Source organism: Humulus lupulus, chromosome 1 (assembly GCF_963169125.1).
Source record: "Humulus lupulus chromosome 1, drHumLupu1.1, whole genome shotgun sequence".
Taxonomy (NCBI): Eukaryota; Viridiplantae; Streptophyta; class Magnoliopsida; order Rosales; family Cannabaceae; genus Humulus; species Humulus lupulus.
In genome coordinates, this window is record NC_084793.1 from 4006161 (window position 1) to 4126051 (window position 119891).

At 34.3% G+C, this 119891-nt stretch overlaps 8 protein-coding genes, 2 long non-coding RNA genes, 1 other non-coding gene and 1 pseudogene across 40 annotated transcripts; 7 read left to right on the forward strand and 5 right to left on the reverse strand.

Moving 5' to 3' along the window:
* Window positions 1–317: 317 nt before the first annotated feature.
* Window positions 318–31895, forward strand: LOC133782951 (uncharacterized; annotated as a pseudogene).
* LOC133782966 (uncharacterized) lies at window positions 13718–15590 on the reverse strand. 2 transcript variants are annotated; one of them, XR_009870742.1, is made up of 4 exons: window positions 15347–15590; window positions 15190–15264; window positions 14660–14721; window positions 13718–13940 (listed from the first exon to the last, which is right to left on the reverse strand). It is a non-coding gene; the product is annotated as an uncharacterized LOC133782966 (long non-coding RNA). The 2 variants fall into 2 exon arrangements; XR_009870744.1 differs by lacking the exon at window positions 13718–13940 and adding an exon at window positions 13950–14224.
* Window positions 24170–24276, forward strand: LOC133813054 (small nucleolar RNA R71). The gene has a single exon (XR_009884100.1). It is a non-coding gene; the product is annotated as a small nucleolar RNA R71 (small nucleolar RNA).
* Window positions 31896–32768: 873 nt separating the features above from the next.
* Window positions 32769–37700, forward strand: LOC133782856 (uncharacterized). Of its 17 annotated transcripts, none has more exons than XM_062222285.1 (7): window positions 32769–33140; window positions 33247–33357; window positions 33711–33796; window positions 34119–34202; window positions 35053–35257; window positions 36383–36462; window positions 36559–37700. In XM_062222285.1, exon 7 carries the CDS (start codon window positions 36621–36623, stop codon window positions 37578–37580), a length of 960 nt encoding a protein of 319 aa, XP_062078269.1. In that variant the 5' UTR covers window positions 32769–33140; window positions 33247–33357; window positions 33711–33796; window positions 34119–34202; window positions 35053–35257; window positions 36383–36462; window positions 36559–36620; the 3' UTR covers window positions 37581–37700. The 17 variants fall into 17 exon arrangements, with proteins under 17 accessions (XP_062078269.1, XP_062078311.1, XP_062078360.1 ...); XM_062222327.1 differs by having other exon boundaries at window positions 35098–35257; XM_062222376.1 differs by having other exon boundaries at window positions 33279–33357.
* An 8731-nt stretch (window positions 37701–46431) lies between these two features.
* Window positions 46432–57942, forward strand: LOC133782936 (uncharacterized). 3 transcript variants are annotated; one of them, XM_062222424.1, is made up of 4 exons: window positions 46432–46581; window positions 46980–47196; window positions 57443–57553; window positions 57640–57942. In XM_062222424.1, the coding sequence occupies exons 2-4, from the start codon at window positions 47060–47062 to the stop codon at window positions 57725–57727; spliced, it is 336 nt and encodes a 111-aa protein (XP_062078408.1). In that variant the 5' UTR covers window positions 46432–46581; window positions 46980–47059; the 3' UTR covers window positions 57728–57942. The 3 variants fall into 3 exon arrangements, with proteins under 3 accessions (XP_062078408.1, XP_062078401.1, XP_062078414.1); XM_062222417.1 differs by having other exon boundaries at window positions 46467–46581; window positions 46676–47196; XM_062222430.1 differs by lacking the exon at window positions 46432–46581 and adding an exon at window positions 46678–46692.
* A 5171-nt stretch (window positions 57943–63113) lies between these two features.
* LOC133782961 (uncharacterized) lies at window positions 63114–65674 on the reverse strand. The gene is made up of 4 exons (XR_009870740.1): window positions 64706–65674; window positions 64551–64625; window positions 64021–64082; window positions 63114–63302 (listed from the first exon to the last, which is right to left on the reverse strand). It is a non-coding gene; the product is annotated as an uncharacterized LOC133782961 (long non-coding RNA).
* A 3439-nt stretch (window positions 65675–69113) lies between these two features.
* On the forward strand, window positions 69114–71733 carry LOC133782976 (pentatricopeptide repeat-containing protein At5g48730, chloroplastic-like). Its single transcript, XM_062222469.1, has 3 exons — window positions 69114–69578; window positions 70086–70492; window positions 70682–71733. Exons 1-3 carry the CDS (start codon window positions 69165–69167, stop codon window positions 71403–71405), a joined length of 1545 nt encoding a protein of 514 aa, XP_062078453.1. The 5' UTR covers window positions 69114–69164; the 3' UTR covers window positions 71406–71733.
* Window positions 71734–78847: 7114 nt separating this feature from the next.
* On the forward strand, window positions 78848–90681 carry LOC133782984 (chromatin modification-related protein EAF1 B-like). 7 transcript variants are annotated; one of them, XM_062222490.1, is made up of 24 exons: window positions 78848–79235; window positions 79413–79712; window positions 80430–80625; window positions 80724–80778; window positions 80866–80963; window positions 81095–82559; window positions 82663–82782; window positions 82902–83162; window positions 83679–83870; window positions 83956–84036; window positions 84374–84431; window positions 84516–85027; window positions 85110–85160; window positions 85390–85447; window positions 85549–85748; window positions 85872–85925; window positions 86002–86082; window positions 86264–86401; window positions 86506–86622; window positions 86784–86884; window positions 87053–87268; window positions 87365–87737; window positions 88063–89874; window positions 90128–90681. In XM_062222490.1, the coding sequence occupies exons 3-23, from the start codon at window positions 80483–80485 to the stop codon at window positions 89788–89790; spliced, it is 6102 nt and encodes a 2033-aa protein (XP_062078474.1). In that variant the 5' UTR covers window positions 78848–79235; window positions 79413–79712; window positions 80430–80482; the 3' UTR covers window positions 89791–89874; window positions 90128–90681. The 7 variants fall into 7 exon arrangements, with proteins under 7 accessions (XP_062078474.1, XP_062078482.1, XP_062078498.1 ...); XM_062222498.1 differs by having other exon boundaries at window positions 79413–79617; XM_062222514.1 differs by having other exon boundaries at window positions 79419–79712.
* A 1397-nt stretch (window positions 90682–92078) lies between these two features.
* LOC133783031 (tubulin-folding cofactor C-like) lies at window positions 92079–94576 on the forward strand. Of its 2 annotated transcripts, none has more exons than XM_062222560.1 (2): window positions 92079–93262; window positions 94072–94576. In XM_062222560.1, exon 1 carries the CDS (start codon window positions 92133–92135, stop codon window positions 93234–93236), a length of 1104 nt encoding a protein of 367 aa, XP_062078544.1. In that variant the 5' UTR covers window positions 92079–92132; the 3' UTR covers window positions 93237–93262; window positions 94072–94576. The 2 variants fall into 2 exon arrangements, with proteins under 2 accessions (XP_062078544.1, XP_062078536.1); XM_062222552.1 differs by having other exon boundaries at window positions 94190–94576.
* A 705-nt stretch (window positions 94577–95281) lies between these two features.
* LOC133783022 (trihelix transcription factor ENAP2) lies at window positions 95282–97025 on the reverse strand. Its single transcript, XM_062222542.1, has one exon. It carries the CDS (start codon window positions 96997–96999, stop codon window positions 95881–95883), a length of 1119 nt encoding a protein of 372 aa, XP_062078526.1. The 5' UTR covers window positions 97000–97025; the 3' UTR covers window positions 95282–95880.
* Window positions 97026–99363: 2338 nt separating this feature from the next.
* On the reverse strand, window positions 99364–104804 carry LOC133783044 (phosphatidylinositol/phosphatidylcholine transfer protein SFH9). Of its 3 annotated transcripts, none has more exons than XM_062222579.1 (16): window positions 104219–104804; window positions 104043–104089; window positions 103644–103950; window positions 102941–103040; window positions 102433–102699; window positions 102253–102330; window positions 102065–102166; window positions 101923–101972; window positions 101695–101794; window positions 101461–101550; window positions 101273–101368; window positions 101014–101104; window positions 100326–100717; window positions 100165–100239; window positions 99849–99990; window positions 99364–99685 (listed from the first exon to the last, which is right to left on the reverse strand). In XM_062222579.1, the coding sequence occupies exons 2-15, from the start codon at window positions 104047–104049 to the stop codon at window positions 99925–99927; spliced, it is 1821 nt and encodes a 606-aa protein (XP_062078563.1). In that variant the 5' UTR covers window positions 104050–104089; window positions 104219–104804; the 3' UTR covers window positions 99364–99685; window positions 99849–99924. The 3 variants fall into 3 exon arrangements, with proteins under 3 accessions (XP_062078563.1, XP_062078556.1, XP_062078569.1); XM_062222572.1 differs by having other exon boundaries at window positions 99364–99767; window positions 104219–104802; XM_062222585.1 differs by lacking the exons at window positions 104043–104089; window positions 104219–104804 and adding an exon at window positions 103168–103245 and having other exon boundaries at window positions 99364–99767; window positions 103644–103817.
* Window positions 104805–111440: 6636 nt separating this feature from the next.
* Window positions 111441–115174, reverse strand: LOC133783062 (uncharacterized). Of its 2 annotated transcripts, XR_009870758.1 has the most exons (4): window positions 114152–115174; window positions 112857–113753; window positions 112579–112723; window positions 111441–111690 (listed from the first exon to the last, which is right to left on the reverse strand). XR_009870758.1 is itself a non-coding variant. In XM_062222600.1 (3 exons), the coding sequence occupies exons 1-2, from the start codon at window positions 114756–114758 to the stop codon at window positions 112867–112869; spliced, it is 1494 nt and encodes a 497-aa protein (XP_062078584.1). In that variant the 5' UTR covers window positions 114759–115174; the 3' UTR covers window positions 112574–112723; window positions 112857–112866. The 2 variants fall into 2 exon arrangements, 1 of the variants encoding a protein (XP_062078584.1); XM_062222600.1 differs by lacking the exon at window positions 111441–111690 and having other exon boundaries at window positions 112574–112723.
* Window positions 115175–119891: the final 4717 nt, after the last annotated feature.

A 119891-nucleotide genomic window follows, 5' to 3' on the forward strand; every position in this document is an offset into this window, starting at 1 on the left:
AAAAGTATAAACCATTTTTCTTATGAGTAATGATATGTCCACCCAAAATACACACTCAAACATTATACACAGTGATGTGGCAGTTTAACCTAGCCAATCACATTTATTAAAACTTAGACCTACTGTTTTAAAAAGTAGTGACACGTTACTGTGTGTAATATTTATGTGCATATTTTGGATGCACATATCTTTACTCTTTTCTTATAAGTAGTTATTTTATATTATTGTAAAGTCCCCTTTCCCATTTCATATAGTTCTGTAAAATGGGCCCGTGATACGGGCCCATAAGAGTAAAACCCTAGGCCAGTAGGCCTAAACCCCAAGCCCAACAATTAAGCCCTCGACGTCCGACTCAACGCCGGGGGAGGAAAATCTCAGCCGTCAGGCTCCGCCGATCCAAGAAATCTTTCATTTTTCGAAGATCATTTCTAACGAGAATGGCCTTGAGATTTCGGCGCTTGAGAGAAACCTCAAGGTTTTTCACCCGAAGTTTCTCAGGTTTTCTTTCGTCAAACTTCACCGTTAATCTTTGTGTATGTATTAGCTTAAGAATTGTTTCGTCAGTGTGAAACTTACTGTTATATTGAAATGATTTGTGGATTTGGTCAGGTGAAAATTACATAAAATGTAGAACAGCTAAAAATTTGCTGGCTTTGTCTAGAGTTCCTCAATTGCATGTTTCGGACAGAGTAAGCAGAAGCTTTTTACCAAGCCAATTTCAATTTCAACGGTAATTATAATCCAATTTTGTGGTATATTTTTCTGAGGTTCTTCCCTTTGATTCTAAATGAAATGGATGAAATGGATTAATGTAGAGTTTTAGCTTAAAGGAGTTTAATATTTGTGGGATGGTTGGGCCTTGTTCGTCAAAAGCTTTGGTATCTTTCCTAACTTCTAAAAGACAGTCTTTTTCAGGTTCTCATCTGCTTCGAAATTGCCTAATAAGTTTACCTCAGAATCTAGTATTGTGTCATTCATTAAATCCTCTTTGGATTAACTAGAAGGTATAAAGTAATTTCATACTTTCATTTTGCTATAATATTTTATGGTTACTACTTAGCATCGTCAGAGATCAAGTTCATTTTGTGCTAGTGATCTCATTTTACTTTATTTTTTATTACATTTTCAATAGTTATGATTAAATTGTACATCAAATTAGGAGAATGATCTCATTTTTATACATATCACTCATATATTTTTGGATGTAATAATTTGAGCAAGTATTATAAAGAATGGGAATTCCATGGATGTTACTCCAAATTCTATCCCCTGTTTTAAATCCATTTCTGTTTATATTACATGCAGGCCCAAATCATTGTTGGTTGAACAAATTGGAAGGGATCAACAATGTCTCTAAAAGAAATGGAGCCTTCTTGGTAATCACTGGACAATTTTCTGAAAGTTATTTCACAAATGACTTTGAAGCTTTTACGTTTTTTGAAAAAGTAAAGTTACTTCAGCATAGGTAAAGAAATGATATTTGAAAATTTCAAATTCCCCTAAAGAGCCTTTGGTTTAAATAGTCAATCCATTGTCTTTTCTTTCCCTCTCAGTCTTTTTCTTTATCTATTAATATCTCCATCTCTCTTCTCTCTCTCTGATCCTTTGTAGTGTGGTCATATTGTTGCAGATTTCCTCAACTCCACATTATTGGTTTTCAGTCTGGCGGTTTAAATTGTTCTGCGGCTGGCAGAAGTAATTTAGTCCAACTAATAGTGAATGAAAACATTTCCTCTCCCATTTTATTATCTAATAAGAACTTTTCTGAGGTGAGTGCAATCTTCAAACCTCAAAATTTTACTACTAAATATCTTTGATAGGGAGGGAGGGAAGGCCTTATTTTGTATTTGGAAAATGTTGACAGACGCTCTTACTAGCTGGTACTATCCGTTGGTTGCTTTTTAATTTCTGCTTATATCTGCAGGTGGGAAATGGGGCATGCTGCATTTTATTTAAACATTTTAGGAATCCAGTTTTTTATCATGAGAAGGACCTTAACCTTGAAGTTCTTAGTAAAGGTAAACATACTTTGCATGTGTGGCAATGTTAGTTTTAGCTTTGTTCAACTGCTTAGCTATATTGATTTGTGTCGATAACTTACTGTTGGGCTTGGGCCTGAATATATTTTGAATTTTGGCATACTGCCTATTGCACAAGTACGGCAAACATACTACATGTCTGATCATCTGGTGTTTTTCTCTTCATCGCTCTTATGCAGCTGTTGAAGAGTTACTTGAGCAGCACAATGGAAAATCTGAGACACCTAAACTATTCAGAGACTTTAGTTCAAAGCAAGATGAGGTCATCAAGGAACCAAATTTACGTTCCATGCAAAACTTACTTTTTCACTTCCCAGGTAATGTGCCGTGCAAATTTCCAAAATTTTCAAGCAAACCACTTGTATGGTATAGGCATGATTTACCTCAGCTGATGATATATTCTGGTTTGTTTTGAGGCTTTGGTAACAATTTTAAACCTATTGTTGTATGTTTCCTTTATCTTCTTCTTTTCCCTCGTGGTAAAGATGATAGACTTTACAGTTACGTAATTTCCTTTAAATGCCAAAAAAAAACAGAACAAGGTCATATGGCACCAAGCATTGGACATGCTGCTATTGGAAATACAATTTCTAATGAAATGCTGAATTAATATGGCCTTTGACAATGCATTGAGACGGTCTGAAAATGTAAAAATTCCAAATCAAAGGCAGCAAAAAATGGGGTACCAAAGCTGAAGTGCTGGACAAAACTAAGCGGCCCTTGTACAGTACCCGTCGCTGGAATATTGAAAACCCAGCAATAACTTTTCCTCGCTCCAAATCTGCCTTAACCCGAGACAAAAAAGGGTCCGCTGCCACCTCACGATCAACTAGCTCCCAATCCATCCATGTAGTAGATGTCAGTAAAGAACATTCCACATGACTGACCCGAGACAAAGCATCAGCCGCCCTATTTGTTTCCCCTGAGCGATACTGAATATCAAAATCAAATCCCAACAATTTGACTAACCACTTCTGATGTTCAGGAGTAACCAGCCGCTGTTCTAATAGAAAATTGAGACTTTTCTGGTCTGTTCGCACAATAAATCGTCGTCCTAGGAGGTAAGGTCGCCATTTGAGTATCGCTAGTACAATAGCCATGAGTTCTTTTTCATATATGGATTTCAGCCTCGCTTTGGGCTTCAATACCTGACTGAAATACGCTAGTGGCCGTCCCTCCTGCATCAAAACAGCCCCTACGCCGAACCCCGAAGCATCAGTTTCAACCACAAACGGCTTGGTAAAATCTGGAAGTGCTAAGACAGGTACTGTGGTCAGCGTTTTCTTCAGTTCTTCAAATGCAGCAGAAGCTTCTTCGGTCCAGCCATATTGGTCTTTTTTAAGTTGGTCAGTAAGAGGTCTAGCAATGGCCCCATAGTTCTTGACAAACTTCCTATAATACCCTGTGAGCCCAAGGAATCCCCGCAGCTCTTTAATTGTTTTGGGCAGCGGCCAATCCAGCATAGATTGGATCTTAGAAGGGTCCACCGCCACCCCCTTGCCTGAAATAATGTGACCCAAATATTCAACTTGTCGCTGTCCAAAACAACACTTCTTGAAGTTAGCAAAAAACTGGTGGTGAGACAATGTTTGCAACACGATTTCAAGATCTTTGACATGAGTTTCCTCATCCGGGCTATAGACGAGGATGTCGTCGAAAAAGACCAATACTCTTTTTCGAAGATGCGGCTGGAAAATGTCGTTCATCTGAGATTGAAAGGAGGCGGGGGCATTGGTCAGTCCAAATGACATCACTACAAACTCATAGTGGCCTTCATGAGTCCTAAAGGCCGTTTTATGGATATCTTCCGGCCTCACCCGAATTTGATGGTACCCCGAGCGCAAGTCTAACTTTGAAAATACATGAGCCCCATGCAACTCGTCTATCAACTCATCAATAACTGGGATGGGGAATTTATCGGGTACCGTGGCTCTATTAAGGGCCCTATAATCCACACAAAACCTCCATCCGCCATCCTTCTTTTTAACCAAAAGAATAGGGCTCGAGTAGGGACTGTTACTTGGCTGGATCACCCCTGATTGCAGCATCTCTTGAACAATTTTCTCGACCTCATCCTTGATGCCATGTGGGTACTGATAGGGGCGAATACTCACTGGAGTGGTGCCGGGCTGAAGGACAATGGCGTGATCATGTCGTCTCGGCGGCGGTAGGGAAGTTGGTGTGTCAAAAACATGTTTGTACCGCTGTAAAAGTTGCTGTATCTCATCCGAATTTGTTGCCAAGCTCGGAATAACCGAAGCGCAACCCAGCTTGACCCAAACGCCTTGCCGCTCATTTTGGAGCAGCCGTACCATCTGTTTCAACGAAATGCAAGTCTTGTGAAGCAGAGGGTCTCCATGTAAAACCACGGGCTGACCTTGGATTCGAAGTTTCATCGTATGGTTCCGCCAATGGTGAGTGGTTTCCCCTAAAGTTTGCAGCCACTGGACGCCCAAGATAACATCAGTACTACCTAGTTGCAACGGCAGGAAATCTTCGATTATTTCCAGTCCTTGCAAACGTAACGGCACCGAGCGACATATGCCTTCCCCCTTCACCGCTTGACCACTGCCCAGTTGCACCCCATAAGCATCAGTCGTGGATATTGGCAATGCCAATTTCTGGGCTAATTCCGTGGTGATGAAATTGTGTGTCGCCCCGTGATGCGTGTCGTATGGCGTACCAAATTTAACAAAGATTTTAATTATACTATCACCAATTAATTTAGTACAATGGCAAATAGAGGTCGAACCCAAGGAACTATATTCAATTTATTATTCACAAAAGCTTAACAAAGTTAAAATGAAAGGGGGATTTTGAAATGTAAAAATAAGAAAACGATTGATAAGCAAGAAAAGATTTATAACGATTTTAAAGAACAGTTAAGAATCATTCTCCACCTCAGACAGTCATGCATGAATATCAATAATGAATATTATTCCGATTCCCAATTAAACTATTAACCTTGCAGATAACGCTTAAGCAGTCAATTATCCCAATCTCCCTATCACAATCAATTACGGCTAAGCGCTCAATAATTAATTCTTTTTACCAAATAACAAACCTATTAAGCATACAATTCATTTAATTTAGTAAAAGCATTAACAACAGTGGAGATAGGTTAATCTAGGCAATAAATCAATGAAGCATTTAATTCATTTAACCTATGTTCTATTCTTCATCACAATCAACAATACTTTTGACCACATCATTGATTGCAATTTATCACAGATACTCAGAACCCTAAACTATTAGGTGAATAGAAATTCTAAGATGATAATGAAATAATGCAAACCCTAATTAGTTGTACACCCTAACAAGGAATCACAAAATTCATACAATAAGCATAGAAAAATAGAATCAATTTAATATTAGGGAAATCAAGAAATAATATTCACATCTCAATTCAAACAATCATGTCTGGGTTTTGAATAACCCTTAACCTAAAAGAAACTAGCCAATAACCATGATGAAAACCATAAATAAAACCAAAGAATAATAGAGTTGAGAGAAGAAGAAAACTGTTAAAATATTGAATGCGATCTTCCTTCTTCTCCTGCGCTCTCCTTGAGTTTCTCTCTCTAAAATCGTATATCTAAAACTTAATTCACGAATATGACCTAATCCCCCTTTTATTTCCCGTCCAAAAATTAAGAAAAATCGAATTTAAATTTGAATTCAAACGCGTGCCGCAGCAGCCATATTTCCTTGCCGCAGCACGAGGCTTCAGATGTGCGATATAGGCTTTGCGTGCCGCGGTATGCAACTTTCCTTGCCGCGGCACGAGACTCTCTGTTTCTCTTGTAGCGGCAGAGACTTTTCCCTGTAGCGGCAAGGACCTCTCTGACTTGCCTCGTAGCGGCAGGGACTTTTCCCTGTAGCGGCAAGCTCTCAGATTTCTCGTACTTTTGTTCTTTTCTCGATTTTTCTTCTCTTTAACACTTTACTCCAATGGTTAGAATCCTACAAAATCATCATTCAACCAAAAATCATAAAAAATATACAATTATCCTTAAAAATAATGATTTAGATTAAATGAAACAAATTAACAAAACGATTCTAACTATCCCCAAACACACTACTTATGAACACAAAATCTGATAAGTAGAAAGGTAAACTTTATACAAAAATATACTTATCAAATTCCCCCACACTTGAACTTTGCTAGTCCCTTAGCAAACCCACTAGACTCTAAACAAAACTAAAAACTAACACAAAGGCGGTCTCACTGAATACGATGATTGTCTCAGAGAATTACACTAAAAGATTATGCTATAGTGACTTTGAATTTCATAACCATCAGATTTTCAACTCCTAAATTGATGAACCACTTGAAATTTGTCTTAAACCACGAGTTATAACAGTCATACTTACCAGCTCACTTGAATCAAGATGAATTTATACATGTCGTTTTATTCTTTTTTTTTTTTTTTTTTTAGCAAACTAGCCCCTCATCAGAAAATGAGTATATATATATAAAGGACAACTACTCCATAGACAATAACCAATTACTCTCCACTAATATAAACACACAGAATAAAAAATCAAAAGGTCTTTATCAGCTTGTAATGTATGGCTAGGGTGCAGGGTAGATGAGAAAGATACATTTAGGCTCATATTACACCATAGCATACCTAATATAGACTTTATTTACTTCTTTTTTTCTCGTTTTCTACTTTGGATCTTCTTCCCCAATTCCCTCATAGTTTTCATACATTATTGATCTCTCTATTTTCCCCCACACTTATTTTTATGCAAGAAATTTTTTTTCTTCTTTTTCTCTTTTTCTTTTTTCTTTGCTTTTAACATATTTCTTGGGGATAAATAGGAGATTTCACACTTATAACCACATCATATACAGAAACTCTTACTATACTTTTTTTTTTTTTTTTTTTCATATAACCTTTCATCCCAAAGTACACATAACCCTTCATTCCATAGTAGAAATTTAACTAGCTAAGCCATGGTGCAATGGGTTATCAACATAGATAAAAAATAAATAAATAAAGAGGTTTTGGGTTAAGTAATTAGTTTTCATCGAAAAAAAATATGGTCTATAAAGCTCAAAACAGGGAACTAAGGATACATTATTGATAAGGTAGGCTTGAAAGGCTCAAACGATCCAAAGAAATTGCCTTTATCATTTTCCTAATTCTGTGCACTTATGATTTCGCCTCAAGCAATTAACTAGTGTGTTCTAGAGTGGTGGGGGCTAAGTTGTATATATCTATATATATATATATATTTTCGATGGAATAGGCAAGGTCTTTTAGATTTGCTACTTATTTGCAAGCTTTGATTGAGGTCTATCAACTTCTAATTCCTCTGAGAGTGGACGGGTTTTGTTGGATCTCCTTCTTTGATTTTGATTTCTGTGGTGAAAATGCTTGTATATTGAGTGTATCTACATCTTGGGGGTAGTTGATCAAGCCATAACCTTGTGATCTCTGAGTTTTAAACTGTGCACTCTACATGTTCGATGAAATGCCACAGTGAGTTGAATAGTCAGATTTGAGCGTGTTACATCTTCTGCTCTGTGCTGTGCCATTAATTATTAATCATTACCACTTTGAAGGCGTTAATCCTCAATTATTGCCTGTGATATAATGTCGAGCAAGAGATCACGCACTGACCATGCAGGCCTGTCTACCACAGCCAAAGTCAAGTATGATGCAAAGAAATTCACTTCAAAAGAAGCGTTTGAAAGCTACAAGGATGCCATTGATAAGAAGAAGGCATGGGTGGCAGAACGGGGTTTTGATCTAGGCATGCATCATCCTTATCCAAGGTTGATGAGTATCATCGAGCAGAGGGGTTGGCAAAGACTGTGTGCCCAACCACAGCCCGCGGTTGTATCGATTGTTCGTGAGTTCTATGCTAATGCAATCGACCGCAAGAATTTACAGGTAATGGTTAGGGGTGTTCCCGTTACCTATTCTGCCTCTGCCATTAACCGTTACTATGGCTTGCCAGACATTCCCAATGACGAATTTAATGCTTCTGAATCAAATCTGGACCCTAATGCCATTATCCAAGCCATTGGCATTAGCGGGGCGCGGTGGAGGACGACTGAGAATGACACTGCTCATAAACTGGAGTCCAAATATATGGACTATGAACTCAAGGCATGGCACCGTTTTGTTGGGGCAAAATTGTTCCCCACAAAACACTTTGGGACAGTGGACGTGGCGTGTGGGAACTTGTTGTACGCCATCGTAACAAACAAGTCTATAGACGTTGGCAAGATCATTCATGCATCAATCCTGAAGAGTATGTCCAGTACACAGAATGGGTTCTACCATCCTTCATTAATTACAGACCTATGCAAGAAGGCCGGTGTACGATGGAATGATAATGAGGAGGTAATAAACCCAATGCATATCATTGACAGGAATACTATTCAGCGGTTTGACAAACCCACAGCCACATCTTCTGCGCAACCTGCATCTTCTTCACATGCACCTGTTCAGCCTCACACTGGCCATACCAGGACACTTACTGATCGGGTTGCCACCATGGAGAATGAACTTTATCATGCTCGTCTTGATATGCGAGCATATCATGAAGAGATGGTGGCCCACAATCAAAGAATGATGGAGTTTGCTAGCTATCAGGACTTGTGCTTCAGGATGCAGCAAACCAATTTAGGGGCGGATATGTCTGGATATCCACCGGCCCCAATGTGATTGCCACCGTATCCTCCAGCTGTTCCAGTGCCGCCGAGTCACACTCGGGAATATGGAGATGATGATGAAGCAGGTGGCACAGAGGAGTTCAACTATGATGAGGATGACACTTTTAGTCGCAACTGATGAGGGAGTTTTCTTTTTTCTTATTTTTCTTTTATTTACTGTTCTTGTCTCAATTTGTACTTATTTCCATTGAGGACAATGTTCAATTTAAGTGTGGGGGACGGGTAACAAATTGCGACAAACAATTTGTTACCCAACAATTTGTTACCCGTCCCCCACACTTAAATTGAACATTGTCCTCAATGGAAATAAGTACAAATTGAGACAAGAACAGTAAATAAAAGAAAAATAAGAAAAAAGAAAACTCCCTCATCAGTTGCGACTAAAAGTGTCATCCTCATCATAGTTGAACTCCTCTGTGCCACCTGCTTCATCATCATCTCCATATTCCCGAGTGTGACTCGGCGGCACTGGAACAGCTGGAGGATACGGTGGCAATCACATTGGGGCCGGTGGATATCCAGACATATCCGCCCCTAAATTGGTTTGCTGCATCCTGAAGCACAAGTCCTGATAGCTAGCAAACTCCATCATTCTTTGATTGTGGGCCACCATCTCTTCATGATATGCTCGCATATCAAGACGAGCATGATAAAGTTCATTCTCCATGGTGGCAACCCGATCAGTAAGTGTCCTGGTATGGCCAGTGTGAGGCTGAACAGGTGCATGTGAAGAAGATGCAGGTTGCGCAGAAGATGTGGCTGTGGGTTTGTCAAACCGCTGAATAGTATTCCTGTCAATGATATGCATTGGGTTTATTACCTACTCATTATCATTCCATCGTACACCGGCCTTCTTGCATAGGTCTGTGATTAATGAAGGATGGTAGAACCCATTCTGTGTACTGGACATACTCTTCAGGATTGATGCATGAATGATCTTGCCAACGTCTATAGACTTGTTTGTTACGATGGCGTACAACAAGTTCCCACACGCCACGTCCACTGTCCCAAAGTGTTTTGTGGGGAACAATTTTGCCCCAACAAAACGGTGCCATGCCTTGAGTTCATAGTCCATATATTTGGACTCCAGTTTATGAGCAGTGTCATTCTCAGTCGTCCTCCACCGCACCCCGCTAATGCCAATGGCTTGGATAATGGCATTAGGGTCCAGATTTGATTCAGAAGCATTAAATTCGTCATTGGGAATGTCTGGCAAGCCATAGTAACGGTTAATGGCAGAGGCAGAATAGGTAACGGGAACACCCCTAACCATTACCTGTAAATTCTTGCGGTCGATTGCATTAGCATAGAACAATCGATACAACCGCGGGCTGTGGTTGGGCACACAGTCTTTGCCAACCCCTCTGCTCGATGATACTCATCAACCTTGGATAAGGATGATGCATGCCTAGATCAAAGCCCCGTTCTGCCACCCATGCCTTCTTCTTATCAATGGCATCCTTGTAGCTTTCAAACGCTTCTTTTGAAGTGAATTTCTTTGCATCATACTTGACTTTGGCTGTGGTAGACGGGCCTGCATGGTCAGTGCGTGATCTCTTGCTCGACATTATATCACAGGCAATAATTGAGGATTAACGCCTTCAAAGTGGTAATGATTAATAATTAATGGCACAGCACAGAGCAGAAGATGTAACACGCTCAAATCTGACTATTCAACTCACTGTGGCATTTCATCGAACATGTAGAGTGCACAGTTTAAAACTCAGAGATCACAAGGTTATGGCTTGATCAACTACCCCCAAGATGTAGATACACTCAATATACAAGCATTTTCACCACAGAAATCAAAATCAAAGAATGAGATCCAACAAAACCCGTCCACTCTCAGAGGAATTAGAAGTTGATAGATCTCAATCAAAGCTTGCAAATAGAGAAAAATACCTTGAATCCAACCCAAAGATGATGCAAATGTGCTTGATCCCGAGCAAAGCATACCCAATGAGCATTAGTCAGTAATGGGTGGCTAATGATGGTGATTTTGAGGAATGGGTATGGTTAAAATTGATGGAGAAGATGGGTATGGGTATAGTGGGTGATGGAATAGGCAAGGTCTTTGGATTAATGAGAAGTGAGGATGAGTATGAGGAATGGGGTGATTATGTGTAGGGATTGAGAGGAGAGGAATGAAGATGGAGAATGGGATGGCAAAATCGGTGGGTAGTTTCTAGAAGGTAAGAGGAAGAGTGATGGGTGAGAAAAGGGGAAGAAAAAGGGTATTTAGGCATTTTCTGGGAGTTGTGCCGCGGCAGGACTGTTTATGTGCCGCGGCACACATGCAATTAGGGTACGTGCCGCGGCAAGGATTTTTAGTGGCTGCGGCAGAGAAGGCTCGAATCTAGGGGTTCTTCACGTGCCGCGGCAAGGGTTTTTCTTTGCCGCGGTCAGTGGGTCTCGGGTCTGATTCTTCTGGTGCGTGCCGCGGCAAGGCTTTTATGTGCCGCGGCAAGAGAGTGTTTTTTTTTTTTTTTTTTTTTTAACGTTTTTCACGGTTTAAAGAAAGAATCAGAGTACATAAAATTGAAATACTAAATGTTCAACTTAAAAATTAAAAAAAAATAAAGAAAATAACTAAAACTGAAAACAATTAAGATGGCTACGTTTAACGTCGCTAGCTCGACTTAGAACTTCAATCTTCATCGACATAAACTGGGTCTTCAAGGTACATCACATGAACTTGCTCATCCTCCGCCATTGACTCATAGTAGGGCTTCAGTCTCTGGCCATTCACCTTGAAAGACTTTCCGGTACTTGGACTTACAACTTCGACCGCTCCATGAGGAAAAACCTTGGTAACAATGAACGGACCTAACCAGCGAGACTTCAACTTCCCAGGAAAGAGTTTAAGGCGAGAGTGATACATGAGAACTTTCTGACCTTCCACAAAGCTCTTCCGAAGAATATGTTTGTCATGAAAAGCTTTGGTTTTCTCCTTGTAGATTTTCGAACTCTCATATGCTTCATTGCGTATTTCTTGTAACTCATGCAATTGAAGCATTCTTTGTTGTCCTACAGCAACCATGTCCATGTTACACTTCTTTACAGCCCACCACGCCTTATGCTCTAGCTCCACCGGTAGATGGCAAGGTTTCCCATACACCAACCGATAAGGTGACATACCGATAGGTGTTTTATATGCTGTTCGATACGCCCACAAGGCATCATCAAGCCTTGTACTCCAATCTTTCCGGTTTGGATTTACAGTTTTCTCAAGAATCAATTTAATTTCACGATTAGAAACCTCCGCTTGCCCGTTGGCTTGTGGATGATAAGCAACTGTCACCTTGTGAGTTACACTATAGCGTCGAAACAATGCTTCTATACTCTTGTTACAAAAATGAGTGCCTCGATCACTAAGTATAGCCTTAGGTGTACCAAAACGCACAAAAATGTTGGAGCGAATGAAATCCACTACTGTTTTTGAATTATCCGTTCTAGTTGCAATTGCTTCCACCCATTTAGACACGTAGTCTACCGCCAATAAAATATATTCATAGCCGAAAGAGGATGGGAATGGTCCCATGAAATCCATACCCCAAACATCAAAGATCTCAAGAATTAAAATAGGAGTTTGAGGCATTTGATCCTTGGCCATTATGTTACCAACTCGTTGACAACGATCACATGCCTTACAATAAACATAAGCATCTTTGAAAATTGTGGGCCAATAGAAACCGCTGTCAAATATCTTACGAGCTGTCCTCTTAGGTCCAAAGTGTCCACCACAAGTATAAGCATGACAAAAAGCAAGGATGGAACGAAATTCAGATTCCGGTACACACCTACGAATGATTTGATCAGTACAATGCTTCCAAAGATAAGGTTCATCCCATATATAGTGGCGAGCATCATGCTTAATCTTGTTCCGTTGTGCTTGTGTGAGATCACTTGGTAACTCCTTTGAAGCAAGGTAGTTTACAATGTCGGCATACCAAGGAATAACTTCTTGCATGGCGAGGAGTTGCTCATCCGGAAATTTTTCTTCTATGGGCAAATTATCTTCATCCCGAATAAGACGACTCAAGTGATCCGCCACCCCATTCTCAGAACCCTTTTTATCTTTTATCTCCAAATCGAACTCTTGAAGAAGTAGAATCCACCGGATCAGCCGAGGCTTGGCTTCTTTCTTTGCCAATAAATAGCGAAGGGCAGCATGGTCGGTATACACAATCACTTTAGTTCCAATCAAGTATGACCGAAACTTTTCCAATGCAAAAATGACTGCCAAGAGCTCTTTTTCAGTGGTGGAATAATTAAGTTGAGCATCATTAAGAGTGCGAGAAGCATAATATATAACATGAGGAAGCTTGTCAACTCGCTGCCCAAGAACAGCGCCCACGGCATAGTCACTTGCATCACACATGAGTTCAAATGGTAACTCCCAATTCGGTGGCTGAATTATAGGAGCTGTAGTTAGAGACTCTTTTAATAGGTTGAAAGCCACGAAACACTTGTCATTAAATTCGAACTTTACATCTTTTTGGAGAAGGTTGCATAGAGGTGTGGAAATTCTAGAGAAATCCTTTATAAATCTCCGATAAAACTCTGCATGCCCAAGGAATGATCTTACTTCTTTCACACTAGTCGGAGATGGTAGAGAACGAATTAAATCAATCTTTGCCTTATCAACCTCTATTCCCTTGACTGAAATCACATGACCCAAAACTATACCTTGGCTTACCATAAAATGGCATTTTTCCCAGTTGAGCACAAGGTTAGTTTCAATACACCGCTGGAGTACCAAAGTGAGATTATGAAGGCAGCAATCAAATGAGTCACCATAAAAACTTCGATGATATTTTCAATATATTCTGAAAAAATGCTCATCATACATCGCTGAAATGTAGCCGGTGTAACACCCTCACTTATTTTAGTTAAAACCATATTTGAGGTGTTACGTTTTAAAACTATATCATAATTTATTACTGCAAAAGTTTGGACATTTTTTTTTTTAAAACTTGAAAACTTATTTCACATTATTTACATTAAACATAAAGTGGGTCTCAAACATATTATACATAAGTATTAAATAACCCAATTTATTTTCAAAACATAACTTCACACTTTATTACAAACATCTCACTGATAACTGAAATAACCCACAAAAGGTCGATATGTTCATATGTACAAATCAGGGTCAGGACCATGCTTCAGTTCTCCTCGTGTCATTCACACATTTCTTTCTCTACCTACAACACAAGACAACTGTGAGCCTAAAGCTCAGTAAGCAAAGTAATGCATGCAATGCTAATGATTACCCAATATCAATGGACATACACAACTTCTTTTTAAATTTTTGGGCCCCTTAATATTGTGCACACTGTTTGAATTGGTCAATGCCTGCAGGGCTTGTTACACATACAATATAAAATCCCATGGGTTCTCCTCCGGCTAGCCATCACCACAGTAGGGCACATTAAAAACCTTATTCCATCGTTGCCCCGTCAGGCTCAAGAGTTAAGGCGGCCACACACTGTGGTGTCAATACATATAACAATAACTCATATGGAGGAGAAATAAAAACGGAAATATGGCAAACAATATAATTGGTTCACTAAAACCTAGCCCAAATTATTGGGCAGCCACTATAAGCCTATTATAGGCCTCCGTTTACACTTATTAACACTTTCATTTGCATTTTCAAAACAGTGGCACTGAACTTAAACTTCTTATTACAACTTTCTTTTATGTTGCACAAAACTTGCAAATGCATCATATAATTAATCATCATAATATCATACATGGTCTTATATCATATAATAATTTACCATATCACTATTATGCCATGCATACAAATTTATAATGAAGTGTCACTGTATGTTAATACCACTTACTCACAAAATATTCATATAATGCATACTTTCACATAACACATAATTCTTGTGTTGCAGTTGAGTACTTTACTTACCTTTTGTCCACAATATATTTCACCGTGTAACAAGTGATGTCTTAGGTGTTGATATGCTTATCCTGACAATGACATGGATTTCTCATCACAATGAAGGCAGTAAGACATTGAACTATCATTTAAAAATACCCATAAAACATCATATCAACTTTCATACCCAAAACATGCCTAAAACGCCTTAAACCACCTAGATCGAGCATTAGATTTATCTTAGACATTTGGGGAAATTTTGACAGAGTTTCCCCTTAATTTTAGCTATCCTCAAATATCAAAATCCACCAATAATCAACATCAATTAACCTACCATAACCATATATCCCAAATACCAACATGATTCATCATAAAGTTATCATATACTGATTTTGATAAAATTCTTATCTCCTAGATCATCATCCAAATTAAATGAGTCTCCACATCTATTAAAACATTTATAAACATATATACTCTCTTATAAACTCAATCAAATAACCAAAAATCATCTTGTACTCCAAGAACCCCAAAAACCTCATAAAACACAAAATTTCACTTACCGAGCAACTTTTCGGCGAAAACAATCTCTTCAAGCTTTTCTAAACCTCAAACCACTTGGAAACCCCAAGAAATATCTTAAAAATGATAAAACACCATATATAAGCTTTCAGAAAAATTCAAAAAAACATAGTTTAACTTCCAAGTACAAGAACTTACCATAAAAAGGCTAGAACTAAGCTTAATCTACTTCTTTGGCTTTGATTTCACTTGGATCTCCTTAGAATTTCTTCAAACCAGCCAAGAAATGATTTTTGGTTTTCTTTTCTTTCTGTTTTTCAGAATAATGGTCGTGCAAAGTGATAAGGTTGATGAAAATTCCTTATTTTCAATGATTTAGCCTTATTGTCAAAAGTTGACACCTTTCATCTCATCATTTCACCTTTTGACTTATGAAAACCTTATCACTTCAATAATTTCGACTTAATCATCTGCTAGGCCTATTATCCTTATGTGTAAAACACTCACACCAAACCTTAGGTCCATATGACTTCATACCCAATAGTTATGCTTACCCGATCGAGCGTAGCGCACTTATGCTAAGCTCGTTTTGACTTTGCATCAATACCACTGATTATGTATACCTCCCATCAAGAATTGATCTAATGGTTCTAAAATCATTTTTACATCATCAATGAGACCTTAATCATACCTCGATTACATTTGGTAAATCCATAAATACTCAATTTTACACCAAAATACTAGTAATCGACATTGTACTATTTTTCACTACTTAACCTATTTTGCCTTCTATATCTCACTTTCATCACTTAATTTCATGCCTTGTCCATATTTTTCATACTTTCTTATATCCTGAGCACATCAAACACCCATAAAAGACAACTCAAATGCCACAAGGTTAATAATATTGAGCATACATATAGACATCACATACACAACTTTTATACTTATACATGAGAACACTTATAAGAATATGCATATGCTCAAATTATACATATTGTATGATATGTAATGCAATGCAATCATGTGATTATTGGCTATATTATATCAAAATAATGTGGGTGCTACAGCCGGAGCATTACATAACCCAAACGGCATTCGTCGAAAAGCGAATGTACCAAAAGGGCATGTAAAGGTTGTCTTCTCTTGGTCTTCAGGAGCTATAACAATCTGATTATATCCCGAATAACCGTCAAGAAAACAATAATAAGGATGACCCGCTAACCTCTCAAGCATCTGATCAATGAACGGTAATGGAAAGTGATCCTTACGGGTTGCTGCATTCAACTTTCGGTAATCTATACAAACTCGCCACCCGGTTTGCATTCTTTTTGGTACCAGCTCGTTTTCATCATTCTTTACCACTGTGATTCCAGACTTCTTTGGCACTACCTGAACAGGACTCACCCATTGACTGTCTGTAATTGGGTAAATAATACCCACACTAAGGAGCTTCAGTATCTCCTTTTTCACAACCTCCATCATAGGTGGATTCAATCTCCGTTGCGCCTCACGTGTTGGTTTAGACCCTTCTTCAAGTAAAATTCGGTGCATGCACATAGAAGGGCTAATCCCCTTAATATCCGCAATAGACCAACCAATGGCTGTTTTATACTCTCGGAGTACTCTCATTAATTTTTCTTCTTGACCTTGGTTAAGATTTCTTGCAATTATAACAGGAAGTGTCTCGTTCTTCCCCAAGTAAACATATTTGAGATGCTCCGGAAGAGGCTTCAATTCAAGTGTAGGAGCTTGAATAATTGATGGCTGCAATTTCTCATTAGAAATCGGCAAATTAAGAAATGCAACCTTCTTAAAAGTCTTGTCAAAACTACTATTGAGTGTGGTTATGACATCCATGATCTCATGAGACAAATCTTCATCGGTCAACACAAGATGCTCTCTCAACGCAACCTCCAAATCATCTTCACTATGCAAATCTAAAACTCGTTGAGAAAGAATATCCAACACATCAAAAGAGTAAACAGCATGTACATCACTTGGATACCTCATAGCCTCAAAAATATTAAATCGAATTGTCTCCCCATCAAATTCCATGGTCAACGTACCGTCATGCACATCAATCTTAGTTCTCGCAGTCTTCATGAATGGTCTCCCCAACAAAATTGGAGTGGAGCATGGAATAGATTCATCTTCCATATCAAGAACATAAAAATCAGCCGGAAACACCAATTCATTTACTTGAACTAAAACATCTTCTATTACACCCCTGGGATAAGCATTCGACCGATCAGCAAGTTGAATAATCACCCCTGTCTCTTCAAGTGGACCAAGATTCAATGAAGCATAAATGGAGAATGGCATGACATTGATAGAGGCTCCCAAATCCAACATACACCGCTCAATTCTTTTATTACCAATAGTGCAAGGGATAGTAAAAGTACCAGGATCCTTACACTTTGGTGGAAGCTTCTTTTGTAGAACTGCGGAAACATTCTCCCCCACACTAACTTTTTCATTACCCATCAACTTACGCTTATTAGTGCACAACTCTTTCAGAAACATGGCATAGCGCGGCACTTGTTTAATAGCGTCAAGAAGAGGGATATTCACTTCTACTTTTCGGAATGTATCAAGAATTTCCTTGTCAACCTCTTCCTTTTTAGTCTTTTTCAGTCTGCTTGGGAATGGAGGTGGAATGACAATAGTAGGCTTAGGGCTGAGTTGTGTAGGGGTGGTTGGCTTTGGAGGAACATCTTCATTAACTGAGCAATCAACTTGTGGCTTGGATGACAATTTACTGGGCATTGGAGGACTAGGTGGATCATATTGCGTCCCACTGCGCAAAGTTACTGCACTAGCATTCTCCTTGGGATTCATCTCAGGTTGTGAAGGCAATTTATTTGACAAATGAGCCTCCAACCGGTTATATGATGCTGCTAATTGTCCCACCTGATTCTCCAAACTTTTGATGGAAGCTTGGGTAGTTTGCTGAAATTGAAGAGTATTTGTGGCAAGGGCATTGATTAAATCCTCAGTAGAAGGTTTAGCACTTGGTAGTGGAGCAGCCTGTGATGGTCTAGGTACATAATTATTTTGAGACCTCTGTTGTGTAGTGAAACCAGGTGGTCTTGCTGCTGTTGGTTGTTGAGCTATTTGTTGATGATTCCCATATCGAAGGTTTGGATGATCACGCCAGCCAGGATTATAAGTTTGTGAAAATTGTTCATAATACATCTGACGTAATTGACCAGGAAAATTTCCCACAGCATTAACACCCTCAGTTTCTCCCTCTACTAGAGTGGGGCACGTATCAGTAGGGTGCCCCACTACTTGACAGATTCCACATGGCCGCACCTGTTGGCCCAAAGCTAGTTGTTGTACCACTGCAGTTAATTGAGCCAATTGTTGACCCAGCTGATTAGCATTAGAGGTGCTCACTTCATTAGCTGATTTAGGCGGTGGAACAGGATCTTGACGAATGCCAAACTGTTGTGAGTTAGCAGCCATATTAGAAATCAAGCTCCTGGCTGCATGATAGACCCCCCTTAACATACGTCTATGCTAGGAGGCACAAGAGGGCACACGTGGAGAGGGCTGTAGGGGATACTACATTCTAATTCTGTTATGAGGGGTATGTTCGGGTAGTACCTAGGTGCACCACTTATCCTAGAGGCTATGTATAAATAAGAGGATTAATTTCATTTGTATTCAGGTAGATATTTTTGGGAGTGAACTCTGTCTCTGTAGGAGGGTCCAGGCTCTCTAATTCCTGGTTATTACAGAAATACAACTCTATTTCCATTCCATTGGTTCTCTTGCTGTTTGTTTTCTTCATTTTGTTCCATTATCGATAGACAAGGTTCTATCAATTGGTATCAGAGCATTCGCTCATGGGGCCTAAGAAAGATGCGATGGCTGAGTTGATTGATGAACGTGTGGGTGCTGAAGTGTCGGATCTGCGCCTGGAAGTGTTGAAGCTCAACGAGGGATTTCAGCAACTTCACGAGAGTTTACAGTCGACGATCGAGCATTCAGTGGCCAAACACCTCGATTCCGTGTTGTCAAAGCACATGGAAACGATGGCAAGTCAAGTATCACAGATGCTGCTTCAACCAGCTCGGATTCCGCCCGATGCCGCAGCAACCAGCGCCGACCGTCAACGACGTGCAGTGGAGGGCCATGCCTCGTCCATCAGCGAACCCAGCTCCATCGGTGTTCCTCCAGCTACTCATCAGTCGCCCGCGCCACCACGACCACCGATTCCTCAATCGGTACCTCAGGGTGTGAACCCACCCATCCCTCCAATTCAATTGGGTTCGTTTTATTCCGGTCCTACTTCCAGCCAAGATTTCCGTCCTCCTCGGATGGAAATTCCCTTGTTCAATGGAGAGAATCCCGATGGCTGGATTTACCGTGCCGAGCGGTATTTCTTACTAGCCAAAATGACGGAGGCAATGATGCTGGAGACGGCAATCGTGGGTCTCGACGGTGACGCGTTATCCTGGTTTCAATGGGAGAACCAGCGCCGACCAATCACTTCTTGGAGTATGCTCAAGCACTTGGTCCTTCTCCGATTTCGAGCCGTTCCGGTGGGTTCTCTGTCCGAAGAGTTTCTGTCCGTGGTCCAGACCGGTACCGTACAGGAATACAGAGTACGTTGGGAGGTCTTGGCTTCTCGTGTTCCCGATGTGCCTGACCACATCTTGGAGGGGTCATTCGTGAAGGGCCTTCGGGAGGAGGTCAAAGCTACTCTTCACATTCTTCAGCCCAAAGGATTGGGCCAAATTATGGAGACAGCCCAACGCGTGGAAGAAGGCCATCACTTACTCCACTTGAGCCCACCGTCCAGGCCCACCACCTCTAAGCCGAGTCTGAGCCCTATTCTTCCCTCGCGGCCCACCTTCAGCCCCTACGTCGCACGAACCATTCCGTCAGGATCCCAGCCTCGGCCGAATCATTCTCCCACGGCATCCTCCGTCCCGACGGCTTCCAAAGGAAGCAGCAACCGTCCATCGAGCTCACCCGCGTACCGCCGTTTATCCGAAACTGAGTACCAAGACCGCCGAGCAAGGGGGCTGTGTTTTAAATGTGAGAAGAAATTTCACCCAGGGCATGACTGTGACCAAAAGCTCCTCCAAATCTTGCTCACTTCTGATGAGGAGGACTCCGAACCCGCGGAGGAGAACCCTCCCCTCTCACCGGAATCAGGGGATACCATCGCTTCAGACGAAACCTTGGCCACTCTCTCTTTGAACTCGCTCATCGGGATTACATCCGCACATACGATGAAGTTGGCCGGACATATCGGGCAGCAGCAAGTAACGGTCCTCATCGATAGTGGCGCCACCCATAACTTCGTCTCCACAGAAGTCGTCTCCGCGGCGAGCCTGCCCATCACAGCCACCACTTGCTATGGGGTTCTACTGGGTACGGGTGGCAAGGTGCGCACAGAAGGAATTTGCGCACAAGTTGAACTCGACTTGGATGCCATTTGAGTGGTCACTGATTTCCTTCCCCTTGAGCTTGGCGGGGCAGATGTTATCTTAGGCATAAAGTGGCTGGAAACCCTTGGCAACATGCAAGTTAATTGGCGGACTATGGTCATGAAATTCGAAGTGGCGGGTTCATGGGTTACTCTGCAGGGGGATCCCAGTCTGTGTAAATCGCCAATCTCCCTAAAAGCCATGGTCCTAGCAGTGGAGAAGGGGGCGGAAGGTTATTGGGTTCAGTTGGGGGCAATAGCGGGTGAGGCCGACTCTTCAACCCTCACGGCGTGTCCTCCAGTAGCCCAGTTGTTGGAACAATATACCGATGTCTTCGACATGCCCCCGGGACTTCCCCCAGCCCGAGCTCGAGCGCACTCCATCACATTGAAACCAGGAACAGAACCTATTTCAATCAGGCCATACCGATATGCCCATATGCAGAAAGATGCGATAGAGCAGATGGTGCGGGATATGGTCAAAGTGGGTATCATTCAGCCGAGTACCAGCCCCTTTTCGAGCCCAGTCTTGTTGGTCAAAAAGAAGGATGGTAGCTGGCGGTTTTGTGTCGATTACAGGGCCCTTAACCGTGAGACAGTCGCTGACAAATTTCCTATTCCGGTGATCGATGAACTGTTGGATGAGCTACATGGTGCCACGGTATTCTCAAAGATAGATTTAAAGTCAGGTTATCATCAGATTCGCATGGCTGCCAATGATGTTGAGAAAACAGCCTTTCGCACTCACGAGGGACACTACGAATTCTTGGTCATGCCTTTCGGGTTGACTAACGCGCCAGCCACTTTTCAAGCCCTTATGAATGATATATTCAGAGATTTTTTGCGCCACTGTGTCTTGGTGTTCTTCGATGACATTCTGGTGTACAGCCCTTCATTGGAAACTCATTTAACTCATTTGAGTTCTGTTTTGCAGCGATTACGTGAGCACCAGTTATACGCCAACGGTAAGAAGTGCATTTTTGCCCAGCCCCAAGTGGAGTATCTTGGCCATGTGATTTCGGCGGCAGGGGTATCGGCGGACCCAAGTAAAATAGAAGCAATGGTAAAGTGGCCAGTTCCGAAAAACATCAAAGAGTTGAGGGGATTCTTGGGTCTCACAGGATATTACAGAAAATTTGTTCAGAACTATGGGAGTATTGCGAGACCACTTACCGATCAATTGAAGAAGGACGCTTTCTGCTGGTCTTCCGAAGCTCATGCTGGGTTTGAACAGTTGAAGAATGCGATGTGCTCCGTTCCCGTGTTAGCATTGCCGGACATCCGTGCACCGTTTGTGGTTGAAGCTGATGCTTCAGGGATGGGTTTAGGGGCTGTCTTGATGCAGATGGGGCGCCCAGTGGCCTATTTCAGTCAAGTGCTATCACCTAGAGCCCGTTTGAAATCCATATACGAGCGCGAATTAAGGGCTATTGTTTTAGCCATTCAAAAGTGGCGCCCGTACCTCTTGGGTCGCCGATTTGTGGTCCGCACTGACCAACGCAACCTGAAATACCTGCTGGAACAGCGGCTTGTCGCTATGGAGCATCAAAAATGGCTGACAAAAATACTTGGGTATGACTTCGATATACAATATAAACCTGGGGGTGAGAATCGGGCTGCAGATGCTCTGTCTCGGATTAACTCTACTGCCGAGCTTGCTGCCATTTCAGTACCAAATATCCTTTCCATTCCAGACCTCCAGACTCACGTTGCCTCGGACCCAGCACTTTCTAAGATTCTGCAGGAACTGTCCATGGGCAGAGAATGTGGTGGTTACTCTTTAGCTCATGGCTGTCTCAAGTTTAGAGGTCGCTTGGTGTTGCCTACCTCTTCTCCGTTCATACCGCTGCTACTTCAGGAATACCATGGCAGCAACATGGGCGGCCATTCTGGGGTCTTCAAAACATTTCAGCGGTTGGCAGCGGACTTGTATTGGCGGGGAATGCGGCGTGATGTGGAAAAATTTGTGGCTGAATGTTCGGTGTGTCAAAGGAACAAATACTTGGCACAATCGCCAGCTGGACTCCTACAACCATTACCGATTCCGGAGCAAATTTGGGAGGACATTTCCATGGACTTCATCGAAGGCCTCCCGCTGTCCAAAGGTTTTGATTCGATCTTGGTCGTCGTGGACAGACTATCCAAGTACAGTCATTTTGTTCCCTTAAGGCATCCATTCTCGGCTTTGACAGTGGCAGAGGTGTTTGTTAAAGAGATAGTAAAACTGCACGGGATTCCTCGTTCGATTGTCTCCGATAGGGACAAGATATTTCTCAGCTTGTTTTGGAAGGAGCTGTTTCGGTTACAAGGGACTTCTTTGCAGCACAGTACAGCCTACCACCCACAATCCGACGGCCAAACCGAAGTCGTAAATCGCTGTCTAGAGACTTACTTACGCTGTTTTGTCAGTGCCAAACCCAACCAGTGGGCAAAATGGTTACCGTGGTCGGAATATTGGTATAACACTTCGCACCACACCTCCATTGGAATGACACCATTTCGCGCGGTCTACCATCGAGACCCACCACCGCTCCTGCGTTTCGAGCCCTCCAGTGCCAAAGTATCAGTCGTCGAACAGGAGCTCCACGACCGTGATGACATCCTCCACTTACTTAAGCAGAATCTACTTCGTGCACAGCAGAAGATGAAATCACAAGCTGACCGTAAACGCCGTGATGTTCAGTTCCAGGTGGGGGACATGGTTTATGTCAAACTCCGTCCGTATAGGCAGCGCTCACTTGCTAAACGGCACAATGAAAAGCTGTCTCCTAGGTTCTTTGGCCCGTTTCCAGTTCTGGCTCGCGTCGAGACCGCGGCTTACCGCTTGCAGCTGCCACCTTACACCTCCATTCACCCAGTCTTCCATGTGTCCTGTCTTCGAGCAGCGCTGGGTCCACACCAGCAAGCTTCCACTCTACCTTCGGGCCTCACTGCTGGGCTGGAATGGATCTTAGAACCCGAATCGTTGCTGGCTATTCGTCCCGGGACACATAAGACTAGTCCCCAGGCTCTCATCAAATGGAGACACATGCCAGAATATGAAGCCACTTGGGAAGACTTTACTGTCATTCAGCAACAATTTCCGCAATTCCACCTTGAGGACAAGGTGAAACTCCAGGCCGGCGGTATTGATAGACCCCCCTTAACATACGTCTATGCTAGGAGGCACAAGAGGGCACACGTGGAGAGGGCTGTAGGGGATACTACATTCTAATTCTGTTATGAGGGGTATGTTCGGGTAGTACCTAGGTGCACCACTTATCCTAGAGGCTATGTATAAATAAGAGGATTAATTTCATTTGTATTCAGGTAGATATTTTTGGGAGTGAACTCTGTCTCTGTAGGAGGGTCCAGGCTCTCTAATTCCTGGTTATTACAGAAATACAACTCTATTTCCATTCCATTGGTTCTCTTGCTGTTTGTTTTCTTCATTTTGTTCCATTATCGATAGACAAGGTTCTATCACTGCAGCAGGAGTCTTATCAACTAGTGCACCCCCACTGGTTGCATCAATCATACTCCTATCCAGTGATTGTAATCCTTCATAAAAGTACTGAATGAAGAGCTGTTCACTTATCTGATGATGAGGGCAGCTAGCACACAACCTCTTAAATCTCTCCCAATACTCATACAAAGACTCTCCTGTATACTGCCTTATACCACAGATCTCCTTCCTGATGCTTCCAACTTTAGATGCCGGAAAGTATCGTTCTAGGAACATAGTCTTCATACCATTCCAAGTTTCAACAGTACCAGGTGGAAGATAGTACAACCACTCTTTAGCTGCATCCTTTAGAGAGAAAGGAAAAGCTCGCAGCTTAATCTGTTCCTCAGTCACTGCAGCGGGTTTCATACTAGAACAGACAATATGAAACTCCTTCAAATGTTTATTCGGATCCTCACCAGGCAGTCCATGGAAAGAAGGCAATAAGTGGATGAGGCCCGACTTCAGCTCAAAGTTTACATCCAACGGTGGATATTGGATGCATAGTGGTTGTTGGTCAAGATTTGGCGCTGCCAACTCTTTCAATGTCCTTTGCTGAGCCATTGTTCTATAGGATCGAACTGAATCGTCAGAATCAGATTCGTTGTCAGACGGTAATGGCACTTTAACAGGATTTTCTTGCGGAGCAAGACGTTGAAAGAGCGGATTATTAGTAATAATTCTTGAAGACCGAGAAGCTGACGATGACTCAAGATACTGCTTGATTGCTTCCAACCTGTTCTGAGTGTCTTCGCCAGACATATAACTCTGAGATACCAAGAGAAATCAAGTTAGTAAAAGTAAACCAATATGAATAATAAAAAGAATTAAATAGTTCCCCGGCAACGGCGCCAAAAATTTGATGCGTGTCGTATGGCGTACCAAATTTAACAAAGATTTTAATTATACTATCACCAATTAATTTAGTACAATGGCAAATAGAGGTCGAACCCAAGGAACTATATTCAATTTATTATTCACAAAAGCTTAACAAAGTTAAAATGAAAGGGGGATTTTGAAATGTAAAAATAAGAAAACGATTGATAAGCAAGAAAAGATTTATAACGATTTTAAAGAACAGTTAAGAATCATTCTCCACCTCAGACAGTCATGCATGAATATCAATAATGAATATTATTCCGATTCCCAATTAAACTATTAACCCTGCAGATAACGCTTAAGCAGTCAATTATCCCAATCTCCCTATCACAATCAATTACGGCTAAGCGCTCAATAATTAATTCTTTTTACCAAATAACAAATCTATTAAGCATACAATTCATTTAATTTAGTAAAAGCATTAACAACAGTGGAGATAGGTTAATCTAGGCAATAAATCAATGAAGCATTTAATTCATTTAACCTATGTTCTATTCTTCATCACAATCAACAACACTTTTGACCACATCATTGATTGCAATTTATCACAGATACTCAGAACCCTAAACTATTAGGTGAATAGAAATTCTAAGATGATAATGAAATAATGCAAACCCTAATTAGTTGTACACCCTAACAAGGAATCACAAAATTCATACAATAAGCATAGAAAAATAGAATCAATTTAATATTAGGGAAATCAAGAAATAATATTCACATCTCAATTCAAACAATCATGTCTGGGTTTTGAATAACCCTTAACCTAAAAGAAACTAGCCAATAACCATGATGAAAACCATAAATAAAACCAAAGAATAATAGAGTTGAGAGAAGAAGAAAACTGTTAAAATATTGAATGCGATCTTCCTTCTTCTCCTGCGCTCTCCTTGAGTTTCTCTCTCTAAAATCGTATATCTAAAACTTAATTCACGAATATGACCTAATCCCCCTTTTATTTCCTGTCCAAAAATTAAGAAAAATCGAATTTAAATTTGAATTCAAACGCGTGCCGCAGCAGCCATATTTCCTTGCCGCAGCACGAGGCTTCAGATGTGCGATATAGGCTTTGCGTGCCGCGGTATGCAACTTTCCTTGCCGCGGCACGAGACTCTCTGTTTCTCTTGTAGCGGCAGGGACTTTTCCCTGTAGCGGCAAGGACCTCTCTGACTTGCCTCGTAGCGGCAGGGACTTTTCCCTGTAGCGGCAAGCTCTCAGATTTCTCGTACTTTTGTTCTTTTCTCGATTTTTCTTCTCTTTAACACTTTACTCCAATGGTTAGAATCCTACAAAATCATCATTCAACCAAAAATCATAAAAAATATACAATTATCCTTAAAAATAATGATTTAGATTAAATGAAACAAATTAACAAAACGATTCTAACTATCCCCAAACACACTACTTATGAACACAAAATCTGATAAGTAGAAAGGTAAACTTTATACAAAAATATACTTATCACCCCGCCATCCACCAAAACCACCACTTCGTGGCCCAAGATAGAATCCAAAATCTTCATAGTTTTGGGGGACGTCAACCCGACCACTGCATTGAGAGAAACTTCCACCATGTGCGCCTCAGCTGCCTCTGTAGCTTCTGCAATGCCCAGAACCTCCCCAATCGGATCAGTGGCCGGTTCATCCATGGCCTCATCTTGAATAATCACCACCTAAACCTCCGCCTGCGAGCACTCGTGCCCTCTAGTCCAACGCCCGTCACATTTGAAGCAAACTCCCCTGCGTTTCTTCTCCTGGAGTTCGGTTTCAGACAGGCGGCGGTACGCCGTGGACAACGCCGGAGCCGCCGCTGGTTTAGGGCTAGTAATAGTCGGGCTAGAAGAGGAGGAAGATGACGGAGAAATGACAAAAGTGCCCTTACTGTGTTCAGGTAGAGAGAGGTTGGTCAATGGTGGTCGTGGATGCGCCCTAATGGGCCCACTAGGCCCAGTCCGAAAGCTTTTAGTGAAAGCTTGATTGGCTTCAATTTGCTCAGCCAATTCCATCATGTGTAACAGCCCATTGGGCTCCAAAATTCTCAAAGGGGCCTGGATCTCTACTTTAAGGCCCTTCAAAAAAGCAACCTCCAATGCAGCCTCCCCCATTGTCTCTACCGAAGCAGCAAGAGCTTCAAATCTTCTACGATATTCTTGAACCGAAGTGACCTGTTGGAGAACAAAGAACCGATCATAAACCGACCCCTCATGGGTGGGACAAAATCGCCGGAGGAGTAGAAGTTTCAACTCCTCCCACGTGGGGATGAGTCGCCGCTGATTTTCCCAGCGAAACCAAGACAGAGCCGCTCCTTCGAGGCACAAGACCGCCGCCTCCAGTTGCTCGGCCGGGGACAATCGCTGTAAATTAAAGTAGCGCTCCGCACGATAAGTCCAATCATCTGGGTCATCTCCCGTATAAACTGGCAATTCGATCTTCCAAGCCCGAAATTCAGATCTTCTATCCCCACCATCCACCACACGGCCGGAGGAAGCACCCCCGCCAGTCGCCACAGACCCCTCTCCGGGAAGACGACGCCCTGAACCAGGAATACCTTGAGACCCTTCACGAAGAGAAGCAAGCGCATCTGCCACCCGGCCTTGGGCAGTAACCAAACGATCCAACACATCCTTCAGAGAGCCCAGCTCCAACACATGATCCTTAAGCAGCAATCCATGATCGTTGAGCTGGTTTTGGACACTGGATAAGGCCGATTCAACACCCACAACACGAGTCTCCATTCTCGTCGATACCGGCATACACCGAACGCTGGTCCTGATACCAATTAATAGGACCTATCTACAATCTCTGCAGAATCCAGAAAACAGAATAGTAGAAACCAAAAAACAGAATAGCAAGCAATAAAACAGTAAACCAATAATGAATAATCTGAAGCTTTGTTGAATGAAAAATATGCTACGAGTCTCATACAAACAGAGAGGAAAATATCCCCATGATGCCTAGAATCATCTCAATTCTTGCATAACTAATTACTAGCTTCCTTCTCCCACTAATAGGCTACTCAGTACCCAATTTGCCCTTCTAACCAACTATCACAAAATGACCCAGTTACCCTTGACCCTTGTGACCCGACCCCCTCCTAGTATAGGTGAACCGGATACTAGGCTTATCAAGCCTAACAGCTCCCTCCCTCCATCCCCTTAAAAAAGAAAGCCATTAATACTGGTTACGTGTTTTAATGTGTTGTTGTGTACTTGGATAGGATCTTTTTCCTTTTTCTTTTTTATGTGAATTCCCTATATGATTGAATTTAGAATTAACTTGTGTAACAATTTTACAGTATTATGTTTCAGGATGCATATCTGCAAATGAAAGTGGGAATCGTTTGTTCATTTCTGACAGCAATCATCATCGGATTATCATATTTAATGGCAATGGAAATATTCTGGACTGTGTATGTATAGAAAGCTTATGCATTCAAGCTAAAGTGCAATATGGTTTGCCTGCTTGTTTTGGTTTTTAATAATGTTTAATGTGGACAGTTAATAAAAATAATGTTTAATGTGGAGAAAAGGCAAATCCAGTTACTTTGCAACTCCCCATAGAGTTCTCCTATTTTCCTAAAACAGCCAAACCAGTTCAAATTCAGACTCTTCTAATTTTGATTCCAACCAAAGACATTTGAAGTATGTAGATTACTTATGTATAATAATCTACAGGATCTTTGTTTGTCTTGTGAATTTGTGATTGGTTAAAAACAAGTGGCGTTACCTAGTGTTTTTGTGTTTTTCTTGCTGTTTAATTACTATAAAATCATTGGAGTCGTAGTCTTAGATGTGCACTTACATTGTTTATTTGTCAGATTGGTTCTTCTCCAGGCTTTGAGGATGGTGAATTTGAATCTGCCAAATTGATGCGCCCAGCAGCTTCATTTTATCATGATGATGAGGATTGCTTGTATATTGTTGATTCAGAGGTATTTTGCTAACTTGTATCACTGTTCTAGCTTGCAATGGATGTTTCCGAGTATCATACTTTACACATTTCTCTCACTTACAATTTTACTTGTGGGGATCTCTATAAACTAAGAATCATGCCATCAGGAGAGCAGATTTGAGCAGGCGGATTCTAGAGACTTTTTCTCCGGCAAGCAACGTTAATAAGAGTTATCAATTTTGGAACTGGATCAGGGAAAAGTTGGGTTTGGGAAGTGTTGCTAATCCAGAGCCCGAAGCACATGCTACCGAATCACTTTTGTTCCCTTGGCATATGCTATATTCAGATGACGATAATTTGTTAGTTATAAACCGAAGGTAAAAAAAAAACAAAATCATTTCAAAAAAAAAAAAGAGCACTGAAAACTTCATCTCACTAAAACTACGAAAGGAAAAAAATGTATTTTTATTAAACCAGTAAAGTCCTTTTACAATTTCAAAGAAAACAAGTAGACATTACTTATTTGAAAGTTCTTAGAAAAGAAAATGAAGCACTGTGTTAGTTTTAGAAATCTCAACCAAAAATTGAAATATATTGCTTTTTTATTTATTTAATTTTTTTTGTATGCTCTTTCCTGGTGACAAAGCTGGTTGAAAAAATTCCTCATGCAAATGTTTTAGTTTCTTGTGAAGTGACATGGACGACCTAAATAGTTTTTGCCGTATGAGTTTTCCATGTAACCGCTAATTTGATTTATTTGGTAACTTTTTCAGCCTTGAAACTATATGGATGATAAATTCGGCCACAGGCGAGATAGAGGAAGTTGTCAAAGGTTTGAAAATGGTTTGCTACTTTTTTTTCCTTGATAACATTATGCGTAATGATACTAATGCTATACTATTATCATATAAAGGATTTTAAAATATTTTGGAGATATTTTGGAGAAAGTATCCCTCTTGAAACAAATTCCACCTAGCTGGTTGCAACAGCTAGCTTATGCTCCCTGTGCATCAGATGAGCATCCACCTACTGGTCTCGTATCTTCATTAACAACCTTTCAAGATCAGATAATCATATCTGACACGGGTACTAAATTTTAGGGGATTAATTTCTTTCTGCCCCTTTATTTCTTTCAAGTTCAGATAATCATATAAATTTGGATATTTCATGTTTAAATGTTTAAATTTGGATAAATTTATATCATATTTTTTTCTCATTTAAATGTGTTTTTGAAGTTGGGCAGAGAGTTGTGAAACTAAGTGAAGATTCTAAAGTTGTTTCAAACTTTCAATTTTCAAATTTCGGGATTCTTGGATTGCCATATTGGTTGTCACCCCATGTAGAGAGAGCAAATGCTATGTAAGTATGTTAGCTGGTCTTCCATTCCATTCTGGACTCTCGATTGAAATTTCATTTATAGCATTATTTCTATACCTTGTGTAGATGTAAACTGCTTCTAAGAATTATAGATATAATGTTAAATTTTTTTCCATGTACCAGTCTTGGATTTGTTTCACTCTCTGTATAACTAATTATCCCGAAAACTTTAATGCTTTCTCAGTTCTGGTGGATTTCAGGTAACAGAGATCGACCATCTCCAGTGTTTCAATTTGCTGCCAGGTATTTGCCTATTAAAGTTGGATGAATTTGATTTTTTGCATTCCTTTGTTGTCAATAGATCAGATCTCACACTTTTACCCAAGAGGTAGCTCAAATGGCGAGGCATGTAGTTTGCTCCCACAAAGTCTGAGGTTTAAGTCCCTGCTGGGCACCTACATAGCAATTGCCATATTTTCCCACTCCCTAAATATTGTAGGGTTAAGCAGGGATCCTAGTTTCAAAATAAGATCTCACTTTTCTGTGCCATACGTGCTGATTCTCCCTTTACTTCTATTGATAGTACGCTTTCTAAAGCTATACCAACACATTTGTCTGTGGCAGGTAAAGTTGAGATACAGCTAAACGTAAACATCCCTGCGGATACTGAACTTGTAGAACCTTTACAAGAAGGTTGTATATGGCGTCAGGCAAGAGGAGTTGCTACTATAGTATCAGAAGTAGAAGATGTGGCGGGATCCTCAGAAAAGGTTCTTACCTTACAGAGAGTGTTTGTGATCTGAGAGAGAGAGAGATACAGAGGGATTATAACTGTGACTGCATTTGGATTTGGGGTAGTTGCCCACTCAAGTTTTTCTGCTATTTTTCTTACGATAGCTTAAGCAGCCTTTGATTCATGCAGGTTGGCTCGGCCCAAAAATGGTATGATGAGCTGGACACTCTTGTCTTTACTAGTCCCGAGTCAGAATCGGTTGATGATGAGGATACAACTTCGGTCATAAAGTTTCAAGATGACAAAGTTCACATTATTACTGCTGTCAATACAAGTCCTGGAACAAGTGAGGTATGCAGTTTTACTTTACCTCCCTAGGGGCGTTTATCTTGCTTATTGTTTCTAACATTTTCTTAGTGTTCTTTTACTAATATTCGCCGTTATAATGCAGGTTATTATAACCGCAGTTTTATACTTGAGACTACGAAGAAACCCCGACCAATTGGATGATAATCAAGAGAAATACGCAGCGAGGATAGTGGATTTATCGAACTCGAGGAGAAATGGAAAGATGGAAAGAGATGGATGCATACAGTTCTTGTTAAAATCACAGAGGGACTTGAGAGACGTCATTTTCATGAAACCTCTACACGTGAGAGTAAAATTTGCCAGCTTTGATCACCCAAAAGCTGATAATTCCAGAGATATCATCTCAACAGAATCATCCATTGAGGTCAATGTATCTCTTGATTCATGATAGTTGCAGTTGTGCAAAACTGCTTATTTTTGTGATATTTCATTGGTGGTGGTGGTGAGTGAGTGACTAGATTAGTTTTTTTAAAAAATATATTTTCCAATTCCAATTCAAATACTATACATGACTAAAAATTGCAAAGAGGGCAATTTTAGTCCATAAATTGAGGCAGAAAAACATATTTATTTGTGAAGAAGACCCTTGAAATAAAAATTTACAAAAATAACAAAATGATGGCTTTTGGTTATCTTTTTCTTTTTTAATATCTTATTCTATTCTGTATTGAATTTCTTTTCTGTGTTTGTATTTTGTTGGCATCTAAATACAGTAAAACAAAACAAAATAAAATATTCTCAGATTGTTTACGATATTATTTATAATTATACATTTTGTACTCCTCAAAGGGTATTTGTTACCTAATAAATCAGCTTTTCCATTAAAAGAACTACTGGATAAGAAGTTTTTATTTATTTTTTGTTAGATCACATCTTACAATAACTTCATTAATATATGTTATGATAAGACTCAAATTTTCAATAGTAAATCCGCGATCGAAAATACTTTAGGCGATTTCAATGCTATACACAGTTCGCTCTTCAATATTATTAGCACAGCCACGAGGGAAGGAGTTAAAACTTGTAACGAGAGAAACCAGAAACATGACTACAAAACAAGACAGCAAATGTAGTATATGAAATATTATGATAAAACTTAAAATCTCAATAGTAATTCTTAAATAGAACGACACTAATGAAGATAATTCAAACGATTATAAAACTTTTTAACGAGGTAAAAAACTGTCGAACATCTCATACCATGTAGAACAACAAACAACCCCATCATATGGCATTAAAAGGTGTTTGGTATAGGGTAAAGTAAATGCGAGAATGATAATCTAAATCTCTTTTTATGTTTAGTTCAAATTTTAAAAGATAAAAGTTTAATAATTTGTACGAGTTCCACATGTATTTTAAAAATAAAGTTAAATTTTTTATACACAAAAATTTAATATTAATTCTGTTCTAATCAAAACAAACAAACACGTCAGGATACTACTTGACAAGAAGTTAGTACCCATAAACAAATTTCAAAATATATTTATATAAAAAGAATAAGAAAAAAAGGTATTGGTGGTGATATTGTGTGCCGTGCCCCCAGTCACAAGAGGCAGCACCGTTGACCCCTCTTTTACTCTCTCGGCGAAGGTACCCGAACCCACCACCACTCCACCAGCTCCACCCACCCACGGCCGTCGGCTCTTGATGCAGTTGCCTTCACTTCGCTACTGAAGCGTTAGCACTCAGCCCCCGTCGTCCCTCCCTCACCATCTCCGACGACCCAACCGCAAGTGTCCGAATCAACCAGGCCCATCTCGGCCTCCCTCGCGCGCGACCAGGAAGCTAGGTGACCCGAACTTAGCTCTCACCACCATCTGACCACCCTTGGGCCACCTCACCTCGCCTGTTCACACACCAAACCCAGACCAAAGCAGGTGTGATTTCTGCCTCTCTTCTCTTCTTTTCACTTTTTATTTGTGTATTGTTGAAATAGTTTTGCAATTTCATTTTGCCCTAAAGTCTGACCCCTAAATCATTCAGTTTTTCTATACCCTACGTGTCCTACGTCTTAGAGTCGCTGCTCACGGTGGTGGATTTGTCCTCTTTATGGTCGGCGACGGAGACTTCTCTACTTTCCTTCAACGACTTTTGGTAATGCCCCTCGACCTCCATCATAGTTTTAAATATACTTAATATTTTTAATTTTAAAACTATAGGCAGCTCTCTGTTTTGGGATCTGCGTGATACAATGATAATGCTCTCTGTTGTTTTTGATGATTTGTATGTGAGATTCATGTGTTGTGGTTGAATCGATACTATGTATCTTTATTTGGGGTGTCTCTGATTTGTGTGTGAGGGTCCTGTGTTGTGTTGGATTCGTAGATTGTTATAGTTCTATGATGTTGTTTCAGTTTGCAATATGTTTTATTTTAGTTGTTTGTTTCGCTGATTCTAATTGCATTGTTGTTATGTTATGCTCTATGTGTTTTCAACGCGGTTTAAAGCTTTATATATACCTTGGATACAAAGTGGATCTGCTTTTTGGTTTCTTGTTTCGGGTTGGTGTTGGGAACCGGTGTGAGTTGTTAAGGTGATATGCCTCTCTTCTCTTCTTTTCACTTTTTATTTGAGTATTGTCAGTGGTAGCATGGGTAATATGGTGTGGTTTATGCCTTAACATTTCATAGAATTTTCAGCAGAAGCACTAATTTCGACATCAGTCTCTAGCTTACCAATATCAGACGACGACATTTTTTTAGATGAACTTATATATATACACAAGTAGCTAATTAAGACTTTGAATGTTTATGAAAATGGTGTGATTCAAGGCTTTCAGTTGACACTTTTGCATATAAATGTCTGTCTTATATCCCATTTCGTTTAGGATAATAACTTTTTTGTGTGGATGTTAGGGATACAAGGTACAACCTTAATGTTGTTTTATGTTTATAAAGATTGAGTGCTGCAGAGGACCGCTTGGCAGCTGTTTTTGGCTGGTAAGAGTACTATCTAGATATAGTGGGAACCATTTATGTATCTATTCCTTATTAGGGATACACGATATAACTAAAATGCGTCCTCACTGCCGTTGGTATCTTCAACTTTTACCTACATTACATTTCTGTACCATCATCTTCAGTCTGCCGAGCTGACTATTTCTTTCTAGTGCTTTTGCATGGTGTGAAACTGGGTCATACATCATGTTTTGCATATTTTGTGGTACTGAATCCATGTTTTAAAAAATAAATTGTGTAATTTTTTTTTTCCGTATCTGGGGTAGGCTATATATATCATGATCTTTTATTTATTTTTTTTAAATTTATTCTTCCGCTCTTGATCTCTACGTAAGTTTTGTTTTGAAAGTTGTAACTATTGGTGGATTTGTGCAATAATGTTACTAGTTTTATTTCAGTCTTCGATCAAGTCATTGCTATAGTAGCCAAATACCTTTGAAGTTTGTTGTTTTGGCTCAATTAGGCATATCAACAAAAACAGTATAGAGTAATGTGAATTTTGAGCAGTTTTTCCAAGTCGTGTTGTGATTGTCTTAGCGCTCGTATTTAGCGAGTGGATCCCATACAATTATTGAAATGCTTTTGCTTTGCTAGTCAAGGGAACTATTTCTGTACTATCTTTTGTGAGATTTAATAAAATTCAGGCATCTGAATGTTAATGCATGTTCCATCAAAACAGTGCTCCCACATATATTTGGAGATTAGGTAGTGTAGCTAAAATAGTAGTGTAGGGATAGTTAATCTTGCATTCTTAATTTATATGATGTATCTGACATTTATATTTTCTTAAAGAAGTTAGCTAGAAAATCTGAAGTAATAAATGAATGGTTAGATTTAGAACAGGCTGGCCGAGATTAACTTGTTGGAAAATCTTTAGTGGTCAACCATCAGAAATTGAAGACTAAAATAAATTAAAAGAGGGAACCTCCTGCTCCTGGGCTTCTCGATCGAGTTCAGGACTCCTCAACCACTGTTCTTTCTCCATTTTTCTCTTCTCGTCTATCTCCAGACTTTTCAGAGCTTAGAATTTCAATCAGGTAATTCTCGTTGATCTTCTTTTCTCTTCCTCTGTTCTCATCGGAAAACCTTAGAATTTTGAAATTTGTTCAATTCTTTTGGGTGTTGAGAGGATTAGGGTTTTGTTCTTTGGCAGTTTGTGTGATCTTGTCGTTGGTCTCGAAATAGGTTATGCATTGTGATGAAATGCTCGTAAATTTGAGTGGTAGTTAATGTTATACCTGGGATTGATGCTTTGAAATGCGATTGGATAGCATAATATGTCGTGAATATGTGTTTGAATTCTTCCTGGAAGTCTTTTGAAGTGTTATGGTAGTGGTTTTGGAACTCAAGTAGATTTGGTAGAGTATTGTGATACCAAAATTCAAAGGGATTCAGTGGCGTCAAGTCTATTGTTTACAATTATTGGTACAAAACTCAAGTAGATTTGCTTTTCATTTCATAAGTTTCAGTTTTTGTGTATTCTACCAAACAACTCTTTAATTATGCTCACTGTGTAAGTTTTGTTGTGAAAACTGTAACTATTGGTGGATCTGTGCTGTACCGTTGCTAGTTTTGTTTCTATCTTTGATCAAGACCTTGCTATTGAAGTTTGTCATTTTGGCCCAATTAGGTATATCAACAGATATAGAATAGAGTAATTTGAATTTCGATATTGAATAGCTTTTCTCTAAGTTGCCTTGTGATTGTCTTGGCCCTCTTATTTGAAGAGTGAATCTCTTGCAATTATTGTCTTTGACTCTTTTATGAGATTTAATAAAATTCAGGCAACTGAATGTTAATGCATGCCCCACATGTTTATGGAGATAAGATAATGTAGCTAAAATTTTGGTGTAGGGAGATAAGATAATGCATTGTAGCTCATGGTATTAACTTTCAATAAATGCTGAAGTTGATTCCATGGGAGGAGGTGTTGACTGTGTTGTCCTATTGGTTTGTTGGCTCCTTCAACTCTTTAATGACTCATATTTAAGTTAATTTGTGTGAGGAAAGCATGGATATTTAAGTTAATTGTTTGTAATTATCTTCAGATTTAGAGTTTGAAAATTTCATTTGTTGCATATATGCTTTCTTGGTAACCAAACAGATCTTTTGAGTATTTGGTTTGTTGGGATGTAAAGGTTTTTTTTTTTCTTTAATTGAAGCGAACGAGGTAATTACAGAGAAAAAGACCGCGAAAGGGTTCAAGCCAATGCAGTTCCAAAGCCCAAGAATCCCTAGAAAGGTCCCCAATTACTCTTTATCTCTTTTCTTGATCTATAAGCTTCAATTATTTGATTGTTTTATTCTTAACCTATCTGGTTTTTTTTTTTTGGTTCAGGAAGACATTGATGTTATTAGCTATTAACTAAACCTTTTGAAGATCAAGAAGTGAATGAGAAAATGTCCGAAAGAGATGTTATTTTGTCACAAACCCATGAAAATTGTTCTAGTTCCTTCTTCCGAACACCTAAGATTCTCCTTCAATCCCTCCAAATTTTCCTTCTAAACAAACAAATTTTCTTTTCCATTTTTGCCCTCATCACCCTCCCTCTCTCCTTCCTCCTCTTCTCCCTATCCCTCTCCTCCCACCCCTTGAAGTCCCGAATCTACCACCTCGAATACCTCGCCAGCCTCGCCGCCACACACTTCGAGGCTCGACACGTGTGGAAGGACTCCCGCGAAGACGCCGTCTCGATCTTCCGCACAAAAATCCTCTTCTTTCCCCTTAGTTATGCTCTCTCCTTACTCGTCGCCGTCTCCGTCGTAAACTCCGTCACCATCGCCGTCAACGGAAAGCGCCCCACTCTCCACTCCGCCGTCACCGCATTCAAGCTAACGTGGAAAAGACCCCTCGTGACCTCCATACTCGTCTACGCTCTCCTCCTCGCCTACGTCCAAGTACCACGAACGCTCTCCGCCGTGTTCCCTTCCCCGGCGCCGAGTCTCTTCATCCTCCTCGTCGGATCGGTCGTGGAGGTTTACCTAATGGCGGTGATGAGTTTGGGGATGGTGGTCTCGATTGCAGAGGATAGGTTCGGTTGGGATGCGATTCGGGTGGGGTCGGGTCTTATGGGTGGGCGAAGGGTATCCGGGTGGGTTTTAACGGGCGGGTTTGTTTTAGTAACTGGGCTTATAGCGAGGGAGGTGGAGAAGATGGTGGACGATCAAGATCCGTTTGGGAAACCATCATCGACGGTGGTGATGGTGGCGAGAGGTGTGGTGGACAAAGTGGGTCTGGTTGGGTTATATGGGGCGGTGGTGCTATGGGGTTATGTTGTTACCACTGTTTTTTACTGCGACTGTAGAAGACACTACGGTAATAAGAGTGAAAATGATAATAATGTCACACTTGCAGTTTAGTGCCTGATTGGTTCACGATTTGAAAATTGTATTTTTGAAAAGTGCGATTTTGAAATAAAAATTTGAATTCATTGTCTGGAAACATGTTTCTGAAAATGTGATTGGTTGCACTTTGTTAGCTGTTTTTTAGTTTTAAAAAACTGAATTTATGATTGGTAGATAATCTAAAAATATAAAACTCAAATTACAATTTGTGGACTTAAATTTTTTTTTATTTTGTTAGCTATTTTTATTTGATAATATTTAACTTTTAGTATAAAATTAGTAAAAATTGAAATGATAAATTTGTATTTATTTATTAATAGTAATTTTTTTTGTAATCTTTATTTTATAAAATATTTTATCATTAGCTTAATTTTATTTTAAAAAATATATTATAAATTAGAATCAAGTGATATCCCTTGTATAATTTTACGAATATTTTAACAAATATATATAGTTGGATGAAAATTTTAAATTGAAGAAAATACTCCTTTTTATATAAAAAAAATATAGAGACTAAATAGTCTAACACTAGAAAGAAAGAAAAAAAAATTGTCAATTAAGAAAAAGTCGAGTATACAGCACTTTCCAAAAAAAAAAATGTAAATAGCTTAATAATAGGAATAATATAAAGAAAAAATATATATAAATAGTCTAATAATAGGAATAATATAAGAGCTCAAAAAATGCTTAAATGGTCAAATTAACATTTTTTGATTAAGTTTATCCAATAAAAAAAAAGAAGAAAAAAAAAAGAAAGCAACGTTGCCCAGCAGTGGCAGCGTTGCTAGTTTTCTTCTAAATTAAATTATTCCACATCATCAGCCAGCCCTTCTATGTTGACCATGACTGACAATCATTTTTTTGAGCAACTCCCGTTGGAGTTGCTCTAAAGAGGATGTAAGAAAAAAGTGGTCAGAAAAAAAAAAAGAGGATGAAACTGAAAACGTGAAAATGTTATTTTCTAAATCCCTTTAATAAATTAGAATTTGTTTTTAAAATGAGTTTTCAAAAATGATAAACCAAACAAGATTTTTTTTAGGTCCCAGAACTTTTAAATTTTAAAAACATAAAATATGATTTGAATTCTATACCAATCACACATTTACGAATCAGGAATTAGGAAGTATTTTTAGTTTTGGACAAATATTTCAATTTTTTTTTTAATATTAATATTTGGTGTATACATATCAAATGAGAAGGATTTGATTTTTTTTTTCCTTAGAAAATGATGTGTTGGTAAAAATTAAGTGTACATTATTTATAAAACAAGTTTCCAAACTCAACTAAGTCAACTTTAGTACAATATGAGAGAACACTACCAATAATAGATGAGGTAAAATACATGTATTTTTATAAAATAGTAAAATAGTTATATAACTATTCTACATGTACAGGAAAATTGTTCATGCTTCAACATATTTTTAACTATTTCATTAATAATTTAGAAATATACTTTTCGAATGTAATGTTTAAAAGGATTGATTTGAATATACCATAATTTGGCTTTATACTTCATCAAAAATAAAGATAAAAAACTTTATAAAAATTAAGTTAGCTTTATATTTTTTTTCGCACAAAATATGTTTTATTGCATATATATATATATATATTACGTTTTTCACTCTAATTGTCTCAAACTCAATTTTCCATTTTCAAAGAATGAGACATTGGTAATAATTTTAACATGGATATTTGAAAATTAACGAAGACAACAATTCGATGTACTTTTACAAAAGATTTAGTTTTTATTTTTTTTTCATTTTACCTGAGTGGTATTTTGAGCATAATAATTAAATAATGATTGGGACACATTTAAATTGGACATATTATTTGCATACAATGATATATAATTATTCTAAATCATACAATTAAATTAAAAGTGATGTAGTTCCTACTTAAAATTGGTTAAAATTTAATACACACAATTTAAGTATTTAGTTTTGATTTTTGATGTGATTTTATAATTTAGGTGATCTTCGAGTAATTCACATTTTATGAGACTTTAAAACTTAATATCACAATAACATATTGATATATATATATATATTAATATCTATAAATTAGTAATACAATATTAAAAAATATTACAATCAATTTTTTTTTATGCTTTAACTCTATATTTGTAAGATTTTTTAACTCATTATTTTATTATTATCTTTAACTATCAACAATAAAAAAAATAAAAAATTATTACTTTATATATATTTACAATAAATATTAAATGAACATTAATGAATGATTGATTTTTGCATCAACTTTTGCAATTGTGCATTGTGATTAGGAAGTACTTTTAGTTTTAGGTTTTGCATCAAATTTGTTTTCTTTTTATATAAATATTTGGTGTATACATATCAAATAAGAAGAATTTGATTTTTTTTTTCTTTGAAAATGATGTGTTGGTAAAAATTAAGTGTACATTATTTATAAAACAACAAGTTTCCAAACTCAACTAAGTCAACTTTAATATAATAGGAGAGAACACTACCAATAATAGATGAGGTAAAATATATATATTTATAAAATAGTAAATTGGTAATACAACATTACAATTAAATTTATTTTATGCTTTAACTCTATATCTAACTGGACCATTGAGATCTCTTAAAGCTTCACTTATAATAAATAGTGGAGCTCGTGAAAACCACGTAAAATCATCTTTATTAAAGAATCCACAATTGGCTAATTGATCAACAACTTGATTTCCTTCCCGATAAATATGCGAAACAATTACGTCCATCCTTTGGATTAGTTGTAATGTGTGCTGCCATTCTTCTTTGATTGTGCTTGGAACATCGATTTTATTATTTATTATCATCCACACTGTGAGAACCGAGTCGACCTCCAACCATACACGGTGCCATTGGTTTACAAAGGCAATGTGTATGGCTTCAATGACTCCATACAATTCAGCATCTAGCAAAGTTTTATTTCCAAGGAAAGAACTAAAAGTTCTAATGATTTTGCCTGTCGAGTTTCGAAAAACACCGCCACAACTCAAGGGCGGACCCAGCTAAGGACTAGCTGGGGCCTAGACACCAGATGAAAAGAAAAATTACATATATAAGTGTTCAAATTTTTTTGTAAAAATAGTAAACAAATAATTGTGACCTATCTGATTTAAACTTGGGTCCCTTAAAGAGAGTGAGAGTCACATTTGTCATCCCACCAATTATTTTCTTTGAAATAAGTAATTATAACTAATATTTAATTACTTATAAACATATTCCCAACACTAAAATAAAAAGAATTACAAAGTCCCACATTGTATTTTGAGTTAAAATTTCTCTAATTTTCATCTATATAATAACCAAATTTGGTTTTAGCTTATCAAAAACACTTCTCTGAGACTTTTATACTTTTTCATAAGTGTAGTTTTTATTTATTTTTTAATTAATTTTTTAACATATTATATTAATTTTGATGAAATTTGGTGGTAAAGTGGCCAACTCCTCGAAACCATTAGATACCCAAGAATGTCTATATGGACATGTTTCTCCTCTATATGATAAGTACCTACAAAAAGTTTTCAAAGGAAAGAATTTGAGAGAATCCTTTTATTTTTCTGAGGAAATAAATTGAGAAAATTAGAGTGAAATTAAAGGGAATGATCAGACTATATATAAGACATTTTTAAAACATAAATTTCCAATTTTTTTTAAATAAAATAAAAGATAATTATTTAGGTTTAATCAGTTAACTAACTAATTAACAATAAAATAGACAGACAAAATAAGCCAACGACCAAAAATAAATCTGCTTGGATTTTTGGAATATTTGAAATATTTATTTCAAATTTTAAAGTTTTCAAAAGGATTTATTGTAGATTTTTAAAAGATTATATATTATTTATTTGAAAATTGTAGGATTTACTTTGATTTAATATCCTCCAATGAGAGGATGGCACTTGAATATTTGATTTTAAGTGACCACGAGTTTTTAAATTCCTTCAAAAATCCATTATATCTTTCTGAACATCTTATAAATTTTATTTTATATATTTAATTTTTTTAATATGGGTACTTTTTGCTGTAATCAATTTAAAAAAAAATGTAACAAATTTATAATATTAATAATTTTCACCGTATATATCTTTATTATTTAATAGATTTTTCATTATAATTCTAAAGTAATTTCTAATATTTTTCTTTTTGTTTGATTAATAAAAATTTATTATTACTCACATGTAAATTACATGAGTAACTCAAGTAGTATGCTAAAAGTAAATTTTGCTAATACGCTATATGATAACTTAATATACTTTATTGTAATTTATTAGTTTCATAAAAAAATATTATTTTTATAAAAAAGTAATCGATTGGTATCTGCATCGTAAGTAACCAAAATGTTACTTTTGGAAATTCTAAAATTCCATGAATTTTCTATTTCATATAAATTATTTTTGAAATCTTGTATTTTCTATATAGAGTAGCAAAGTACTTTGTAAATAAAAAGTTGTAGGTGATTTTTGCAATTAAAATATAAAATCTCACATAAAATGTAAATTTATCATCCACGATGCCATGAAATAAATGAACGGTTGGATTTGAAATAGGTTGGCCGAGACTAACCTCGTGACCATACAGTTGGAAAGCTCCCGGGGGTATTTGGTGTAAGGGTTTTACTTGGTGGGTTTTGTTGGATATGGGTTAAGATTAAGATAATCTCAAACTTAGAGCGTCTCCAATGGAGTGCTAAATTAGTGATGCGTTGTTCAAATATAACTCACTTTAAAAAATTACTCAAATGATGTGCCAAAAGTTATGTCAAATTTGACACACAATATAACATGATGTATATTTTGCATCACCATAATTATTACATTTTTTATTTACTTTTATGTCATTTTTATTATTTTAGTATTTTTTGTAATAACCACCATTAAATGCAAGACTTTTTAACTAATTATTTTATTATTATCTTTAACTATCAACAATAAAAAAAAAATTTAAAATTCTTACTTTTTATATATTTACAATGAGCATTAATGAATGATTGATTTTTTCATCAACTTTTACAATTGTGTATTGGAGCATAGTAATAAAAATTGTACCAAATATACAACATATTGATTTTTCGTGCCAAATATAGCACAATATACAACATATCACGCATTGGAGATGTTCTTAAGTATTTAAAGAGTTTGAGATAAAAAAAAAAACACTAAAATTAGACCAAACATAAATTTGGTTACACATTCCCATTTAAAGAACCCAAATCCCATAACAAACACCTACTTAGGGTCATTTTTGTATAGTTGTGTTGTGGAGAAAATCAGTTGTAGCTATGCTGTGGGGAAAACAGCTGCAGTTATGCTTTGGGAAAAAGTTAAATTACAAATTTTAATGTGCGGAGTTGGAAAAATTGTATCTCGAAGTCATATTTATTTTATTAATAAAACAAATTCACATGTTTAAATTAAGTATGTTTATGATAAGACACTAATAAAATGATCATAAATAAAAATATTATATTATATAATATATATTAATGTGTTTATATATTATAACTAGTCGATATAGCTAAGATTTGAATTATAATGATAATGATATTATAATCTTGTTAATGATATAATCACAAAAAAAAAAACTTAAGTTATCTCAAAACTCTAACTTTTTATGTCTTTAATTATTTTTATTTTATTTTTTCTTAAAACATAAAATGGATATATTTTTTTATAATTTATAATTTAAAAATAATATAAAATACAAAAATAATCTTACAGTTAATATTATCAAACATAAATTATAAATATATATTAAAGTGGTTTGTTAATTTAAATTTATTAAAATGAAATAATATCTAATAAATATAAATTATAAAAATATTATTTATTTATTTTAAATAATATATAATAAATAAGTTTATTGTAAAATATTTCAAAAACTATTTAAAAATAAAAAAAGCTAAAACTCAAATTCTCAATTAATTTTTTGGTTTATACTTTTTTGGACCTTGTATTTTGTCTCATTACCTGTTTGGACCCTGTATTTTGACAAATTACTTTATGGACCCTCTGTTTTGTAAAATAGTTAAAATAGAACCCTAAACTTAATTTTGATGAAGAAAAAATTGAATATAACAACACAGTTTTTAAGCAGAATGATTTTATTTTTATTCTGAATTGTTAGTTTGGTAAATTATTTGTAATTTTAGTTGAGAAAATATTGACCAAAATCGAGTTTAAGATTTTATTTTAACAATTTTACAAAATATAAAGTCTAAAAAATAATTTATCAAAATACAGAGTTCAAACAAATAATAATAAAAAATTAATGGTATAAACCCCTTAATTTAATTTTTTTTTCTGACTTTTATCAAACAACATATTTGCACAATTTTTTAGAAAGCTTTTAGCTTTTAGACAAAATAGACTTTAGTGGCTAAAATATTTGATTTATTTTTGTAAAAAAAAAAAAAAAAAAGTGAGATTCTTGAGACGAAGGCTAAACTATTTGATTTATTTTTGTAAAAAAAAAAAAAAAGAGATTCTTGAGACGAAGGCTTCTCGAGACTTCTATATAGAGCGACTGGTTCAAGACTCTTCTTTATTAGGACAACTCAACCACCTATTCTCTTCATCTTTCTCTTCCCTTCTCGTCAATCTCACCATTTTTCTCAGCGATCAGGTTTTTCTCTTCTTCTGGTTTTCTTTTGCTGTGTTCTTGGTTAAATCATTAATGGTTCTTTAATTTTCGCTTGAGTTACAGGATTTGTATTCGGTTTGTGAGTATTATATCGCTATTTCTGCTATTTTCAGCTCTATAATGACTCATATCCTTCGATCTGCCGGTTACTTTATATTTATATCCTTCGATGCAAATCTAACCGTTTAACATAAAAGAAAACACATATAAGGACTCTTACCTGTTGAAGGACTTAGTCCCTAAAAAATGAAGTGAGGGTTTAAAGAATTGCCCTATAATATATATTATTGTGTAAATATATAATATAACTAGTTGATATAGTTAAGATTTGAATTATAATGATATAATCACACAAAAAACTTAAGTTATCTCAAAACTCTCATTTTTTATGTCTTTAATTATTTTTCTTTTTATTTTTTTCTTAAAACATAAAATTGACATGTTTTTTATAATTTAAAAATAATCGGAGATACAAAAATAATCTTATAGTATATATTATCAAATATAAATGGGTTTATACCTTTTTAGACCATGTGTTTTGCCTCATTACCTATTTGGACCATGTGTTTTGATAAATTATTTTTTGGACCATGTGTTTTGTAAAATTGTTCAAATATGCCCCTAAACCTAATTTTGATGAACAAAAAATTGAATATAACAACACAGTTCTTAGGCAGAATGCCTATATTTTTGTTATGAGTTGTTATTTTGATGAATTATTTGTGATTTTAGTTTAAAAAACTTTGATCAAAATCGGATTTAGGGGTTCATTTGAACTATTTTAGAAAACACAGGGTCCAAAAAGTAATTTCTTAAAACACAGGGTCCAAACAAATAATGAGCTAAAACACAGGGTCCAAAAAAATAATGAGCTAAAACACAGGGTCTAAAAAGTAGGGGTGAGCATCTAAACTGGCAAACCGCGGCGACCGACCGCACCGCACCACACTACACCGCAAGCCGCGGTGTCAAAAGTGGAATGGCTCGGTATGATTTGTATCTTAGCTAAACCGCGTGGTGCGGTGCGCAGTTTGGCGGTGTGAAATTTTGGTTTGCACCACTCCGCACCGTATATTTACAAATATGTTAAAAAAAAAAATTAACTTTACATATATACAATTTTTTAGTAACCCAATATGAAACTAGAAGCTCACTTAAATTAGGGTATAACCTTATTCTCTAACACATCATACACAACAACAACTTCTTCCTCTCTCATCTCATTTGCGCCTCCTCCCTATCACCATCTCTATCTCACACATTTTTTAACATACTCACACCATGGAAAACCACCCAAACCACACCGCAAAAAAATGGTTTGGTTTGGTGTAACGAAATCACACCGCACGGTGTGTTCTAGCTACTACACCGCACTTGTGGCGTGGTGTATTAAAAAAAGTTTAAACCGCTCAAACCACATCGTACACACCCCTACTTAAAAGTCATAAACCCAATATAAATTATATATAGGCTATTTAGGATTTTTACCCCCCGAACTATTACCACTACCGTATCGTGCCCCCTAATTTTTTCAGGCCGTTAAAAACTCCCCCCGAAATATTCACAGTAATGTAAAGAATGACTTCCGTTAACTTTCAACACATGTGGCTAACAGAAGGCTGACATGGCTGTTTATATGCTGATGTGTCTTGGCCATGTCAGTGCCATGTGTGTAATTTTAAAATTAAAAAATCTATAATCATATTAAAAATTAGTGAATTAAACACTAAAAAATAGAATTAATAAATTAAACCATTTTTTATACATTAAAAAATATAAAAACCATATTTAAAAACAATAAAATTATACACATGACGCTGACATGGTCATGACACATCAGCATGTAATGAGCCATGTCAGCATTCTTTGTTAAAAGTTAACGAAAGTCCTTCTTTATATTACTGTGAATATTTCGGGGGGAATTTTTAACGGCCTGAAAAAATTAGGGGGCACGATACGGTAGTGGTAATAGTTCGGAGGGTAAAAATCCTAAATAGCCATTATATATATGAAATAAATAGCCATTAATTTAAATTTATGAAATAATATCTAATAAATATAAATTATAAAAATATATAATAAATAGATTTACTGTAAAAGAATTATTTAAAAAAAAAAAGCTAAAACTCAAATTTTCAATTATTTTTTTTTTCTGACTTTTATCAAACAACATATCTGCACAATTTTTTAGAAAGCTTTTAGCTTTTAGACAAAAGAGACTTTAGTGGCCAAAATATTTGATTTATTTTTGTAAGAAAAAAAAAAAGTTGAGATTCTTGTTGGCTTCTCGAGACTTCTATACAGAGCGACTCTTCTTTATTAGGACAACTCTACTTTTTCTCTTCAATCTCACCACTTTTCTCAGCAATCAGGTTTTTCTCGTTGATTTTCTCTTCTTCTGGTTTTCTTTTTGCTGTGTTCTTGGTTAGGTCATTGATGGTTCTTTAATTTTCGCTTGAGTTACAGGGATTTGTATTCGGTTTGTGAGTATTATATCGCTATTTCTGCTACTTTCAGCTCTATAATGACTCATATCCTTCGATCTGCCGGTTACTTTATATTTATTTAATTTTTTTTGTTACTTTCTTTCTGTTTGGAAGCCGAGAAAGTAGAGGAAATGTATGGGTTTTAAGTTAATTGTTAGTAATTATCTTTGATATTTTTATTTGTTGTTTATGTATTTTCTTGGTTACCAAACAGATCTTTTCAGTATTTGATTTGATAGGAAAGGATATGGTTTGTTTGTGATGTTTTTTTTCTTTAACTGAAGCGAACGCGGTAATCAAAGAGAAAAAGACCGCGAAAGGGCTCAAGCCAGGGCTGGTCAAAAGCCCAAGAATCCCAAGAACGATGGAGATGGGTTACTTGAGAATGAAAACTGACTCCGACGCTAATGCTTTCAAAAAGTTCGCCAGCCATTCCATTAAGCTAGCTTCCCTTGGCTTTGGTACCTCATTCCTCGAGTGGGTCGCTTCATTCGCTGCTATGTATGTCCTCTATCGCTCTTTTCATCATATTCATATCTATATACTTGAAAAAAATTCTATTTCTGGATCATTCGAAATTCTATATTCCATACATACATATATCTATACTTTTATGCCAAAAAGACTCACTTCTTTAAATATTAAGTAAATCGCCTTGATCTTGCTCTATCTCACGTTTCAGAATGAGAAGTATCAAGTTCTATAAATAGCACATATTCGCATTTCACACTGCTGTTCTTGCCTTTTTTATTAGACATTTTGATAGATATTTAGAAATGAATACTTGGGTGAGTCTCTTGAGAATTATTATTTAAAAAAAAAAAAATTGTTTTGTTTTTGGTGTCTGAACGTCTTTATCTTATTTGGTATCTGATACTGGGTCGTTAGCTCTATGCTTTTACAATTTTTTTCTTTTAAAAAAAATGATAACCACAGTATAAAATAAATTAAAATAAAAAATATTTTCTTTTACTTTTATTTTATATCACTCGTCAATTCTGGGGAAAAATAAAATGAAAATCTATAAAATCTCATCCTAAAAGAAGTGTCTGACCAAAACCCAGACCCACCCCTGTTTGATGTGTTGGTAAAAATTAAGTGTACATTATTTATAAAATAACAAGTTTCCAAACTCAACTAAGTCAACTTTAGTACAATATGAGAGAACACTACCAATAAAAGATGAGGTAAAATACATATATTTTTATAAAATAGTTATATAACTATTCTACATGTAAAGGAAATTGTTCATGCTTCAACATATTTTTAACTATTTCATTAATCATTTAGAAATATACTTTTCGAATGTAATGTTTAAAAGGGTTGATTTGAATATACCATAATTTGGCTTTATACTTCATCAAAAATAAAGATAAAAAACTTTATAAGAATTAAGTTAGCTTTATATTTTTTTTCGCACAAAATATGTTTTATTGCATATATATATATGCATTACGTTTTTCACTCTAATTGTCTCAAACCATCTATAATTTTAACATGGATATTTGAAAATTAACAAAGACAACAATTCGATGTACTTTTACAAAAGATTTAGTTTTTATTTTTTTATTTTACTTGAGTGCTATTTTGAGCATAATAATTAAATAATGATTGGGACATATTTAAATTGGACATGTTATTTACACACAATGATATGTAATTATTCTAAATCGCACAATTAAAAATATATATGGTTAAAATTTAATACACACAATTTGAGTATTTAGTTTTGACTTTTGATGTGATTTTACAATTTAAGTGATCTTCGAGTAATTCACATCCTATGAGACTTTAGAACTTAATATCACAATCACATATTGATATATATATATAGGATATTTCTGTGGTGCAGCCGTAGAAAACAGCTGCACCGGTGCACCTGTTTTGGTGTAATTCTATTGGCTTGTTTATGTACGGATAAGAATGTTAGTGTGGGCACAACTGTATTGTATATTTTTCGTGTGGTTATTTTTTTTTTATTTCATCACGTGTTATCGTTGATTTTTTGGCATTATTATCCTTCAGACTTTGATGCTTGTTATTAAATTATTATTAATGAAAAAATAAAAAGAAAAAGGTTTGAATCTTCTTCCTTTTGATGATTTTTTTTTCTTTTCATAATTCGGCTAATCTTTCTTTGTATGTATAGTTATTCTTTCATTTTTTTCCAACCCAGTTCATAAAAGAATTACAGAGAGCACCTAATTTTTTTTTACTTTTTTTCTTTCAAATACGTGCACGCGACAATATATGCATTGAGTTCCTGGGGTGGGCATCACCCTTTAGACAATGATTGAATCAATTCAATCAATGAATTCCATTATCATCTCTTTGGGAACATCTAATGCTAAAGTACTTACAATCACAAAATATATATATATATAAAAATACAAAATGAAAACTGTGAATCAATCAGAGCCAGAGGGAGCTTAAAATTTGAAAACTTACACAATGAAAGCATTGGTAGGCGTGTTGGAAGAAAGATAGCTTAGAAGAAGAAAAAATGGTGGTGTCGAAGTTGGTGAGGGATCATCTGAAAAAGATAAAAAAAAAGTTGAATGGTAAGATAAAAAAAAGGTTGAATGGTAAGATATTTGAGTTTTGAAGGAAGATGATAAAGAGTCAGCAAAGGTTGGGTTGGAAAGCTTAGAAATGGTAGCCATGGAGAAAGGCTGAGAAAGAAGTGGAGAAAGAGAAAGTTGGAATCCACCAAAGCACGGTTTGGAAAGGCATGATGAAGACAAGTCAAGAAGAGAGAGAGAATTATTTTAACAACAAAGCAATGGTTAGAAAAAGTGCAGCTAGGGAAAGGTCTAATGTATCTACTGTGCCTCTATAAAGTTTTGACCATTGATTAGAATATCAATGGTATGCAATTGAGCCGCACTGGTATTGAGTTGTTAAAAAGTCTGACAGTATATATATCAAAGCCATTCCATTCATCTAACGGTGAAAAAAAAAAGAGTATCCACCGGTGCAGACGTTTTTCCGTCTCCACTTAAATCGTCTGCACCGGTGGAGACTTTTTTTTTTCACCGTTAGATGAATTGAACGGCTTAGATATATATATACTGTCAGACTTTTTAACAGCTCAATACCAATGCGGCTCAATTGCATACCATTGATATTCTAATCAATGGCCAAAACTTTATAGAGGCACAGTAGACCTTTCCCTAGCTGCACTTTTTATAACCATTGCTTTGTTGTTAAAATAATTCTTTCTCTCTCTTCTTGACTGATCTTCATCATGCCTTTCCAAACCGTGCTTTGGTGGATTCCAACTTTCTCTCTCTCCACTTCTTTCTCAGCCTTTAGCCATAGCTACCATTTCTAAGCTTTCCAACACAACCCTTGTTGACTCTTTATCACATTCCTTCAAAACTCAAATATCTTACCATTCAACCTTTTTTTTATCTTACCATTCAACCTTTTCTTTTATCTTTTTCAGATCATCCCTCACCAACTTCGACACCACCTTTTCTTCTTCTTCTAAGCTATCTTTCTTCCAACACGCCCACCAACGCTTTCATTGTGTAAGATTTCAAATTTTAAGCTCCATCTGGCTCTGATTTATTCATAGTTTTCATTTTGTATTTTTATATATATATACATATTTTGTGATTATAAGTACTTTAACATTAGATGTTCCCAAAGAGATGGTAATGAAATTTATTGATTGAATTGATTCAATCATTGTCTAAAGGGTGATGCCCACCCCAGGAACTCAATGCATATATTGTCGCGTGCACGTATTTGAAAGTAAAAAAAAATTAGGTGCTCTCTGTAATTCTTTTATGAACTGGGTTGGAAAAAGATGAAAGAATAACTATACATGCAAAGAAAAATTAGCCGAGTTATGAAAAGAAAAAAAAAATCATCAAAAGGAAGAAAATTCAAACTTTTTTCATTAATAATAATTTAATAACAAGCATTAAAGTCTGAAGGATAATAATGCCAAAAAATCAACCGATAACATGTGATGAAATAAAAAAAAATAACCACACGAAAAAAATACAATACAGTTGTGCCCACACTAACATTCTTATCCGTACATAAACAAGCCAATAGAATTACACCAAAACAGGTGCACTGGTGCAGCTGTTTTCTACCGCTGCACCACAGAAATATCTTATATATATATTAATATCTATAAATTAGTAATACAATCAAATTTTTTTTATGCTTTAACTTTATATCTGTAAGACTTTTTAATTCATTATTTTATTATTATTTTTAACTATCAACAATAAAAATTATTACTTTTTATATATTTACAATAATCAACTTTTGTAATTGTGCATTGGAATTAGTAAGTACTTTTAGTTTTGGACAAATATTTCAAATTTGTTTTCTTTTTGTATTAATATTTGGTGTATACATATCAAATAAGAAGAATTTGATTTTTTTTCTTAGAAAATGATGTGTTAGTAAAAATTAATTGTACATTATTTATAAAACAACAAGTTTACTAAGTCAACTTTAATATAATACGAGAGAACACTACCAATAATAGATGAGGTAAAATATATATATTTTTATAAAATAGTAAATTGGCATTACAACATTACAATTAAATTTATTTTATGCTTTAACTCTATACCTAACAGGACCATTGAGATCTCTTAAAGCTTCACTTATAATAAATAGTAGAGCTCGTGAAAACCACGTAAAGTCATCTCTATTAAAGAATCCATAATTGGCTAATTGATCAGCAACTTGGTTTCCTTCCCGATAAATATGCGAAACAATTACGTCCATCATTTGGATTAGTTGTAATGTGTGCTGCCATTCTTCTCTGATTGTGCTTGGAACATCGGTTTTATTATTTATTATCATCGATACTGTGAGAACCGAGTCGACCTCCAACCATACACGGTGCCATTGGTTTACAAAGGCAACGTGTATGGCTTTAATGACTCCATACAATTCAGCCTCGAGCGGAATTTTATTTCCAAAGAATGAACTAAAAGCTCCAAGGATTGCGCCTGTCGAGTCTCGAAAAACACCGCCACAACTTGCTTGCTTTGAACCGCCCCTCGCAGCACCGTCGGTATTAATTTTGATGAAATTTGGTGGTGGTGGAAACCAACTAACTTCATGAATTTGTAACTTCCTCTCTACCTGTAATATTAAATAAGTATAATTATTAAATAACTTTCATATTAAATTTCATCATAGTATTAATTGAATTATTTGACCTAATTAATTTTGTACCTTAGCAGGAGATTTTGGTAAAGTGGCCAACTCCTCAAAACCATTGGATCCCCAAGAATGTCTATATCGACATGTTTCACCTCTTTGACATTGTCCAACAGCCCAATATTTGCATAGAGTACTTTCATTATTATTGTGAGAATACAGTGCCATGTCTATGTGTGTCTGTAGTTGAATGTTGAAATCAAAGAGAATGATCAGAATATATATAAGATATTTTTAAAACATAAATTTCAAATTTTTTTAAATAAAATAAAAGATAATTATTTAAGTTTAATCAATTAACTAACTAACTATTTAACAATAAAATAAAATAGACACACAAAATAAGCCAACGACCAAAAAGAAATCTGCTTGGGATTTTTGGAATATTTGAAATATTTAAAATATTTATTTCAAGTTTTAAAGTTTTCAAAAGGATTTATTGTAGATTTTTAAAAGATTATATAATATTTATTTGAAAATTGTAGGATTTACTTTGATTTAATATCCTCCAATGAGAGGATGACACTTAATATTTGTTTTTTTAAGTGACCATGAGTTTTTAAATTCCTTCAAAAATCCATTATATCTTTTTGAACATCTTATAAATTTTATTTTATATATTTAATTTTTTTAATATGGGTACTTTTTGCTATAATCAATTTAAAAAAAAAAAAAAGAGTGCAACAAATTTATAATATTAATAATTTTCACCGTATATATCTTTATTATTTAATAGATTTATTTACTTAGTACTATCTAAAAACAAATATACACCTACACTAAATAAAATATTTATTTATTTGTTTCGATGTTTATAAAAAGTTTATTCATTTTCTTGTTTTTAATTTTTCCCTTCCTTCCTATATTTTAATTTTTCATATAACTAATATCAAATATAGGAAAAAGTTTAATTTTTCCTATATTTTAATATCAAATATTCTCATATAACTAACATAAGATGTGAAAAAGTATAATTTTTAGATAATTTTTAAATTAAATATGAAAAAAAAAAAACACACAAAAAGTATTTTTCCCTTTATTTGTTAATTATTTTTAGTTGGGATTTATCTGAAGTGGCCATAGACTAATTTGGATGTCGGCCCAAATATCTACCTACAAAGGTATTTTTTCATTTATACACATATAATATAAAATAACTACAAAAATCACATATAACTTTTTATTTATAAAATAAATTGATACGTCATCAAAATATATTAAATTTTAAAAATAATAAACCAAAAGTTTACGGAACCTCGAATTTTGCATCTTTTTTTAGTTTTCAAAAGTAACGTTTTTGTTATTTACAATATGCTGATAAGATACTGATTGGTTACTTTTTTTTTTAAAAAAAAACTTAATTTTTAGACCATATTATTTTATATACATTTTAGTTACCTCTAAAGCTTATTTGTAGAAAATCTATTATCTTAAAATACCAATTAGTCGTTTTTATGTTATATTATAATGTCTTATTAGTTAAGATACATTTACGTTGCCTTTGAGCCTATTTTAATAACTAATGATGTACAATAAAGTATAACAAATACTATTCAAAAATTAATATTAAGAGACTTGAATGTATATTTTTCATTATAATTTGAAAGTAATTTCTAAGTTTTTTCTTTTTGTTTGATTAATAAAAATCTACTATTACTCACATATAAATTACATGAGTGACTCAAGTAGTATGCTAAAAGTAAATTTTGCTAATAAGCTATATGATAACTTATTATACTTTATTGAAACTCATTAGTTTCATAAAAAAAATATTATTTTTATAAAAAAGTAATCGATTGGTATCTGCATCGTAAGTAACCAAAATGTTACTTATGAAAATCTTGAAATTCCGTAAATTTTCTATTTCATATAAATTATTTTATAAATTTAGTATTTTCTTTATGAAGTAGCAAAGTATTTTTGTAAATAAAAGTTGTAGGTGATTTTTGCAATTAAAACGCAAAATCTCACATAAAATGTAAATTTCTCATCCACACACCCATGAAATAAATGAACGGTTGGATTTGCAATAGGCTGGCTCAGACTAACCTCGTGAACATACAGTTGGAAAGCTTGAGGGGATATTTGGTATAAGGGTTTTACTTGGTGGGTTTTGCTGGAGATAGGTTAAGAATAAGATAATCTCAAACTTAGAGCATCTCCAATGGAGTGCCAAATTGATGATGCATTGTTAAAATATAGCTTACTTTAAAAAATTGCTCAAATGGTGCGCCAAAAGCTATGTCAAATTTGTCACATTCTAAAAGTTATTGGCATACAATATAACATGATGCATATTTTGCAGCACTGTAATTACTCCACTTTTTATTTACTTTTATGTCATTTTTATTATTTTAGTATTAATTTTAATAATTGCCATTAAATGCAAGACTTTTTAACTCATTATTTTATTATTATCTTTTTAACTATCAACAATAAAAAAATATATTTTTTTACTTTTTATATATTTACAATAAATATCAAATGAGCATTAATGAATGATTGATTTTTGCATCAACTTTTACCATTGTGCATTGGAGCATAGTATTAAAAATTGTGTCAAATATACATCATATTTATTTTTTGTGCCAAATATAGCACAATATTTACATCACGCATTAGAGATGTTCTTAAGTATTCAAAGAGTTTGAGATAAAAAAAAAAAAACACACTAAAATTGGGATCCCCTAAACATAAAACTTTTACTAAAAATCAGACCAAACATAAATTTGGTTACACATTCCCATTTGAAGAACCCAAATCCCATAACAAACACCTACTTAGGGTCATTTTGGTATAGTTGTGTTGTGGAGAAAATCAGTTGTAGCTATGCTGTGGGGAAAACAGCTGCAGTTATGCTATGGGAAAAAGTTATTGAGCGTTTGGTAAATTACAAATTTTAATGTGCTGTGAGTTGAAAAAATTGTATCTCGAAGTCATATTTATTTTATTAAAACAAATTCATATTTTTATGATAAGACACTAATAAAATTACCATAAATAAAAATATTATATTATATAATATATATTATTGTGTAAATATATAATATAACTAGTTGATATAGTTAAGATTTGAATTATAATGATAATGATATTATAATCTTATTAATGATATAATCACACAAAAAACTTAAGTTATCTCAAAACTCTCATTTTTTATGTCTTTAATTATTTTTCTTTTTATTTTTTTCTTAAAACATAAAATTGACATGTTTTTTATAATTTAAAAATAATTGGAGATACAAAAATAATCTTATAGTATATATTATCAAATATAAATGGGTTTATACATTTTTAGACTCTGTGTTTTGCCTCATTACCTATTTGGACTATGTGTTTTGATAAATTATTTTTTTGGACCCTGTGTGTTTGTAAAATAGTTCAAATAGGCCCCTGAACCTGATTTTGATGAACAAAAAATTGAATATAACAACACAGTTCTTAGGCATAATGTCTATATTTTTGTTATGAGTTGTTATTTTGATGAATTATTTGTGTTTTTAGTTTAAAAAACTTTGATCAAAATCGGATTTAGGGGTCTATTTGAACTATTTTAGAAAACACAGGGTCCAAAAAGTAATTTCTTAAAACACAGGGTCCAAACAAATAATGAGCTAAAACACAGGGTCCAAACAAATAATGAGCTAAAACACAGGGTCTAAAAAGTAGGGGTGAGCATCTAAACCGGCAAACCGCGGCGACCGACCGCACCGCACCACACTACACCGCAAGCCGCGGTGTCAAAAGTGGAATGGTTCGGTATGATTTGTATCTTAGCTAAACCGCACGGTGCGGTGTGCAGTTTGGCGGTGTGAAATTTTGGTTTGCACCACACCGCACCGTATATTTACAAATATGTTAAAAAAAAAATTAACTTTACATATATACAATTTTTTAGTAACCCAATATGAAACTAGAAGCTCACTTAAATTAGGGTATAACCTTATTCTCTAACACATCATACACAACAACAACTTCTTCCTCTCTCATCTCATTTGCGCCTCATCCCTATCACCATCTCTATCTCACACATTTTTTAACATACTCACACCATGGAAAACCACCCAAACCACACCGCAAAAAATGGTTTGGTTTGGTTTGGTTTGGTATAACGAAATCACACCGCACGGTGTGTTCTAGCTACTACACCGCACTTGTGGCGTGGTGTATTAAAAAGAGTTTAAACCACTCAAACCACATCGTACACACCCCTACTTAAAAGTCATAAACCCAATATAAATTATATATAGGCTATTTAGGATTTTTACCCCCCGAACTATTACCACTACCGTATCGTGCCCCCTAATTTTTTTAGGCCGTTAAAAACTCCCCCCGAAATATTCACAGTAATGTAAAGAAGGACTTCCGTTAACTTTCAACACATGTGGCTAACAGAAGGCTGACATGACTGTTTATATGCTGATGTGTCTTGGCCATGTCAGCGTCATGTGTGTAATTTTAAAATTAAAAAATCTATAATCATATTAAAAATTAGTGAATTAAACACTAAAAAATAGAATTAATAAATTAAACCATTTTTTATACATTAAAAAATATAAAAACCATATTTAAAAACAATAAAATTATACACATGACGCTGACATGGCCAAGACACATCAGCATGTAATGAGCCATGTCAGCATTCTGTGTTGAAAGTTAACGGAAGTCCTTCTTTACATTACTGTGAATATTTCGGGGGGAATTTTTAACGGCCTGAAAAAATTAGGGAGCACGATACGGTAGTGGTAGTTCGGAAGGTAAAAATCCTAAATAGCCATTATATATATGTTAAAGTGGTTTGTTAATTTAAATTTATGAAATAATATCTAATAAATATAAATTATAAAAATATATAATAGATAGATTTACTGTAAAAGAATTATTTAAAAAAAAAAAGCTAAAACTCAAATTTTCAATAATTTTTTTTTCTGACTTTTATCAAACAACATATCTGCACAATTTTTTAGAAAGCTTTTAGCTTTTAGACAAAAGAGACTTTAGTGGCTAAAATATTTGATTTATTTTTGTAACAAAAAAAAAAAAAGTTGAGATTCTTGTTGGCTTCTCGTGACTTCTATACAGAGCGACTCTTCTTTATTAGGACAACTCTACTTTTTCTCTTCAATCTCACCACTTTTCTCAGCAATCAGGTTTTTCTCGTTGGTTTTCTCTTCTTCTGGTTTTCTTTTTGCTGTGTTCTTGGTTAGATCATTGATGGTTCTTTAATTTTCGCTTGAGTTACAGGGATTTGTATTCGGTTTGTGAGTATTATATCGCTATTTCTGCTACTTTCAGCTCTATAATGACTCATATCCTTCGATCTGCCGGTTACTTTATATTTATTTGATTTTTTTTGTTACTTTCTTTCTGTTTGGAAGCCGAGAAAGTAGAGGAAATGTATGGGTTTTAAGTTAATTGTTAGTAATTATCTTTGATATTTTTATTTGTTGTTTATGTATTTTCTTGGTTACCAAACAGATCTTTTCAGTATTTGATTTGATAGGAAAGGATATGGTTTGTTTGTGATGTTTTTTTTCTTTAACTGAAGCGAACGCGGTAATCAAAGAGAAAAAGACCGCGAAAGGGCTCAAGCCAGGGCTGGTCAAAAGCCCAAGAATCCCAAGAACGATGGATTGACCCCCGAACAACGCCGAGAAAGGTATACTCTTTGCTTGATCCATAAGCTTCAGTTATTTGATTCAAAATTTTCTTAATTCAAAATTTTCTTTCCTTATGGTTGGGCAGAGATGCGAAAGCACTCCAGGAGAAGTTAGCTAGAAAATCTGCACAGACTGGAGGAGGAAAAAATGGTGTTCTTGGAGGTAAAAACTAGAGTGGGAATTCATTATGAGCATTTAGGTTAGATTTGTGGGAATATCGTATTGAATTAGATGTGAAATTGTCTTGGTTTCTGGTCATGTAGTTTATGCCATTCGAGATGAACAATTGATTGTGTTGTTGGCCTTGTAAGGCATTGATGTTGGCTATTAACTAAACCTTTCACTTCTTATAATAATATGATTTGGAATGAGATTGTTTTTGTACAAAGAGTTTGCGTTGGTGAAACTTTTTATTCAAATCTAGGGGTATTGGAAATAAGTAATAGACTGTTTTCGGCCATTGTTCTTCTGTGCATTCATCGTAGTGATTTGTTAGGAGTCTTATAATGTTAAATCCTTATGATTTGAAAGAGTATTTATACTGATTTGTTGGTTCTCGAGGCTAGTAATGTTTTTTCAAATCGTTAGGAGTCTCATAATGTTAAATCCTTATGATTTGAAAGAGTATTTATACTGATTTGTTGGTTCTCGAGTCTACTAATGTTTTTTCAAATCATTAGGAGTCTCATAATGTTAAATCCTTATGATTTGAAAGAGTATTCATACTGATTTGTTGGTTCTCGAGTCTAGTAATGTTTTTTCAAATCGTTTGGAGTCTCATAATGTTAAATCCTTATGATTTGAAAGAGTATTCATGCTGATTTGTTGGTTCTCGAGTCTAGTAATGTTTTTTCAAATCGTTAGGAGTCTCATAATGTTAAATCCTTGCAATTTGAAAGAGTATTCATACTGATTTGTTGGTTCTCGAGTCTAGTAATGTTTTTTCAAATCGTTAGGAGTCTCATAACGTTAAATCCTTATGATTTGAAAGAGTATTATGAGATTTGTGGATCAACAAAAGGTTACAATGAATGTACAGTGTAACAATGGCAGAAGAATATTCAGGCGCGAAGGTGATTTCATTTTTTTTAGGGTTCCTTTTTTAAATTTGTTAATTTAACATTCTACCAACACAAATTTTGGAGAAACATTCTAACATCAACTCCTTTACTTCATACCCTTTAGAAAGATTGTATATGAATTAGTTATCACTTAGAAGTTGTTTGGTAAATTTGGAAGAAAAAAAAAATGAAGTCGTTTTCCTTGCCTCTCTCTCTCCTCTTTGTCAATGGAATGTCAAATTTGTTATGTATTGATTTTACTTTTATGTCATTTTTATTATTTTAATATGATTATTATTTTTAATAAATATTAAATGATCATCAATCAAAGATTGATTTTTGCATCATTGCAATTGTGTATTGAAACTAAAAATTATGTGAAATATATCACATACTTATGGATTTTTGTGTGAGGAATATAAAACAATATTAATGATTGAATAATCTAATCTTAAAACAAAAGAACAAGGTCTAAAAACCAAAATAATACATTAAAATTAGAACAAGGTCTAAAAAACAAAAGAACACATTAAAATTAGAACAAGGTCTAAAAAACAAAAGAATACATTAAAATTAGAACAAGGTCTAAAAAACAAAAGAATACATTAAAATTAGAACAAGGTCTATGGTAAAGAAGAAGATAAAAAATAAGGTCTAAAAAAAGAGACATAAGAAGAAGAAGAAGTGCTAGTTGGAAGTTGAAGCTTTAGTTTGGTCGACCCATGTAATAGGAGTGGGATTGTGAGGAGCCTCACTGAGTCGCTTGGCTAGTTTAAGTGATTCCCATTGTGAAGATCTATAGAGCTTGTTGTGAGCCTCCTCCAAAGCCATACGAGAGATTGGATTTTTGGATTCTGTGTAAGATTTGAGTATGGCACCTCTCCAATTCTTGTTTCTTGTTATTTCCTTGGCTGTGTCTCGAACCAATGCCTCGGTCGTCCTATCCATTGATCAATCAATCAATGAACCAAATCAATAAATGAATCAATGGTTTGGTTTGGTTGAATCAATGGTTTGGTTTTGGTTTTGGTTTTGGTTTGGTTGAATCGATGGTTTGGTTTTGGTTTTGGTTTGGTTGAATCAATGGTTTGGTTTTGGTTTGGTTGAATCAATGGATTGGTTTTGGTTTGGTTGAATCAATGGATTGGTTAATGAGTTTGGAATGATCTATATATAGGCCTAATTTAAAATATTCGGTTAAGATATTAATGTTTTTAAAATTTGAAATAAATTCTGTTAGATTTTTTTGTTAATATGGGCTAACAAGAAATCAAATTATTATCCGGATGTATTTTATATTTTATATTTTATATTTAATAGATTTATTCTCTTATTATTAAAATAGTGAGTACGTGTCTCTAAAAACAAATATTCATTTTCGTTTTAATTTTATTTTTTCTTCTTATTCTTTTAATTCCAAAACCTGAAATATGTAGTTTAAATTTCAAATTTTATAATATTAAAACGTATTAGTTTGCAGTATATAAATATATATTATAATTTATTACTATTATTATAATTATAGTTATACTTGATATATCTTATTTTATTATTTTGACTCCTAATTTTTTTTAGTACATTTGTCCAAGGTCTAGACCATTTAACAATTATACATTTTTAAAAATTATCGAGAAACAATGTCAAATATTTAGGAAAAAATTAAATGAGACTTTAAAAAAAATAAAATTAAATGAGACTTTTTTAAAATAATGTATTATTTTTAAGTCTTAATTATATTTTAAAAGAATTAAATCCTAATTTAAATTTTAAAAAAAAAAGTAGACATAATGTATTTTTTAGTACAATATATTGGATTATGGTTTTTTTGAGTAAAATAAGGCATAAATAAAGTATTTTTACTACAAATAATGGAAGATTTTGAACGGATGCCAAAATAAATGTATTTTTACCATTAAAAGAAGTGGACGAAAGGTATTTTTATTGCTAAAATTTAGAATAAGGTATTTTTGAGTCCAATAATGTATAAATAATGTCTTTTTGCTGCAAATTTTCCAAAACAAAACATCAATTTTCTTTTCTAGCTCTCGTAAATATACTTTATTTTATTTATATATATATTTAGATTATAAATCGCCTGAAATAATTGTAGTAATTAGTTTTTTTTTAAAATTATTTATTACAAAAAAAAAAACAACTAGGTGGGGTCGTGATCTGACCAGTTTCAATTGCTAGCAGGTAGGATCGGATCTCGACACCTTGTTCTCCAACACAGCAGATTTGGGACTCTTTAAGTTAGTCCATCTACAAATGCGATAAGTAGGTGCTGGGTTGTATATACACATGGACAAATCTCTCAAGTTCTTAATTGTTTCATACACCCAAACTTGGAATACAAAAGGACAACTCTTTAACACATACAGGCACCAAACCTTAGAATCATTTCTACTCTGGTTTTTTTTTGGTGTTCTTTAAGTTTTTTCCCTTAGTCCCAGAACAAAGAGACCTCAACGTGGCATTGAAAGTCAATCTACCCCAAGGGAACGTCTCACACTCATCGGATCCAACTAGGTTTATCAATTCCTCATGTACATTTTTGTCCTTCTCTTTGCTAAGAAAAAAATTGGTAATAAGATATAGCTTAGCAAATTTAACAGCAACAAGATCATTGTTAAACACAGCAGCTAGGGTCGGATCTCGACACCTTGTTCTCCAACACAGCAGATTTGGGACTCTTTAAGTTAGTCCATCTACAAATGCGATAAGTAGGTGCTGGGTTGTATATACACATGGACAAATCTCTCAAGTTCTTAATTGTTTCATACACCCAAACTTGGAATACAAAAGGACAACTCTTTAACACATACAGGCACCAAACCTTAGAATCGTTTCTACTCTGGTTTTTTTTTGGTGTTCTTTAAGTTTTTTCCCTTAGTCCCAGAACAAAGAGACCTCAACGTGGCATTGAAAGTCAATCTACCCCAAGGGAACGTCTCACACTCATCGGATCCAACTAGGTTTATCAATTCCTCATGTACATTTTTGTCCTTCTCTTTGCTAAGAAAAAAATTGGTAATAAGATATAGCTTAGCAAATTTAACAGCAACAAGATCATTGTTAAACACAGCAGCTAGGGTCGGATCTCGACACCTTGTTCTCCAACACAGCAGATTTGGGACTCTTTAAGTTAGTCCATCTACAAATGCGATAAGTAGGTGCTGGGTTGTATATACACATGGACAAATCTCTCAAGTTCTTAATTGTTTCATACACCCAAACTTGGAATACAAAAGGACAACTCTTTAACACATACAGGCACCAAACCTTAGAATCGTTTCTACTCTGGTTTTTTTTTGGTGTTCTTTAAGTTTTTTCCCTTAGTCCCAGAACAAAGAGACCTCAACGTGGCATTGAAAGTCAATCTACCCCAAGGGAACGTCTCACACTCATCGGATCCAACTAGGTTTATCAATTCCTCATGTACATTTTTGTCCTTCTCTTTGCTAAGAAAAAAATTGGTAATAAGATATAGCTTAGCAAATTTAACAGCAACAAGATCATTGTTAAACTTATCAACGACAAACCTCTTCTTAATAGAATCAAAATTAATCTGTTGATCAGGAAAATACCTATCACACATCCCATTGGGCATCTTGGCAAACCTAGATATATCACAATCACCAACACAGTTTAAGCCAGAAATCAAAGCAAACTCACCTAACCCAAATCTAACCCTCCTCCCACCAATCAAAAACCACATCTCATCATTGTTTGGCCGTTTGATTTCTCTAAGTAAAACCTGGTGAACTACTTGAGATTGATATTCAAAAGACTGAATATCAATAAAATGCCCAACACAAGACTTTTTAAAAATTTCCTTCAGCGCATTAGTCAATGTCTCATTAATAATCTTTATTACATCATAATGAGATGTGTAGATTAACCTCCCACCCGGTCTATTCTCGAGTCTGAAAAAAAATTCTCAAAAAAAAAAATTAAATAAAACAAGTTGCTATGAACAAAAATTTAACACATAAAAAATAAAACTAAATAAAAAAACTTAAAATTAAAAAATAGACAAGAATTTTAAATTATGAAACAACAAACAAGTGCAAAAAAAATGAGAAAAATAAACAAATGCAAATAAATAAAAAAATAAACAAAAATGTAAAATTTCTGAAAACAAATGAAATAACATACAATTGCAAAAAAATAATAAATAAAAGCCGTCTCATAGAAATACACCAAAATAATACCTACATTAGAACACTATAACTTTCTATTATGATAAAATTCTTAAATAAAGAAAAAAAAAATACTTACTTGTTCAAGAACCAAAAAAAATATACATAAAAAAAACAAACATTTATCAATGGGGATTCAGGTGTAACACCCTCACTTATTTTAGTTTAAACCATATTTGAGGTGTTACGTTTTAAAACTATATCATAATTTATTTCTGCGGAAGTCTGGACATTTTTTTATTTTTTTTTAAACTTGAAAACTTATTTCACATTATTTACATTAAACATAAAGTGTGTCTCAAACATATTATACATAAGTATTAAATAACCCAATTTATTTTCAAAACATAACTTCACACTTTATTACAAACATCTCACTGATAACTGAAATAACCCACAAAAAGGTCGATGTGTTCATATGTACAAATCAGGGTCAGGACCATGCTTCAGTTCTCCTCATATCATTCACATATTTCTTTCTCTACCTGCAACACAAGACAACTGTGAGCCTAAAGCTCAGTAAGCAAAGTAATGCATGCAATGCTAATGATTACCCAATATCAATGGTCATACACAACTTGTTTTTAAATTTTGGGCCCCTTAATATTGTGCACACTGTATGAATTGGTCAATGCCTGGAGGGCTTGTTACACATACAATATAAAATCCCATGGGTTCTCCTCCGGCTAGCCATCACCACAGTAGGGCACATTAAAAACCTTATTCCATCGTTGCCCCGTCGGGCTCAAGAGTTAAGGCGGCCACACACTGTGGTGTCAATACATATAACAATAACTCATATGGAGGAGAAATAAAAACGGAAACATGGCAAACAATATAATTGGTTCACTAAAACCTAGCCCAAATTATTGGGCAGCCACTATAAGCCTACTATAGGCCTCCGTTTACACTTATTAACACTTTCATTTGCCTTTTCAAAACAGTGGCACTGAACTTAAACTTCTTATAACAACTTTCTTTTATGTTGCACAAAACTTGCAAAGGCATCATATAATTAATCATCATAATATCATGCATGGTCTTATATCATATAATAATTTACCATATCACTATTATGCCATGCATACAAATTTATGATGAAGTGTCACTGTATGTTAATACCACTTACTCACAAAATATTCATATAATGCATACTTTCACATAACACATAATTCTTGTGTTGCAGTTGAGTACTTTACTTACCTTTTGTCCAAAATATAGTTCACCGTGTAACAAGTGGTGTCTTAGGTATTGATGTGCTTATCCTGACAATGGCATGGATTTCTCATCATAATGAAGGCAGTAAGACATTGAACTCTCATTTAAAAATACCCATAAAACATCATATCAAATTTCATACCCAAAACATGCCTAAAATGCCTTAAACCACCTAGATCGAGCATTAGATTTATCTTAGACATTTGGAGAAATTTTGACAGAGTTTCCCCTTAATTTTAGCTATCCTCAAATATCAAAATCAACCAATAATCAACATTAAATAACCTGCCATAACCATATATCTCAAATACCAACATGATTCATCATAATGTTATCATATACCGATTTTGATAAAATTCTTATCTCCTAGATCATCACCCAAATTAAATGAGTCTCCACATATATTCAAACATTTATAAACATATATACTCTCTTATAAACTCAATCAAATAACCAAAAATCATCTTGTACTCCAAGAACCCCAAAAACCTCATAAAACACAAAATTTCACTTACCGAGCAACTTTTCGGCAAAGACAATCTCTTCAAGCTTTTCTAAACCTCAAACCACTTGGAAACCCCAAGAAATATCTTAAAAAGGATAAAACACCATATATAAGCTCTCAGAAAAATTCAAAAACATAGTTTAACTTCCAAGTACAAGAACTTACCATAAAAAGGCTAGAACTAAGCTTAATCTACTTCTTTGGCTTTGCTTTCACTTGGATCTCCTTATAATTTCTTCAAACCAGCCAAGAAATGGTTTTTGGTTTTCTTTTCTCTCTGTTTTTCAGAATAATGGTCGTGCAAAGTGATAAGGTTGATGAAAATTCCTTATTTTCAATGATTTAGCCTTATTGTCAAAAGTTGACACCTTTCATCTCATCATTTCACCTTTTGACTTATGAAAACCTTATCACTTCAATAATTTCGACTTAATCATCTGCTAGGCCTATTATCCTTATGTGTAAAACACTCACACCAAACCTTAGGTCCATATGACTTCATACCCAATAGTTATGCTTACCCGATCGAGCGTAGCGCACTTATGCTAAGCTCGTTTTGACTTTGCATCAATACCACTGATTATGTATACCTCCCATCAAGAATTGATCTAATGGTTCTAAAACCATTTTTACATCATCAATGAGACCTTAATCATACCTCGATTACATTTGGTAAATCCATAAATACTCAATTTTACACCGAAATACTAGTAATCAACATTGTACTATTTTTCACTACTTAACCTATTTTGCCTTCTATATCTCACTTTCATCACTTAATTCCATGCCTTGTCCATATTTTTCATACTTTCTTATATCTTGAGCACATCAAACACCCATAAAAGACAACTCAAATGCCACAAGGTTAATAATATTGAGCATACATATAGACATCACATACACAACTTTTATACTTATACATGAAAACACTTATAAGAATATGCATATGCTCAAATTATACATATTGTATGATATGTAATGCAATGCAATCATGTGATTATTGGCTATATTATATCAAAATAATGTGGGTGCTACATCAGGGATTGGGTCGGAATCAGAAACCGAGTCTTGAACGAGCACAACTTCATTACCAATTTTCAACTTCTTGTTAGTTCCAGGTTTAACAGAAGGAGGTGATCTAGTTTTCATCTTCTTTAGAGTTGCATACATCTTCACACTTGGGGGGAATCTCTCTCATTATCAAACTCGTCGGTTTCAAAGTCATCATGGATTGGACCATCCTTCTTCGGCGACTCAATGAATAGAGTGTCTCCGGCACTCCGAGTTGAGACCATGGCAATGGACAAGGAAAAATAAAAAATAGGTTTAGGTGTAAGGGTTCACGGTAAGGAATGGAAAATAGAAGGAAGTATGGGGTTTTATTTTTGAAATGGGAAAACAAGCTTTTTCTAGGCAAACGAAATGACAGAAGAACAAAAATGAGTTTGGGGGTAAAGGATCACGGTAAAGAATAGAAAGAGGAGGAGGTTTGGGGTTTTGTTTTTTAAATGAGAAAAAAGCTTTTTTTGGGGAAACAAAATGGCAAATAATACAATATCAGTATTAGAAATACAATATACAATCATAGTAATTAAAATACAAAAACGATTAGGATATGTATATATAAAAATGAAAATATGTTGAAAGGTATTAATATAGTAAATAAAAAAAATATTGTAATGAATTGTGAAAAAAATCCCACATTTTTGTTGCATATATAATATTAATAATTTTCACCGTATATATCTTTATTATCTAATAGATTTATTTATGGTAAAGATTATGAGTTTGGAATTTGGATTGGAATGATGGCACTGAGGCATAATTTAAAATTTAAAATATTCAGTTAAGGTTTTAATTTTGATTTTGATTTTTATTAAAATCGGCCAAATGGGAGGATGACACTTGACTATTTGTTTTTAAAATCTGAACATTTATATTCTTAAATAAATATTATTTAAATTTTGAAATAAATTTTGTTGTAGAATTTTTTTTAATATGCGGCATTTTTTAAAAAGAAATCAAATTAATAATATTAATAATTTTCACTGGAAATATCTTATATTTAATAGATTTATTCTCTTAGTAAAATAGTGAGTACGTGTCTCTAAAAACAAATATTCACCTACACCAAATAAAATATTTATTTATTTGTTATGTTTATAGAAGTTTATTCATTTTCTTGGTTTTAATTTTATTTTTTCTTCTTATTATTTTAATACCAAAACCTCAAATATGTAGTTTAAATTTCAAATTTTATAATATTAAAACGTATTAATTAGCAGTATATAAATATATATTATAATTTATTACTATTATAATTATAGTTATACTTGATATATCTTATTTTATTATTTTGACATCTAATGTCCTAATTTTTTTTAGTACATTTGTATAAGGTCTCTACTATTTAACAATTATGCATTTTAAAAAATTATCGAGAAACAATGTCAAATATTTAGGAAAAAATTAATTGAGACTTTTTTTAAATAATGTATTATTTTTTAAGTTAATTATATTTTAAAAGAATTAAATCCTAATTTAATATTTTTTTTAAATTAACATTAGATATAATGTCTTTTTTAGTACAATATATTGGATTAAAGTTTTTTTATGAGTAAAATAATGCATAAATAAAGTATTTTTACTACAAATAATGGAAGATTTTTAAAAGTTGCTAAAGTAAATTTACTTTTAACTGTTAAAGAAAATAGAAGAAAGTTACCCCCAAAATTTTGAGTAAGGTATTTTTGAATACAATAATACATAAATGATATCTTTTTGCTTCAAATTTTCCAAAAAGTATTCCCACTTATGGACACAAAAGAGTTTTATGCTCATTTTACCAAAAGAGTTTTTGATATTATCACTTTCACAATTATACTATAGAAATTAGTGAGTGTATACAAATCCAATAAAAGATTAGAAAAATACTTGTTGCCATAACTTACACTCTACAAGAAAGGGGAGTGAAAACACTTACTATAAAAGTAGATTTAATTATTGATGTTATTATTCATAGTCTCGAATAATTATTTAAACAAATAAATCATGCGCAACAAACTGAAACGAAGAACAACCTCCACCAGATTCAAAACAATCCATTTCAAATCTATTTCACAAATCTAAAAAAAATATTCCAATCAACATATGTTGAACAAAAACAACATAAAGAATTTGAAAAGACACTAATCATGCAGATCAGTAAGCAATAAAAGCAAAATAACACAGATGCTTAACCACTTCTTCTTCTTTATCTACGGGAGCTTAAGGCAATGACCTTGAGGCTATGAGAAAGAAACGGAACAAGTTCTTTACAACAACTTCACAACAACAAAGAAGAATTCTGAACAGATCTCCAATAAAATCAAATACGAAAAAGATATACAAAACAAAAATGAGAGAACATAACCTAGGATATAAGGCAAAATAAAATGATGTACCTTGATCTGGCTCGATATGGTTGAAAACGTGGTTGAAAAACCAAGTAGGCCAAAGCTTTGACAGGCTGGATCTCCTCAACAACGTTGTATGTAGGCTTGGGTCTAAGGTGGTGGTCATCGGTTGTGTTTGCTCCATGTTTCACAGCAGAATCTCCTCAATGGCGATGCAGGTTGGCATCAGCGGGTGATTGGTTGTGTCATTTACTTTTCAACTTATATGTGTGTTGCATTAGAATTAGGTTAGAGACTTGTTGAAAATTGAGTTAAAGCCTATAATACCATTTTATTTTCAAGTATTTGCACAAATAAATTTTAATTTCCAAGATCATTCATGACCAATGTAAAAAACCTCATAAATATAAGTGTTTATATATTTTTAGACCACGTGTTTTGAAAAATTGTTTAAATAGAACCCTAAAACTAATTTTATTGGACAAAAAATTGAATATAACAACATATCTGTCATGCAAAATTATGAGTTCTTAATTTGGTGAATTATTTGAGATTTAAGTTCAAATTATTTTGATCAAAATCAAAATCAAATTATTTGAGAGTCTGTTATAGACAAGGGGTAGTGACTCCTGTAGTGGCCGAATCTATTGGGGTGAAGGAGGCCTTGAGTTGGATTAAACGGAAAGGGGTGGTGTCATGTGGTGTTGGAATCAGATTGCCTAATGGCTGTACAAGCTATTAGGAGTAGTGTTTCAATGCTTTCTCATTTTGGTTTATTAGTTAAAGACTCTCAATGCCTTTTGTCTAGTTTAACAAATGTTTCGTTGTATTTTGTTAAGCGGTCTGCGAACAAGGTTACTCACTATTTAGCGAGAACCTCTTGTTTATATGCTGACCATATTATTGTTGGGAACGGTATTCCTATTGATCTTATAGCTGTTTTTGTTGGAAGATAGTTAATTAATGAAGATTGCATTTTTATTCAAAAAAAAATCAAATTTAAGAATTTATTTGAACTATTTTATAAAATATTATTTTAATAATAATTTATCAAAAAAAAAAACAATTCTAAAAAATTAATGAGAAAAAACACCATATCAAAAAAAAAATATAATCCCTAAATATAAACATGTGATAAATAGCACTAATTTATTTGCGAGCTAAATAAATATTTTCCTTTTATTTAAACAAAATAAAATATCTTAGAAAAGCTTCACTGAACTTCATTCATGGCTTCACTTTCAACCCCAACATACCCATTCCCGTCGTCGAGATTACACCGGCGACCGCCTACAATACTCGCCGCCCAATTTCGAGAATCTGCACCTGGGTCCGGACCCGAACCCGAACCCAGACCCAATTCGCTACCTTCTTCTACAAGCTCCATAACAACTCAGCCAAGCCGAGGCAGAACACCGAATATTGAGAAGCTTAAAGAGCAGGAAGCCAAGGAGAGGAAGGAGGAGGTGAACAGGAAGATAGCTTCGAGGAAGGCCATTTCGGTGATACTGCGAAGGGAGGCCACTAAGGCGATTATCGAGAAGAAGAGTGGCCCCAAACAATCCAAGAGACTTCTTCCCAGGACTGTACTTGAGTCCCTTCATGAGAGAATTACTGCTTTGCGTTGGGAGTCGGCGCTTAAGGTTTGGACCCTCTTTTCTTTTTCTGGGTTTTGAACCCTTTTAAGTTTGAGATTAAACTATATTTAGTCTGTGAAGCTCACTCAATTCAGTTCTTATCCATAAAAAAGATAACAGTTCTTCATAGATGATGGGTTGATGATATTGTAAATTTTATGTTTTTGGCCTGTCAAAAAAAGATTCTTGGTCTGTCATGGCTACTTTATGTATATTGTTTTATATTCGGTAAGATCTTTAATGCATAAATGTTAAAGAAGCATAACAATATGTTGGCAAAAGTAAAGAACAAACCATAGTTAACTAGTTGATTACATGTAAAAGGCAAAGAAGATTATTATATGTAATGCAAAATTATCAGAGAACAAAAGTCTTCAAACATTGGCAAACCAATATTATCTTCTTTTAGTCCCTTTTCACTGTTTTGGTACATTAATGAATAAGTTCCTTGGAGGTCAAATATATCTTAACCAGATGCCCTCAAATGGTTTTTGAATTTACTGTTGGCTCTAGGTTTTTGAACTAATGCGCCAGCAGCTGTGGTATAAGCCAAACTCTGGTGTGTACATGAAGCTGATTGTCATGCTTGGGAAATGCAAGCAACCTGAAAAGGCCCATGAGCTCTTTCAAGCTATGATAGATGAAGGTTGTCCTGTCAACCATGAATCCTACACTGCTCTTTTATCTGCATATAGCAGAAGTGGTCTCTTTGATCAAGCGTTTTCCCTCTTGGAGCGGATGAAGAACACTCGAGAGTTTCAACCTGATGTCCAAACTTATACAGTCCTCATCAAATCATGCCTTAATGTTTTTGCCTACGATAAAGTCGAGGCTCTTCTTTCTGACATGACATCTCAGGGGATCAAACCAAACGTTGTTACATACAATACCCTCATTGACGCCTATGGGAAAGCAAGAAAGTACTTTGCCAACTTATCCTTCCCATTTTAACTTATCTAATTCCATGTCATATTTATGAATCAAATGACTATGATCGTTGATTTTGTTTCCTTTTGTAGATTTTGATTCAGATAGCAATCAGATGAAATGTTGCGATATTTATAGTTCAAGGAATGATGAGTAACTCGTTTTATCTATTCCCTTTAAAGATATGCAGAGATGGAGTCGGTACTAGTGGAGATGCTTCAAGAAGAGGAATGCGAACCTGATGTTTGGACAATGAATTCCACACTAAGAGCCTTTGGTGGAAGCAAGCAGGTAGAAATGATGGAGAAGTGTTATGAAAAGTTTCAGAAAGCTGGGATTGAACCCAACATTAAAACCTTCAACATCCTCCTGGATTCTTATGGTAAAGCCGGAAAGTATGAGAAAATGAGTGCTGTGATGGAGTACATGCAAAAATACCATTACTCATGGACAATAGTTACATATAATGTGGTTATAGATGCATTTGGGAGAGCTGGTGATCTAAAACAGATGGAGTACTTGTTCAGGCTAATGCGTTCAGAGAGGATCAAGCCAAGTTGTGTCACGCTATGCTCCCTTGTGAGGGCTTATGCGCAAGAGGGCAAAGCTGAAAAGATCAGTGGCGTTTTGCGTTATATCGAGAATTCAGATGTAACATTGGATACAATTTTCTTCAACTCTCTGGTGGATGCTTATGGCAAGCTGGGATGCTTTAAAGAGATGAAGGAGGTGTTGGTGATGATGGAGCAGAAAGGATGTAAGCCTGATAAGGTTACATACAAAACCATGATCAAAGCTTATTCAATGAATGGAATGAGTAGTCAAGCAACGGAGCTTCGTGGTTTTATTGGGTCAGAAAAAGGAAGAAAGCTAACTGTGATGCAAAAGGAGAAACCTGACTTTTAATGACACAATTTTCAGGCTATTGTATATCACTTAGAGCTCTGTACATTATCATTGGTAGTGCTAGTGAGCCATAATACGTTTCATTCTTTCATGTAAATACTCTTGAGGGTTATGATTCATCTTGTTCAAATAGAGAAGTTTTTCCATAAACCCTCATCCTAATCCTGGGAAATATTTTTTTCCTAGTTTTCTACTTTCCTTCAATAGCTTTATAACTAGGTTAGTGGTGGACCTTACACTAATATAACTAGGTTCTTACAACATTAAAATTTCATCTGTGTTGTATTTATACTTGTATTATGATACTGGCAACTTATTGTTTCTCTTCCTCCAAGTATCAACTACTTATCTCAAAAGACTTTCCATTAGAAACCCAATAATCAATATCACTAATATTTGTTATTAAACAGAGGAATACTGTGAAGAAGATGATGCTACTGATAGGAGAAACAGAGTAAATTGTTGAGAGAGAATACTGTTCTCATTGATGAACTGAATGATACATATATACAATGCCTGACATTTACAGATTAAGGAGCACAGTGAGCTTGGTTCTAAGTGAGGTGAAGATGGGCAGTGGCTTGGTGAGGCAATCTGCTAAGTGATCAGTGGAGAGAATAAATTTCACTTGAAGTGTACTAGCGGCCACCCTCTCATGGACAAAGTGGAAATCAATTTCCACATGTTTAGAATGGGATTGGCAGGAAAATACATAGCACTCAGATTATCACAAAGCAATAATGGAGGTTTGGAAAGAGCAGCATGGAGATCATGCAGTAGAGACTCAACAAGCCAAATGATCTCGAAAGAACCTTTCGCTAAGCTCGAGTATTCAGCTTTAGTGTTGGATCTTGAAGATGACCATGAGACAGGATTGTAGCCAAGAAATATATTGTAAGCGCCTATCACCAAGGTGGGATGCCCGATTCGCATATGTATAAACCAATGAGATTAAAATATGCCAAAGTTTGCAGCCACAAACCAAAGTGAGAAGTGCTCGTAAGATAGCTTAAGACACACTTCACATCTTGCTGATGTGTATTTGTATGATTATGCATAGATTGAAACAACTTGTTGACAAAATAAGCAAGATCAGGTCCAGTAAAATGCATAAAACCTAACCAGATATCACGAGTAACGAATGCAAGTTAAAGTCAGTCATGGATACACAAGTGCGTAGGATTGTGACGCGTCACTAGTTTCTTGAAAATTGGCTCCAAAAGTTGCGTTTTTTAAATTGCAACACATGAAACTTGCCCAATATGGTGCTAACACCATTTAAAGAGTTTTAGAAGGTTTAAAATGACTGATCACACTTTTAAGATTAACCATTTTCTCTACGAAATTATTTTCTTGAAAAATTCAAAGGTTTGTTGTATCCAAATTCTCATTCCTTTTTTGTAAAATCCTCAAGTAATCATCCTAGTAGATTGGAATAAAGAATTTAGATAGAGTTTTTAACTCGTTCAAGCCCTATTGTGTTTTATGTTTATTGTCCATTGTGTTACTATTTTCTCCATTGTCGATCTCTATTTTCTCCATTGTTGATATCTAACCCTCATCCCCCAACAAGAACCATTCGTACATAGACAGACTTAGCCACTAGGTTGAAAGTCTTCGTGTAGTCCAAATCACCGGTTGGCTACCAATCAAGCCTTCTAGCATCTCCATTGAATACCCCTTCCCACCCCCTCTTAACTATGGTCTTTAAGGAGTTTTGCCCCCCAAACTTTTTTGTATGGAAAATCCTCCCCCCTTCCCCGAAAATATAAAAACCACTAAAAATGTACCCTTTTTATTGCATTAGATCATTTTTTTCAAATATATTGTTGATGTGACATTACTGTGGCACTATTCAATAATTTAGGCAGAAAATGCATGCATAAATAGTATCTAATGATAAATTTTGAGAATATGTATCTGCAGTCTTGAAAGTAATGTTTGTATGTTTAGCACAAATAAACTTGATTTCGGCTAGCTTCAATTAGTTAAATAGACCATCGTAATGCAACTATGCATGTGGCATGCGATCACATCAACAAATCGTTCAAAAGATGAACACAAGGCAACTAGAGGGGCATGCTTCCAATGGTTTCTATAATTCGGATAAATTTTTGCATTCAAAAAAGTTTAATGGGCGAAACTCTACAAGAACCATAGTTCAGGGGAGAAAATCCTATTTGTCCTTGAAGTTATTAAACCCGTTTAGAACCAATAACTTTTGCACCTGAGTAGGAGGAACAAATTGCCACACTTTAATTTTTGGAAGAGCCAAGTATTCACTTCCTATGGCCTAACATCAATCTTAGGACTTGGCAACTTGAGAATGACCGTGTAGGTTTAATTAGAGTACACACTAAGAGACATCTTTGGTTTGAAAACCTTGGCTTTAGAATGTGTGATTATTGGATGGTTAGTAATTGTAGGTGGTTTTGAAGCATCACTCTAGCCATATAAACTTACATTTTCTCTATCTTTGTTAGGGTGAAATGTGCAAGTGAGTGATGGTATCATATGTGTAATAGAGTGATTAGAAATGAATGGGAAGGTGGTGTGGGAGAAGGGAGAAACATAGGAATATAACAAAATGTAGGGCTAAGAAGAACCATAATTAAAAAGGTCAAGAAAATGATGTAGAATGAGTAGATAAAGTGGAGGAAGAAAAAGTATTAAAGGGACTATAAGAACTAGATGGAGAAGAAAAATATAAAATGGATTGATTGAAAATGTCAAATGAAGGAGAAAAGTGAATGGGAAGGAAAATAATACTCATTGAAGAAAAAAAACATGTTAATAAATAAAAATTCGACTACTATAATTTATCTAAACATAAATAACGATGCGTTTAGAGCTATAACCAATGAAGGTGCATTATTTGGAGCAAAATTGTAATTTGTGATCATTAAATGGACATAAAAATGGATATATATATATATATTGAGAGAATGAAGAACTAGAATTTGGGTATGGGTAATGAGGCTTATTTCGAGGTCTTTGGAATCATGCAAGATTTACTTGAAAGGTTTAAACTTGATAGTAGATGTTTTGGCATTGTAGGTGAAAGTCTTAGCTTATAAGACTATGTCGGACATGTAACGTGATTTTATATTGTCAATAAAAGAAGTATAAATCATTTAGTTTGACAGCCGTGTTACTTACTTGTTTTATTACATGATTATTTGAATAATACAAATATTTATAAAATCTCGGACATATAAATAATTAAAATTATAGTGACTAGGTCACAATGAATTATAATTATATATTCAAAATAACGAGTCCTAAGATTAAGTCAGTGCATTGGATATTCACTGATCTGGTAATCTACAATACGATCTACTTACACATTCGGGGAGTGATGTATTATCCAAGGCATTGACCAAGTAGATAAGATCAGATGTATTTTGTTACACTAGACTAGACTGATATTGATTATTGATAAGATAAGTAAGTATCGTTATTATCTAATCTAATCTAATCATATCATAACGTTGACCATATGTTAATTCAATCTTAATTCTGAGTGATTAATATTCTGATAATTGTATTATACAAGTCTTTTGATTTGTTCGTTACCAGCTTACCCTACGAACTAGCTTATACTTACATATTGAAGATTTTGTAATATAATTGAATGTGAGTATTTATTATAGACATGAAATCTACAACTTCTGTTTAAGAAGTGAAACAATGATATCCTTATAGCTTGGTTCAAGTGTTAAATTATAGAGTATTTATTTATGTAATTAAGTTTACATAAATTCAACTTATTAAGAGTATGTTGTATCGTTGCTACATGGTGAAATCATGGTTTAGAATTTGTTTAAGGCGATCAAGGTAACAAGGATGACAAGCCCTTAAGAAACTAATCTAAGGGGTATTATATTTGCACCTCTAATATATAAATGCACCTCATTAATTTAAAAACAAATTAAATCATACCTAATACTTTTTCTCAAATTTTTTTGGCATTCTTTAATTTCATTTTTTTTTGTTAATTTCAATAATCTTGTTTTATATTATTTTAATTTTTTTACAAAAATAATATATAGTTTTTTTTAGAAAAAAACACTTATTTTAATAAGTTTTTATATATTTTTGTGTTATTTTTTATTTAAATATTTAAAAATCTATATTATTTAGAATAAGAAAAAAAATAGAAAAATATAAGCACAAATTGAAAAAATATATAATATATATTAATTTTTAATAAAATGGGGTGTACTGATCAAATTTTGGGATGCAAATATAATGTCCCTTAATCTAATTCATGGGTAACAACTACACTGAGCAATTAGTTTTTCCAAATGAGACTATTAGATTAGTTAATTTTGACAATGAAAATTTGAATAACAAAGGGAAAGGTAAACAACAAAATGAATGATTGAAGTTAGAATAAAGAATAGAGCAATTTAGAATTAGATAAATCTCGGTAAGTGGGGAATGGTTATGGGAGTTAGGGTTGTACATTCGTGTTATCGTGTTGTGTTTCGGGTCAACATGATTTTGACACGACACAATTGTACTCAACACGAACAAGACACGATTAAATAACGTGTCCTAAAATGTAAATTCAAACATGACACATTTATAAACATGTTAACTTGTGATACGACACATTTAACATGATATTTAAACATATCATATTCATGTCCTATTAATCTTCCATGACATGTTTATATTTTAGACCTATTCATAGCTTATTTAACCCATATAAATAAAATAAAAATGATAAACGGGTTCAAACAAGTCATTTTAACCCATATAACACCTATTTATATGTTACATAAGGTAATTTAACTCAACATAAAATTAAAACATAAATCTATTATTCAAAATATAAGATATCATATACTAAAATACAACATTATATAGTCATAAAATCTCCAAAATAAAGTATTATTTTATTATCTTAATTTTTAAATAAATGTAGTAAACATATTATAAATATATTAATAAATAGGTTAAGTTTATGTTAACCTATTCATAAATTGTTTAGTATTATATACTTAATCGTGTTGAACGAGTCAATTTCGAGTTTAGCGAGTTAATTTGGTTTTAACATGAAATTCAATCGTGCTAATTGAGTTTAACCTATTTTGACCCGTATTTGTTTATACTAAACCAAAACTCACTAATTTCGTGTCGTTTTTGAGTTGTGTTATAATGTCGTGACCTATATTACCAGCCTAATTGGGAGTAGTATAAGGTTGCATACACGATGAAGCTATCATTTAGCTTTGATACTATGAAGAGAGAAATACTATGTGAAGAAGATAAGGCTACTAAGAGGTGAGAGAGAGTAGGATAATGTTTTTATTATGGATTTGAATAATACACAATTATATAATAACCCAAATGAGAATATTATACATGTTATATACATGTACAATATCAAATATTTACAAATTAAGAAGCTAATTACAAAGATAATTGAAACTAAGACTAGGGTATAGTTAGTTGGGCATTTGCTTTGACTTTAAGCTTTCTAAAAACACTTACTCAAAAAGTTGATAAGACTAGTTTCTTCTAAAATGATTTTTTTAGAGCTAAAAGCCAAAGTTCATTGTAAAACCAATAAATGTTAAAAATATTTTTAGCACTTCAAAAATCAAAAAGTAGTTTTTAGAAGCCTAACCAATCAACCCCTTAATATACATTATATCACTTATTAACAAAAAAAAAAAATAGTATTAATATTTGTAATGTCCGCATTTAAAATATACTACTAACATTTTATTAGTTATCAATTTTTTATGATTAAGGTCTAATTTATAAGCTAAAACCAAACCAAACTGCATTGCAATGATAATTTTTTATTTTACAAAATGTATCAAAATTAACCCTTTACATAATTTTGGCATTTTTTTGTTGTTGAATATTATCTTTATACTTAGGAATGACAATATAATCCATGGTTACATGTACCCATGATATTCAATTCAAATGGGGCAGGGAAACACCGTTCAAGCGGAAAAAATGACTGAGACAGGAAATAACCGCCCCGCATGTGTGCAAGTATGGTGTAGGTACGGTATTAGCATAATCTGCTCCATAGCCGCCTCGATATATATAATAATTTATTTATTTATATAATTTTATATTTTATAAATATATGATTTTATTGCACTTATATATTATTAAATATATAATATATTTATAGAAATATTAATAAAAACTAAAGATATTTTTGTTTTTATGTTTTACTATATTTTACTTAAAAATTTGAATATATATAATATTTTAAGATTTTAATTACTAAAAAAAATAATTATTAGATTTTAAGTTTGATACTAAATTTAGGATGTTATTTTATTTTCGTACTTAAATTATAAAAATAAATAATTAATTTAATGATCTTTTCATTTAATCAAGAAATTATTCTTTTCATTTTATTATTATTAATAAATACAGGTAATCATGATTATTTATTGGTTAATACTCGCACAATCCCTGATTAATGAGTGAGTATGGTTATATAATCTACGGGAATGAGGATGGTAATTGAAAAACCATCCCCGATCCGCACCATTCCTATTATTACCATTATTTTATTACAATTAATATAATTTTAATTAATGTATTATACATTATTTTATTCTCGAAACATAAATGAAATAATAAACATAAATAAACTATTAAAAAGTGTCATATGAAAATATTAATTTTAGTTTGATTTTTTTATTAAATGTATTAAAACAAAAGTAAAAATATTTCATTGAATTTTTTTGGCCTAAAATAAAGTAAAACAAAGAGTAGTCATTGAAATTTAATTAAAATAGGTGGTTAAGTGTGGTAGTTAGGACCAAAATAGTATTATTATAATTAAAAAATTATATAAATGTATTGTTTTTAACAAAAATGACTCATTGTTAAAAGGGTAATCATTTTATTAGTTTCACAAAATTTAAATAATAAATAACTAAACTACTCCAACCAATAAAATTAACATTTGTTATTTGTATTCTATCATTGAAAACATGCTATATTTTATTTCTAATAAAACATGTTTTTTGTTTTTGTTTTTTAATGTTAAAGTGTAAATAACAAATGTTAGAGTGTCTTTCCATTAATATTATAATTTAATACAACTCAAAACAACAAATAAATAAAGTAATAACAACATTATTATAACAAAGATAATTTAAGACAAAGAGTTATCTAAAAAAAAAAAAGAAAAATAGAGATTTATTACCTATTTAGGGACAATAATAAGTAGTGAATTTAAACTAATTTTACTATTTTATGTTTTTTTTGGATTTGACTTTTTTTTTTTTTGACAAAATATATGTCATGTTATGACAATAACAATAATAATAAATCATATTGATTGTTGTTATTATTATTGTTATTTCATTTCATCGTCTTAAAAAGTTAATTATTATTTTTCATATTTAAAAAGAAATAATAATAAAAATAAAAATAAAAAGCCCAAAATGATTGTCCAAAAAATTCTCAAAGCAAAGCCCTCTTCTGCTTCTTCTTCCCCATGCCCAGCCCACTACTCGCAGAGGTCTCTCTCGCATAGTTCCCACTTCACGAAACGAAGAACGAAAACCGAAACAAACATTATAGGCACCAGAAATTGAAGACGATACATACACACACATGTTCTTCATAGGGTTTCGCAGGGAGACTCGCCAACGTTTTCATGGCTGACATTTTCAGAGAGGTATTTTGTGCTAGGGCAAGTTCGGGTGTTTTTCATTGAGGCGTTGTTATTCGTCATTTTTAAACCCTAGGAGAGAGAAACCGGTCGGAATTCAACTCACTGTTGCCCCCACTTTCTTGCCCTAGCTTCCAATTTTGCAACTCTGCTTTTAATTTCAGGTGATTCCCTCTTCCTCTGTTCGTATTGGACAAACCCTAGAATTTTTAAATTTGTTCAATTCCTTTGGGGGTTGTGTGGATTAGGGTTTTGTTCTTCGGCAATCTGTGTAATCTCGTCGTTGGTCTCGAATTAGGTTATGCATTGTGTATGGAATGCCCGTAACTTTTGAATATTAGCTGTAGGTCATGTGATGCTTGGGATTGATACTTAGAAATGCGATTGGATGGCATAATTTGTCGTGGACATGTGTTTGAATTCTTCCTGGAAGTTTTTTGAAGTCGTATGCCAGTGGTTTTGGAACACAAATAGATTTGGTCGTGTTTACTGATACCAAAATTCAAAGGGATTCGTTGGCGGCAAGTCTATTGTTTGCAATTGTTGGTACAAACATATGCTGGATATAGTGGGAACCATTTATGTATCTATTCCTTATTAGGGATACATGTTATAACTAAAATGCGTCCTCACTGCCGTTGGTATCTTCAACTTTTACCTACATTACATTTCTGTACCATCATATTCAGTCTGCCGAGCTGACTATTTCTTTCTAGTGCTTTTGCATGGTGTGAAACTAGGTCATACATCATGTTTGCATATTTTGTGGTAGAGAATCCATGCTTTAAAAAATAAATTGTGTAATTTTTTTTTCCATTTCTGGGGTAGGCTATATATATCATGATCGTTTATTTATTTATTTTTTTTGAATTTATTCTTCCGCTCTTGATCTCTACGTAAGTTTTGTTTTGAAAGTTGTAACTATTGGTGGATTTGTGCTATAATGTTACTAGTTTTATTTCAGTCATCGATCAAGACGTTGCTATAGTAGCCAAGTACCTTTGAAGTTTGTTGTTTTGGCTCAATTAGGCATATCAACAAAAACAGTATAGAGTAATGTGAATTTTGAGCAGTTTTTCCAAGTCGCGTTGTGATTGTCTTAGCGCTCGTATTTAGTGAGTGGATCTCATACAATTATTGAAATGCTTTTGCTTTGCTAGTCAGGGGAACTATTTCTGTACTATCTTTTGTGAGATTTAATAAAATTCAGGCATCTGAATGTTAATCCATGTTCCATCAAAACAGTGCTCCCACATATCTTTGGAGATTAGGTAGTGTAGCTAAAATAGTAGTGTAGGGATAGTTGATCTTGCATTCTTAATTTATATGATGTTTCTGACATATATATTTTCTTAAAGAAATTTTGTAGACTCTTAGATGGAAGGGGGAGATTGTAGGTGTTAGGACGGGAATGCATGGATGTAGCTCAGGTTATGTGCTCCCAGTAAATGCTGAAGTTGATTCCATGGGAGGAGTTGTTGACGGCGGAGTTGGTATTGGTTTGAAGACCTCTCCTCGTCGGGCAGCGATTGAGAAGGCTCAAGTGGAGCTTAGGTCTGGTGCTCTCTTTTGTGTTCATATTGTTCAGTTTCTACTTGCCGATAATTGCTTCTGTCTTCCATCTAGTATTTGATGAATTATGTTTATAACAGGCAGGAGTATGATGTGCGTGAGGAAAGGAGAAGAGAATTAGAATTTCTTGAAAAAGTATGCTGATTTGATCAGTCAACAATTGTCTAAATTCTCATTTTTTTAAATGTTAAAGCGAGTTGCTTAATTGCTTGTTTATTTCAGGGTGGCAATCCTTTGGACTTTAAATTTGGGACCACAGCTTCTGTCAGTGTTCAGTCTACTTCACTTACTGATCAAAACCCAGAACAATTTGTGACTAGGTACAATTCAGTTTCCTTGCAGATGTGGTTTTTGAGCCATGCTATTTCTCTTTATTAGTTGACTTAAGTTTTTTTGTTGTCTTTTTTTGTTTTGTTTTGTTTTTTCTCTTCCCTATTTTGTTGGTTATCAGCGAAGCAAAAGGTAGTTTTGCGTTGACTGCGTCACCGCATGGAGATTCTGTAGATAGTAGTGGTAGGCCAGGGGTTCCTACAGTTTGTGAACCTAATACCGCTGATAATCTTTTACTTTTTGATGGTGACCATGATTTGCCTGAAGGGGAAAGGAACTCTGTACGTCCTAATCGGAGGAATAATATTGCTCCATCAGAACAATCGTCCCAAATTGATGGGACTCAAAATGCCAAGGAATCAGAAGATTCAGCAATTGTTCGTCCTTATGCTCGTAGGAATAGGTCTAGATCAAATCGCGAGGGTGCTCGATCAAGTGCAGTTGATATGGCTCAGAATCGGAGTGGTCAAGGATCTGTTTTACCTGTACGTGGAGGCTTAAGGGATGCCAAGAGCAAGATTTGTGAAACAAATAATAGAAAGGACCAGAGTGCACCATCTATTTCTATCCTTAAGTCTGCAAGTTCAAATGGTGATATTACTCCTAAAGTTATTGCTTCCAATAAACAATTGGATACAGAATTAGATGGTGAGCGGCTTCTAGAGGCAAAAATTGGACTGACTAAAGCTTGTTTGCATGAAATTAAATCTGATGTCACACCTCCCAAAATTTCACTTGACATCCAACATAATCAACCTTCCCAAGCCAATGTTGAGCAAACTCCAGCTGACATCATTTCTTTGGAATCTGATATTGGAGAAAGGGAACAGCTGGTTTCAGCAAGTTTGGAATGTCCGCCTTCTGTAGCTACAACAAATACTGAACAGGAAACTACAATGATTCAGCTGAATGGATTTAGTGACTTAAGGAGAGAGAACAACAATACGTCAACCGAAGTTCAAAATAGCAATGCAGCAGTAGGAGCAGAAGGTTTAGATTCTCAGTCTTCTTGGACCCAAAATAGCATAGGATTAGATGTACATAAAGATAGTGATATTTGTACCAATACAAAGAATGCTGATGTTAATGGAAAGTCTGTGGGAAATGCATCAGATGTTGATGGGACAGCCAACCCGGCTGGTGCTGAAATAGTAAAGGATAAAATCGTGACCGAAACAGTGAATGATGGTGATGTGATTAATGATGGTCACTCTTCTATTTGTCTAAAAAAATCTGATAGTGCTGCAGTCAAAATTGATAAAGACACCCATGGAAATTTATCTGAAATTCCCAATGAAGTTAAGGTTTCAGATACCGATGAACTTAAACACAGCGACACTATGTTATCAGAAGCTGATGGAAAAGTGAGTGAATCATTAAATGATAATTCTGGTCTTCAAAAGGAGAATTCTACAGTAATTTGTGAGGTCCCCTTAGATATCTCTATGCATGAACTGCCTGGTACTGCTTTATCAGAGATGAATTCTACTGTAGCAACTGATCCTCAGACAACTTCTGTTAACAGTTTGAAAGTTCCGGACAAGGCACATGAAGATTCTATTTTGGAAGAGGCTCGAATTATAGAGGTTCTGTATTCTGTTTTACTTTGTGATCAAGTGTCTTTTTGGTAATATTTTTTTAGTTTATTAATTGTTAAGCTGTAAATTGATGACATGGTGTGATATATAGGCCAAGCGTAAGAGGATTGCTGAATTATCTGTTCGATCTATGCCCTTGGAGAATCGTCGAAAAACTCATTGGGATTTTGTCCTTGAGGAAATGGCATGGTTGGCCAATGATTTTGCCCAGGTATGATTTTTAGATGTATCATGTAAATGGTTCTTTTTGGTATCTTGAATATGGGTAATATTTGTCAACTATATCCATCTTTATGTAAAAGGTTTTTCTTTTTCTATTCTTGTCTATAGGAACGCATTTGGAAGATAGCGACAGCTGCACAAATATGTCACCGAGCTGCTTTTGCCTCTCAGTTGAGAGTTAAAAAACAACAGCAACGTTGGAGGCTAAAAGAAGTTGCTCATGCCTTGGCAAAGACTGTCATGCTATTTTGGCAATCAGCTGAGGCAATTTTAAAATGCGATAACACCAGTGTTTTTTCAGATAAATGCGAGTATAAAGTAGTGAAAGAAGTTTCTAAAGAGAAGAAAGAAGAAACTGACATTGTAATGGTATGTTGCTCGACTGTTTTAGGTTAATGCTTCAGTTAATTTAGGAATGGAAAACTTAGAAAATATTGGTTTTGTTCTTTCTTTTTATACGGTTTTCATCATACATATACTTTATAAAATACTGTGAAATATTCAGATAAATTAACTTTTATGTGAAAACGAGATGTGAAATTGATGTATTTTAAAACTTGTGTACTTGCCTTTGTTGATATTTGAGTTTAGGGGGCACCTTATTTGTTCCCAAGGGATGCTGGAGCAGAGGCTAATCTGTTAGATGAACCTGTGTTCTTTTAAAGTTTCATTTGGGAAAAAAAGATTTCTGAGGTTTCCAGAACTATTATTGTGGTTTAAATAATAAATAATAGAACCTTCCATTTGTGTGTCTTGTGTTTAATAAATGTTCCTTATATTTATAGTATGCATGAGCTGGAAACCAACAGTCCGTGATGTATTGTATATTTTTTCATACCTTCATATGCTATTTTATTTGTTGATAACGTTGCTGGTCTTCTGCAGGAGGAATTGAAAGAATTGGAAGTTCAATGTCCCGGAAAGGATGTTACACTTGCTTTGCAGGGTTATGCAGTGAGATTCTTGAAATATAACAGCGCTTGTGGTCTCACACAAAAAGCAGAAGCACCAGCAACACCTGATAGGATATCTGATTTGGGCATTCAGGATATGTGCTGGGAGGATCATCTTACAGAAGTATGGCTAATTTTTTTCCGTTGCCCTTTTAGTGAATTTGCCAAAGTTATGATTTACATGTTATGTTTAAATTTTGGCTTGGCAGGAGAGTTTGTTCTATACAGTTCCCTCTGGTGCAATGGAAATTTACAGAAAATCTATTGAAGCTCATCTTGTACAGTTTGAGGTAAATGTCTGCTTGGTTTTCTTTTTGAGACTCTCTTTGGCATGCAAAGGGGATCGTATAAGTTTAAATAACAATAATGACAAGTAAACATATCATCATTTGGGAAAAGAAAAAGAAGCAAAAAAGAAAAGAGAATGTCATGGAAGGGGAGTTATTATGGAATCTGAGATTATGTGAAATTCTCGTTTCTACATGATTGTAATATTACTATACATTTTTCTAAAAAAAATTGTGTGTGTGCATTTCTATTGAAACCATTCCTTGAGTATTTATTTTGTTTCTTGATTTAAATGTATTTGGTTATAAAATAGCTGAATTAGCAAATTGAAAATTTCAGAAAACTGGAAGTAGCATGCAAGAAGAGGTTGAGACATCTATGTACGATGCTGTATCAGGTATAGCTGAGATTCTGCAACCTGCTTTGATGTACATTGAATTTATTGGGGGTGCTTATTAGAATTCAAATTTTGAATTTGCAGACTATGGTTTTCAAGAGAATGCATATGCTGAGGATGAAGGAGAAACAAGCACGTACTATTTGCCTGGAGCTGGTGATGGTATCAAGTCATCAAAACCTACTCAAAAGAAAAAGAAGAACGCAGTTTTATTCACGAGGACGTATGAACCAGGAGCTGATTTCGCTTATGGACAGAACAACTCTGCTACTCAGCAGTCCATGTTGATGGGAAAAAGGCCTTCAAGTCTCAATGTAGGTTCAATTCCAACCAAACGTATGCGCACTGCTACTAGGCAGAGGGTTATTAGTCCTTTTGGTGCTACACCTATTGCAAATGTTCAGGTTCAGATGAAGACAGATGCCTCTAGTGGAGATACAAATTCTCTTCAGGATGACCAGAGTAGTTTGCTTGGTGGGTCCCAGTTCCAGAAAAGTATGGAAGTTGAGTCTGCTAGCGAGTATGATAAGTTGTTACCATATGACTGTGCGGAAACTTCAATTAAACCCAAGAAGAAGAAGAAGGCAAAGCATCTGGTACATATTTTAACATCCAGCCATTTTCTGTTTGTTTTGCAGCCTTTATCACTTGTCAAGTTACTTGCCTTCTGTGTTGCAGGTGTCCACATATGACCAGGGATGGCAGCTGGAATCTACTATGCTTGAACAGGTGATTAATAAGATTGCTTAGAGTGATCTTTTTTTTGCACTGCTTCATTTAAATTATTCAATTATCTTTGGTCTTGCAGCATTAGGATTTATTTAAAAAAAAATTGATAATGCAGCTCAAGTGTTGTTATTTTCTGACTAAACCTTCACTCTTTTGTCAATTACATGTTTCATGTTGCAAACTTTCTATAGCATCAATTGGATCTTTAATGGAACCATTTAATGTGCAGAGGGAACCTTCCAAAAAGAGACTGGGAAGTAATCATTTTGAATCTAATGGCACAAGTGGTAAAGTCTTTTTCAAGCTGGTATTTCTTTTAGTAGTCGTTAAAGAAATACCTGACATTTTGTTTTCTGTATTCTATATGTGTAAACCTTTTCTTTTCTAGATTTATATATGCAACACAATGCCAAGAAGCCAAAGATACTGAAACAACCACTAGAGAATACTTTTGACAATATCACTACAATGACTGGTTCCATTCCTTCTCCAGTGGCATCCCAAAATAATATATCTAACGCGAATAAAATTATGAAATTGATTGGTGGTACTGGTCGGGACAGGGGCCGAAAAGCCAAATTGCTGAAGGTACTTTAGGTTGTTCTTATGGGCAGTATCTTAGGAAATTTTATTTGTTCTTGTGATTATATTATTTTCTAGTTCATTGTATTGTTGGTTTATCATGTACTTGAGCATTTGAACTTATTGCAGATGTCTATGGGGCAGCCTGGTTCTGGAAGTCCTTGGTCGCTATTTGAAGACCAGGTTAGTACGGATTTTTATTTTATTATACAAACCTTTTCTTTGTTAGAATTGTGTCTTAGAAAAATTATTGTTGTAGGCACTTGTTGTTCTTGTACATGACATGGGCCCTAACTGGGAGCTCATAAGTGATGCGATCAACAGTACTTTGCATTTTAAGGTGAGAATGCCCTACCTGTCTTTTTTTTTTGTGGCGTTTAAAGAGTATGCACAGGCTTTGTAATTTTTTTTTTGATCTTTTTACTTGTTGGTTAATGTAGACTTTGTAAGTTTCTGTTGTCTATTTTCTCCCCTTCTCTTTTTATTTGTGTTACTGCTTGTAACATGTCCAAGCTACACAGTGCATCTTTCGCAAGCCTAATGAATGCAAAGAGCGTCACAAAATATTAATGGATAAGGGTTCTGGTGATGGAGCTGACAGTGCTGAAGATTCAGGGTCATCGCAGCCTTATCCATCTACATTACCAGGCATTCCCAAGGCAAGACTTGAAATTTTATGATTTTAGGTCATGTATATGTGTCCAACCTTATGCCCTGGCGTAATTGTTATCGTTTCTTAATTGGCTGGTTGTTGTTGAAGCAGGGGAGTGCCAGGCAGTTATTTCAACGTTTGAAAGAGCCAATGGAGGACGAGACCCTCAAGTCTCATTTTGATAAAATCATTAAGATTGGTCAGAAGCTGCATTACCGCAGGACTCAGGTTGTAATATTAATCAACCAACTTGTTTTGTATAATCTTTATGTTATAAAGCCAAATTTATTTGGCATTTAAAAGATGTTTTAGTACTCAAATATTTGAATTTATAACTTCTTTTAGACACAGGCTGCACCTTTAACATCTTATATTTGAATTTTGTGAAGAATGAAAACCAGGATTTGAAACAAATAGCACCAGTCCACAGTTCTCATGTTATTGCTCTTACCCCAATCTGCCCAAATAACCTGAATGGAGGTGTTCTAACGTAAGTTGCTTTTCCTTGTTGCATGTTAATGGTATCATCTACTACTTCGTCCTTTCTTCTCTTTGATTTTAAAATTCCGACATGTCTTTGTAGTTCTATTGATGACTCATATTTAATTTCTTATGTTGCGGAGTGCTTATAATATTCTTTTGTTCTCACTTCGTGAAGGCCTCTTGATCTATGTGATACAACTTCATCAAACCAGGATGTTCTCCCTCTTGGATGTCAAAGTTCTCATTCTAGTGGTTTAGCAATACCGAACCAGGGTGCTGTTGCTTCATTACTTCCTTCGTCGGGTGTAAATTCGTCCCTGCAAGGATCTTCTGGTGTGGTTCTTGGTACTAACTTGTCATCACCATCTGTTTCACTTAATTCTACTGCCAGGTAATATGATATATTGTAGCTTGACATTACATATTTTAACTTTCTTTTGATATTTTTTTAATAAATCTTTTTGTTTGCCCCGTAATTTTTTTTCAGGGATGGTCGGTACAGCAATTCTCCAAGAGCTTCATCTTTACCTGTTGAAGAGCAGCAACGAATACAACAATATAATAATGCGTTGGCTGGTCGAAATATTCAGCAGTCCAGCTTGCCTGTGCCCGGTGCCCTTTCTGGAGGCGATCGTGGAGTTCGTATGCTATCTGGTGGAAATGCTATGGGCATGATGTGTGGGATGAATAGAAGCATGCCAATTTCTAGGCCAGGGTATCAGGGAATGACTTCACCATCTTTGCTGAATTCTGGGAGTATGCTTTCTTCCAGTATGGTGGGGATGCCAAGCCCTGTAAATATGCATTCTGGAGCTAGTTCTGGTCAAGGAAACTCGATGGTTAGGCCTCACATGATTAGGGTGAGTTAACTAATACTTTTACTTTGGATTATAGCTGCTTTCTTTTTTAAGAGGAGAGAACATATTAGGTTTGTGTGTCTAGTACTGCTTGCTCATTTTTTCAATGAAAAAGTGAACTGGAGACAATGAATAGTTGTATTAGTCTTATTTCTGGATTAACACACAGATTTTTCTGTGTTTGTGGTTTCATGTTAACTAATTGCACATAGATTTTTTTTTTTGCTTAAAGTTCTTCCAGTTAGATACATGTACCATGCTTTTTCCTATTAAAGACTGTATTGTTGGTTGTAACTCATTATTTAACTATACAATCTTTTTGTCACAGCCTGGTCATAATCCAGAGCATCAGAGGCAAATGATGGTTCCAGAGCTTCAAATGCAGGTGGCAGGTAATAGCCAAGGTATTACCGCCTTCAATGGTTTGAATCCGGCTTTTTCTAATCAGACAAATCCGCCATCAGTTCCATCATATCCTGGCCATCCCCAGCAGCAACATCAGGTCTCCCCACAACAATCTCATGGACATAGCAGCCCACATCACCCTCCCAATCACGCAGCGAGTTCACAGCAGCAAGCCTATGCAATCCGTCTTGCTAAAGAAAGGCATATGCAGCAGAGGTATATGCATCAGCAGCAGCAGCAGCAGCAACAGTTTGCTGCTTCTAACGCTCTGATGTCACATGTCCAGTCACAGGCCCACCTTCCTGTTTCCACAACTCTACAAAATAGTTCCCAACATCAAGCACAAAATCCATCACAACCAGTGTCGCTGTCCCCTTTAACACCATCTTCCCCAATGACAACCATACCAGCACAGCATCAGCAGAAACATCACCTCCCCCCTCATGGGCTTAGCCGGAATCCTGGCGCTAGTGGCTTGACCAATCAGATGGGAAAGCAACGGCAGCGTCAGCAACAACAGCAGCATCTTCAACAAGCTGGTAGGCACCACCCCCAGCAACGGCAACATGTACAATCGCAACAGCAAGCTAAACTTTTGAAGGGAGTAGGAAGAGGCTTGGTTCAGAACCACTCTGTGGATCCTTCTCATTTGAATGGCCTGTCTATACCCCCAGGAAGCCAATCTTTGGAGAAAGGAGATCAAATGATGCAGATGATGCAAGGACAAAATGTATATTCTGGGTCTGGACTCAATGCAATGCAACCACCAAAGACAATGGTTCCTCAATCTTCAAATCATCAAAAGCTCCTTGTTAGCTCGGCTCTTCCTTCAACAAAGCAACTCCATCAAATGCCTTCTCATTCAGATAATAGCACTCAAGGCCAAGTTCCACCAGTTTCATCAGGCCATGCATTATCATCTTCCCAACAAGGTCCAGCAGCAGTTATGGGTTCCAATCACCAGCAGCAGCCACAGTCACAGTCACAGCCAAAGCCACAGCCACAGCCACAGCCACATCAAAAGCAAGTCAATCAAACTCAACCAAATCCTCACAGAATTATCCAACAAAATCGTCAAGTAAATCCTGAGCTGCCAGGCAAGTCCCAAAATGATCTAGCTCAAGCTGATCAGCAGCCTGTGAATAATAGTTCTCAGGTGGGTGCAAGCATGGCAAAACCTCAGTCTTGTACGGATTCAACTGCTGCAGTGCCTGTGTCTTCTGCCATTGGTACTCAATGGAAATCCTCAGAGCCTGTATTTGATTCTAATCTTCCAAATTCAACCATTCAAGCAGGCTCCATTGGGAGCCCATCTCTTTCACATTCACTTGGAAATGAGCCAACACCACCTACTAGTCAAGGGCTAGGTCCAAGACAGTTGTCTGGTAGCTTATCTTCTCATGGACATAATGTTGGGACTCAGTGGCAGCAGGCGCAGCAGCAGCCGCCGCCATCCCAACCAGTACAACAGTCTCCTACACTGTCAGCTGCATCTCAACAATATATGCAACAAGAACAACAACAACAACAGCCAGAACAAAAATCTCCGCAGAATCAACTGCCACTGCAACAGCAACCTCAGCAGCAAATACAGCATCTGCAAGGGCAGGGAAGCTTATATTTGAGGCCTGCTAATTCTAAAGCAGAATGAAGCTACCATGTGAACTGAGCAGTTTTGACAGCAGTCGGTCCTGACAAGGTTGGGCCTATTTGTCCTTGTTACAGCAGTGTACAGGTATTTTTCATTTACATTACCAATTCTTTCCACAAGACTAAGCATGCATACTTGATAGGGCATTACCTTCCAACTCTCCCTCCCTCGCTCTCTCTCTCTCTCCCTCCATGCATTTCTCCGGTATTATATAAATTCTCCGAGTACAATACACATGCGTATTCCATTTCTTTTTATTGATTTTGCTTCAAGCTTGCATTAGTGATTTGTTTTGGTATAAAGAAAGAAGCTGATTCTACGCGAGGGTTAAATGCAGATGAAGCTTGTCATTCCACAAGGGCATTGATGGATGGAGATGCTGATTATTATTTGCAGGTTTTGTTAAAAAATTAACTGGAACAACCGAAGCTATATTGGCAAGGCATTTTCTTTTTTATTTGAAAATCTTGTAAATTACCACTCTAGAGCTTGGGAAGATAGAGACTAATATAGAGGTATGTGTACAGGGTCTCATCTCTCCTTTTGTTCTACCTTATTCACTTTTCCAGGTCTCTCAGCACTTATGGAGTTGGGAGACCTTTTTTTTTTTTTTTAATTTTTTTTTCCTTCTTCGGGTAGATTAGAGGATGTATTATTACCCTGTCGGTTTCGAGGGCAAGGGGGTAGCAATCATTTTTATGGCAAAAAAGCCTCTGCAAATTTTGTGAATATTGGGTTTCTGGTGTATACACTGGTTAATGTGGTTAGAACAGTCGAGAATCTCTCAATGCCATGAGCTTCTGTGGAATCATTGTAATCTGTAACGGATTTCTCAGTTCCTTTAATGAAAAAAAAAGCCTTGGTAGCTAATCCACCATCTGTTGGATTAAATTTGGTGTTGACTTCTTTATAGTTAGTTTTGTTTGATTGATGAATCTACAATCTCACAAGTGGGTTAGTTAGTTCTCTGGACAGGTTTATGGCTCTCACAAATTTTCATTTCAACCTTATTTGATATCGATTTCATTAAGGCTGTTGCTTCTGGTATATGGTTCTAAATACAAGGAATTTCAGGCTGAATAATCACCTCAAAGCAAGTCTACGAAGTAGTCTTACCAATTGATTCATTTATGTAATGAAAGAATCTTGTTTATTTACGCCAGAAAGGTAGAAGTTTAGAACATTAATGGTACGTTTGCCAAATAGTAATCGGAATTAGAATAAATGAATGAGAAATTTTTTTAGAAGAATCGAAATTATTATTGGATGATGTTGTTTACGACTGGAAAATGAAATGAATCAGAATTATTTTATTTTGAATGCTTTAATTGACAAAATTACTTTTTTAAAACTAAAAGTAAGTAATGAATAAAAGTATATATTCATAAATATATATCATATGATATGAGTGGTATAATTTTGTTTTTAACATAATCTCTATTTGTTGCAAATATTCATGTTTAAATACAGAGAGCCTGTCACGTATCGATCAAAGCATTGTCTTCCATTGGCGTACAATTTGTTTATTTTGACATCTCCCTCTTTGACCTACTTTAGAGTTAGAACTTATCTTGTACGTTCATATAAAACTTATCAGGAGTATAAAAACAAAACTCTCCTCATAAATCAATCAATATGAATGAAATTAAACTCAAAACAACTTTGACAAAATTTCAATAGTAAACAACTTAAAACTTAAAGAAATATATCATCCTCTCCTCTTCGTTCATCCAAGTATAGCTCATTCTTAAACTGTCCTTCCATCCCAATCCCAACCAAACACAGCCTTAGAGCACTTCCAATCCCAATGGATGCTTTAATCTATTCTTTAAAATACCTCTTCAAAACACATATTTTTCTATTTTACCTTCTCTATATATTTCTCTACATCATTTAAATATTATATCTTTCAATATATTTTCTTAATTAAAGTAAAATAAAACCATTAAAAAAAAAAAAAAAAATAATAAATATATATACTAAATGGAAGAAAGAAAGCTTATAAAGAAAAATAATAATATTAAAATATTATATAAATGATATGTAAATATAAATATAGATTAATTGGGGTTTATATCAATTTCTCTATATCATTTAAATATTATTTTTAAAAAAATATTTTATTTATTTTAAAAAATAAAATAATTTAATATAATATATCACACTCGTGTATATATATATATATATATATAAAAGTTTATAAAAAAATAAAAAAATATTTATAACTTGATACTCTACCTGTTAAAAAAATATAAGTTTACGAACTATTTAACAAAATTTTCTAAGTATATTAACTCTAGCAAGACAAGCTCCGGCTGGAGAGGAGAGCAACTCTAGCAACAATGGTGGAAGAAGAAGAAGACTCATTAAGCCCTAACAACGGCGCAAATCCTTCTGATGCCTCAGAACAAGCCCGTCAGAAGAAACATGCCGCGATGCTCGAGCGCCTCGCCAATCGTCAGCACACTCGCAGCTCGCTCAGCCGCAGATCGGGAGAGTCCGATGTCTCCTCCGCCTCTCCTCCTTTCGAGTCCACTTCCTCCTTCCTTTCTCGCTTCATCGATTCCAAACGCTCTATCGAGGCCCAAATCGCTCAATCCCGACTCACCCCGACGCCCGAGTCGACTCAACTCAAACCCCACCTCGACGCCATCTCTGCTTCCATCTCCGGTCTCGAAAAGCTCGTCGCTGAGAACTCATACTTTTTGCCTTCCTACGAAGTTCGATCATCGCTCAAAGCCATCTCGGATTTGAAGCAGAACCTCGACAGTCTGAGCTCCGATCTAGTTCCCAAAAAGAAATTCTCTTTCAAGAACAAAGCTCCGAAGAAAGACCACCCCGGCCTTGATTCAAACAGAGAGAAAGAGGCTGAAATTGTCAAACCAGAGAAAATGGGCTACGCGGTTCCGGATTCGCCTGGGTTTCGAAACAAGACGGGCGAGGTTTTGGTGATGAAATTCAATGGTTCCGAGATCGGTGAGTTTACAATTTCGGACCTTGATTCTTGCGAGGTGAGGCTAATTGGCTGTGTTAGAGCATTGTTTGTTCACAGGCTTCGGAATTGTCGAGTCTACGGAGGTCCTGTGATGAATTCAATTCTGTTCGAGCAAGTTGAGGGTTGTGTTTTCGTAATGGCGTCTCATCAGATTCGAATTCATCACGCCAAGGCCACTGATTTTTATCTCAGAGTCAGGAGCAGGCCCATAATCGAGGACAGTAGTGGTGTGAGGTTTGCGCCATACTGTTTGGGATATGATGGGATTCATAGAGATCTTCAGGAGGCCAGCCTTGCTGAAGAGACTGGGAATTGGGCCAATGTTGATGATTTTCGGTGGTTAAGAGCAGTGCAATCTCCGAATTGGTCCATTTTGCCAGAGAATGAAAGAATTGGTTTCGTTAACATAACTTCAAATTCGAATTTGGATACCAGAGCCGAAGAAATTTAGATTGTTCTTCAAGTATGAGAGTTCAGGTAACATTCCTTCCTTGCTGTATTTAATGGATACCATTATTCATTATTTAGATAAATGGTCTGTTAGTATTGGGTTGATTATTGCAAATGAGAATGCTTTCAAACTTTATTATTTATATTTGCTTTAGATTTTTCTTGACTTAAGATATGAACCCCTTTAAGTTTAAGCTGTATGCATATATATATTTATATATATATATATATGATTGATAACATTACAACTAGACAAATAAGGTTAATATATAAGAACCCATGATGCCAGGTACAAGTCAAATTTTCATTCTTTACTATGAAGGAGCCTTTTTGTGTCACAATCTAATCTACGTTATTGTAGCTTTGTTTTCCTCTTGTCTTGTATGTGTTGGTTGGTTAAGTTTGGTTGGGAGTAATGAAACAATATAATAAAGTATGAATGAGAATGGTAATAGTAATGTTAATGAGAATAGTAATCATAAAATAAAATTTAATATAATATAATATAATTTTGTATTAAAATGGCCTTTTTTTTCACCTTAAGATAGATACCATAATGATGTAAAAGTCTTTGCATTGGATGAAAAAAAGTGATTTTCATTCCTTTCTATTTGATTATTTTATTACTCCCAACCCAGCCAAACATCATCATTTTAGTTCTTGGTGCCTGTAATCACTGTTCTGAGATTTGAAGTGTTTCAAGAGAAAGAAAAATGAAAACTCAATATTTTAGGTTCTTCAAGGCGTTCTGTTACTAAATAATTTATTTTCAAGAATGCTCAACTCAAGGATTGTCTAAAGAAGCTGAGATACATATTAGTTTATTGTTATTGCAGAAAGACTTGGGGAAATCCTATGCCATCTTTGCTCTACTTGTGGAATTAATAATATTAAGTGCTTCCAATTTTTCCTCTCCTCTAGTTTGAGTATTTTGTTTTTTGTTAAATTGAGCAGAATTCTCTGAAACCCAACAACTCCAACTCCAAGCTAAGTGAAGGCCAATTTTCTCAAGGCATTGTATTTTACTTTTGCTATTCTTGGGGATATTCAATTGATAATTTATAAGCTATATATATTTTTATTGGAAATACATTCTTGTCATTTAAGACATCTTGTAAATTTTCAAAAAATTCCGAATAGTTTACGGTGCCGAAAATAAAGTTGTTGCACGCGTGTCTGTTTTTTTTATATGCGTCTGTAAAATTCAACGGAATTTTTTGAAAATTTGCAGGATTTATTAAATGACAACAATGTACACTAAAAACTATTTAAGTGTCGAAATATGCTCTGGAACCGAAGTGCTGCCCTGTATATATATATATTTGTTTATTTCCGTTTCAATTATTTTTTCTCCTTTCAAAAAGTGTTGGCACTACTTCCTTTCTCTAATTAAAGATTCTTAGCACTGATTAAAAGTGGTACCAAACCAATCAAATTTGCTATTTTACGTTACACACCTTTAATTAGTTGTCAAAAAGTAACATGTCATTTATTGTCTAATTGGACTAAAACAGGTTTAAAGGCTTAAATAGATTAGTAAAGTTTATATATATGGGTATTGTTATGGTACATACTTTTTGTGTTTCCCGGCTTGTAAATATTTTTCGGCCCGATTTTTTTTTTTTTTACCGTATTTATTGTAGTTATTTAGAGCATCTTCAAATTTTCAGGAAATTCTGAATAATTTACAGTTCCGAAATCTAGGTTCAAGCAAATTATTGTACACGTGATTAATTTTTTTTTATACGCGTGGAAAAGACACGGTAAATTATTCGGAATTTCTTAAAAATTTGCAAATAACTCTAAATAACTGTAATAAACAATGTCATAAAAAAAATCGCGTCAAAACACAAAATCACAAAAGGTATGCATGAGTATGCACCATAAAATTACCCTATATATAATATAAAACAGTTTCGAATGAGAAAAGAAAAATGAATTTCAATTTTCAATGCAAATGAAGACAAGGGCTATACATAATACTCAAATCTCGATCAACAATTAAATTGGCCAAATGATCGAATAATTAAACTTGTGCTAGGACAATAAAAATAAGCTAATTATGTCATTAGGAAATTCTTGGTTTCCTTACAAGTTCTAATATCTAAATAATCAAATCAAAGCATACAACCAACTCTCAAACTACAGATTACCGAAGTCTCTACTACATAATACATAATCCCAAATTTTCTCATAATTCTATGATTATAAAATAGTTTTATTATCAAAAAAAAAAAAATCATTTGAAAACTGGAAAAATATCTGAAAATCACTTCTTTCCTAAATCTTACTCTAGTTAGTATTCCTTTCACTTTCATCAAAACGAAATGAAATTTACAAAAGTTAACAGAAGTACCAAAAAAGAAAAGAAAAAAAAAATCAAACTTGCAGAAATTAATTTGGCTCTAAAATTTAAGTTTCTACAACTATAAGAGCATTTGGTCTATATTCCAATCTACCAAAGTGTTAGAAAAACACATAGAAAATAAGATCTAATCCATCAATTCGTGTAAAAAATTCATTTCATTTCAATTCAACCTTTTATTCCTTCTCGAAATTAAAAATCGATTAAAAATTGATTATTATTATTATTAATTTTCTTTTAGAAAAAAATAAATAATAATAATAATAATAATAACGAACCTTCAAAATCGAAAAGCCTTGGTAATGGAATCAACAATTTTGTTCTGTGAATGGAGAATCATTTCGATTCGCTTAGTCTCCATTTCTCTTCTACACCGCTCTGTATCTTTCATTATCTCCATTTTCATACTCTCCATCCCAACAAATCTTTCCGAAAATGCCCTTATCTCCGCCGCCAGTTTCAGAACCACCTCTCTCTTCCTCTCCCTCCGTCGCCGCCGCTCCAAAAACTCAACCTTCGCATTACTCTCTTCATCGCCATCAAGATCGTCTTCTCCGTATTCTTCTTCCTCTACCACCGTCTCCCTTGGCCTCTTCGTTACTGGTTCAGCCCAAACCCTAGAAAAACCATTGACGTTTCTTCCTCTTTCCTCTTCCCCAGCGAACCTATTCACCGTCGTCGGTCGCTTCAGAATGTGATCGATGCTCCTAGACTTGGTACGAATTACATCGCCATCTTCACCTTCATCTCCGGAATCGTTCTCTTCCTCTTCGTCTTCGTCGTCTTCACCGTCTTCTCGATCTCGATCACGGTGGTACGGAAGCGCGATCATCGGCCGAGCTGAGATAGGCAACGGACCACGTTCCAACCGGTTCATAAGATCAAAATACGGCCAGACGGAGACTCCGGAGAGGATCAATCGGTTCTTTTCAGCCCGGTAACGCTGGCGGAGCTTCTCCATCTTATGGCGGCACTGTATAGCAGTCTTGGAAGGTTCGGTGTATTCATAGCCGCATCTGGCGGCGACGGTGACCGCAACTTCCTCCCATTGACTGGACTTTAGAGGTCCTCGCTTGAGCGAGTACCATTTCTCCTCGTAGGCCTGGATCAGGTGAACCGTCTCTTGGTGCGTCCAGGGAATGGGCTGGGGCTTCTTGCCGGAGACGGAGGCCGCGGCCGCAGGTGGTGGCGGTGGTGGAGTAGTTGCCATTGCCATTAATGGAAGAAGCGATTTCAGATTTGGAATTTCCACAAAAAACAAAAAACGAAAGCTTTTATATAAGAGAGAGTTGTATTGGAAGTGGATGAGGAAGGAGGTGGTGGTAGTGGTAGTGGTAGTGGCGGCGGTAGTTGAAGGTGGTGTGGTTAGTGGGCCCCAATTGGGCTGGGCTGGGCCCATTTATGAGGTGTGATGAGCCAATTTGGCGAATGAACGAGTATAAAATTTGAAAAACTGAAAACAAAAATTGAGTACACCGACTTGCTTTCTTAATATCGAAAAAATCAAAACCAATTAAATCGAATACTGAAAAAATTATTAGCGGTTTAGTCGATTTGAAAAATTAGTTTGTACCGACCAGTTTGAATTGAACCCGACAGAAATTATAAATATATGTAAGTTATGTTATGTTATACTTATAGATTTTTAAACTTTGTAATTATGTTTTATGTATCTATGTTTAAAAAAAAGCACAAAAATAGATTCTAACCATCCAATTTTTTTAGTTTATTTTTTAACTAAAATTTTCTAAAAAATTATAGAAAAAAAATGAATTTCGGTTTGGTCGGTCCAAATCACGGTCTAAAACAGTCAATTTTTTTTAATTAGTTTGGTCGATCAATTTTTAAATCGCACCAATCTGAATCAAAAACTGTATTCTATATTTAATAATATGAAAAAACTATCCAAAGCAAACCGTACTCAGTCCTAAATTAGTGGACCAGAATGTGAACTCTATCAAACTAATATTTTATTTTTTAAAAGTTGGGTAAATTGGCAGGAAAGTACAACTACAATTATTACAACATTGGGTTTTGGGCCTATTACGTACTCTATGGGCTAACCTGTCTATACATAACGAGAAAATTAGAGTCGTTAACTAACTTGACGGAGACGTTAATTCTTGTCCGTACATTTAGAGCTGACTAAGTATTCATTTCATACTGGTATTGTTATTATTATTATTATCATCATTAATGACAATGATGACTCTTGGACTTTTTATTTTTATTTTTTAATTATTTTAACTTTTGACTATTATTATAGTTATGACAATATATGATTTACGACTACCATTTTATTGGCTTGGAAATGTACTTTTCTGCTCCTATATTATGGGACAAAGATATAATTTTACAAAAACATTAATTCAGTTGCTTGGAGTGGAGTGCCTATAAACTATCTTGTTGGATTGTGTAATTTACTTCAATCTTTTTTCAACAATTATAAATGTAACTACACAATTATTAATATTATTATGCTTTGCTTGAGATGAAGAAAACTTTAAAAGAAGATTCTAATCTTGACGTGGATATAACAACACTTTGTCACTTTTTTTTTCTTACTTTGTACGGTGAAGTACCTTAAGAAAGAAGCCTAATTTGTGCTCAAAATTTAACAGTGAAACCTATTAACTAAAGATACAGTGGCGGAATTTTAAATATTAATTTAAAAAGGCAATTTTTAAATAATTCTTTTAATGTAAAAATATACAGGATTTATTTGGTAGGACTCTTACCGTAAGACTCTTTTGTGTTTCTCAATCTTTGAACAGTTTTCGGCGCGATTTTTTGTTATGACCGTGTATATTGTAGTTATTTAGAGCATACTGCGAATTTTCATAAAATTCGGAATAATTTACAGTACCGAAAACTGATTATTGCATACGTGACTAATTTTTTTATGCGCGTGGAAAATAATATGTTTGAACTTAGTTTTCGGCACTGTAAATTATTCAGAATTTTCTGAAAATTTGCAGGATGCTCTAAATAACTACAATATACACGGTCATAAAAAAAAATCGCGCCGAAAACTATTCAAAGGTTGAGAAACACAAAAGAGCCCTACGGTAGGGCTCTTTTTGAGAGCCCTACCAAAGAATTACCCAAAATATATATTATAAAAAAATATTTAGGTCATGACATTCTTTGACTATATATGGTTACGCTACTGTAAAGATTCCTAGCATATGTCTCTTCAAGTTTGAGTAATGATATGTGTAGCAATACATTATACTTAGGGAGTCTTTGTTACGAGGTAAAGTAAATATACGAATGAGAATCTAGATTTCTTACTATGTTTGATTCAAATTGTAAGAGGGTAAAATTAATAATTTGTGTGAGCCCTACATGTATTTTAAGGGTTAAGTGAACCCTTTTGTACACAAGATTTTAATATTACCTCTATTCTTGGGGTGTTTATTTTGAATAGTTAAGTTGCTTTAGAAAGTGTAGAAGAACTTAGGATGGATGTAATATTAAAACTCTTGTGTACAAAATAGTTTACTTTACTCTTAAAATACATGTAGAGCTCATACAAATTATTAACTTTAACGCCTTAAAATTTGAAGCAAACATAGGAAGATATTTAGATTATCATTCTCATCTTTACTTTACCACATACCAAACAACCAATCTATACTTTCCAAAACAACTCAATTACTCAAAACAAACACCCCCTAAACTTAAAATAAACAGGAGGTTATTAAATTTTGACACTTTAATGTATGACTAGTTTTGGTTCATATTTTGCGCGCCCATATCATCACTCTTAAAGAAATTTCTTTCTTTAACTTGTGTAGTTTAAAGTTTCACTCCTAAAACAAAAATCCATTGTACCCAAATTACATATCCATTAGAAAATGAATGAAAAAAATTCAACAAAATTCTGCTTTTTGTCAACTTTCTATTGGTATTCAAATGCATGCAAGGTAAAGTTGCATGTTATGTATGTTCAAAAGAAACAAAAAGAAAAAAGAAAACATTATTGTATATGTACATCAAAATGGAAGGATATTGAGCTTTGTGAGTCACACTCGGTGCGCCAATCTTCAAGATAAAGGAAACCATCCTCTGAACAAGTTCTTCTGTTTGGTATTAGGTAAATAACTATTTTCAGCTTTTATATAACAAGCCAAAATCCCCATCTAAAAAAATCTATATAAGAACCTGTGAAAAAAAAGAGAATCAAACGAGGGTATGCATCAGGGACGAGCAGATGGGAGTGATATAATGTTAAGAGAAAATTACCTAAATGACAATCCTTTATTTAACTTGGCTCAGTCATTTCACATCTCATTTGTGTTGTGTCTTAGGGTTATTGTGTTCATCTTCCTCCTTGGTCCGCACAATGAGACTTGCAATTATTTCTCGGCCAACAAGAGCTTCTTCCCTGTTATAAATAAAGCCCTTAAATTAATCTAATGACTATATTTTTCAATGATGTGGAAAAGATAATCATACTGCATAAAAAAAAAAAAAACTTGGCTGATAATCAACAGAGTTTCGGAATTCATTTTATTGGCTGCTACTCTATTCAAAGGCTAAGAATAGGATCGGATCTTACAGTGAAGCTGTCTTCTTGAAAGCCTTCCAGTGACTCAGCAAGTTCCACTTGCTTTGATGCCGTTGCAAGTAGTGCCTACAAAAAAAGGAACTTCGGGTTGGTAACCAAATACTTTAAAAAAAAAAAGCCTGTGGTTTTATGAGCAAAGAAAGTTATCTCACTCTTTTCGTCTTTTGTAAGTCGTATTCTATCGATCTAATTCGACTCAGTGATTCATCAAGCATATCCTCTTTCTCTTGAGGTATTCTATTAGGTTTGTTAATAAGCTCGGTGACAACAGTTTCCAGCTGCTGCAGCCTCTGCCAGAGTGGATCCACTTCTATAGCCTGTGCAGTGGCCCGCTCCTGAGCACTTGAATCTGCAAATGATGGTGTTGGGCTTGGGATATCTAACTGTCTCTCTGGTTGTTGTAATGTAAATATTCTTCCCAGCTTTGGGAAAATTAAATATATACATGTTAATACATGGACTATGAAGTGAAATGCAGAACTTGCTGCATAGGAAGCGAAATTCTCCAGTGGCCTTCTTGGGGCAACATTAGTCATCGAATCATCTGTTGCAGGAAGATATCGAAACATCTTTAGATAAGAGCTCAGTGGACAGAAGGAAGAGATAGTGCAATCAGAAAGAGAACAAAAACATACTGAATATGGCATATGGCCAATCTTAGTCATGCCACACTATTTATTTATTTTTCTCAATGTCGTTTCTTTTCTATTTTATCAAGTAATCTGGTATTACTTTATAAGAAAGGACTATGGAAGCAGCTAAAAGGCATGAATTGCAACATAGCAGCCACAGTGCCTCAAGCAAACTTCGAAGACTTTGATTATAAATGAGATTACATACTTGTCGAACTTGGACCAGCAACTTCGGTACTTGCAGAAGTGTTTCCTGTTTCAACTGGCCTGCTTACAGATGTGGAGTCACTCATCCTTTCCTGAGACAAATATTAGAATAAACATTATGACATATTGATGAAGTAGCTAAATTATAACATTAGCACAAGAAATTGGCAATGCATTGAAGATTTTCTTAAGATGTCCATTATTACAGGAGTTGAAGAAGAAAGAAAAGTGAGAAGAATAAAGATTTGCAACAACTTTACTTTATTAGGAAGAAGCATTGGTTGCCTAATGCCATATGCACTTGAACTCATGTCCGCTCCCAACCTGGAAGAAGATATTATTTCACCATTGGAAACCTGTAAAAAAGCAGGTAATTAAGAAAATGCAGAAACAAAAAAGATCTAAAACTTTTTTTATGACATCAATTGTTGATTCATTAAAAAGTCACCTTAGAAGGCAGCAACTTGATACTCAGATCTTCACCATCAGACGATCCTATAATTTTTCTTATATACATTGTTTCTCCAATGTGTACCAGCTGCAAAGAAGAGTGAGATGGAGAAAATGTAAGATCGAGCATGAAAAAAATCCATTTGTCAAAATGAGTACAAAGTTCGTATCTTTTGTCTTATTTCTTAAACATCAATAAACGAAAAGGGTTGTTTTCATGCGAGAATCATACCTTCATAATATCTGGATCATTCCAAGGTCCTTTGTCAGATCTAAGACACCCACCATTATTTGGACACGAGCATGTTCCTCCCAGGAAATCCGGAAGTTGGCTGTTTATGAGAAAGATACTAAAACTAAGTATTGTAACCATATCAAAAAATAAGGATAGAATAAAAATTCTAATCATAAACAACAAATTTTGCAATGCCATGAAGCCACAAGAAGTCAGATAACCAACCTTGAGTCAATAACCTCAAGCAACCTGTTTCGGAATCTGTTTCCTAAAACCTGTGGAATCAAGTGAATAGCATTTCAGAATACTTAATAAAACTTCCTAAGTTAAGATAAAGTGAAAAAAAAATTTACTTGAAAGTTCGTACATGTATCTTTGCAGTAGTCTTTGGATCAAGAAAGCTTTTTGCGGTATTCCATAGCAGTTTGAATCCACCGCCAGCATTGACTATGAACATCTGATGTAATGTCTGTAGAGAATGAACTAATATCATTAATAACTAATTAAATTCACATTTTAATTTTGTTAGTATCACATATAAATAAGCATACCAACCTCAGGGTAGTTGTCACCATCAATTTTTTGCATGCGCATGACAAGATCATGGGCAAGCTTACCAAAGCTGACCCAGTTCTGCATCGAAAAAGGAAAAAAAAAATATAAGCATTATAATTTCACATAAACAAGGGTCCCATAGAGAGCTATAATATCTAAAATGCTATTTTCAGAAATTACCAGCCCATGGACATCTAGTATTGTTGTTGAAGAATCTATATGTCTTTTAGCTGCAACAGAACAAGCAGGAAATCTCTCTCTAAAAGCTTTCTCAAAACCCTGGACATGATATTTCAAAAATCGGTCTACTGTGGTGACATTCATTAACTTGCTTGGTTCAATTTTGCCTAGTCTTTCAATATAAACAGGTCGTCCCCCCTTGTCTATACCATGGTAACCATGAGGATAGAATCGCTGAACTTCTTCATACTCGTCATATACAAAATCCTACAGGTAAAAGCACTGTGTTAGCACTAAAAGATAGGAATATTACACAACAAGCAGATAACGGCAACAGAGATTAGTCCCACATTCCAACAAAGCTACAGGCAAAGGTCATTGTACTAAAACTAAAAATTAGAACATAATAAACAACAAGCTTATAATCACTACAGCAATAATCAAGGTCTAGTCCCAACAAAGACTACAAGCATCAGCTACCAGTTGAAACATCACTTTCACATTTTACCTTTACAATAGAATCTACTCCGTACTCTTCCCTCCAGTTAAGCATGTCCACCCACATATGGACAGTTTTGTCAATGTCAAACTTCCTTGCCCTCAGAAATCTGCATCAGGATTTCCCATTAATTGTAAACAAGCAAAAGTTAGCAAGAGTCAGAGACCTCAAACCTAAAGGAAAAAAGTTGCAAGCACTGGAACAGTGAATTAATACAAAAGTGCATAGGTAAGGACCAGATACATGGGCATCCTCTGCAAAAGCGTATTGTTTGGCTATGTCAAGGGTCATGTTAGTGGATGCTCCTATGCAACCTAAGTCAAGCCAAAAACATAGTAGAAATTTTATTTCTTGCAATCTCCTTTATTTGCAGGAATTTGAGCCTTAACTGCTATCATATAAAAGTATTATGGTACTCAAAGAATCAAGCTCAATAGTGTAAATTAGGTTACTTTCCACTCTTGAAGAATTCTTATGCTCTTTCAATTATAGGGATATATAAATGTTAACGATGTTGAAATTTAACAGAAAGCAAACATCTTCACTACTAGAAAACTCTACAATTCATTGCTTCTGCCTTATATTATCTCCACTCTCAAGTGCTCTTATGCCATCCGCAGTTTCACAAATTTGAAACGAACAGCATCTTTATCCGTCAATCATTAGTATGTTAATATTTTTCTTTTGGCAAAGAGTACAATCACGATCCTACCTCAGCATTGTGTGGTAATCATCAAAACGTGATGGGAGCAGGTCTTTTGTAAGCAGCGTCTCGCGAAACGCATTCACAGCTTCTTCTTCCTCCGAATCTCGAACATCTTCAATTGAAATTGAAGCGTACCGACAATTTGCGACTTTTTTACCGCGCTTTCTAAGGGTCTGAGTCAATTTCATGGAAGCATTCATAGTCTTTTTCTTAAGAGATCTGCCACTGCCACGAGACCTCCTCCTCTCATCTTCAGATGTCTCAATTTCAAAAGTCCTAGACTTTTCATCTTCTTGAGCAAAAACTACTTCTCCTGATTAACAACCAAACAAACAATCAATAACACCGGAAAAATAATCAACATTAAAGCTCAATTTTGTTAGCTACAGGCTTCCATATACATACCTGGCATTGTATCTAATGTAGGTTAAAATTAGGATCGCCGATTACATCTGCAAACAAAACCAATCGTCAAAAACACAATAAAAACCAAACAAAAATCCGGCGTTTGATTTAAGCATACGTATCAAGATCCAGAATATTCTAAATCCAATACTAAACAAAAAACGACGAAAACTCACCAAGATTTAATCTAACCGAGTACAATTGAATACGACAAAAATCCGGCACACCACGACTGGTTCGAAACGAATCTCGAATTATCAAAACCCGATCATCATCAATCCGAGCCAAATTGCGTCAAACCAACCACATTCGCAGAATGAAGCCATAAAAATCCAGATTCAGAATTCGATCCAATAATAATAATAAAAAAAAATCGGTGAAAGAGGAATATGATAGCAATAAGAGAAGACAGCGAATCGCGTAAGCTTCTGACTAAAACGGCATTGATTCTCTCTCCTCCTTTGTCAATGCCAAGAAATGAAGAGAGAGAGAAACGTTGCAGAGGAAGAGAGAGAATAAATCATACAAACGAAACTGAAACTGAAAGTGAAGACGAAGAAGAAGAAGAAGAAGACACGTCGTTATCGAAAGCGTTACAAAGAGCCGAAACGAGAGAACGTAGCGTGCAACGGCAGGTTTTTGGCTCCGTCACCTGTTGGACTCTGCAGCTCATTCCTTCCACTTCTTCTTAATAAAGCTTTTTTTTTTTTATTTTATAAATATTTTGACGTCGGCCGTCAGTTAACGGCGGACGTTGGTTGATTCGGTGGGGTAGGGTACACGCTACGCGCGCAGAGCCATTAACGCAGTAACAGTCTCGTTTTTACGATCAGTTTTTGGGAAAGTTTCTTTTATAAACGGTGAGAACATCTAATTAAAATTGGTATCGACCACTAGATTCGTGCCACGTGGACGGAAGGAGTCGGTGATTGTGTTTACTTGTGCCTGATTCTAGAACATATGCCGCCTTTGCCAAGGGCAAAAACTTCGGTTGTCTGATTACGACTTTGGTGGGTCCCACATTTATTTTATTATTAAAATTATAATAATGGAATAATTCTGTGGCTGCCAAACCTTTTTTTTTGACATTTTTTTTTAGAATAATTCATTTACTAATTATCATATTTATATTTTAGTCCATGAAAATGTGGATTTTGTAGACTATTTTTGGAGTTCACAATCCAAAATTAATTAAGGTTGGATAATATTTTCTCTGATAATACTAGTGATATCTTTCCCAAAAAAAATTAATGATACATTGTACAAATTTCATAAAAAAAATAAAACTCTTTTTTATAAATTAACTAGATAATTTGTGTTTGGTAAAATTTTTGTTTTTGAATTTTTTAAACTCAAAAATAGAAATATTATTTTTATTTTTGTTTCTTTATTTTTAAAAAATAAAAATACATTTGGTAAATATTTTTGTTTTTTGTTTTTAAAAATAATAAATAATAAATTTTTATAATTTTTATTTTTATTTTTTGTTTAACAATATTAAATGAGGTGTTACTTTGAAGAATAAAAGAAAAAAAAGAAACTAAAAGTCGAAAACGGTTTAAAAAAAAATTATGAAAGTGAACAAATTTTATTTTCAAAATTTAATAAATTTTAATTAAATTTAAAAAAAATAATAAATAAAAAAAGAGTTATCAAACAATATTTTATGTTTAATTGTCTAATTTTTAATTAATTAAATAAATAACTATTTTTTTTAAATATTATCAAACAACACCATAAGATGTGTAAATTAAATATATCCTAACTATATTTAGAAGATCATGTCGATTATTCATAATATTTATTAAAAAAATTATTAGTTATATAAAGATTATTAATAAATGTTAACAGCTTGAATATTGGATAATTGATAATCGAGGATTATATGAAATTTGGCAGCTAAATATATGCGACTATATATAGAAGCTAATATCAATTATTATTAATATTAATTATTATTAAAAATAGTTGAAATTGTTAATTATTAATAAATGTTAAAAGTTGAAATAATATAAAATAAAAATAGAAATAATTACATATTAGAAAAAGTAGTTAGCTAGAAGGATGGTATCATCCTTACCTTAGGACCTAACTTTATAAATAAAATAATTAATTAGTGCATACCTTCATAGAAATGTTGCAAAATATTAGATGTGATTTTTTTTTTCTCAACCTTTTTTAGTTTTTCTTTTTAAAAAAATCTTATTATAAATAGACTTTTTTCATATATAGTCTTGAATAATAATCTTATTTTTATAACACAATATCTAATGTACTCACATACTTTTCTTTCTTATTAACAAATTATATGTTGAACAATCAAAATTTTATAAAAATTAACCCAAATAAATGAATGAATGATAAAGTTTTTGGTCAATTTTTTTTTACTTCCCAACTTATTGATATTTTTGTGATTAATTTAAAAAAAAAAATAGAATGCATGTGTGTATTTTATTTTTAATTTTATGATAATTTAGTTAAAAATATAGGTGAATTAAAAAAAAAAAGAAAAAAGAAAAGATGGCATTGGCAATAAAGTCATCCAAATGTACGATTTTTTTCTTTTTCTTTTTCCTTTTTTGGGGGCAGAAGACCCAAATCTAAGTTCATTTCACCTTTATTTATGTTTTCTTGTTAATATTATGAACTTTTTTTTTAAGGAATGATTTGTTGAGATTTTTCCCAAATAAACAAATGGGAATTTTTGACAAATGAATATGAAAGACATCTCTCTTTTTTTTATCTTTTTTTATTTATAAAAAGGTGAAATACACGTGCAAAAAAAAAAAGAATAATTGAAAGGTAGATTACATATTATTCCAATTTATAAAAATATTTATAACTTACCACACTCGTATCTCTTCTATATAAACATAAATTCTTGATTTTATCTATTGATTTGAATTTTTTTTTAAATTAAATTCAACAAAGAATATTGTGAGATACATTAGAAACTAAAAATAATTTATGCATATATATTACTGTCTACATTATGACTTTTTCTATTCTTATTTTATTTCTATTATTAATTTCCTTTTAAATATTATTGTATTTTATATATATATGTCATGTAGCCATGTAAATATATATCTATGTCAACGTTGTATTTAGATGTCATATGTGTAGATATTATTGATATAAATATTTATATATACAATAGAACTATAATTCATTATATTATATATATGTACGCCTGATTTTCCCACGAGCTGATTAACGAGTCGAGATACGGCCTAATCATGACTACCACGTGGACATCCCCAAGACCGGAGCTGCCATCATAAGATCCTACCACCTTAGCCCGAGGTAACCCAAGGGTTCGCCAAGATTGCTTAAGGACTGAGTCTGGACTCTGAAAGCCGCACGTCGAGGTAAGCATCCAGCTCGTGGTACGAGCTAGAGTTGGAACTGTGACCTTTTGTAAAGTCAACCACGCAAGGTAAATGCGCATATATCAGACATCACGTGTCTGATATATCCCTGACTTCTCGGACACGCAGCGTGAACGTGCGTATTCAGACACCCACGACTGGGTTGGGCCGTGCGACCCATTATCCCCTTACCTATTGGTTTGACTACACTTATGTGTCAGGTTTAGGAATTAATCATGAATGTCACAGAGTTGACATGATAAGTAAGAAGGTCACGGGATGCTTTCTTACCAACTCCCAGGTGCCTTCTCCTATAAATATGGAGACCCTGGGAGTTGCAAAGGGTTGGACTCTATTATGTAAAAAATATCCTGTAAAAGAATACCCAGTATATAGCAATAATATTGACTGGTGGAGTAGAAGGATTTTAACCTTTGAACCACCTAAAAAAACGTATTTTGTGTCACCACCTCATTTCCAAGATCATTCATCTATTTCGGTTCAACATAAGCACTAATCCCTTCCTCTTTCTTTTCTTAATTACATGTTGGTGAAGAACCGCGTCAACAATATATTTAGAGCATCTTGCAAATTTTCAGAAAATTCCGAATAGTTTACAGTATCGAAAACTAGGTTCAAACATGTTTTCTACGCGCATAAAAAAATTAGTCACGCGTGCAACATGTTTGAACTTAGTTTTCGGAACTGTAAACAATTCGAAATTTTCTGAAAATGTGCAGGATGCTCTAAATAGCTACAATATACACGGTCATAAAAAAAATTGTGCCGAAAATTATTCACGGATCGATAATACTAAAAGCCTCACTGATAGAAGTTAAAGTAAAATCCTTATAAGAGAATTGTCCTATATAAATATATATTTAAAAAATACTAAACTATATTTTATTAAATTTATAGACAATGTTTACAACTTTAAAACTAAACAAACGTGCATTGCACGTTAATTCTAATTAGTATTTATTAAATAACAACTACAAATAATAGTAACAACACCCATGTATAAACCTCTTTGTTTTTGTATTTTTTTTTTTTTAGGAAAATAAATCACTTTCTTTGTATGATTTTTTTTAAAAAATTATTTAGAGAACATGTTAGAAGAAAATAGATAATAATGTTAAAACAAGTCACATCACAATGTCTATAGTACTAACCCACAAATACACACCTATGATGAAGGTCTCTAAATCATGTCTACTCTACTTGATACTAAAACAAAAAGTAAGAACATATATAACAAAATTATTGTACTCTCTCAAATAATGAAAAACACAATTTTATTGAGCCCAAAATTATTGGGGATTTCCACTAAATTTATTTGTTTTTATTTTTTAAAATATGGGTATATTTCATAGATAGGTATAATGATCCCCTAGTAGTAGGAAACTTCATTCCCTTCATTTTCAATATATCATAACAAAATGAAAAACAATATTAAAAGGATTAAGAAAACGACCTTTTTTTTTAATGTATAATTTTTAATTAGTGTGGAGATAGTGACTTTGCGTAATCTAGAAACTTTGTTTTTTTTAATTATTAAAGTTTATTTTAAGCATATTTGTTACTTTTTCGTAGCTCGTGAGTTGTGACCATTGTAAAAAAATAAAAAAAATAAAAAGAAACAAGAGGACAAGACTTGTAAAGTTTAGAAGTAGAATATGGCAATTTTCATGCATGTGATGGTAAAAAAGACACTCTTTTGAGTAAGAAAATTGCTATTGGGGACTAATAGTGTGCATGGAGATTAGTTTAATTTAGTATCGAGTCACGCCTGCAGCAGAACCAAAAATGAGTTTTAGTGTATGTACTTATACTAATACAAATATATTAGAGTCATCATAAAATTATCTTATACATACATAAAAATTACATATATTATAATTTAATAAAGTGAATCGCTATTTACGCATTGATAATGTTAACACTGTTTGATGTAACATATTGTAAGTGATATTATTTATTATCCTACAAATTCAATTGTGTAAAATTTGATATTAAATTATATTAATACGCATCGAGCGTTATTAGATACTATGATTGTAGCGGGTATAGTTTAGTAGTAAAAGTGTGATTCGTTCTATTAACCCCTTATATAGTTAAGGGGTCTCTCGGTTTGATGAATATTCCATTCCGATCAAAAAATTTATTTCGTAAAAATGATTTAACTATTTTCCTCTCAATAAAAAATTCGAGGAAAAATATACATTCTCGTTATTTATATCCAAGAGTCAATTACAAATTGAAAAATTGGATTGTGGAATTACAAAACATAATTTTAAAAAATTGGATCAATACTTAATGGTGGCATTTGGTAACAATTAAAAAAATAGTTTTTTATTTAATTAATTAAAAATTTGAAAATTAAATATAAAATAGTGTTTGGTAACTTTATCTATTTATTATTTTTTTAAATTTTAAACAAAATTTATTAAATTTTGAAAATAAAAAATTTTCACTTTCAAAATTTTTTCAAACGGTTTTTCAATTTTTAGTTACTTTTTTTCTTCTCTTCTTCAAATCAGCACATCATTTAATATTTTTAAACAAAAAAATAAAAATAAAAGTTATCAAATGTATTTATTATTTTTTTTTTGTTATTAAAAACAAAAAATAAAAATAGTTATCAAACATATTTTTATTTTTTATAAATAAAAAACAAAAATAAAATTAATGTTTTCATTTTTTTATTTAAAAAATTCAAAAACAACAAACACAACCTATATAATATCCAATATTAAATTGTATTGGTAAACTATACCTTGTTGTGGCAATGCTAATTGATTAAAGTGATGAATTGTAAAATTTCAACCACTAAATTAAAGGTGCCATATAATCTAACACACAAGCCATTATTTTTCAATTTTTTTTTATTGTTACAATGATGTCATCCACCACCAAACCCAACTTCTCCTTTAATTAGATGGTGTATATTTCCTAATGCTAATTATATTTTAATTACATGGTTTAGAATTTCATTAGTATACTATATTGAGCATTAACCATAGAACAAGCATGTTTTTCCACCATTATGGTTTCAACATTTATGGAAATTTGTAGTGAACATCAAACCATATAGAACAGGCATGTTTCTTGAGGAGGAACATAGTACAAATCTCATCACTTCAAATGTGTCATTTTTTTGTAGCACATCACATGAATTTTTTTTGTTGTTGAGTCAAACAATACAATTTATTATGAATATTTTACTACCAAATCAGTCAAACTTCAGTACACAAAAGTTATTAACATTAAGTTTGGTGCCCAAGGGCTCAACACATGAATATTTTCATTTTGATTGCTCTCCTAATAAATTAAATAATTTAAAGGTGAACACATGAAAGTGACAACATACCAAAACAAAAAAGTTAGTTCACTACATTTGATCTTTTTCAATTTTATTTGAATTTTTTAGAGAAATAAAGCTTGAGACTATAATTGCAACCATTTTCATTTTGTACCGTTGGTTTTGGCAATCAATTCTTGTACCAAAAAATATCAATAATGGGTTTGATTCATTGGTCATTTTTTTTCTTTTCTTTGTCTGCCTAGACAAGACATTGTGGGACAGATCGATTAAAAACAAAGCTTTAAAGCCTTCTGACCCCAAATTTATTCAGATCATCACATATATTTATAAAGGTTGAAGAGACATGTATAAAAATACAAGGGAATTCTCCAGGCTAGTGTTTTCTACTTGTGAATGATTTTTGGTGCGATTTTTTTTTATGACCGTGTATATTGTAATTATTTAGAACATTAACGCGATTTTTAGAAAATTTTGAATATTTTACAATACCAAAAACTTGATTTAAACATGTTAAACCTGTGACTAAATTTTTTTTTATGCACGTGAAAAATAACATGTTTGAACCTAGTTTTCAGTATTGTAAACTATTCTGAATTTTTTAAAAATTTGCAGGATTCTCTAAACAATTGCAATATACACAGTCATTCAAAAAAATTGCGCTGAAAACTATTCAAAGGTCGAGAATACTGAGAACCCCACCAATAAGACTTAAAGTGAAACCTTTATAAGGGAATTGTACTAAAAATATATACACATACTACACTACATATCAATATAAACTTCAAAACTAAAAGCACCCAACTAAAAATGCCAATTAATGTTGTCTCATATGTTGAATTTACAGATAACTAAACCATCAACCGTACATAGAGGTTACTGTACATGATTTCAGGAGAATCTTCTTCATAGGATTCCCAAGGTTAATTCTTGCAGCAATTCTTTTTTTTTTCACCTACAAAATAAGTAGGTTAATTTTAGGGATCATATAACTATTGTGACATAATAAGTTATGAGTTATGAGTAGGATTTTGAATCATAACTATTGTGGTTTCCATTGTTGATTTGAAAAAGTTTAGCCATAATGATAGCACTTATGAGTGAGTACAAAGTTTTAATCTTTTGCATTGCATTATATGTTGGATCTAACTAGTAATTTTGAGGCCATTGAGAATAATAGCAGACATTATCAAAAAGAAATAGTTGTACTTCAACAACATTATAGCCCAAGGAAAAAATGTTTAACAAGTGCCAGGGAATGAACAATTGAAAGATGGGGAAGAAAACCAGTGATGACATAATTATTAGGTCTTGAAACACTTTCATCACTAGATCCCAGGGCTACAGGACTTTTGTCAACAGATCAATATGGAACATTAACATAAATAACATAAGAAAATCAGATACAAAGGAAACAAGCTTTTTCAGGTTAGAATAACTTCAGTAACCTTACTCTTTCAACAATATGCAGAACTGCATTTCACCACCATATTAGATCTCCTATGAATAGATTATATATACATATATATAACCTCTGTAACATGGAAATTAATGTTTTGTTTATTCATTGTTAGTTGGAAACATTACACAATCTTTTTTTATTTTGGCTTGGAAACTCTCCTAATCCCTAATGTTATTGAGTTTGGCCAATTTTAAGATGTCATACCATCTTGTCTTTGTCTACAATACGAAGAATCAAATCCTATTCAATCATTTTCTTACATAGCATTGCTGTGCAAACTATTTTAAAACATGCAACAAAAGAGTTCTCAAATAATCGAAATAAATCATGCAATAGATACTTAAGAAAGTGCAATATACATGCTAAATGTAAAGACTTTACCTTAGAAGTTGAAGACTGTTCGAGATGTTTTACAACCCATCTTCCTATTTTGCTTAGAAAATGGATTCTTTTTTTGTTTTTCACTAGCCATGGCCTTCCTCTATCCCATCCAATCTCAAGTCTCAAATTTCAATGTTACTGCTAACTGCAAAAAAAAAAGAGTTCTCAAATCCACATGAAAGTTTTTGCATATCCAGAATTGGTACATTTTCCATTTTCCGAATTTTCAGGATTTTTCTTTCGGGGTTAAAAACAATTTGGTTATCTTTCACTTCTACCTTCAGCCGCCTAATTAGACATATTGTGATCAACATGGTTCTTAGGCATTTCATTTTTCTGTAGCTCTTCTTCGTCGCAATATAATGTTTTCTCATCACCAGTATAAGGCTGGGGTGCTTCAGCTGTCACGTCTTGGCATATTAAACTTTCTTGTTGTTCCCTTTCTTTCCCTACTAAAAGTACTGTTTTGTCAATCAAATCATGTCCATTAGAATGGCTTGGCTCCTCAACAATTGGAACCTCGTGGCTTGAAAGAAAATCTGCATCATTTTCCATATGGTTATAGCCAGATTTAGTATCGACTGTCATGTGCAGCATTAGTTGTGGATCTGGATTTGAATAATGTGAAGATAAAGGCCTTTGTCCCCATTCTTCCAATGTCTCACTAAAATCACCCTGCGCTTGCTCGTCTCCTGTAAAGCTCATACGCCTATATGTCTCAACTTCTTTCTCCAAAAAATGATTCTCCCTCTCCCTCTTAACAAGAATCTCTTTCAAAATGTCCATCTCTTCTTCATCATAAGCAAATTTTTCCTCTATCATCCTCAGACACTGTCTGGCTTCGAATTCCATTGATGCCTTATCTTTCTGAAGCCGGGATATCATTGCCATTGCTTCGTCCGCAGCACTTGCAGCAGCAGCTCTCTCTTTCTCCAGTTCAAGGTAAAGAGCAAGACAAGCAGCTTTCTCTTCTTCTAGAGCTCGCTCCAACATCCTGACTTTATCATATTCAGATTCAGCAACGTCTCTCTTTTCTTCTGTAACACTAATGAATTTATCAGAGCAAATCGGATGCTGCTCGTAAGTGTCATTACTGTCACCAAATGATCCACTCAATTCAAAACTATGGCAAGTCCTCTCACTTTTGTAATTTCCAATTGGTGCATTTACATCATCTAAACATAATCACAAATATCAGAAAGAATCAGTAACACTATCTAAACATGTTATACCTAAAGCCCAAAAAAGTTTATTCCCCAACCTACAAATTCAAGTTTCAAATACAACCCACTTTAAAATGTCAAAGGATCTAAGCTTTTTGACCTTCAAAACAAAAATTTCAGTTCTTATTAAACCATGTACAGCTTCAAGTTTCATAGTCAACCCATTTTAAATGTAGAAGAATCTTAGCCTTTTGACTTACGAAACGAAATTTTCAAACCTACTAGCAAAGCAAATAAGAAAACATTAAATTTAGCAGAGAAAAACTCTAAAAGTTTCATATTCAATCAGTAATCGCCACTAATATTCTAGTAATATCACAAATGAACAAGTTGAGATATTTCACAAATACCTTGTGGACCATATTCTTTTTTCATTTCTCTGCAATCACAAGGAGAAGGGACAACACTAGCAACCGAGGACAAAATATCATTTGGGAAAACAGGGGCAAATTTTCCATATCCAAGAGTAGCCCTCCTACGCCTCCGAAATCCATGCCTTTGCTTTAAATTCACAAGCCTCTTTCCCTTAGAGTCAAACCCATTTTCTCTATCAACCAGATTTTGAACTCCAGAACTCGAAAATGAACTAGAGCATGCTTCGCTTTCCAATTCAACAAACCCATTTCCAAGCAACTTCTTCTTGTTGGAGTTGCTTTCACTAAGTCGAGACCAAACCAAATCAAAAGGGAACTTACTCCTCGCACTCATCTGAACATCATAGATCTTTCTAATAGGCCAATCGATAAGCAAACTGTGCCAGCAATAATCGCCATTTTGGTACCCCAAAAACCCATCACAAGGACATGGCAATTCCAACCCCACCATACTCAAAAACCTGGCCGCAAAGAACACAAAAGTCGATACACATAGCAGAAAATAAGCCACAGCAAGATCAATAAAAGCTCTTATTAAACCATCTAAAGTCCACGGACGAGACTCCCGAGAACGAGAACCCATATCCTCCTTCAGAGAGATCAAGATTCCAGCTTATAGAACTTCAGAAAAAAAACGACTACCCACCAAACTACGAAGCTTTTGCTGATCTGGGTTACAATGATTCAAGCAAAATTACTTCGAGGAATCGTGTTTAAGGGAAAAAGAAAGTGAAATAATTCGTATTCCAGCAAAATAAGGAAAAAAGTACAGAGTTTTATTAACAATCAACGTTATCTACACAATACATGATGATTAATACGAAAGCCTCGAAAAGGGTATTAAAGATTCTCTATAATATACAAGTTTTTTAATACAAATCAATCATATAATAATACAAAAAGTACTGTGAGTATGAAAAAGCTTGGAGTTAAAGAAAGGTGTGGAAAAGAAGAGTGAATAAAACAAAATACAGTACAGAAAAAACTGTAGTTGAAAACTGAAATGGTATTGAAAAAATCGCTTTTTTATTATTTAAAAAATAAATATAAATACGAAAAACACCATGGATATATAGTAACAAGAGTCAGTAAGATCATGGTCTTGACTCTTGGTCGGTCTTTCGAGCCTCTTGTGTGGAATTTTCACACGTAGTTTGTGGAAAAGTTCGGGGAATTGGGACACGCTGAGCTTACGTTGTTTTCATCGTAGTCAGGTCGTAACGGCGTCGTTTTAACTCTTATCGGCCATTTTATTTGGGGGAAATATTCGCGTGGTTCAACTGAAATTACCGAATATGATGTTCGCGCCCAAAGTGGTCACACGTGGACAAGCTGTGTTCACCTTGGAGACCAACTCCCACGCGCTGGTTTCTATCGTGAATGCCACGCCCCAGCTAATGATTTTTTTCTTTTTTTTGATAAAAAAAATCCGAATTATTATTTCTACCAAATTGTGTCTGCATTTTTTCTTTTGTTAAAGATTATTCATAAATTATTAAAATTAATAGAAGAAATAATAAGATTTGGAGGAGCATAACTCTACATAATAGAAATTAAGTGCTCATTCCTTAACATTACACATTAGCTATTATGTTATGTTTTTTACAAAAATATATTTGAATTTTTGTTATGCTAATAGTTTGAATTTATAATTTTTTTCTAAAAAGAAAGTAATATAATCAATATTAATGTTACAAAACAATTAAATAAGAAATTGAAGATGATCTCCTTCATCCAAGTAAGTTCATTATCTAACCGTAAGTGCATAATTAGCTAGATCTGAATAATATTAAACTTTATTCCCGACAAAAAAAAGAGTACATAATTAGCTAGATCATGAACCACTTTTTTATTGTTGCGATAATCATGAGATGCAGCTGCTTCATAAATTCAAACAATATAATTTTGGGTATTTCTTTGGTGTATCCTAAAAAAGGAGCACACTGGTGCATCCCTTTCAAGTTTTTGGCTCGAGAAGTATTTTCGGTGCAAATTTTTTTTTATGGTCGTGTATATTATAGTTATTTAGAGCATCTTGTAAATTTTCACAAAATTCCGAATAATTTACACTACCGAAAACAATTTTCAAATAAACTACTTTACACGTGCATAAACAAAACAACCACAAGTGCAACAAACTATTTTAAACTTATTTTTCAGCACTATAAGCTATTCAGAATTTTCTAAAAATTTACAAATGCTCTAAATAACTAAAATATACACGACTAAAAACTAAAAAAAATAGTGCACCGATGTACTAGTGTACTCGAGGTTTTTCTCTCTAACTTTTATATAAGAGAACTAAATATCCATTTTATTTATATAAAATAATAGACAAAACTAAAGAAAGAAAGTCCAATCAAGCTGATTGAATTGAGAGTTCCTATCTTAGTTGAATAAACATTGTAGCTTTTATATTACGAATGTTATCTTTGGACACGTGGAATGAAAGCAAGTAAAACTCTCATTAAAATAAGTAGTTTCTAGCTTTACTAATGGCCCATGTATTATTTAGGGGACAATAATAAGATATTGTATATTTGTATGAGAAAAAATTAAATGATTAATTGAGTTTGTTGTACTTGACCATTTATTTAGATTTTATAGACATTTATGATCTCTTTTATTTATTTATTTATTTTGCGGGAAAAAAAAAACCTTTATTGTGTATGTAATAATGCTAAGTCTTGAAAGACCATCTTTTTATAATTAATTAATACATATTTATTGAGAATATCATACTTTGCCAATTTTAAGCCCATAGATTACATCTGCTTTTTGTTATAAAAGTATTGTTTATTTTTTTGAAAAGTTGTTATAAATGTATTAACTAGTATCAAATTAACATCTTTGCAATTATGAAATGTGAAAATTTTATGTAAGTTTGACCTTATTTAAACATTTTTAATTAACCAAACAAACTTGAATTTTTGTTTGTAGGGAATAGAATTTATTACTATTTAGAATGTAACAAAAAAAAACACAAATTAGAAGAAGATTTTCTTTAATCAGCAAATTTCATCGTCTAGCCAAAACATTCATATATTTTTTTCTTCATATGATGTGAAGAATAGCTTAGAAGCATTTTATTTTCGTATAACTTTTTAAATATTTTTTTATTTAGATTTTTTAAATGCTAATAGACATAAACACCACATCTAATTTATATGTTTAACCCACATGAAACTTAATGCTACTAGACCCATTGGCCATTGCATTCATAATTTATATTTGGTAAAGAGAAATAAATTTTGTGTTTATGTATTTTTATTGAGTGTCCCTTTTATTTCTTTGCATAGTTTTATTTTTTCTCTAGAATTCACTATTTTTATTAGGTGATATGTTAAAAAAATTATATAGTTTTTCTATAATGAAAGAGAAAACATTTACACATTACATACACTTACGTGTCAAATCACTTCAATTAATCATATTTATTTGAAATATGTCTCACTAGATAAAAGTGATTTGCCACATAAATATGTGTAATTTATGTCTGCATTTATCATTACTTTTTTTTTATTATCAGATAAGTATGAATTGAATAAGACAAACTCTTTAAATGAGATTCTAACTACAACTTATAGTGCAAAGATGGTCCTTACTTAGGAAGAATTGTTTGTCAATGTAGATGATGTGTTAACTATGAGTGGTTGTTTGGTGGGATATCAAAGGAAAATGTAGAAGAATTGATGTGATTAGAGACTCAAGGGGAATTGTCAAATCTGATTATTTTTTGTTTGTGCTAAGACCTCTATCTCTACTTGTGGTAGAACTCCATGTGATTTTGAATAGAATTAAGTTTGCCAAAGATGTACATTATTTTAGATTTCTAGTAGCTATAAATATGAAGATTTGGATGTGACATTTTATTAGATTTTAAAAAATATGAGGGTTTAGGTATTTTATTTTAAGAAATTTGCTCATTTGGTATCATATGTTTTTGCAAAGTATCATTTTGGCCCCTTTTGTTTTCAATAATGCTCATATATTACTCTGTATTTTAAAATTATACATATTTGATACCCTAAACTCAGATTTGATAGATAAAATTTTGTCAATATGATCAAACTGTCATCAGTTATATGTAATTAAGTAATTAAATTTAAATTTGAAACTTACATAATTGGCAGCAGTTTGATTAAATCGGTAAAATTTTATTAATTAAATTTGAGTTTAGGGTACCAAATATGTACGATTTTAAAATACAGGGTAACATATGAGCATTATTGAAAACAGAGGTACCAAAATGATACTTTGCAAAAACACAGGGTACCAAATAGTTAACTACCTTTTATTTTATTTAGGCCTAGATCTACCAATATGGTGATTGAGCTAAATTTGTTTTAGTTTGTGAAACATACACATTTTTTAATCTAGAAAAAGATCAAAAATTTATTGGTATCACAAGTGGGATGAAAAGGGATTTGTCTTATGTTTTTCCGATGACAAAGTAATAATTTCAAACTCAGTGTGGATGGTGAGAATCAATATTTGAATGAACTGAAAAGAGTCTTGGTAAATTATCATTTGTTACTATACCACCTAGGGTGTTAGTTGTAATGCCCCAAACTCCAGGGACCGTTACAGTGTGCCTTGTAAACAGTGCTAAACTCGCTAATCAAGTCATTTGGCCAAAATCGTGAACTAAGTGTAATTAGCGGTTTAGGGATTAAAAACTTTGGTTAGGATGTAACGTTTCACTAGAACGTTTAATTTAAACTTTGGGATCCCGAAAATATAATTTCAGAGTTTATTACAGAAAATATTTACAACAGGCCGTTCTAAGCGGCAAAACAGGGTTCAACCCTAGTTCCACTTTAAACCTCGGCCGTGGCGGACGAGCAGCTGCATATGTACACGTCATCACCTAAGCTCTCCAACTCAAGGATGGTCCAACTTCCTCTTGCCTTTACCTGCACCACGTAGCACCCGTGAGCCGAAGCCCAGCAAGAAAACATAATATATCATGATATAATATCAACAATAACCAAAATAACCAATCAGAACCAACAGTCCATACAGATGGGTGACAATAGCCAAAAGTCACAATAATGAACATTGCTCCCTCTAGCCATGTGACGATAGGGTCACCAGGGCTCAACTGATAAGGGATTCTTTCATATGCTTGGTTAGGACAGGTGCAAGGTGATTAGTCACCAACATAACCTTCCTCACGACCCTAGAGTCGAAACTATGGACAACGTCCCTTAGCCATGTGACAAACAGTCACCGGGGTCATATACCTTGGCTATAGTCATCTGGTCGTAGACCAGGCAAGCGCTTATAAGTTCTTCGACCTTAGGGTCGGTCCCGCATTAACGCCATGGAGCTATTCAATGCGTGATCATCGACCTTAGGGTCGGTCTGGCATTAGTGCCTTAGAACCACTCAATTCACGATTCTCGACTTTAGAGTCGGTCCAGCATTAATGCCATGGAGCCATTCAATGCTTGATTCATCGACCTTAGGGTCGGTCTAGCATTAATGCCATAGAGCCATTCAATGCGTGATTCTCGACTTTAGAGTCGGTCCCTGACTAGTCATTGTCATTCACAAATAAGTCATGCCGCCAATCATATATCACATGTTCCATATCCATAAACAAGGTATTCAACATGCTTATTAAACAGGTACTAGTACAGTTAGGACCATGCATAAACACAGAGGCTCAAGCTCTGGACGATATCATACTCAGTATACAAAGCATGTCCTA

Bases quoted from the DNA above. Each gene is read 5' to 3' on its own strand.
- LOC133782856 (XM_062222285.1), top strand. From the start codon at position 36,621: ATGTCCGAAAGAGATGTTATTTTGTCACAAACCCATGAAAATTGTTCT.
- LOC133782936 (XM_062222424.1), top strand. From the start codon at position 47,060: ATGGAGATGGGTTACTTGAGAATGAAAACTGACTCCGACGCTAATGCT. The intron at 47,197-57,442 runs GTATGTCCTCTA...CTTTAACTGAAG, and splicing joins GTCGCTTCATTCGCTGCTAT to CGAACGCGGTAATCAAAGAG. The intron at 57,554-57,639 runs GTATACTCTTTG...ATGGTTGGGCAG, and splicing joins CCCGAACAACGCCGAGAAAG to AGATGCGAAAGCACTCCAGG.
- LOC133782976 (XM_062222469.1), top strand. From the start codon at position 69,165: ATGGCTTCACTTTCAACCCCAACATACCCATTCCCGTCGTCGAGATTA. The intron at 69,579-70,085 runs GTTTGGACCCTC...TGTTGGCTCTAG, and splicing joins GTTGGGAGTCGGCGCTTAAG to GTTTTTGAACTAATGCGCCA. The intron at 70,493-70,681 runs GTACTTTGCCAA...TTCCCTTTAAAG, and splicing joins GCCTATGGGAAAGCAAGAAA to ATATGCAGAGATGGAGTCGG.
- LOC133782984 (XM_062222490.1), top strand. From the start codon at position 80,483: ATGCATGGATGTAGCTCAGGTTATGTGCTCCCAGTAAATGCTGAAGTT. The intron at 85,926-86,001 runs GTTAGTACGGAT...TTATTGTTGTAG, and splicing joins GGTCGCTATTTGAAGACCAG to GCACTTGTTGTTCTTGTACA. The intron at 86,885-87,052 runs GTAAGTTGCTTT...CACTTCGTGAAG, and splicing joins CTGAATGGAGGTGTTCTAAC to GCCTCTTGATCTATGTGATA.
- LOC133783031 (XM_062222560.1), top strand. From the start codon at position 92,133: ATGGTGGAAGAAGAAGAAGACTCATTAAGCCCTAACAACGGCGCAAAT.
- LOC133783022 (XM_062222542.1), bottom strand. From the start codon at position 96,999: ATGGGCCCAGCCCAGCCCAATTGGGGCCCACTAACCACACCACCTTCA.
- LOC133783044 (XM_062222579.1), bottom strand. The intron at 101,551-101,694 runs GTATGATTCTCG...TCTTCTTTGCAG, and splicing joins ATGATCCAGATATTATGAAG to CTGGTACACATTGGAGAAAC. The intron at 99,991-100,164 runs GTAAGATCCGAT...TATTTATAACAG, and splicing joins TTCAAGAAGACAGCTTCACT to GGAAGAAGCTCTTGTTGGCC.
- LOC133783062 (XM_062222600.1), bottom strand. From the start codon at position 114,758: ATGGGTTCTCGTTCTCGGGAGTCTCGTCCGTGGACTTTAGATGGTTTA. The intron at 113,754-114,151 runs GTATTTGTGAAA...GATTATGTTTAG, and splicing joins AAAAGAATATGGTCCACAAG to ATGATGTAAATGCACCAATT.